Raw genomic sequence first — 113,012 nt, 5'->3', positions numbered from 1 at the left:
CCGGGGACGCTAGCCTGCGTGTGGGAGTGGAGGGGTGCCTGATTGTGGCTGAGGCCGGTGGGGCCAGGTCAGCTGCCGCAGGGAAAGCACCCCAGGCCGGAAGGGGCCGCGGGGGTGCAGGGTGCAGGGGGAGGCAGCAGTGCCGAGGGGCCGTCCCTCTCGCCCAGTGGGAAGGGGAGCCACCCAGGGCGAGGGCGGTGGGAGCCCCTGGGGGCTCGTCTCCAAGCCCCCCCAGGCGAGGATACCTCAAACCCCTAAGTGAACCCTGACGGGACCTGCGATGGGACAACTTCCCCTTTCCACACGGACGACTCCCGCCACAGAAGGAAGTCACATTTTCACTGTCCCTGCATCGTGCGAAGTCACACACATGGGTCTTAAGTTTCTGCGAGACACAGCACTCAGTCCTGTCCTCATCCACCCAGGGAGCCACCGCCAGGCCAGCCGCCAGCGTGCAGCTCTGCCGCCGCGGTCCCAGCACTCGGCAGCCTTCTATGAACCCGCGTGCACATGTGAGCGACCTCACCACACGCACCCACGGCATTTCCCAGGGGAAGGTGGCCCCTCCTCTCCACCAACAGTTTGTGAGAAGTTAGAGTTCCCATCAGTCTCCCTCCTGTCCTGCTCACGTACTTGTTTCTTTCAATGGAGACGCTATACACAGGGCTGTGCAGAGTCTCTCCTGCCCACCCACAGGAGGAGGCGGGTTGTCTGCCCCTCGGGGTCATCTGCACCCTGTGGAGGGGTCAGGGGTCGCCTGCGCCCTGCAGAGGAGGTGGAGGGGTTCTCAGGAGGGGTCAGGGGTCACCTGCGCCCTGCAGAGGAGGTGGAGGGGGTCTCAGGAGGGGTCAGGGTCACCTGCGCCCTGAGAGAGGAGGTGGAGGGGGTCTCAGGAGGGGTCAGGGTCGCCCGCGCCCTGCGAGAGGAGGTGGAGGGGGTCTCAGGAGGGGTCGGGGTCCCCTGCGCCCTGCGAGAGGAGGTGGAGGGGGTCTCAGGAGGGGTCAGGGTCGCCCGCGCCCTGCGAGAGGAGGTGGAGGGGGTCTCAGGAGGGGTCGGGGTCCCCTGCGTCCTGCGAGAGGTGGAGGGGGTCTCAGGAGGGGTCAGGGTCGCCTGCGTCCCGCGAGAGGAGGTGGAGGGGGTCTCAGGAGGGGTCGGGGTCCCCTGCGCCCTGCGAGAGGTGGAGGGGGTCTCAGGAGGGGTCGGGGTCCCCTGCGCCCTGCGAGAGGAGTTGGAGGGGGTCTCAGGAGGGGTCGGGGTCCCCTGCACCCTGCAGGAGTTGGGCGGTGCACCTCTGGACGAGTGGCTGCTGTTGTGTCTCACACCAGTGGTTCTGTGCAACCTTTGGTCCCCTAGACAAGTTTTCCTTTCGTATGACGTGGGGGTGCTCTGTGTCTCACACTTCTGCACCCCTTTCCAGGGCTGTCTGCTGGACCCGCCTCCCTTGTAGGCCACTGCCCGCTGACCGTCCCCTCCTCGCGTCCCGCCCCTCCCCCTGCCTGGAACCACAGGTAGAAGGCTCGCCTGGAGGGACAGCCCTAAGCATTTGGGCACACACCCTGGAGCCTCGACTCTCCTCTGACCTTGCCCGCGACGCCAGGAGGTCCTGTCACACCTGATGCCTCCCTGGAGCCTGCCTTCCCCGGCCACAGCCTCGTCCTGCGACCTCACCTCCGAGATCCAGCCAGCCCCATCCCTCTCGCTCCTCACCAACCGCCCCGCAGCCTCCGCCTCCACCATCCACACAGAGGCGGGGCTTCCTGTGGCTCCCCCATGTGGGGCCTGCCCCCTCCCGCCCGCGGGGCATCCCTGCCTCAGGGCCTCTGCACCTGCTCCTGGCCCTGGAAGGGCCCCTCCGCTCCCTGACTGACCCTCACGCTCCTCCCCTCTCAGTGCAGCCAGGCCATCTGGCCACAGCTCCCCGGACACTCGCATGGAGTCCTAGTTGACACCGTCTCCTGGAGAGTGGATGGAAGGGTCACAGCCCATAGCCGTGCAGAAGGGGTAACATCGCGGGCACCATCCCCCCCCACCTATATGTGCGGCCCCTTCCTCCTCCCAAGCGTTCGTGTCCCGGCAGCACGAAGCCGCAAAGGCGGTGGGGGATGGGGGTGGGGGGTCTGTGGTTTCATCCATCTGGGAGGCGTCACGTTGACTTCCGGTTAGCAGTTGGCCACGCTCACTAACCCGCGTGAAGAAGGCGTGTCGCTGAGTCTGGAGGTCCACGGGCAGACCAGGAGCGGCTCCCTGCGTCACCTCAGCTCCCCAACTGGCTGGGCCACGGAAGCCACTGTGCAGGTGCCCACGGGGCACGAGCGAGTCAGGACCCACAGACTCCAAGTCCTTCCCCCAGACTCTGCCAGCCTCCAACCGTCCCTGGGCCTGGTCCTTCCACTGCCCGACACCCTCACTCCTGCCACCCAGGGGCTCTGCCCATCTGGTCACAATGTCCCGAAGGCCGGGCTCTGTGCTCCAGTCAGGGGTGTGGATGCCCTGGGCTGGTGGGCGCTCACCCAGGGGGCCTGAAGGACGGCTCCCCTCTCGCGGTCACTCTCCCGGGTGCTGCTCCGCCAGTGTCCAGGCCCATGGGAGCCACAGTAACTGACGGCTTCACACACCTCCCAGTCCTCCCGTCGTGGTGTCCACTCACGTGTTTCAGCATTTCCACAGATCATGCAAACACTACAACCTATTTTGAACGTTCCCATCACCCCAAAAAGAAGCCACGTGCTGTTAACAGTCGCTCCTTCTCCCCTCCCCCACCCCGGGAACAACTGCTAATCTACTTCCTGTCCAGACTTGCCGATTCTGGGCGTTTCCTGAGGAATCACACGCATGCCCGTCCGTGACTGGCTTATTGCACGTGGCATAACGTCCTCAAGGCTCCTCTGGACGCCCGCATTTGGTGCCTTGTCCCTCCAAAGGCTGGTCACAGCCCGCTGGACATCTGCAACACTCTGCTCCCCATCGCTGGCTGGGGGACATCGGGCTGCTCCCACGCTCTGGCCGTTGTGACCGGCACCGATACGAACATGTGTGTGGGTTTTTGTGCACAGGTATTTGCACTGCCTGTAACTCCAGGAATGGGACTGCCTGGTCATAGGGCAACTCCACGTTTGGCGAATTTAGGAGTCGCAAGTTCCCACACGGCTGGGCCCTTCTGCATCCCCCGCACCATGGGAGGGCTCCGAGGGCCCCGTCCCCCAGCACCTGCTCTTCCCCGTTCCTCTGGCTACACCCAAGTCCTGGCAGGCGTGAAGCGCCGTCTCAGTGTGAGCATGCTGAGTAAGGGGTCCCCTCTGAGTATAGGCTTTCTCTGCTGATTCCACGCTTACGGAACCTACAGACAGAGTCGTCCCGCAAACAGCAATATTACGTTCCTGCACTGCACGGCCAAACACGGGGCCCAAGACAGGTCCTTGTCAATTAAACTAGTGGTTTTTTTTTTAATTCTCTTGGCCGATTCACATTATAACTCTTCAGCCATGTGAGTCTGCCTTGGCTGACCTGACCTAAAATAAACAACTCCAAAAACATGGAGGGATGGGTTCATTTCCCCAACTGTCTAATTTTTATGCCAAATGAGACACAGGAGATTCTTCAACATACTCAGATTTTATACAATTTTATTATTCTACTAACAAAATCATACAAAGACAGGAACCTAAAAAAGGAGCACATGCCATCGCTTTACACAGCTGCGGTCAGGATCTCACAGTCCACAGTGGGGGTCGCGGTGCTGACATGGGTGCTGCGGGCAGGCGGGGGGCCCAGACCGCAGCCCCACCTCCATCCATGCAGCCAGCTTGGCTTTGTGTGAGCAAGGGTGAGGGCGCGAACGGCCCCGCTTTCCAGCCGCTGACCAACATTCCAGCCAGTGCGGACGCTGCTCTCCTCTCGGCTCAGGGACCCGGGGCTGGTGGCCCCTCCCCAGGCACGGGAAGGGGACCAAGTTGCAAGGGAGGCGTTTCGGCTGCCAGGTCAGCACTGAAGGAAACAGCACAGTGCCAAGAGCAGCCTGCCCCACCCGGCTGCGGCTGTTTGGCACACACTCTGGCCAGCGGTCGCTCCGAGGGCGATGCTGACCCTCTACGCTGCCCGACTGCTCCTCAGAGGCGTCTGGAAGCACAGGCTCAGCCTCCGGCCTGAACTGAAACCTGGGGACGGGGCTGATTCCCTCAGGAGTCCGTGAGGGCCAGAGGAGGCGGAGGGCCTGGCATCTGGGGTACTTTTCGATTATCACTGAGATGCCAGGTGTTTAAATAAATAAATAGGCCACACAGAGCACGAGGCGCCAATCACGGCACCATCTACACGGAACGTGATCGCGACCCAGAAAGCAGAGACCGAAAGGTAAAGTGCAAAACACCTACGGATCATGGAAAGGGTCTGTCAGCGCCCTGAGCCGGCCGCCACCGTCGCCTTGGGCCAGTGGGAGGCGACGCGCAGGCTTCAGCCGGACAGGTCAGTGCTGGGCACTGCTGACACTCCAGAACCACCATGTGGCAGGCCTGCCCTCTCCCGGAGTGTGCAGCGGGGCCCTGGGGTCGTGTCGGACGCTGAACTGCTTGGCGTGGGGACATCTCGGCATCTACCATTTCTGTGTGGCGCCCTGGGTCCTGGCATACCCATCTGCTTGAGGTGCTGATGGCCCAGGGTGCCTGCCGAGCCAGCCATCAGTGCTTGTGAAGGGATGCGGCTGGGTCCCGGCTGCAAACATAGCGTGGTTTCCTGTGAACATCCCGGACGGGGAAGAACTGAGACGGAACCACCGACGAGCCGGCAGGTCCAACCAGGGACGTTAATTCCAGAATCCAAAGGCAGAGCACGTGGCCACTGCCCCTGGGCTCACTCTGCTGGAACCAGATGGCCGGCTGTGCCCAGGGCACTCGAGCCGCCCTCAGGAGCACACGGAGCACGGAAGGCGCCCACATCTTCCCTTCTCAGTCACACGCTAGTTCTCGGCCTGGACAGGAGAGCCCCCGGGGGTGTTCTAGAAACTTCTGTAGGAAGCCACGCCGCAGGTCAGGCAGCTGGCCAGTGGATGCTGTGGCACCGTCCTGCCGGCCTGGCAGTGCCCGGGAAGCCGAGCGTTAGGAGTAGATGGTGATCACCTCCCGGCCACTGCCCCTGACGAGGAGGACCCTGTTGAGCCCCTCGGTCAGGACCTCGAGGAACTCCATGTCTGGGGGGCTGGGTTAAGGACACAGCTGATCCCACTGGGTGTGTGGCTGAAACAGGAGGGAAGTGACTGTATCTACTCAGATCCCGTGTCCAGTTAGGACTGGGACTGAGGAGGAGCAAGGCTGAGGCAGGGAAGCCGGGCCCAGGTTCTGGGGGAGAAGGGAGAGACCCAGGGACCCCACCCTACACAAGGCCTCAGCCAGGCTCGCTCAGCCCACACCTGCAGGCAGCAGGACCCGGAACTGAGCAGTCCCCTGCCCCCACCCAGGGGCTCTGGGCACAGACCCAGCAGGAGGGACCCCTGGATGATGTGGCCACTGTCCACAGAGACACCCAGATGGGCCAGGAAGTCCTGGTCACCAACAAAGCACAGATTCCTAAAGCGTGTGGTCAGCTTGAGGTTTAAAACCAGGCTGGCTGCTCACCACCTCCCAACTGCATGCTTTCTCCTGCCCCGAGGGGAGGGCGGGGGCTGTGCCCAGGAGGACGGGTTCCAGGCTGCATATACCCCAGCAGCACAGGGACCTGTCTCCTGCACCCCAGGGCAGCAGGCATGTGTTCAGGGGCTGACCTATGACTCTCAGGATCATGCCTGGCAGCCTCCCGCCCCAATTGACCAGGAGGGGCCGGGGGCCCATGTGGGGACAAGGTGCAGCCAGGGCACACGCGGAGACAGGCTCAGAGTGGAACCACCAGCAGAGGCGCCCCAGCTCTGTCCAGTCCTGGCAATGGAGTAAACACACAGGGCGCCCCACAGCCGTGGGAAAACGCCCAGGATGGGAGTCAGCTGGCAGGAGCTCAGAGCCCAGGGCCCAGGGTCCTGGAGCCGGTGCCCTGGGACCACCCCACAGAGGCAGGGTCGGGGGTCAGTGATGTGGCGGCTGCCCTTCTCCTCTGGGTGTTTGGGGTCTGGTCTCCATGCCTGTGTCCACCCCACTCACCACCCTAATTCCTGGGGCGTCCCTACGTGCCGCATGAAGGGCTCAGCACCGGGAACGCCAGGTGCATTTACCACCTGCTTCTGCGTGCACTGCAGTGTCATCTATGCTGCCCCTTCAGCCCCCACGCTGACACCCCAAAGTCAACCGGGCTGTTCACTGAGGTTCGCAGGCCTGGCTCAAACGCGGCCTCGTTTCTTCAAACACTGAGACAGAGACCACCCCCCGACACCTGCCAGCTCCCAGATGCACCACTACCGGCCACAGAGGGACAGAGCGGAGTGGGGTCTGCTCCTCTGCCTCGGTGCCTGTCTGCCCACGGCCCCCACAGGCAGCCCAGGCGTGGAGGCTGTCATCCAGGTGACCCCAGGCTGGGCCCTGTGTGCACACTAACGTCAGGTAGGATTCAGGAACCAGTGCTCCCAGCTCGAGGGGGCCCCACAAACAAAAAGAGAGCCAGCTGCCACCTTATCACAGGGAAACGTAACGACCCTGCCACTCACCCGCCCCAGCAGGCAGCACCCAGAAAGGATACAGTTCTCGTCCCCCTGCCGGTTTTTGGGGGGCCCCGGCATGTTCAGTAGGACCAGCTGGGCGTCCTGGGACTTGTTGAGCAGGACATCGTTGAGCTTCACGGCCGTGTGCATCCTCCTGACGTTGCACTGGTTCCTGTGGGAGGGAGCCGGTCACAGGGCACCAACCACCCGCGACTCTGGGCCGAAGCCGCGTGAGCCCCGACCCATGCACCTCCCCCTTGTTAGGAAGGGTCAGGCGAAAACAGTCAGGATTCTGACGGAGTCACCCGCAGAGAACACACAGGGAGTGAGTCCACGTGAGAATCGTGACGCAGGCCGGGGCAAGTCACGCAGGAAGGAGGCGGCTTTGCCTCCACACGTTCTAGACGGAGCATCACTAAGCCGCCAAGCTTCCACATCTATGCGCAGTTCTCCACACGGAAACGGGGGCCTCCCTGGCGGAGCTCGCCATCCGGGCGCAGAAAGGCGCTCACACGCGGACAGGCCCAGAAATGTTCTCCTTTGAAACCCTGGGCATCGCAGCCGAACCTGCTCCAGATGCTGCTTTGCGATGGGTCTGCTAACGGAGCGCACGCGGCAGCTCTCATGCTTCCTGACTCAGGCTGGGGACGGAGGGGACCTCAGCCACGTGCGGAAAGGAAGGCCCAGGCCCCTCCATCCGGCCACTGCCGTCTGAGGTCCTGGAACCGAGCTGGAGATTCTGGCCGGGAATGCGGCTCATGGGGCAGGCGCTCAGGCAGCCACTAAGAGGGTCCACCCATCCCTCCGCGCCCCCGGACACTGCTGCTCATGGCCGGTGGCTGAACAAGACCTTCCAACCTTCAGTGACACAGACCTCATGTCTGCATCCTCGCTAACCACCCGGTTCTCCACACTCCACGAAGCAGGCGGGGCGCCCACTGTGCACTGAGTCGCTCCCCCAAATGTCCCGGGCAGCCCAGGTCCAGCAGCGGCCCCAAGGGAGGGTCCCCACCAGGTAAGATGTGGGTGCTGCAGACCTGCGCCCACCGGTACGCCTGGGCACCCCCAGGTCTCCTGTCCTCCTCGTTTAGCCCATGTGTCCCCAGTCAGGTGGCCGCGGGTCCCTTCTCCAGCAAACTGCATCCCAGCAAGCGTGCTGTGGACACTGGACCAGGAGACATGAAGGCCTCAGAGGACCACGCCTCCCTCTGCGTCAGAACACTCTGCACAGGGGCCAATTCTCGGGTCACACACGACGGAATCCCGGCCAGCCACAGGGACGGCAGCCTGGCGCTTCGGCTGCAGCCCTTCTCAGAGCAGGTCACCTGGGCCCCGGACACGAGAAGAACAGGCAGATGGACAGAGGCGGCCACATGAGGGGTCAGGGAACGGCCTGCAGGATGGACGCCTGGCCACAGCCTTTGATCAACTCAATACTTAAGCCAAACAAATCCGATTGTAACCACCAGTCAGAGAAGGAAGACGGGGAAAGGAATTCTTCATTTTCCCTCTCCAATTTCATCAGATAAATTACAGACTGGTCTCCGGCCACGGCATAATCGGGGTCTTTCATCACAAGAACCATGAGTCAGTTGCCTGGATACACCACAATTACCAGTGAGTCTGGGGACAACAGCAATTCTAGAAACGCATGTGTGTGATATTAAAGGATCTCTTAGGAGTAAGAGTTTGAAAACACCTATAATCTTAAATCCGAGGTCTGGGTCTGGTAAGGCCTGGCTCCAGGGTGACGTGCCCCATGGAGGTCAGAGAGACAGGGACGGGGGCCCAGGGTGGTCTCGCGTTTCCAGAAGCTAGTAGAAACCTGCCTCTGTTCCCCGACAGCCAGTCCTGAGTCCTCAAAGCAAGGAAATGTTCATAACTCTGCTGCCTCTGGCGGAAAAGACCCTCAAGACAGGGTTCCCTGAGGCTGGGAATTAGAGTCCGTGGGGCCAGGGGGGTGAGGGCCGGGCAGAGGAAGGGCCGTGGCTAATGTGCCCATGGCCAGCAGGTGGGCAAAGTGAGATTTCTGTCCCTCGGCTGCTGGTGGCAACACTCGAGGACAGCTGACGAAACAGACACAGACGGGAAAGACGCACACGACACAGCCAGGGGCCTGGCGACACCTGAAGTGCCCCCACCCTGGGGACCACACGGTGAGTCATGCACGTGTCACCGAGGGGCTGACCTGAGCACGTTCCAGAGGCTCCCACTCTAACCCACGAGGACAAGTCAGAGAAGTAAGGTCCTGTCCCCAGCACTCAGCTCCTGAGTGGAACCTCAACCTCACACTCAGTTCACACCCATAAGACAGCCTCCTGCTAGTTCACTTTCTCCTGACTCTCCAGGTCTGCTGGGGTCCAACCCATGACCTCACGTGAGTGCGCAGCCAACACACGGGAGACGTGGGGGCCCTGACCGCAAGCCCGTGCGGCACGTAGGGGATGAGATCTCAGAGGCCCCGACTCAACAGAGTCTAGGGGAGAAACCCTATTCCTGTGTCTGTGTGTTTTTTCAATTAATACACTTTATTTGGGGAACATTTTTAAGTTACGGAAGAACACAGCAGAAGGCACCGAGTCCCACGTACCCCTCCTCTCCCAGCAGCTTCCTGACACATCTACACCTTCTGCCCCTCAGCAGACCAACACCTGCCCATCTCCCGCAGGGTGGGATTAACTCAGGGGCTAAACCACCTGGTCCCTCGCTCGGCCGTGAGTGTTGCCCCAGCTGCGGCCGCCGCAGGGGAAGCACCCAGAAAGTTAGTGAGGGAGGAGTGGGGAGGGCGAGATGGACAGACGGACAACATGGCCTCGGGGCAGGTCCCCAGGACGCCTTCCGACCAGCCCTGGACCCCTGGCAGTACGCCTAAGCCACGCAGGTCAGACCAGGCACAGGGATCATCCACGTCCCTTCCCACACGGGGACTGAGGACGCGGCCTCCTCCAACTGAGACGGCATCTGTTGGGGGTCGGGGACACGCTGAGGTTCTGTGTCTGCGCCTCGACCTCGAGAGACGTGGATGAACTAGCTGACAGCCACCGAAGCAAGGCTCCCCTCCACTCCAGAGCGGGCTCAGGACAGACCCCCCCAGGCCCCGGGTTTACACATCATTTAGAGAACAAATTTCAGGGGTGTGCCATGAGCCACTCTGCATGGAGGAGAGCGAACTAGACTACTGAGAGCTGCAACGGGGCAGGCAAGCTCCGCCTGCACACAGACACGGACACACAGGGCCCTGCACACACACATGCGTGCACACGCACGGGGCCAGGCATGCACACACGGGGACACATGCACACACGCGGCCATGCACACGCGGTTCACAGGCTACACTGCCCGGCGTGCGAGGCGACCAAGCCTGAGAGGCGTCCCAGTAAAGCGAGCAGACTTACAGGTTTCCCCATTCTCTACAAGGGAGAGAAAACACAGAGAAGACGTCACTGCAGGAGAGCACACAACGCGCACTTGGAAACAACACTGGGCTCATCGAGGCCACCCTCTTCCGGCCAACCTTGGTCCTCCTCGACCAGGGGTCTGCTGCTCGGGGCCCAAGGAAGCCCCCAGCCCTTCCTGACAAGTCGGGGTTTTTGGTCCAGCCCCACCACTGAAGCCCCCGTGAGCTCCCCCATCCTGGGACCCGAGGGGGCTGCTAAATGTGACTCAGCTTGGGACCCCTCCCTGGGGCCCAGCTACATCACCTCCCCCACGGCACCTCTGGCAGCCCGGTGGGGGCTCAGCTCAACGCCACGGGTGGAGCCAAGGCCACAGCCCTGACGGGCAGCCTACCCTATGGGGGATCAAGGCTGGGAGCGTGCGTCCATCCAGAAGCCCTGACTTCCGGCTGCCCTGAGACCCACCGAGAACCCAGACAAGCCAACTGCACAGCTGACTCGCTGACCGGGGCTGGCTGACTGGCCTGAAGCAGGCTAGCCCTTGCCCAGTTCTGTTCTCCCACAGGCCTGCTGATCCGCAGGTGTGGGCCTGTGGCACTTTATCGGGCAGTGAAGGGGGCCTGTGCCCACTGCTGGGCCGGTGCAGCAGGACCTGCCACGTGGGCCTGTGGGCGACACTCACGGCTTCAGAGTGAAGAGGTCTTTGAACCCGGACACACCGGGGTCTCTGTTCTTGGACTTCTCAGCAATCAGCTTCTCCTTCGTCCAGGTCATCTGCACCTTGTCTGGCGTGGACGGCGGCTGCGTCTTGCCGGCTGCCGCAGAATGGGAGGCGGTGTTCCTGTCGTGGATGAGCTGAGCCTGGCAGGAGAGCAGGGGCAGCAACCGACTCAGCAGCCCAGCAGGTGGTCTCCAAAGTCCCCAGGGAGGAGAGGAGCACAAGAAGAGCCACGCTGGCCCCACGACACCGAGAGGGCTGTATGACCCCAGACCCGGGGACCCCGCACCCGCCCTCCGCATGTCACCCCAGTGCCACGCCCACCCCACTGGTCCCCTGCTCCTGAGCTTCCAGACCAAACCCATCGGTTCCTGCCCTGGCTCTGAGAGCACTGAGAAAGGACCCAGGACCCCACATTGATGCGAGGGGACGTTCACGCCCCAAAGTCTCCACACTTGACCTAGCTCCACACATACGGCCTCCACCCCCGACCGGCTCATCCATCTGTCCACTCACTTATCCATCCCCTCATCTGTCCATCCACTCACTCACCCATCCATCCACCCTTCCTCATTCATTCATTGCTTTGTTCATCCATCATTTACATATTCATTCAGCCATTCACTCATCCATTGATTCATCCATCCATCCTGTCACTCATGGCTCACCTGTTCATTCATTCATTCCTCCATCCATCTCCTCATTCACTCACCCATTAATTCATCCATTCATCCATCCTCTCACTCATTCACTCACCCACTCACCTATTCATTCATCCATTCATGCATACATCCACTCACTCATTCCCTCACCCACTCACCTATTCATTCATGCATACTTCCACTCATCAACAGCACAGGGGTTGCTGGGAGCCCACATTCTTGGGGTGGGGCAATGAACCCATGGGGTTTGGGGAGGAACAGGGTGCAGAGAGAAGGAGCTACAGGGCCACACAAGGCACCCAGGAAGCCCGTGTACCGAGAAGGCACTGACTGATGGCCAGAGAGAGGCGGGGTAGGCCTGTGGGAGGAGGGGCGCTCAGGGCAGAGGTCTATGTGGCGAGTGTAGAGGTCACCCAGGCGGTGACAGGGTCAGACTGCGGGGCTGCAGGGCCGCGTGGAGACGGGGCGGAGCCTGGGGAGGGTACGAGTTGGCTCTGGGCACTCGCTGTGGCTGCTGGTTGAGGGTGGCGGGCACAGGTGGAGGGTGGCCAGCTGGGCCTCCACGGGGGTCCTGGCAGGAGATGGTACAAGAGGGACCACGCGTGGCTACGACGGCCGGGTGGATGCTGGCTCTGCGCAGACCTGGGTGTACGAGACCAGGGGCAACACAGCCGCTGACCCCAGCCTAGGCGTGACCTTGAGCCGTGTTGGGGACAGGACGTGGAAGTGGAAGTCACGCCACCTGGCTCTTTGTGAAACCCGATGTGGAGAAGACGTGCTCCGAGTGACAAAGGCCCTGGGTGGCACACAGGGCCTGGAGGCGCACAGGCCAGTGCAACACAGATGGACACACTGCACCTTGTCACAGGGTCCCGCGTGATCCCCATGAGACCGACCACTCCCACCACATCACGGGCGCCTGCACGAGGGGTCAGTGTGTCCGCGCGCACCTCCCTCTGCCGCTCCGTCTTGGACAGCTGCATCTGCTTCAGCATCTGGGACCTCTGCTCCATCATCAGGGTCTTCTCATACGTGAACGCCGAAATGTCGTTTTCAACCTGGAAGGTTCCAGAGCCCAGAAGTAAATACCACGTATACAAAATTGGCGTGTGTTCACTGAACGCCACCTGTCTCACTCGGTGTTTGAGCGAGGGCTGAAACAACCCGAGCGTGTGTCCCGGGCGCCGCTCCTCACGTCACGGTCCTGCCCTCCGCCGCCTCAGAATTCCGAGCCCCCAGGAGCCGCCATGAGCATGTGTGAGTATGAGCGTGTAAGTGTGTGTGCAGGCGAGCGTGTGCAAGTGCAAGCAGCTGTCACACTGAACACGCTCCCGCCTCGGCCCCACGCCCTGCAGGGCCGCCGTTCACTTACATGCAGGACGGCCCGCGAGGAGGAAAACGTGGCCCCCACGAGCTAACCCAGCACACGTGGTGTCTGGTCAGGGCACTGCCCAGCGGTGGCCCCAACTGCACAGACCCGGGCACCAGGGACACATGCACAAGTAACAGGAGTCGCTCTCTGTGCCCAGAAGGGAGCTGACGTCTGCGCAGGACGGGACCGTAACTCGTCCGCTGACCGCGGAGCTCGGCTCCTCCCCTGACCACAGGCCTGTCCCTCGGCAGGCAGCACTGGGCCCTGCCTGCATGGGTCGGGGCCGCGATGCCGGCTACAGCACTGCCGGCCCTCACAGGCTCTGAGGGGCGAGCAGCCCGTGCGCCTTCCGTGGGGTCTGCGTGCCCGTCTGGCAGGGCCAGGGTACCGGCTCACTGCTCCTGCGAGCGGGTCCCATTCCCCCAAACTCCCAACGACTTGCCGTGTGGGGAAATCAGCTTTTACGCATTATTTCTGCCTCAGGCCAGTTGACTAAATTTACTAAGTTCTATTTTTTTGGTTTTCCAGATATTTAAATCATACACAGAAAAAAATCATGCCCACTTCCAATACTTAAGGCTCCAACATCAACTTCCAGAAAACAGGGTGGCTGGGGATGCCCCGCCCGTGGAAGCCGTGGGACACACTGGCCCCGTGGTCATGGGGAGCTGGTTCTGGCGCGGGTGCTCTCACTCCATTGACCAAGTGTCTGTGTATTCTTCCCTGAGTTCACTATGCAACTGATTCATTTTAAAGGAAAGTTTTAGCAGAAACCCCAACCCTCTGGCACCAACACTTGGTGGTCCATGCCCCTGACACAGTCTTTCTAAGCTTCACAGATGGGGCACCGTCTTCCTTCACGGTGACCCGATTTCTTCCCGCAAGACTTCAGCCTCTGCCCCTGGCTTCCCCCCCTCATTAATTTTCACATCCCCCGCAGTGGAGCTCCCCGCTTCCTGCGGACAGTGCCCTAGAGACCCTGGCTCCGGGGGCCACGGGTGATACCCTCGCTCTCTATGAAGAGGGCCCCTGACTCACAGAAGCCCACGCAAGAGAGGGATCCTGGACCGGTTCCATCCTGGGGGGCCCTGGAGGGGGGCTGGCCTGGCGAACCCCCCAGGAACAGCAGGATGGGGAGGGGGGACCTAACTGACCCAATTGTAGCTGGTCTGCTCACAGGGCAAGGCCCGCCCTCCACTCAAGGTCAAGCAGGGTCGGCATCAGGCAGGGACAGGGGTCTGCTCTCACTCCACAAAGGCTATGCAATCAGGCTCCTAACACCTCGACCTTTGTACTTAAACCTGATCTGCCTTCGCGACTGAACTAGGCAGGGCTGTGATTGTAACAACGTTATTGTCAAACCAACCACACCCACTGCCCGCTTAGAAAGTGGAATCCGACCAGCGGCTGTGAAACCTAAGAACCACAGTTACTGCCCAGTCGTGACACCGATGCCACATCTCACGGACGTGGCCCTGCTGTCCAGGGCCCTCCTCGAGCGCATGGCCAGGGCATCCGCCGTCCTAACCCAGATGCCTTAAACCGCGTGAAATCCCAAACACAGACAGGCTAGGCCGATGGACGCTGACAGCGAGGATGGGAGACAGCAAACGGAGGTGGGAGCTGCCTGGGGACCTCCCAGTGGCCGAGGTCGGAAGGACACGACTAGTAAGATAAACAGCGCGGTACAGCATGCGTGCAGAGCAGCACGAGAGGCCACCCTGCAGACGCACACAGGGAGGTGACCACACCTGGGGGGGGCGTCCAACAGGGAACGCTGCTCCCCCACAGGAAGCGGAGCCTGACCCCCACCCCACGCCCGAGGGAAGCTGGCCTTGGGACACACGTGTGAACACGGAAATGCCGTGATTTCACAGCGAGGCGGCTGGACCGCAGGTTCACGCACCTGTGACGGGTTGACCATCATGTCCCCCTTACAGGACACGCTGGGGAGGGCTCACTCTGACGGCTTCCTCCCGTAAACCCGTAAATACAGTCATGAGAAAAACATCAGAAAACCTAAACCGAGGGACATTCTACAAAAACCCAACCTCCTCGAAACTGTCAGAGTGACAAAAAGAAGAAAGTCAGAGACTGTCACAGCCCAGAGGGCCTGAGGGCACACGGCGGCTAAATCAGGGTGGGTCCTGGACGGGAGCCAGGGCAGCGGGACCCCGGGGACACTGCACGACGCTAACACTCTGGGGTGCAGCCCACCGCTGCGACCACCGCGGTTAGTGCAAGGTCAGCACAGGGCACGCGGGAGCCGAGACGGCCTCCGCAAATCGACAATGCGGCACAACTTTGTTGGAACACGATGGCCCGCGGTCGCCCCCGTGCCCGCACACCCTCACCATCTCCACCACCTCCACCTCCGCGCGGATCCTGAGGTGGTACAGGAACATCTGCAGGTCCTTCTTCATCTGGATGCTGTTGTCGTCCACCTGGGCCACCGTGAAGATGCGCATCCGGCACTTCCTCCACACCTGGGGGCGGGGTGACGCCGTGAGGCCCCAGCTGCCCGGCATGGTGCTCCCGGCACCACTGTCCCCCACTGTCCACCTCGTCACAGAGACCCCCCCAGTGCCCCTGTGTGACCCCCAGCCCCCATGACCCCTGGCCCCTCATGCGACCCCCCGCGCCCCTGTGTGACCCATCCCCTCATGACCCTTGCCCCCACCTAACCCCTGACCCCCCATGACTTGAGACCTCGATGACCCCTGGCCCCCCATGTGACCCCCCATCCCCGTGTGACCTATCCCCTTGTGACCCCCGCCCCCACCTAACCCCTGACCCCCATGACCCAAGACCCTGATGACCCCCGGCCTCCCATGTGACCCCCCACCCTGGTGTGACCCAGCCCCTTGTGACCCCTGCCCCCACCTGAGCCCTGGCCCCCCATGGACTCTGCCCCTGTGCGCCCCACCTTGTGCTGCCGCAGCAGGAAGGGCAGCAGCATGAGCAGGCCCCCGTCGTGCACGATCCACCACACGTCGATGTTCCCATCGCTGAACCGCTCCTGGTTTTGTGGAAACAGATCCACGTTCTTGGCCACCAGTAGAGCCTGATGCGCGGCCGTGGTGTCACGGACGGTGTCTGTGGGAGGCAGGGGTGGTCACTGGGGCCTCGGCAGAACCACAGGCCCCGTGGACTCGCCAGGCACCAGCGAGCGAGGGAGGCAGCCATGGGCGAGGCCGCAGGTCCCCGCAGAGCCCCCACCCCCGGCCAGGCGCCGAGGGCAGCCCTCACTCCATCAGCGACTCCGCTGCCCGGCCAGCGGTACCTCCCCAGGAAGTGCCAAACTAGGGGCAGGGCTGGGAGGACCGAGGGTGTCTCAAGGTTTTCAAATGGCCGTTTGCTTCTCAAGCAAAACAGCTCAGTCGGGGCCTCCAATGGTCTCCTAGAGCCGGCCCTTGGGCCGGTGACCCTGAGACCCAGCAGGCCTGTGGACCCCGCACACAGGCCTGGGGATGCTGCTCACCGACAAAGTTCTTCCAGGAGAAAGGGTTGTCCTCCTGCTTCCAGGACGCGGGCCAGGCCATGAGCACCGTGTTGTGCTTCATGCCCCCCAGACCGGCCGACTGGATGAGGTGGGACATGCCATCCCGCAGGTTGGAGGACACCACCAGCTGGCAGAAGCCTTTGGTCTTCTCGGTTCCCATCAGAGACCGGATGTTCTGGGGGGACAGGTCAGGGGGTCGGTGCCACTGCACCAAGGAGCAGGCTGGGAGCAGCAATGCCAGGACCTACCCACCCACCACGAGGCTGCTGGGGCGGCGACGGGCAGGCCCCACACCCACATCACTGCCTCACACAGAGGCCACAGGGTTGACAGGGGCGTGGCCTTTGGTCCCTGAAATTTAGGCCGTGGGCCTGGTGCTTGAGTGGACAGGCTGCCTGGTGTGCATGCAGACACACGTGTGCAGGAGAGCAAGGTGAAGGCCCTCGGGACACGGCACGAGGCGGTCCCCTATACAGGATCTCCACCATCACAGGCCCTGCCACCTCACTCGGACATCTCAGACCCTGGGCTATATGCCTGCTCCTTGAAAGCTTTGCTAGAACATGTCCAATCTAACAACTCTTCCAAGGGCTGTGGCCCCTCGTGCGCTCAGGAAAGGAACACAGGCACGGGCCACACGCCCTGCCACGGGCAGTCACTGCCCTCTCTGCCTTGCGCCAGGTCTTGGACGGGGGTGGCTCGGTTTCAAGGGGAGGCTGACACACAGTGACCAACGATACGCCTTTCATGAAAGTGATGCCACTTGTGGACACTGGGCTTCTCTGTGGCCACGCTGACCAGCCCTGGGGGGCCGAGGCTGGGGGCCCCTTTGGCAGAGCCATGAACCACAGGAGCCTTGCAGCCAGACACCAGGTGGAACCGTCCTGCTGGATTTCAAACTCGCTCGGGACAGCGACCTTTGACTCCTGGATTTCTGCCTCGCACAATGGGAGCCTCTCTCCCTGCCTGACCCCACTGCACTTTGATTGAATACAGACTATTTGTTTTGAGTTTGATATCCCCAAGGACAATGACGCAACACCTAAGTCCACGGCTTACAGTCAACCCTGCAGAGTCTAAACCAGGGGTTCACGATCAACAGCGGTCAAGCCCGAGCCCGAGGGTTTACAATGCCACCAAAAGAGGACCGCTGGTGCCCTTGGAGACGGGAAGTAAAGGGGCCCGCCTGCCTCCTGCCTTCCAGCTCACGCTGAACCCAGAGACGCTGAAGGCCCAGGAGGGCAGCTCTCTGGCTGATCGAGGCCCGCCCCGAGCCGTGCCCTCTCCCCCAGTGAATGGCCTGAATCTGGGGGGGCTGGGGGCAGCCCCGGTTTACAGACACACGGACGGCAGAGGGGTTGTTCCAGGACACTCGGTCAACCCAGACATGCACACGGCAGGCAAAGGAGCCGCCGCTCAACCCGCAAGCCAGGGGGAAAGAGCCACCTATGGAGCAAGAGGCCTGGAGACACGCATAGCTGGACGGGGAGGCCTGCGTGAGTCCCACACATGCTGGCCGACAAGGAAGGGAAGAGAAGATGTGACACAACGGGGAGGCAGGACACTGCCTGGCACAGCCGATGCTGAAGGTGTCGAAGAGCTGTGGTCAGAAGGTCCAACGACGAGAAACTCCTGTTTCAGAGACAGATCTGGACCCAGCTCAGGACGCAAGGATAGGAGGCAGGGACACAGCAAACAAAACACGTTTCAGGGAGTCAGGGACGAAGACATGCTGGTTTCACCTTCGCGAGCGGCCCAGGCCGCAGACCCAGTCCCCATAGCCCACATCTGCCACCGGTCCCACCTCCTCAGCCTGCTGGGCTTCAGCACGCTTGTCCAGGTAGGTGCCCTCCAGCACGGAGCCCACGATGGTCAGCCCCTTGCCAGCCTTGAGCTGCGTGGTGAAGGACAGCAGGCGTGGGTGCTTGACCTGCTGCTCCGCGTCCAGGTTCAGCATCACTAGCACCTGGGGCCTGTGAGGGGACAACGGTCACCAAGGCAACACATCACACACTTACTGACGGCGGGACGGGCCAACCGCGAGCTGCCTGCCAGGGACCAAGAGGCATGGTGGGCACCTGCTGGCCAGGCGCCACCTCTGGGTGCGTGTGGGGCGGGGGCCGAGGGGGTTCCAGCGCAGATAAAATTCCATTTCTCTGAGGCAGCCCCTCCCCAACCTCCTCCCAGCAGTGAGAGGACGGAGAGCCGACCGTCACAGGCAGACATCCTCGGTCCACGGCATCTGCGGCAGGACCCCAGCAGCTGAGTCCACCCCGTCCCCACCCACTGCACCCCAGGCCCGGCTCAGGGCCCAGCCCACCCTCTTGATCGCTCATTAGCGGGTGGTCAGATTCGAGCTGATCATGTCCAGGCCGCCCCACTGTGGACTGACAAGGCGCTGGAAGCTTCTCAGACAGTCGTCTCCTAGTAACGGGGCCGCGGTTTCTCCCCTAAAGTCTGCCTTTGGAAAGGGGCACTCCGTGGGTCACACGGCATGAGGTGGGTCTGGGGGCCCCGGCACTCACCTCCAGTTCTTGGTGTGGGGGGGCCCTTGCTCCACACGCAGCAGGGCGTAGCGGGCAGCGTTCAGTGACAGCCCCCTGATGCCGTCACCCCACTCCTTCTCGGCCCTGCGAGGAAGCAGCAGTGAGGTCCACCTGCAGCACACCCACCGGGACCACTGGGCAGCCCCGGGGGTCAACGCTGGGTCTCTGCAGTGCTTCTGTGACAGGAGGGGGCTTCCCAGGCCGGCCGAGCGCTGGAAGGGGCAGGATGTGGGGAGGGGGCGGGACGGGGAGGCGGGTGCGGCACTGGCACCTGTGTGTGGGACCGCGGTGGGAGGCAGATGGGGACATGGAGGAGAGCACGTGGGGAGGAGACCCTGCAGGGCAGCGGGGGCCTGGGCAGAGGCGGCTCCACGAGGCCCAGCCTCACCAGCAGTAGCACAGGGACCCCAGACCCTCCTTCCAAACCACGAATAAGAGCTGAGGGGACTGCAGGCAGCCAACCTGGGGGTCTCACCCACCCCCAGCCCGCCCTACAAGGCCCCACCGCCCCCACTGGAGGGGCCCGGGCGGCTGCAGGAGATGCCCCACTGGGGGGCCGGGCAAGGTGACGTGCTATTGCAGCCATGGTTTGATTGTCTGTGGTAGGCTTTTGGAAATTCTGAATCCATCAAGTCAGTGCCATCGTCAGATGGATTTCAAAATTGCCAAAAATCGCAGCATAAAAAATTAAGGCTACTATACAAGGACACAGATAAATCTCAGGACGTATCCTAACAAACACAGAACCTGCAGAAAACAGTGACCACGCGGCTCTTGCCCGTCAGCACAGTGGCCTGCGGCAGACAAGCTCACAGGCAGAACCTGGCTCCGCCCGCGTGCAGCTCCCGAGGGGAACCTGGGCTTCACAGCTCGGCTGCTGGAGCTCCCCATGCGCCTGTCCGTGGGGAGAGGGACCCCGACGCGCGCGAGCCGAGGGGCCCAACAGCCCCGGATACGAGACCCGGGGAGGCCCCACTGCAGGGAGCGCGGGTTCGCCACGCACTCGCAGAGGCGGCGGGGGGGCACAGCCCACAGTGCTCACCCTCGGTACTCGATGTACTTGTAGATGCAGCCGGCTATGAGCATGGCAAAGAGGGCGTAGTACCAGGAGCAGATGAACATCAGCGCGAGGCACAGGCTCATGCCGAGGAAGGACAGCGTCCTGCGGGACACGCAGCTCACGCACCGGCCCCCATGTGGCCCCACAACTCACCCACCAGCCCCGCACCCAGGGCCTCAAACTGGCATGTGAACAGCTGCCTCAGAAACGTTACTGGTCCCTTAGTGAAAATCCTTCAGCTACTCTGAGAAAACAGCAATGACAACTGGCAACCAGGTCCTCTGCCCCCAACCGTCTCCAAGGGCCGAGATGACCCCACGACTACGCTGACCCCCTGCTCGGCTCCCCTCTGGACCTGGAACAAAATGGGCTTCGTGTGTCCCCCCAGAGCACCCGACGCACTGGGAACACGGACGGCCCGCAGCCCGAGATCCCACGCTCGGATCCAGGAGAGCCGAGGCTGACTGAAGGTGGGATCCACGTGGCTCGGGATGCCTAGGTGCCCCAGGCTGACAAACAGACACACAGCCCTCGTCAGCTTGGCCGGGCTCATTCTGGAGGACGATCAGGGCCCCATGTGGCCTGGGGACTCAGGGGCAGCTGCCTTGCAGACCTGCTGTGTGTGCTGGGACCCAGGGGGCCGCCCTCGGGGGGCTCAACAGTGGTAGTACTTGTGCGCACTGGGACCCAGGGGGCCGCCCTCGGGGGCGCTCACCAGTGGTAGTACTTGAAGCGCGGACGCCAGTTGGGTGTGCGCAGCAGGGTCTGCACAGCGCAAGCCAGGTTCACAAACATGTAGCACATGAGAAAGAACCTGGGGACACAGGGAGCAGCGTCAGGAGCTGGCCAGGCCCCACGGTGGGCCCAGCAAGCTGCCCGTCCTGTGGGAGCCCCAGCCCTCCACCTCCCAGTGAGCCCACTCGTCCACGTCATCCTCCCCTCCTGTGGGGTCTCCCTGCCCCCCTCATCCACGTCACCATCCCCTCCAGTGGGGTCTCCCTGTCCCCTTCATCCATGTCACTGTCCCCTTCCACGGACTCTCCCTGCCCCCTTCATCCATGTCACCGTCCCCTCCCGTGGGGTCTCCCTGCCCCCTTCATCCATGTCACCGTCCCCTCCCGTGGGGTCTCCCTGCCCCCTTCATCCATGTCACCGTCCCCTCCCGTGGGGTCTCCCTGCCCCCTTCATCCATGTCACCGTCCCCTCCCGTGGGGTCTCCCTGCCCCCTTCATCCATGTCACCGTCCCCTCCCGTGGGGTCTCCCTGCCCCCTTCATCCATGTCACCGTCCCCTCCCGTGGGGTCTCCCTGCCCCTTCATCCATGTCACTGTCCCCTCCCGTGGGGTCTCCCTGTCCCCCTCTCATCCATGTCACTGTCCCACAAGTGACTTGGCCACCCATGCCCGTTCCTGTCTATTACTTGTCCTCTGAGCACACGGCCAGCCCCGGAGCACAGGCCTCACGTCCCCCTGGAGGCTGACAAGCGGCAGCCACACTCCCACAGCCTGGTCCCCACACGCCCCCCCAGCGCCCGCGGCCACTCACATGGAGAGGATCGGGGCCACGCTGTCCAGGGAGGCAATGAGGATGCCGGTCTCGCAGATGAGGGCCGTGAGCAGCAGGGCCCACGTGGGCTCCCCGTTGGACTTCCCATGGCCAAACACCTGCAGGGAGGACAGCACGTGGGCTGGTGGCCGAGCGGCAGGGAGCCACAGGGACATCTCACATTCGGGTGAGAAGCCACGCCAGTCGGGTCCAACCCAACAGAGGTCTCAGAGATGCAACCAGCAGAAACAGGCTTTCATGGCACATCCTGGACCTTATTGGCCGGGTCTGCAAAGAAAACCCGACACCCAGAACCTATGAGGGCCAACAGTGCCCCCGTACCTCAGACCCAGGACCCACGCAGAGCACCAGCCGGGGTGCAGGGCGACACCCCCATGTGTTAGACCAGGGGCTCCTGGGATCCTGAGGGCAGCCTCGAGGGGGGAGGAGCGGGTCCCCACAGCGCACACCTGCAGGGAGAACCCCGCAAGGACCTCACAGCAGGGCACCTGGAGCCTTCACCACAGCCACGTGGGGCAGCAATTTCCAGAAGGCCACACTCCGCCCCAGGCACACCAGGCTTTTAAAAGCTTGCTCTGCCACACTGTCTGCTGGCAGTGGTCCCGGGAGGGGACACTCAGAGCACGTTGCAGACACAGAATAAAGCATGAACAGACTCCATGATGCGGTGCCACCCAGCAGAGGCTCAGGGGGAGTCGGGGGACAGGCATGGGGGCTGCCCATGAGGCCACCTGCCCCAACACATGCGCCCATGCTCCTGACTGTTATACACAATCCAGCATGGGCTCTGTGTGTCAGCGCACGCTCCACGACCTCACCAGCAGCTGAGCCAACAGACAGAAGCCACAAAAGGTGAAGAAACCAGAGGCGGCCAGAATCAGTTTCAGGAAACAAAGGTGAAAAGGACAGATCGCTGGAGCCGCGAGGACCAGACCATGACTGCCACGTTCATCAGCCTCAGGCCTCAGATACTCAATCAACAAACACAAAGGTGCGTCGCTTCCCCCAAGATTCACGGGTGAAGTCTTGACCCCAGCACCTCAGAAGGCGACCATGTTTGGACACAGAGCCTGCACAGAGCTCTTGGGGAGGACCCTCACCCAACCTGACCGGTCTCATTACTGAAAGAGATCAGGACACACACATACAGAGGGACGACTGTGTCAGGACACAGGGAGACGACAGCCGTCTACACCCGAGGAGAGAGGCCTCAGGAGGAACCAGCCCTGCCCACACCCAGATCTGGATGTCAGCCTCCAGAGCTGTGAGAAAATGAGCTTGTAGTGTTGAAGCCACCTGGGCTATGCATTCATTCCAGGACACGAATGCATCTATGGCCACAAGTGCATTCCAGAAAGCGTGAGCCCTAACTGGAGGAAGGACGGCCCCTGGACACTGTGTCCCTTGTCATTGTCACGGTGGGACAGTCCTGGGCGCAGCATCCTGCAGGGCCACAGCAGGACGGCTGCCGACACCATGGGAAGGGGAGGCACCCACGGTCACTCCTCTGAACGGTTGCCACAGCCAAGGGAGGAAAGGGGCTGCCTCCACCCATGGCACTAGAGCCCTCAGCCCAGTGGGCACCAGGTCGGGGGCCAGGCTGGAGGCAGGACGTACGTCCCTCCATCTTTAACCACAAAGATGGTGCCCTGGGGACAGACCCTTGGGGACGGTCCCCTGCTCTCCAAAGGGGAACAGTCCCAGGGCCAGCGGGCAACCGCGTGCTCACCTGGAGGAAAGGGATGATGCCGTCCCGAGCGATAGCCTGCAGCAGGCGCGGCGCCCCAGTCAGGCTCTGCAGGCCGGCGCCACAGGTCGAGAAGAAGGAGCCGATGACAATGACCCACGGAGACGGCCAGGCCAGCATGCCAATGACGAGATTCCCCTGCAGGGCCTCCCCAAACCTGTGAGGGGCACGGGGAGGGCGTGTTCAAAACATGAGCTGAAGATGTAAAATGTCCTCCCACGTCTCATAGGAATAAGGCCACTCCCACTCCAAGTGAACAGATGGATCCTGCCCCAACCCAGGGTCCTTGTCAGGAGCAGGGGAGCCACGGCCCAGCCCCTGTCCACACAGCCACTGCCACTCCTGCACACTGCAGTGGACAGATGGCACAAGCATGGACTGTCAGGGACCACGCAGGACCCTCATGCTCCCAGGGGCTGACGGACCTGCACCCACCAGGAAGCTGGGTTGGTGAAGGATGGCCTGGAGCACTGGCCACTCCTCCAGTGAGCGGCAGGGCTGATGGAGTCTCCCAGGTCTCTATCAAGAACCCCACGCCCCCGGCTCTATCAGAGTCTCCCAGGTCTCTATCAAGAACCCCACGCCCCCGGCTCTATCAGAGTCTCCCAGGTCTCTATCAAGAACCCCACATCCCCGGCTCTATCAGAGTCTCTGAGGTCTCTATTGAGAGCCCTGCACCCCTGGCTCTATCAGAGTCTCTCAAGGTCTCCATCGAGAGCCCCATGTTCCCGGCTCTATCAAAGTCTCCCAGGTCTCCATCGAGAGCCCCATGCTCCCGGCTCTGTCAGAGTCTCCCAGGTCTCTATTGAGAGCCCCGCACCCCAGTTCTATCAGGGTCCCAAGTTACTCTGTGGTTCCCCAGCTCCAGGCTGAAGCAGCAGAGAGAAGAACACATCAGACCAAATGGACCCCAACAAGGGGAACATGTGGCTTCCTGTTCCACACAGGAAGCTTGAAATCCTAGGATGCTCCCAGTTGCAAAACTAAAGTCATCTTCAAGTAAACCAACGTTGACCTCAGAACTTTCTAGAAGTTGCAAATGAAAATCAACATACTTATCTCGTAAGATCACGCCCTCGATGCAGGCCCCAAAAAGCACGATGCAGGAGAGGTCTGTAGCTCGTGTCAAGGAATCAGTGGGCACGATGCGCTGGCAGCAGGGCCTGGACCAACCCGGCACCCAACTGCCCGCACCACTGTGTCCCTGTGACCCGGTCCCTTCCTCACCACTCCGTCCTGGCTCCACAGAACGGGGCGTCGGTCAGTCAGGATGGGCTGACCTGCAGCATGACCCCCACAGGGACCAGGCCGGAGACGCTCACTCGGTTAGAAGGGACAAACCTCACTGAGCGAGAAAAGGCTCTGCTGGCACCTCAAACTGTGACCCAGCTTGAAACACGGTGACGAGCACACATGTGCACAGCTATTGTATAATATGTGTGCAGTTACACGTTACTAATACACATTACCCGTTACTCCTAATAACAGGCTTACTACATATAATTTACATACAACGTCACATTCCATAACCGACTGTGAAGACTCGAGTCCAGAGGCCTCGTCTTTTACTTCCTCGCATGGTACCCACGCCAGCCCAGCGCCCCCTCTAAGGGACGGATGTGAGGTCAGAACTCGTCCGAACCAGGGAAGCCCACCCAACGCTGGGGCCCGCACCACAGTGAGCTGAGTAGAGCGCTGGGGGCCACACTTTCCCTGGTGCCTGCACCTCCCACACTCCTTCAAGGATACAAATAAAAGACGTGGTCACGATGGCCAAGATGGTCCCCGTGGGGATCGACTTCTGGGCGTCCTTGAGGTCCCCGGACCGGTTTGAGCCCGCCATGATACCTTTGGAAGCGGAGGAGGTGAGGCAGGGGAAGGAGGAACCTCGGCTGCGAGGCGCGGGGAGGCTGAGACTAAAGAGAAACGCTCAGCAACGCCTTCCCGCGGCCACTGCCCCGGGAGAGCTGAGAGGAAGTCTAGCGGCGGGCGAGTGGACCTTCCATGGGGACAGGCTCCGAGTGGGGAGCAGGAGCAGACCCAGGCGAGGACCAGAGGGACAGACACGTGCCACTTTCTCATTAGGACAAGGACAGCCGGGCTCCTGGCCTGACAGCCCTCACGTCCACTCCTAACCGCCACAGCCACAGGGCTGCTTCTAAAAACACAGGCCTCTCGGGAGAGCACGGAACAGGCTGCTGTAGACCCCGCGACGTCCCACACCCCAGTCAGCACAGCCCGGGGGCTGACACCCTCAGGCTCGTTTCTTGAGCCAAACGGGAAAGAAAGGGGAGCAATGAGTGCGTTAGAGCTTGGGGGGCTCACCGGTCACCGAGGGGAAGTAGATGCCGACCAGCATGGTGAAGTAGGTCATGATGTCCGTGAGGACGTAGGGCAGCCCGCTGGCTCTGCTCTCCTCCGGCACAGCCATGGAAGATGCACCCTTCTTCTCCACAAACGCCCCCTTGTCTGAGTATGCACTCCACAGGTTATCTGGGGGTAAGAGTAGACGTGGTAACGGGACTCCAGAACCTTCCATCAGGGCTCACATGCTTGGGCAGCCCCAGCAAACGACACTGGTGGTGAAACGTTAATGCAGCTCGTGCTCCCCTGTGGGCTCCCACTTCACGGGAGGACAAGGACATCTACCTCAAAGAAACCGATCTCTGAGGAAAGGACTTCCACCCAACCTGAGGGGAAGATTTGGGTCCTAAAGGCAAATTCGAAGAAGAAACTTTACTGGAATGAGGAAGGTGTCCCTGACAAGCTGCCTGAGCTCGAAGTGAAGGGCTCCATTTGGAGGAGGCCAGTCAGCCATCACTTCACGAGATGGAGGGGCAACCTTCACACACAATCCAGGCGAGCACCCGGGCCCACCTTCCACCTATGCAGACCCCCCGTGCAGACTCTAGCCCCCCTCCCACCAAGGACTCCCTTCCTCTTCACAGGGTCCCTCTCCTCACAGGGAACCCTCTTCTCACAGAGATCCCTCTCCTCAGGGGGACGCTCTCCTCACGGGGACCCTCTCCTCACCGGGACACCTCTCCTCAGGGTGACCCTCTCCTCACAGGGGACCCTCTCCTCACAGGGACACCTCTCCTCAGGGTGACCCTCTCCTCACAGGGACCCTCTCCTCACGGGGACCCCTCTCCTCACGGGGACCCTCTCCTCACCGGGACCCTCTCCTCACCGGGACCCCTCTCCTCATGGGGACACCTCTCCTCAGGGTGACCCTCTCCTCACAGGGGACCCCTCTCCTCACGGGGACACCTCTCCTCAGGGTGACCCTCTCCTCACGGGGACCCTCTCCTCACCGGGACCCTCTCCTCACGGGGACCCCTCTCCTCACGGGGACACCTCTCCTCAGGGTGACCCTCTCCTCACAGGGGACCCTCTCCTCACGGGGACTCCTCTCCTCACGGGGACCCCTCTCCTCAGGGTGACCCTCTCCTCACCGGGACCCTCTCCTCACCGGGACCCCTCTCCTCACAGGGACACCTCTCCTCAGGGTGACCCTCTCCTCACCGGGACCCTCTCCTCACCGGGACCCCTCTCCTCACGGGGACACCTCTCCTCAGGGTGACCCTCTCCTCAGGGTGACCCTCTCCTCACCGGGACCCCTCTCCTCACGGGGACCCTCTCCTCACCGGGACCCTCTCCTCAGGGTGACCCTCTCCTCACCGGGACCCTCTCCTCACCGGGACACCTCTCCTCAGGGTGACCCTCTCCTCACCGGGACCCCTCTCCTCACGGGGACCCTCTCCTCACCGGGACCCTCTCCTCAGGGTGACCCTCTCCTCACCGGGACCCTCTCCTCACCGGGACCCCTCTCCTCAGGGTGACCCTCTCCTCACCGGGACCCTCTCCTCACCGGGACCCCTCTCCTCACAGGGACACCTCTCCTCAGGGTGACCCTCTCCTCACCGGGACCCTCTCCTCACCGGGACCCCTCTCCTCACGGGGACACCTCTCCTCAGGGTGACCCTCTCCTCACCGGGACCCTCTCCTCACCGGGACCCCTCTCCTCACGGGGACCCTCTCCTCACGGGGACCCTCTCCTCACGGGGACCCTCTCCTCACCGGGACCCCTCTCCTCACGGGGACCCTCTCCTCATGGGGACCCCTCTCCTCATGGGGACCCCTCTCCTCACCGGGACCCCTCTCCTCACGGGGACCCTCTCCTCACGGGGACCCTCTCCTCATGGGGACCCCTCTCCTCAGGGTTACCCTCTCCTCACGGGGACCTCTCTCCTCATGGGGACCCCTCTCCTCAGGGTGACCCTCTCCTCACGGGGACCTCTCTCCTCACGGGGACCCTCTCCTCACGGGGACCCTCTCCTTACGGGGACCCCTCTCCTCACCAGGACACTCTCCTCACTGGGAACCCACTCCTCACGGGGACCCCTCTCCTCACGGGGACCCTCTCCTCACCGGGACCCTCTCCTCACGGGGACCCCTCTCCTCAGGGTGACCCTCTCCTCACGGGGACCTCTCTCCTCACGGGGACCCTCTCCTCACGGGGACCCTCTCCTTACGGGGACCCCTCTCCTCACCAGGACACTCTCCTCACTGGGAACCCACTCCTCACGGGGAACCCTCTCTTCACGGGGCCCCTCTCCTCACAGGGCCCCTCTCCTCACAGGGACGCCCCATTCTGCAGCTCTCCCCACACCTCACTTCCCTTCCTGCCCCTCAGAACGTGGCATCCTCCCTCTGCCTCCTCATCTTTGCCCCAGTGTGACCTGTCAACGGCCACCCCCTCCAGGAGTCTTGCTCTGCGACTTTGGCTGAGAACCTGAACTCAGAAGTGGTGGGCTGGGCTCAGGAGTCAGGACCTCTGAGCGTCAGGACCCCCATGCTCCCAGGGACGCTGAGTGGTGGTCACTGTAGCCGTCCCCCAATCTCCCCATCTCGACTCAGCATGGCCCTGCCTGCCCCCAACACCCACTGTTGTCACAGCCTCAGAAGAACAGACTCTGCCCATCTACCCCAGGGCAGCCAAGGACCAGCTCAGGTCTCAGGATCATTCTCTTCCTTTTCCCTAAGAGGTCAGGCATCTCCCTGGGGCAGTGGAGGAGCCGGCCCAACTTCTTATCACAGAAGAATGCAGAAACAGGAAAAAACCTAATCGCAGTCTATTAATTACTTTTCTCGTTAAGAGAGTAAGTTCCCCATGCACAGTGCTATGAAATTCTAAAACACTTCAGGGAGGCACCTGACCGGCTGGCCTCCACGATACCAATCACGGGCCCTGGGGGGGTCAGCAGTGGTGGAGGGGGCAGTGCAGGCGGGGGCTGGGCAGAAGGACGGGACCCAGGGACTCATGCTCACACGACACGGCCCTGGCCGAAACCCACCAGGCCCTTACCCAGGAGGACGCCGCTGGCCACCCCGGGGATGCCCTGGATCTCCGTGACGTTGTTCTGGGCAAAGTACTCGTCGCAGGTGGCATTGGGCATGGAGCTGTTGCAGAAGAGGCCCCAGAGCGCGGTGGTGGCCGTGCTGTTATTGATAGTGTGGACTTTGGCGCAGAGGTCGAAGCCGCGTCTTGACAACGTGCGGTTCCCCAGCAGACAGACCCTGGGGCAGAAACAGGGACGCAATGAGACACGCAACTCCCTCGTGAAGCTGCTCCCTCTGCTTTTCTCAGGGGACCAAATGGAGGTGTGCGGGTCCCCTCTAAGTAGCTTCTGACACACTCCACTCAGCGTGACAGAACAGCCGCGTGAGCTGCTAGAGATCAACATCTAAGCAGGATTCCAGCAGCCCCTTGAGGCCTGACAAACAAATGGCAAGCAATAGGATGTACTGGAGTACACGAGGAAGCCATTGGTGACCTTGTCTTTCCAAAAGGGCCTGACGTGGCCGTTGAGCACGCACTGTGTATCTGCTTTAAGCATTTGCTGTGTCCCAAAGACAAGAACAAATGGCCTTAAGATAATGATGCAACTTCTCCCACATTGGCATCTCCTTAAGGATAAGCATCTCTCCCTAGGCCAGGAATTGATTGCTGTGCTCACCTGTGACCAGCCTGCTCCAGACAACAGACCTGCTCTCTGCTGTGTCCACCAAGACAGCAGACCTACTACCCACTGTATCCATCAATCACTGTGCCCACAGAGCAGTCTCGTGACTATTGTAAAAGGGGTATTTCAATCATATGTGAAACATCCTCTTTGGGGTATATAACCACACTGTGCACCCCACTTCTTTGGTGCCCCTCCTTCCTTGGGGAAGGAAAGCCCTGGGCTAAGCTAGTCTTCAGATGTGGCTCAGAATAAACTCACCCAATTTTCATTGATAGATTGGTTATGGGTTATTTTTATGGACACACTGCACTTCCCCGATCGCAGGCTCGTAGGTAGCGTGGGGCTGAGCCACAGCCCGCTCGGCCGCTCTCTGTTCTGGGGTGTCTGACGCAAGTATGAACGCGGCCGCTCCCACCACGGGTGGCTTCCTCCACGTGGTGACGGCAAACACAGGAGCCGGGAGGGGGCTCAGCACCAGGCGCGCCCAGTCCACCCAGGTTCCTCCTGATCCGACCTGCGGGCGGCGGGCCCACTCGGGCAGACTCCCTCAGTCACTCTATGACCTTGGACCACCTCCCTCCAACTTGGCATCCTCATGCAAAGGTGGGACAAGAAAAGAACTCCAGAGCTTCCTCGAGGACACGGGGAGCTGCCAAGGATGGGGCCACACCCGGGAGGAGCTCGGTCCTATCTGACCGTCCTCAGGGCCGCCGGCCTCCCTACATGACCCCCAAGCTCACAAAACCTCCTGTCCTACCCTTGCAGGAGGCACGGCTGGGAAAGCTTCCTGACCGCGCACGCCCGACCCCAGCGAGAGAAGGGAGACTGCAGGACACAGCGCGCCACCACCCCAGGCCCGCCCGACACGGCCACAGATGAAGCCTGAATCACGCCCCAGGCGGGAAGATGCTGTGTCTCTCTGACCCGGGCCAGGACCTCGAGCAGACATCCGACCACGGGCCCCAGGACTCACGGGATGTCCGGGGGGTCAAAGGCGGTCTTGATGACGCCAGCATAGATGGCGAGGATGGACAGCACCACGCAGGCCAGGAACACCAGGGCCAGCTTATTGACGTACTTGACGCCCACGAAGACCACCATGGCCATGAAGACCAGCGTGCACGTCCCGTACACACGCATGTTGTGCAGCATGGCCGCCGCCTCGCCGTCCACCGAATCAGCCTGGATGATGGACGCACTCGGGGAGATGTAAGTCTGTGGGGACAAAGCAGGGTCCAGGAGGCTGCCCGCCCACCCCTGCCTGGAATATGATCACACGGGGTGGACGGGGCCAGACAGCTTCCAGCACCGTCTGAACGGCCCCTCTCTGGAGCAGCTCGGCCGTCGGGCCGCCTCCTCCCCCGGGAGCCCCTCACCACCAGAATGCATTCAGAGCGGACCCTGGGATGCGCAAAACAGGGGCATCAAACGGTGAGGAGCAGAACACCCTTGAGACGAAACTTAGGGCCCTTCAAAGTGAAGGAGCTCTAGAAACGAGGATACCCCACTGTCCTCTTAAAGGAGAAGCAACGTTCTTCTGCTGACAGGGATGTAATTCCAGCTCGGAGAACCCAGGGCCAGGCCAGCACAGCCGCCCGAGAACCACGCTGGGCTGGCTCTGAGTCTGGCCACACAGGACAGGTGCTCAGGGCATCCCACTGAGGCTGGAGGAACTGAGGGCCCAGCGACTTAGCTCCCTCTGAGACGCAGGCAGGATCAGGCATGTGGACCTGACTACCAGGTTCGGGGAACACGTCATCCCATCGCCCGCCATCAGGAACCCAAAGTGCAGGTGGCGCTGGCACTCCCAGCAGCCACCCCGCGGCACTGGGGCAGGAGCAGGATGGAAGGGGGACCAGCGGGCTCTCCCACAGTGACCTCTGAGGGGTCTGGGAAACCAGGGAGGCAACTACACTTAAAACACACCAAATGACTAAGTGTAAATACTTCAGCTTCCAGTTTCGGGGAAAAACCTCCCGCAGAGGGGCCCAGAAATCTGCCAGCCGACAAGGAACACTGGAGAAGAAAGGCTTTACAAGAAGTGCTGCCCTCGGGGTTGAGGTCACAGAAGCTGTTCCGCTGGGCCGTGCCCTGTGAGCTCACAGCCTGCAGGCTCCAGGACACCACACACGACCTGCACCTCAGCCAGCCCGGCAATTTGGAAGTCTACGTTGCCATCTGCTGAGCACCCCGCTGGGCAGCCGTGTCTGACCGAGAAACCAAGCAGGGACCACAGGAAAGGGCGAGAATGGGGCCGAAGGAACCTCTTCCCCCAGCCCCACCTCCTGAGATGGCTCAGGCCTCACTCCTGGGCTCAGGCCGCAGCTCATCACACACATCCGTTCGGCAAGCACCCTGGGGTTGACCCCAAAAGGCAGCTGGGAGGGACACCGGGTCGCTGCCGAACAGACATCGCCTGGTGGCTCCAGCCACAGCCCAAGCCCAAGAGACGGACGGGCCAGCCTTCGAGAGCTTGAGGAGGCAGGCGTCCAGAGCAACGCGGTGAGGACAGTTTAGGGGGACACCATGTGCCACGGGGTGGATTCCAAGGGTTCTGGGACAGACGGGCTCACGGCGCCCTTCCAGGATCCGCTGTAAGCTGACTGTGGCCTATGCGCCTAGACAAGGAAACCACCCCAGACAAAACACTTACCAGAAAAATCTCAATGGTCCCCAAAATGTACATGGCCCCTGCGAACGTAGTGCCCAGGTAGAAGCAGAGGCCCACGGCCCCTCCGAACTCAGGCCCCAGAGACCGTGATATCATGTAGTACGAGCCGCCAGCTGTGAAAATGCCAGAGAAGCAGCAGGTCAGGGACGCACCGGTTACCGAGCAGCCAGGCTTCACAAAACAGGCGCGCCTGGAGGTTGTGACTACATGAGGGTCATGGTGAAAAACAGCCATGAGTGCGAGAGCCGCCCATGAGGAGTCTGCACATTCGAGGTCAGACTCAGCACCTCGATTCTGATAACTTTTGCCCCAAAAGCCTAAGAAACCAACAGATGCATAGGCATCACTTCTGCCTCACATCCAAAGAGTGTGGGTGACCCCACGGCCCCACAGCTCTGTCCTTAGCCACTCTGCTGGTCGGGTGAGACCACACTCAGACACCAACCAGCAGACCGTGGCAGGAGCTCAAATACTGGAGAACTTCTCAGGGCGCACCCCACTTTCTGAAAAGCAAACTTACAAGCCAACCTGCCTTGCGATCGTCCCCTGGTGAGCACGCCCCATGCCCTCCTGGAGCACCCAGTCTGGTCACAGCCTCCCAGCTGGGCCTTGAGCCCAGAGAAGGAGCTCTCCTCCTGGACGCGTCACAGCAGAACGAGACGCGTCCCCACTCCCAGGCGGACAGACCCACCAGGGATGCCTCTTGCGCTCTCCTGGGAGCAGGCAGACGGCCACTCCCCATGCCGTTGCCATGTCCACAGGGCCAGGGAGCACCACTGGCCCACGCTCGGTAGCAGGGGTCCCGGGCAGAGGGGCAGGAACTTGGGGTGCTCACAAGCTGGGCCTCGTTTATGCGCTGCACCAACTTCAGGGACCAGAACTGGCATCGTTGCAGCTCCTCAAACACAGGGCACAAAGAAACGGGGCCTTGGGCCCACACGTCGCTCACGAGACATAAACAGCAGGCTAAGGGGCAACCGAGGCTTCGGGCCCCACCGCCCCGCCCTCCCCTGCGCTGCCTGCCCAGCCCCCGGACAGTGACCATCCTGCAAATGGGGAAGCAAACGGCCTGGTCTCAGAGTGAAAGGCCACAGGGCACCGCAGGGAGCCCCGGGAAGTCCGTCCTGACCTCCCGGCTTGCTGAGCCCTCCATCCCTACGCTGTGGTCAGATGGTGCTAGAGGTAATGCGGCCACTGTGGGGCTCCAGCGTAGTCTTGGAAATGACTCGGTTTAAACAAGAGTGACGGTTTGTGGGAAATTAAACTTCAGAATCAAAGGGAAGCAATGCTCGTGGGACGCTGGCCCCTTTGTGCAGAAGTCAGGGCTAAACCCGTGGCTTGATAAGCGGTGCCATGTCTGCACCCAGGATCTGAACCAGGCAACCCCAGGCCACCAAAGCGAGTGCGCGAACTTAACCACTCAGCCACGGGGCCGGCTCTAATAAGAAACGTCTTGGCAGGGGACAGCCTGGTGGCGCAGTGGCTAAGTTTGCACATTTGGTGGCCCAGCGGTTAAGTTCTCCATAGAAAGTGGTTCGCCGGTTCAGATCCCAGGTGTGGACAGGGCACTGCGTGACAAGCCATGCTGTGGCAGGTGTCCCACATATAAAGTAGAGGAAGATGGGCACAGATGTTAGCTCAGGGCCAGTCTTCCTCAAGAAGAGGATGATTGAGGAGCGCTGGCAGCAGATGTTAGCTCAGTGCTAATCTTCCTCAACAAACAAAGGAGAAAAGTCCTGGCAGCATTTACGTAGGTTCTGCTCTGAGGAGAATCTCAATTTCATGGCAGCCTCAGAGTGCAGGGCAGCACCCCCACCCCAGTCTTAGGAAGGCCCCACTGTGCCCTGGGGACAGGGGAAGAGGCCAGGACCCAGGGGCACCAGCTCTCATCATCCGTGTGCCCACAGGCGAGGTAACCACTGATGAGGCTTCCAGAAGGGTCTGGCTGAGTCCTGCTGAGAGGGCGTCCCTCTCCTGCCCGCCCACCCCCTCCGGACGTGGAGACCCCTGTCCTCAGACACCAGTGACAGGCAGCCCCCTCCAGGCTGGATGCCTGGTGGGCAATGGCGTGTCCACACGGGCCCACTGTCTGTCTCACCCGAGGCCAACGTGGGTGAAGGGCTAGTGTCAAGGTCACGGTCAAAATGAAAGGAGAGTGTGCACCAGGATGCACAGGACTCGGCTGTTGTGCTCACGAGAGAAGGCTTCACTGCAGATGACACCCGCTTACCTGGGACCACGCCGTTGGTTGCAATCGCGCTCATGGAGATGGCGGTCAGCATTGTCTGCAAAAGGACAGGTGGCCCTTTTAGAGTAAAGGGCACTTCTGAGGGCCGCCCCGGCACTGAGATGACGGCTCGGGCCTGGGGCAGCGCCACCCTCGCCCCCAGCTCCAGAGAGCAAAGGGGCTGCTGAGTGACCGGCGGCGAGGCTCCAGCTACTCAGGACGGTGGCCCCCATCCTCTCCCACTGAACCCCAAAGCTGAGCTCCTGCAGGGCACCCAGGAAACACCCACTCAGAGCCCGTCCCGCGCTGCAAGGCCAGCTTCTGCCTGGCGCCCACCTCTCTGTGGGGTGTGGGGGACCCTGGAGGCACCTGCCCCCACGTGGGGCTGGAGGACGGCCGGAGCTGTCCAGGGGGGGCCCACCACCACCTCTCACCGCCTGCTCAGGAAAGCGGCCACACCCGTAAGTCGGGGAGCAATTCGTTTACAACCTCAGGACCAGAGGGGACAGTGCCGCAGGAAAGCCCAGGGCCTCAGTGACCGCTGACCCAGCTCCCCACCAGGGTGCGTTTACGGCTTGAATAAGGCCCTACACTTTAGCCTGCTTTTTATCGCCCTTTTTTGTGTGTGTGTGGCAATTACTCCAAAGATTGTGCCAGAGTCATCCGGTGAAAAAATAGAAGAGCACAGTGAGGCTGTTTAGGCATCCACACCACCGCATGGCCACAGTCGGGCATGGGGAAGTCCCCACGGCGGCCAGAGACACGGCCAGGGGTGGGGCAGGGCGGCGGAGTGGGGTCCAGGGGACTCTCGCTCGTCTGCGTTGTCTGAATTCTTTCAGACAGAATGTCTCCAGGTGACACCCAGCTGATGAAACCTGCTCCACGACCCTCCTCGAAACAAGACTCAAGGGAGCAGGAAGGGCGTGGCTGGTCCAGGAGCCACCGAGGGGCGTCGAAAGGAACCAGACGCCACAGCACTGGGAGACGAGACTTCCTGTCACTAACACAGGCAAGGACAAGGACGCAGTGCCGAGGGGGCTGAGCGGTGGGTCTGGGGCTGAATGGGTCAGCGAGGTGGGTCCCTTCCTGTGTACAGGGATCCCCAAATATGCCGAGATGCTTCCAAACTGAAAGGGGACCTTGTCACAATGCAAGACCCTCGCAAGTGGTAACAGCGACCACCCCTTCCCCCCTGTGAGGCTCCCCCCTGTGCAGTGAAATAAGACATCCTCCAGAAAATCAACAGCCCGGTGGGGACCCACAGCCCAGCGTGGCCCGTTTTCCCTGCACTCACACCAGCCCTGGCAAGGAGGCTGCCCCTGGGGGTGGCGTCTACCAAGGCCCCTCGGCATCCCAGTGCAGCGAGCCCCTGAGGGCCCAGCCGTCCACACGGACAGGCCCAAAGGCAGGGAGGCCATGCCGGGCCCAGCTGATCACTCACACAGGTGCAGCACATGGACACGATGAGGAACGACTCCAGGACGCCGGCAGCCCCCACGATCCACGTCAGGCGCAGAAAGAGGATCACGCCGAGGATGTTCTGCAGGCAGGGCAGGTAGACGCCGATGAAGGTGCCCATGCGCGGGCCCTGAAAGAGAGCACAGTGGGCTCCAAGGAGGCCAGCGCCGGCACCGCATGGGGGCCCAGACCCACAGCCCCCCCGGGGAGCGAGGCTACACCATCAGCCCCGGAGATGGCGACAAGGTCACGGCAACAGGAGGACAAGGACAGGAGCCAGCAAGGGATGCAGGCTTCAGCTGCAAGAACTGGACGAAGGGTCGGAGTGAGACCACGGCCTGGTACGGAATGAGGGCGGGGGAACCCCAGAGCAGACCCCGCCCGCCAGGAGCAGGGTGGCATTCTGCGAGGGGACCGAAACCTTATCATCACCAGGGAGCAGACAGGGAGCACCTCGCCTCCCTCCTCCGCAGGGGAACGGCGGGGCAGTGGGTCAGGCGGGGAACAGAGCGGGCAGGAGGCTCTGGGCTCTGTCCAGTGGACAGTGGCACGTGGTTCTAGAACCTCAGGAAACTGCGGAGAGGAGGGGAGATGAGAGAGGGGCCACTGTTCCTAAAACCACAAAAAGCACAGTGACGCTGCCTGCGGGGAGCAATAGGCAGTGTCCCGACCCGCCAGGAGGGAGTGATCGGGACCACCAGCACGAGCTCAGAGAGGAGGGACGTGCCACCGTGCAGCCGCAGACACAGCAACTGCAGAGGCGTCCCCGACACATGGTCCCTGCAGGCAGTGGAGCGCTGGGAGGGCGCCCGGCGGGAACGTCCCAGGGTGGTGATCCCGGGAAGACTCCGTGGCTGAGCAAACCAGGCTGGAAGAAAGGTCGGCAATGCAGCCAGGAGCCTGCCCGGCGGGCCCCGCAGCCACCAGAGGACAGACCAGACCGAGGGGCCCCAGCCTGTCCTATCTGACAGCCAGCGCGACATGATGGTCAGGTGGCACACTCGGGATTTTGGGACATCTGGCTGAGAGAAAAGATTGACATCTTGACAAGGAAAATGTCTTGAATTTAGGTGAAAATAGAGCTGGGAAGATTTGTGAGTGACGACAAGGCTGATGAATACGAGGGCCCATGTGGAGGCTCGAGGGCAACGAGCCCTGGGTCCAGAGAGACAGTGCGCGCGCTCGCCGGGCCGGAGGTCAGGCACGAAAGGAGAACGGGCTTAACCCTCATGAAAGGGAGCAGGTGGGCTTCTCAGGGTGAAAACAGACCAGTTGACACATGGGAACGGCTGCCAACAGTGCCAGACAGCGTGGGGCCAGGGAGCCCCCCGGGGAAAGCAGAGGGCAGCCCAGCGAGGGGGAAGCCGTGGGTCAGGAAGCTGGGGCAGACACAGCTCCCGGAGTCCCAGGACACCAGGCAGCTGGCTTTTAACACCTGGCACCAGGGCCAGCTCCTGGGCCAGCGTCCGCCACCCTAGTCCCGCCCACCCGTGGGACACCCGTGGTTTTGTGGAAATAAAAGAAGTGTTTACCGGTCTTAACCGCACACCCACGGTGGGCACAGGACAGTTTAGGGGGTTTTCAGTTGTATAAAAACGAGACCACAAATGCAAAGTGCCACCTTCTCTTTCACGGTCTCGGTTAACCCGTGAAATGACCAACAAAGACTCGGGCGAAGGAACCCCTCCTGTCAGAGCCACAGCCCAGCTCCCGCCCCACGGAGGCCCAGCCTCTGATCAGCTTGTCCAGGGCCAGCCCCCTGACCCGAGGCCGAGGAAACCCTGAGTCGTCCTGAAAGGGCAGGAGGGGCCTCCAGCTCTCATAAGAGGCCACGTAGAAGGACTGACGAGGGGACAAGGCCCAGGAGGCTGGAGGCGGTGGGCCCTGGCGCCCTACAGGAGCCAAAGCCCCATCTCTGGGGACGAGCTCCTGTGACCGGCGGGTCAGAGGGACCATGAGGGGCAGCTCCCTCCCTCCCCCTTGGGGACCTCACTCAGTCCTAAGTGTGTCAGCCGATTTGTCCCAACTGAATCCTGCCCACCCAGCTACACGACGGTCGCGCCAAGTGAGGGTCCCAGGGGAGCTGGCTCCCTCCTGCACAGAAACCCAGGCCCGTCAGCCTGGGCACCTGCTTCCAGGGGACAGGGGCCACACAGCTGCCCTGTCCTGGTGGGGACATCCTAGGTCCTGACCTGGCAGCAGGTCCAGGCCACGTACTGTGACTCATGGCCATGTGACATCAGCTGGACACTTAGGTTACATCTCAACAGAAGCCACAACCAGGGGGCTGGGCTGCACCTGTGTCTGTGGCGGGCTGGGCTGTGACAGGCTGGGCTGCGACAGGCTATGCTGTGACAGCTGGGCTGGGCTGGGCCGGGCGGCTGGTAGGGCCACTGCCCTTCTGCCCTGCCCACTTCTCAAACACAGAGAGCAAATACTCGAGTGTCAAGGACACGAGTGTTCGCTCTGCTGGGTTTACAGGGAGAGGAAGGAAACGAGGAAGAGATCCTTCCTTGTGGCCTGACTTCCTGATGGCCGGTGGAGCTGAGGTCAGGCCAGACATAGCACTCAGAGATCGAGCAAAGCTGTGGATGCAGGACTCCCAGCCCCTCAGCCACGGGGCTGACCGGATGGGCAGGGGGACACAGAGGAGAGAGACAGGCAGGGAGGCGGCCAGCAGGACCCCCGCTCTGTCAGACCTCAGAGGCTGCGGGTCACTCAGCCGTCCCGTCCAGCTGGCGGAGGGCTGCAGGACACAGCAGACCCCTCGTGGGGCATCTCCGGTTCCCAGATCTGCCTCTCACAAAAAACTCCCCAAAAAACATCTTTCTATACCAATCCTCACGGAGCTCTGCTTATTTCTAAGGATAGATTCCTAAAAATAAACCCCTGAAAAAGAAAATCCCTAGGACAACAGGAACAGGCTTCGTGTCCCACAATAGGAAAACAAAGTGGGGGAGGGGCCCGGGGGCGGGCACACCTTGACCTCGTGCCTCCTGCTCTCCTCGCCCTCCTCGTGCTCCACGGCGCCCTGGCTCAGGTTGGTGTAGTTGGCCAGCTTGTTGAGGAGGGAAGACACCATGGGGTTGCTGTCCATCTCCTCCTGTTTGGGACCAAGACATGGAATTAGTTACCCTAATCCCCCCTGAAATGCCCCCAAACCGATGAGATCAATGGCCCAGCAGAGCTCCCTGCCGTGGGGACACTCCGGGAGGCCTGCTCTCAGGGCCGTCGGGAGCCGCAGCAGCCCCTGGTCCCGAAGCCCAGATCTGAAACGGGCCAGCGAGGCCCTGGACACGTGCCCGGCAGGCATGAAGTCAGGGGTCAGGGGCTCCAGGCCACACTGAGCAGGGCCACCCACCCAGCGAGGGGGCCGGGGTGCCCCAGATGGCCCAGGACTCAGCCACTCCAAGGGGCTCCCTAAGGCAACTCACGGGGGCCCTGACATAATAGCCGTGGGGACAGGGACGGCTGCCAGCTCCCTCCCGGCACAGTGTCTAGTCAGGTGGCAGCCTCAGTTCACCATTAGGCTGGGGGTCGCAAGGCCACAGCCTCTCCACTTGTCCCAATTATAGCGACTTTACTGCCCTCCTCTGTGGGAGACAGGTCACCTCAAACAGCGCCATGTTCTTCCTTTCAAAGAAGCTCTCTCTGTCCACCTCCACATTGTTAATGAACGGGCTGCTCTCTCTCGGGTTTCCATCTCCTGTGCGGACACAATTCGGTCGGCTTTAGAAGGAACGGAGAGGAGGCAAAGGCAGTGAGGGGCGGGTGGAGGGCAGGTGCCGCTGGGCCCAGGGCTGGGGAGGACAAGGCAGGAACCCTCAGCTATGCGGGCTGGACACAGGGCACCGGGGCGGGGGGAGGCCAGCGCCTGTGACCAGGGGACAGCGTGGGCACTGGGCTCCGAGAGCTGCGTGTGGCCACAGCCTTTCTCCTCTGAGAACCCAGACAGGCACAGCCCTGCGGCACCACGCTGCCTGGGACAGACGGCACTGGGGACGCTGCCACGAAGGGCGTCCTGGGTTTCCCTCCCCAGCGCCGGGTTCTCTGAGGGGCAGGGCCAGGCTGACGTCCATCACAGAGGTGACAGCCCAGAGCCAGGTGACCCTTCCACCAACACACACCCAACGAGCTGAGAACACGGCTGGCAGCCACAGTGAGTGTGAGGGACACGCCCGCATCTCAGCGCACAGATGCCGCTGGTCCCCTGGACCCCAAGGGCAGGGTCGCTCACCCTATCCCCCCACGGGGTGGCCTGAGCACCCTTGCTGTCCCACGGCCATCTGCAAGAGCCACGCTAGGAGGCGAGGGGCCCTCCATCGCTGGGCGCTCCAGTCCCGCACACCCAGTGGAGCCGTCACAGGCCACAGACAAACGCGACAGCACTGGGGACGAAGGAGGCGGCGACCTGGGTGGGCGGGGTCACGCCCAGGCCCCCTCCAGCGGGAGGGACGGCCCCCACCACTCACCTCCCCCTCCAAGGACACAGCAGGCAGCTGAAGAAGATTCCAAATGCCAAACAGGCATGAAACACGGCAACCTCACGAGGAACGTGTTCAGGGCGAAGCAACGCCAGGCCCCGCTTCACCCCATCCCGGGCGGGAGACGCGGATGCCTCGGTCCTGGGGTGCAGCTCATGGCGGCCCCGAGGCAGGCACATCTGCAGGCTCCCCACGAGTCACCAGACACTTTCAGACCCAAACACGCAGCACTTTTTATGAAGATGAATAAACCTGCTCAATCGCCAGACGGCCCGTCAGTGGGAACCTGGCTTTAAGTTATGGCCTGCCACACAGTAAAGCTGGGCGCTTATTTCACAGACACGGGGCTACGTCAGACACGAAGTGATGCCCACGGGACGCGAGATAAAGAGCGGGTAACGCACTGTCACGCACAATAGGGCTCCACCTCCGAAGGGCCAGCAGGAGAGGGAGGCAGTGCTGGGACCACAGGCAGTGGCTCATCACGATGTTTTGATTTTGAAGGAGGAGGGACTCAGGAGGAGGGGGACTCAGGAGGAGGAGGGGGACTCAGGAGGAGGAGGAGGACTCAGGAGGAGGAGGAGGGGGACTCAGGAGGAGGAGGGGGACTCAGGAGGAGGAGGAGGACTCAGGAGGAGGAGGAGGGGGACTCAGGAGGAGGAGGGGGACTCAGGAGGAGGACGGAGACTCAGGAGGAGGAGGGACTCAGGAGGAGGGGGACTCAGGAGGAGGAGGGGGACTCAGGAGGAGGAGGTGGACTCAGGAGGAGGAGGAGGGGGACTCAGGAGGAGGAGGGGGACTCAGGAGGAGGAGGGGGACTCAGGAGGAGGACGGAGACTCAGGAGGAGGAGGGACTCAGGAGGAGGGGGACTCAGGAGGAGGAGGGGGACTCAGGAGGAGGAGGTGGACTCAGGAGGAGGAGGAGGGACTCAGGAGGAGGAGGGGGACTCAGGAGGAGGAGGAGGGACTCAGGAGGAGGAGGGGGACTCAGGAGGAGGAGGGACTCAGGAGGAGGAGGGACTCAGGAGGAGGAGGGACTCAGGAGGAGGAGGGGGACTCAGGAGGAGGAGGGGGACTCAGGAGGAGGAGGAGGGACTCAGGAGGAGGAGGGACTCAGGAGGAGGAGGGACTCAGGAGGAGGAGGGGGACTCAGGAGGAGGAGGGGGACTCAGGAGGAGGAGGAGGGACTCAGGAGGAGGAGGGACTCAGGAGGAGGAGGGGGACTCAGGAGGAGGAGGGACTCAGGAGGAGGGGGACTCAGGAGGAGGAGGGGGACTCAGGAGGAGGAGGTGGACTCAGGAGGAGGAGGAGGGACTCAGGAGGAGGAGGGGGACTCAGGAGGAGGAGGGGGACTCAGGAGGAGGAGGAGGGACTCAGGAGGAGGAGGGGGACTCAGGAGGAGGACGGAGACTCAGGAGGAGGAGGAGGGACTCAGGAGGAGGAGGGACTCAGGAGGAGGAGGGGGACTCAGGAGGAGGAGGGGGACTCAGGAGGAGGAGGAGGGACTCAGGAGGAGGAGGGACTCAGGAGGAGGAGGGGGACTCAGGAGGAGGAGGAGGACTCAGGAGGAGGAGGAGGGACTCAGGAGGAGGAGGGACTCAGGAGGAGGAGGGGGACTCAGGAGGAGGAGGGGGACTCAGGAGGAGGAGGGGGACTCAGGAGGAGGAGGAGGGACTCAGGAGGAGGAGGGAGACTCAGGAGGAGGAGGGACTCAGGAGGAGGAGGGACTCAGGAGGAGGAGGGACTCAGGAGGAGGAGGGGGACTCAGGAGGAGGAGGGTGTCATGCGCAAAGAGCTTCGAATGTCACCTTCTGCTCAGGAATTTCAAGTCCCGATCGGCCCCTTTTGGCCCCACAGATCCTACAGTGCTTCCTGGAACCTCCTGGGGACAAATGTCTCCAAAGACCGGGGACTCCACCAACGCCTGGCCTGTAACCGCGGTGACGCCAGGGCTCTCTGACGGGCGCAAGCCTCTGTGAGTGCTGTTTTGCAGCGGCTCTGAGCTTCCGAGTCCCAGATCCGATGGATTACGGCAGCCTGCCCCGACCCCAGCCCCCAGGCCAGAGCACGGCTCCCCGTGGAGCGTCATGGAGCCCAAAGGCAGGTGGCGATCGTGGACTGCCATCTCCATGGCTACTTGTCAGGACAGCCCAACCCAGGCCCCGAGTCACGGTGGAGGAAATCTAGGCCATCACCGAGGACAGGTCGCAGGGACGTGAAGGGCTGAGCCCCAAATTCAATGTGGGAGCTCACGCCCAGATTCCGAGACGTGGGGCCTGGTCGTGGCTCTAAATTTAAAATGTAGGGAAAAACCTATTGGCATCATTCTAAGCAGCAACCCCTCATGTATATGGAGCCCCAACCCACTTGAGCAGGGACAGCAGCACCATCCCAGAGGCCACCGGAGGGCCGGGGGGAGCAGCGTGAGGGGCCGCCTGTACCTGTCTATACCCACCGCGACCCCCAGCACTGTGCCCACCTACAAGTCACCACCGCCAGTGGGCCCCATGGGGGCCGCGGGCCAGGTGTCGGCAGGCGGTCACACCTGGAAAGCCCTGGCCGGGGAGATCTCCTTCCTGGGAGAGGGGGACCCTCGTGCCCACCCACGAGCGCAGGCCGCCAGCTCCTGCCACACAGTGAGGGCTCCCGAGTTGTTCGGACCCAACTGTCCATCAGAGGGATCTTGAGGGAGGGCACCAGGAAAAGGCTCCGAAAACTGGCTGCCCTCAGGCTCCCACGCGTCCTCAGGACCTGGGGCTCAGTGTGAACTTGGGGGGACTTGCCTGCGCACAGCAGGGCCTGTCGGGGTGACCCTGCCACCATCTGACTTTCTGACAGATTCCCCAAAAGGAGATGGGGGGTCACTAAACCCCTGGATGCTCAGAGAGGAAGACGTCTGCCAGTCTGTGCCCCGAGGCGGCTGTAGGCTGTAGGGGCCGGCCCATGGCACCCAGAGCTACTCAGGCAGATCTGCCCTCCACCCCCGACCTGGTGCCCCTGCCCCCAAACCTCCATGACCCCTCGCTCAGCCGGCCGCACGGCAAGCAGCAGCAGGCAGGCCGTCACGCGCCACTTTCTGAATCCAACCGTACATTTGTGAGGGGTGTGCCTCGCTTCGTAGCTTTGCAACCACGTCTGTGTCTCACACACTTAGAAGAAGAAACAAAAACAAGGATGGGAGAAAACGTAGAGGGGAATACAAACAACCAGTCATATCCCGAACAAACGCCAAACTCCCGCGGCAGGTGAAAGGAGCAGCCCACGCTCTGAGCAGACTCGACACTGCGCTCGAGACCCCAGAACTGCCAGCAACAGGTCAGCAACTGAGAAGACTCCGCGTGTCCGTGAGCGCACGGCGCGAGCCTGAGCAAAGGCGAGAACCAGGCCACAGAGGACGGGAGCCGGGTTCCCACCGGCAGTGAGTTTCAGCGACAGGAGGGGAGGGGACAGAACGGGCTCTGAGGTGTGGACTGAATTGGCGCACCGGTGTGAACCCGGGTTCATCTCCCTCACCAACCGCGTCCATGTGCCAGGTGTGTGCACATCACACACACACACACACACACTTCCTCGCTCCGCCTGCCGAGGGACCCAGAAGCAGGGACGTCACCTATGTCACTGGGCGCCTGGGAGACACGGCGACCCGGGGCTGGGGCGGAGGATGCACCCGGAGCACCAGGCTCTGGTCAAGAGAGCTCAGAGGACAGCGCCACGTGTCATGAGGACGGAGCGGCCGGAGGACGGGCCTCCCACTGGCTGCCTCCAAAACAATCTGAGCGTCAAAATAAAGACAACAGAGAAGAACCACGACCCACTGCAGAGGCCCAGATGCCCACTGAGTGACGACAGGACGGACGGGGAGGGAGGGACGCCCTCCTCACTGCAGACCACCTGGTCAACACGGAAGGAGTGGGAGTGCCAGTCACCGCTGGACCCCTCGTGTCAGTGACCACTCCAGCTGAGAACCATCCGTGGACACTGGGACCTGGGCGAAGGCTGGAGGCACAGGGCGTGGACCCCGCCCACACCGCCCACGAGGCACTGACTCAGCACCGAGACTCGGCCAAGGGTAGCACCCGGCGGAGAAGCCGATCTGCTGACCCAAGCAAGAGGTCAAGGCGAAGGTCAGGACCCGACCCTGATCAACACCCCGAGGAGAGAGCACATCACGTGGGGCCCCCACGTCTGAGCATGAGGAAGCCTGAGACGAACCGAAACGAAGGTTGGCCTCAAGCACCGGCCCTCAGAAATGACATCACAGAGATCCAACAGGCCGTGGAAAGTTCCAGAGGGAAGCGGACTACAGAGATGGAAGGCGGCGTGACCCGACGCTTAGATGAAGGCCGTCACTGGCCGCCTGGGGAAGCCCGAGCGGGACCTTCAGTCGATAAAGCGTTCCTGATTTCGGCGCCTCTTCTGCAGAGGTTATGAGAGAAAGTGCACTTGTTTGCAGGAAATACACCCGTAAAGGCGACCTCTCTGCCACGTACGCTCCTCAGTTCAGACAAAGTGAGAAAGGGAGGGAGGCAGAGGGAGAGAAACACGAAGAAAATGCGGCAAAACGTTGACGTTTAGGGAATTAGGCCAAAGGATACCGGGAAATTCTTCGTGCTCTTCTTGAGAGTTTTCTGAAGTCTAAATTTATGTTGAAATAAAGTTAAAAGAAAAAAATACAAATATGCTCACATAAAAAAGGAGTAATTTCTAAAACTCCTCTCCCTGAACTGCGGTGTCTCGGTGAAGGTGTCCCAAGCAAGGCCTGGCCCCGCCCTGGGGGTTTTAAGTGGACTCCAGCTCAGCATCCTCTCCCGGCAGTGACAGCACTCTTCTGGTCGTAATGACTGTTTTTCTGGTTATAAGGACCAGCGGCTGACATAGGACCAGCAGCTCCCGACCATGCTTCTGGTGTAAACAGGATGGAAAGAGCCCTGTGGATGGGACTCTGGGGGACACCAGGCCAAGTTCTGCCTGTGTGCCCGGCTGTGACCACACAGGCCCAGGCGCCAGCCGCCCCCGGGAGGAAGGGAGGAGACGCAGCTGGGGTTTCAAGTTCTCCGATGAGCCAGCGCTGGGGCACGACCTTGGACAAAGTCATGGCTCCCGGGTCTCATGTTTCTTTCGCCAGGGAAAGGCGGACAGGCCAGCATGGGAAGAGCCGCCCTGCTCAGCTCAGGGGGGCAGGTGCCAGGCATCGCCAAGCATCTGAGCGTCCACTCACAGGCTCCCCCCGGCCTGGCTCTGCGGGGAAGAGGTGTGGTCGCTGAGGGCTCTCAACCAGGGCCGTAGCTGTTTGCAAGCGACCGGGGCGTGTGAAACCACTGCCGCTGTGCAGGGAGAACACCGTGCCCCCAGCAACGACCCCTCCTCCAAGGAAACGCACGTCCCCCAAGCACCTGACGTCCAGGGGAGCAGGCAGTGGAGGCACGGACACCCCACTCTGCAACGTGACAGGAACACCTCACACGGCATCCCGGCAGGACTCAACAGGATCTGCGGCGAGGAGCGCCCAGAGCAAGCGCTGCCCGAGGGGGCAGGGGAGAAAACACAACCCTCGCCACGACGCGGGCGGGCAGGTGTCTGGGAACCTGCTCACATCACAGGATCAACGCTCCAGCCATGAAAACCAAGAAAATAGCAAGGCGATGAAGCAAATGACTCGAACAGGGACCAGACCCAGCTGACGCAGCCAGTGAAGGATGCACGAGCCGGGACCAGCTCACGGGGCGATGGCGTCACAGCAACGGCCAGCGGTCGGGGGTTAGGGTGAGTGGCAGCTGCACCTGTGGTTTCCCATTGTGCTGCCAACCAGAACCACCCCACGACGGGCACGGAAAATGGGGAGATAGACACAAAGTAAGCAGGAGGACAGGAAGCTCGTGCCGGGCAGCTGGCAAGTCCTCCAATTCGGGGACGGCACTGACCTCTCCCCGGCTCACGGCCAACCGAGAGCACTGTCATCAGAGTCATGAACCAGGACTTTAATGCTTAATCTCCTGAAGAGAGCACGTTGCCCTCGTGCTCTGAGAAGAGTGTCCGTTAGTCTGTCCTCTGGCTGTGTTCAAAGGCACCCATGTGACTGGCACCAGGAGACCGGAGCACTTCCTCATGGGGAAAGCAGAGCCGGGAGCCCGGTCAGAACACACAGACAGAACTGAGGCCCAGACGGGACGCGAGTCCAGGCCACGCTCTGCGCACCAGGCACCTCCACTCGTGGTTCCCAGGGCGGCCACCACGGGGCAGGAGCCCCTGAGGCAGGAGCCCCCTTAGCCCCCACCCCCACTTCTCCTCAGATCTGCTGGAGTTGAAACACTGGCTCAAAACCACCTGCTGCCCCGAACCCAGGCTTCACTCACTTGGCCTGAAATGGAAACAGCACCAACGGCACCTGGAGCCCCCTAACTCGTCACCTCTGACACACGCAACCTCAGTTCACAGCTGCTGAGGGGGGTCAGGTCACAGTTAAAGCCCCACAAGAGAAACCGTGGTCCTAAGACCCCAGGGCTGGACCCTCCCACCCAGAGGGCTCTGAGGGCAGAGGCGCTGCCCAGAGGTCGCAGGGCCAGGGAGCCAGAAGGAAAACCCTGCCGCTCGTGGCCCGGCCACCACCATCACCAGCACAACCCTGCCAGGCCGGCAGAGTTCTGGAGTGCAGGGGCCCCCCCGGGCCGAGGCCCACCTGTGTCTCACGGATGAGGCCACTCACCTGAGGTCACGCCACCTTCGTCACTCTGCTGATCCATGACAAGGACTGAAGGTGGGCCTGAGAGGGGAACCTGGGGGCGCAAGTGCTGGAGGGCAGGTGGCAGCCCACCGGCCTCGCCAGGCCCCGCCACGTCCTCCTGGGGCAGCTGGCGCGAGGCGGGAGGCCCCACAGCTGGAGCAGGTATCCCGGGCCACGCAGGCTGGGAGGGCAGGACCCACACCTGCTGTTGCTGAGCCTGACTGCCTGCGGCACAGACAGCCAGGCCGCTTAATCTGCTCTAATGGACCGGCGGGATCGGCAGGTCAGATGTTCAATCACAGTGACGGCCGGAGACCAGGGGATTAAGCCCGCACCATCCCCCAATAAAACTCGTCTCCTCTTCCGGCCCTTCAGCCAAGGAGTGAGACTGCGCACCTGCCTCGCGTTTACAGAAACAGCTTCAAACCCCCTCACCTCACATTACAGACCCGACCGCTGGTGCTCACTGGACCTGAGCGACACCTCGACGTGGCTGGAGGTCACAGCTCACGTGAGCCCCCGTGGCCCCTCCAGGGCCGAGGCAGAGACACTCAGCACGCGTCACAGCCGTGCAGTCACACGCAGCACAGAGGCGGCGGGAACAGCACCTTCACGGGATGCGAGCCCCATCCCTGAAAGCTGACCCCAGGGTGGGGGACCGAGATGGAGTTAGTTCCAGGAAGTTCCCGCGAAACCTCCGTCACCTCACTCCATGAATGCTGGTGCTGGCTCCTTATATCACAGAGGAAACAGACTGATTAGGTCTTAAAACAAGGATGCTTCATCCAACACTGTCTACGGCAGAACAAAGAAGACCTGGAATTTCCTAGAGGTCCTCCCCTCAAGACCGACGGGGGCCAGGAAACACAGCACCGGGCGGGTGGGGGGTGGCACTGGGCAGGTGGGCCCCCATCTGCCAGCCGTGCCCCTGGGACGGCCGGGCTCTGGGTGCACCCCCAGGAAAGAGGGATCTGGAGGCCTCCGATGACCCGGGGGCACTTCCCTTAACAGAGTGAAACGTGTCATGAAGATGCACAAAGCGACCCTAACACGGCGTAGGGAAGGGGACCATGCGCTCAGTGTTGCCTCATCAAAGACCCTCCGAGAGCCTGTGACGGCCGCCCTCAGGGCAGCTCGCACACATGGTGAATCCACAGAAACAGCCTCAGAATTCAGCAACGGCCAGGACAGTGGGTGTCGGGGCGCAGAGCGTCGGCAGCGCGTTGCTCCTGCCGTGTACACGGCTCGTTGCAGACTCGTGATGTTCTCTCTCGCCTCTTCTGCTTTCCCGGGACACAGCAGCCACTGATGGACTTGATCTTTTTACGCCCTTTAAAATGCATATTTAACAGGCCTGCAGCCTCCAGGGGAGCAGCGGTCCCAGCTCCCTGACCGCCCAGGGCCTCCAGCCTCAGGGGCATTCGGGGTCTGAGGCCACCGCACCAAGACCAACCGCTTAAACAGTGAAAATGCTGGAGTTTCAGCTCGTCACCCAACTCGACAGCAACAAGGCGGCCGACTTGAACATGGGGTAATCTGAGTAGCAAAACAAATCACAACAACTGGGCACAAGTGAATAAAAGAATCCATAAAGCCACTCTGTTACTCATTTAAAAAGATTTAAGGCTGTGGGCGGGGTGGAGGCTGAACTTTACGACTCGTTTCCAACTAATAAAGCAGAGAAGGAGGATAAGAGCCACTTTACGGCACAGAAACCTGGCACACGTGCCAGCGAGCAAAGGCGGCCACTGGGCAGTGAGAAGTCAGAGTGAGGGAAGGCACCGAGGGGAGGAGAATGTCACGTCCCCCTGCGGTCTTCCTCCCAAACCCACAGCCCCATCTGATCACAAGACAAACCTCAGACAGATCCCAGCAGAGGGCACCTCAGCCCAGCTGACGGGCCTGCTCCGAACTGTGCAGGCCACAGAACGAGGAGGGGATGAGGAACTGTCACGCCCCAAGGGGGGTCCCCGGACAGAGCATTTCACCAGGGACGACACGAGGGGCGGACACTTGGGGTGTAGTGTGCAGGCGGCCAGGGCCAGCCCTCAGCTGGGACCACCACGGTCAGCACAGCGTCAGCCCCGGGGCACCTGGAGCCCTGCAAACTCAGGACTAGGCCACACACACAGTCCCTTAAATAAAGAGAGAAGTGACTTTCCTCTCGGAGGCACTACCAACAGAAAACTTGAGAATCGAGGCCTGGAAAATACCCATGGGGCTGGACAGGCGCAGCTCACGGATGTCGGCGCTGGAGTCGTCTGGGGTCGCACAGGCGGTCGGACGTCGGCTCCAACTCCCTCGCTATCTTTTCTGATATCCTCTCACTCCAAGGATCTGGGTCAGATGTTTGGTAGAATGCCACAGAGTTTATCTGCGGCCATTTCCCTGGGGTGGTTTTCAGGAGAAACGCTTTGAGGAGGGAATGCCTTGGGGACGTCCGACCGCCTGTGCGACCCCAGACGACCCCAGTGCTGGTCACCTCCCCTTTGTAATGAATATACGGGGGCCTGCCCCTCTCGGCCTCTCACCGGGGGTTTCAGGGTCTCTCGGACTCCTGCCCGAATCGCTTGGTCGGTACACTGGTTGGAAGGGTGGCCTAACTCACAGGCCGACGTCCACGAGCTGCGCCTGTCTGGACGGCAGGTGGGCAAGCTTCCTCTGTAAAGGACCACAGCGTCCCGTCACCACCACTCACAGCCGCCAAAGACAATGTGTGAACAAGTGGCAGGGCCACGTTCCCATAAAACTTTATTGACAAAAGTAGGCGGCCGGCCCCCGGACACAGCTTGCAGAGCCCAGCAAGCCCAGCAGCCAGGCTCTCCACACATGGCTACCTGCGAGTCTCCTGCCAGCCCAGGAGGCTCTGAGCAGGAAGGCCCAATGGGCATCCTCCCAGCTTAGGAGCCATCGCGCTTCTGCCCCATCTCACGGCAGGTGGAAGGGCCTGAGTAAAGCCCCTCCCTGAAGAGGCCCCTCCCCACAGGGCGCTGGCTTTCCAGCCCCGAGAATCGAGCAGAAGCCAGCACCTCACGGCGACTCCTCAAGGCAGCAGGACAGGGTCGCCGTGACCACACGTACCTGCCGGTCTCCTTCAAGTCTATAAGGGAAGTTCCAGCAGCATGTCTGCTCGTGGCACCCTTTAAACCCGGCACCCGAAGCCCAGCCATCCCCAAGGTCACGGCTCCAGCCGGGCCAGGCTGGGCACTCCAGGATCACCAGCCAGAGCCACAGCCACGCCTCAGCCCGAGACCACAGACGAGCCCCCGAGGAATGGGCCACACAGCTGGCGTCTGCCAGTCGAGAGCCCAGGGCTTCGGGAAGCAACCACAGGAGGAAGGGTGGGCACAGCGTGGGCGGCCCTGACCAGCACCGTCCTCCCCTGAAGGCAGTGGTGGGCCACGCTCTAGACAAAGCCACGGGTCCCTTCCTCACCTCGCCATTTCATTACAAAAACGTCCCAACACACAGCAAAGTTGGCGGATGTTCTACGAAGCCCAGGTCCCCTGCCAGCATTGGCTGCCCCTCTAAGCATGGACCCTCCCGTCCAGTCGAGGCCTGGCGCATCTCAAAGGGCACAGCAGCCACTGACACCCTGTGGAACCGACCCCGTCAGAATTCACAGCACCCCACCAGCCCAGAAAGGTCCCCCGGCCCCCAGGAGCCAACAGCCTCTTTTCACCCTCAATCGGTTTTTGCTGCAGCAGTTCTGCTGCCCGTGTTTCTGGCCCCGGAGATGCAAGCTTAACTCCGACATCAGCAACCGTCAGGCGGTGACCAGGGACAGCGCCATCCCAGCAGTGAGCGGCTGCCCCAGGGCCCAGCCTGACTCCAGTCACTGAGACTCGGGGGGGGGGAAGGCAAGCCAGGGCACTGCGGTCTGTGTCCCTGAAGGACGCGTGAGTGTCCTTGTCGTCACCGAGCAAACACAGCAGGATCTTCTGTGGGGTGGGAGGGGACGGCCCGGGGTCAGAGAAGCAGGCGGGGCTGCAGGACTCAGCGGAGGTTGCCCGGACTCCAGGCCAAAGCAGAGCCTGCATGGCCTGGGAGCCCGGATCCCGTGGTCTGCCACAGACACTGGGTCAGAGCCCCAGTTCCCGCCAAGGGCAGCGTCCCTGAGTGGCCCCCAGTGCCCCACGTCCTCCCTCCCTCTCCAGTTACAGCCTCCGCGAGCCTCCCGCATGTCTGCAATCTCCTCTCCCTCAGAGGTGCCAGCTTCCGCCCCTACCCCGTCCTCCTCCAGGCCTGCATTTCGGATTTTACCACCATCCCTCCCAGAATGGCTCCCGAGGGAGGAACACAGTGACCTCTGAGGCTCAGAGCCAGATGCCTTCCCAAGGGTCAGCCGGGCAGGCCAACGTCAGCAGCCATCGATCGCCCCTTCCTGCCATCGAGCGCGGGCAGTCTGCCCAGCTCACCAGCGCTGACACCAGACGTGGGTCACAGAGGGGCCTGCACGGAGGCGCTGGCCACGGGGGGCCCATGATCCTCCCCGGAGCTGCCAGGTGCCTCCAGCAGAACGGAGTTCCATCGGTGACCTCAGGGCAGGTCTGACAGGCCGGAGCCCACAGCACCCCATAAAGCCACCTCCCCACGGCCGGCGCTCTCTGAAGTAGGTAAGTGCGGGAATGAAGCATTTTTAGGTTCCACGACCATAGTGGGTAACTAATGACCCCTTCCCCTTGCCCTCTGCCCTCCATACTTTGCAGCCAGGATCAACGCGGGAACCTGAAACTGAGCAACCTGGCAATCCAGGCAGTGGATCCCAGCGGGCACAGCTGAGGAGAGTCCTGCATTCAGCCAGGAAAAAAACAAACGCTCGGGCCGAGCGCTCCCACGCTTCAATAGCAAGTTTCCGGTGAAACAGAAACCCATTCTGTGGCAAAAACAGAGGAAATATTGAGAGAACGAGAACCACGCCAACCCCCGCAGCTGATGGCCACTTGCGTCCTGTGGCGTCTTTCCCTCCAGACTCTCTTCTGGGAGGACTGACCAGCCTTTCCCATCCTGGGCTCCAGGAAAGTGGCAGGATCACTCAGAGACAGGATGGGGACGTGGGACGTGCTCCCGGGCGCCTGGTGCCTTCCAAGAGCCTGCCACGCAGCCCTGCGGGGTCACACTGCCGCCTCACGGGGAAGACTAGACGCCTACAGGCACCCCTCAACTTCCTTCCTCCGTGTCAACCTCTCAAGTGACAAATTAAGTCCTTTCCCCCTGTACTCACACCTTCCACCCACCCGCCTGGCTTCCTCTGCCCCAACAAAGCCCTCCACTGAAGGCTGACGTCGAGTCTCCGCTCCGGGCTGTGATGCGGGATGGGCGTGTGTCCTAACGCGCACACGGGAGCGATGGCCACGTGCGCCTGGCGGCGGGCTGGCCCCAGAGCCGAGCGCCTCAGAGGAGCACGTTCCGCTTGGAGAGGCAGGTGGGTCCTGCTCTCCCACAGGGACACGGCCCTTGCTTCCAGAAGCATCACACGCATTCTGTCCCCAGCACTCCCACGACAGCAGGCGTGAGCCGAAATCTGCAGATGCCCTGAGCACCTCGCCGGTCTGAGGGGCTGCACACCTTGCGGTAAAAGCCGCCTGGTCGCAGGTGCGACCCCCGGGCTCCCCCACCAACCAGGGCCATCCCTGGGGGCCACCATCACCACCCGCACTGCCTCACGGCCCCGGGAAACTCATAGGGAGTCTGCGGAACTCCGAGGAGGGAGGCAGGGAGGCTCCGACGTTGAAGGGAGGCAGCCCCTTCCAACCAGGTGCAAGGACCCACGCGAAGGGCCCTCGGTCCCAACAGCCTGGGCAAAAACACACCTGCTGCATATCTTCTTTAAATCTGACACTGGCACAGTCCAGAAAACAAGAAGTTACTCGGCTACTAAGCACCAACACAGAAACGGCAAACAGGAGCAACGGCCGGGAATCCCCACAAAGCAGCCAGCCACACACATGTGCGCACACACAGAACACGTGTGAGTACAGACACACACAGAACATGTGTGAGTGCACACAGAACACGTGAGTACACATAGAGAACGCATGTGAGTGCAGACACATGGAACACGTGTGAGTACAGAGAACGCACGTGAGTGCAGACACACGGAACACGTGTGAGCACACACAGAACACACGTGAGTGCACACAGAACACGTGAGAACACACGTGAGTGCAGACACACAGACACAGAACATGCCCCCAGGCACACAGAGACACAGAGAACACAAGGGAGCACACACACATGCACACGGGGCACCTCTGGGGACCACAGCTCTGAGAGCTCCTTCGCAAGAGAAGAGCGTGTTTCCGAGGGTTTCCGTCTGAAGGAAGTGCCCCCTCCTGGGAGAAGCGTGCCTTGAGTGGGCTCGGGGGAACCCCACTCCCCAACACCACACGGTCACACGGCTGCCTGCGGCTCCTGGCTGACCTCCCTTCGTCAGGGATCCGAGCCTGGGGGGCAGGAACTAGGACCCGCCATGCTGTGCCCCAACACCCAAGGCTCAGGACAGCGGGGCCAGCCAGGCTGGGGGCAAAGGCGGGGAGGCAGGTGGCGGGCAGGGGGCAGGAGCACCCCCAGCCTCGTGGGGCGGCTCCAGTTACCAACACAGGCTCCTGTCCGGCTGTGGTCAAGACCCCCCGTCAGATGAAGAAGAAACCCAAGAACAACCTGGCGCTCCTCTCCTCTGATTTCCACTCAACTCGATCCCTCCCCAGTGACCATCTGGGCGCCGCCCCGCAGGCGCCACAACCAGACGGAGCCGCGGATACAAGAGGTCACAGCCTCCTCTGGGACAGGCCGGCTCCAGGAGAGGGAGGGCCTTGGGGTCCTCCTCGGGGCCTCACCCCACCCCGGGGTGGCTGTGTCCACTCAAGCAGAGGCTGACGTGCACAGGACGCATGCGCACTACCCCCTCAGAGGGCGCCAGGCCACGGCCCCTGCACTGACCGAGTGCAGGCATGCGTGTGGACGCCCACCCGGGCTCGGCTTCAGAACGCAGCATAATGGCTGAGAGGAGCTTCAGTGCAGAACTGAAAGTGACTCTGACTCTCGGGGTAAACACAGGCCCGAGGCGGCGCCAGGCTCTCCTCTCCAACCCCCGACGGAGACCCCATAAGTCACGTGGAACCAGGGCAGGCAGGACCCCGCTCGAGAACAACCCAGAAAGCAGGAAATTAATAACCTGCCCTCAATCACAGCATCCACCCGAGACTCACATGTAACTCAAAGACGGCACTTCCTCCTCCCAATTGTTTCTCAAAAAGAAACTGCCCGAGGAAAGAAAGAGGAAACAAACCCGAGGCCAGGAGCCCAGCGATGGAGGCCAGAGGCGTGTTCCACACAGATGCCCAGAGACACCAGGGGGACCCTGCACCAACAGTCTACACCCTACCTGGCCAGGGACACAGCCCTGCAGACTCCCACCTGCCACGGGGGCCACCTGGATGGGGCCCGCACACCACTTGTCCCCCCACCTGCCACGGGGGCCACCTGGACGGGCCCACTCACCGGGGCTCCTGGCAGGCAGTTCAAGGGCCCACACAGCACCAGTAGCCATGGACATGCAGCTGGGACACCTCATTCTGCGGCTCGTCCTGCTGAGGCTCCGGGCTTATCTGCACAGACCAGATCTCTACCCTGAAGAGGCGGTTTCCCCCTTCTCATAAAAGAAAGGTGTTAACCCTTTGTGATCTGTGCTCTCCATTCAGCAAAACTGCCCAGTGACCCCCAGGAGGGAGCCCAGGCCCCCTGCAGGCCAGTCCTGAGCAGGTGCCCACAGCCAGCCACCTGCCAGGCCCAGCTTCCACTGCCCAAGAGACCAGCTCATCTATTCCTGGGTGCCGTACACCCCCAGGCCCTGCTGGGCCCCTGACTGTCACGGGGCCCTCGACCCGAGGGCTCCCACGCCCTGCAGCGGAGGAGTCTCCCTCTCAAGGCCCCGGGCGGCCCACACCCGAGAACTGCCTGCAGCCGCCTGCATCCCCCCACCAAGCAGCTGTGGCTACAAATGACTCCAAGGACCCACTGGAAGGCTGGGATCATGGAACCTGTGGAAATGGAAAGCACCCGGCTGCGGAATGGGAGTCAATACTCAACGCTCGACAGCAAACTCTGCCCTGCAGTCTCACGTGGGCAGCGGGGGACGCTTATAAAGTTCATACCCCACCATGGCTGATACCGGGAGACCTGGGCGGCCGGCTGGCAGCTCAAACACAATCAATTGAGCGCCAGCTGGACGTCGCGCATCACTCCCCACGTGTGTGCTTTCGATTTTGGACCCGAGGCCAGCGGCCCCAGACGGTGCCCCTGCCCAAGGTCAGCCCTCCCCGAGTGCAGAGCCCAGGCCGACTCGAGTCACCTGGTCAGGTCCCAGCACCTGCTTGGGTTGGCGCAGGACCGCAACCCCAGGTCTGCCGGGCAAAGGCCCGGACAGAGGCTGCCCTCCACTGCCAGGTCCTCCTGTGACCACAGAGGTGACAACAGCTGCCTGCTCACCCGCGGGGTCCGACCTGACACCAACACCTCTGCCCGCTGCCGGCCGTCCCTAGCATGGTCTGTGATGCCCTGAGCTGCAGCAAATGGAGACCCCGAGCCCACCACCACCAGGGTTCCCAGTGGCCTTGGCTCTGACCAGCTCCCTGCCACACAAGGCACCTCACCCTCTCTGGAGCCCCCTCTTTCCAATGGCCCCAGAAGAACTGCATCCACACCCCCCAGAGACACAGAATAGGCCTGCCCCAAGCCTCTAAGTACCAATTACTTGAAGGAAATACCCTGAGATTCAATTGAGCCTCGACCACTGAAGGAGGGACAGATGGTGCCACGTGGCTCCCGGTCCCTCCCAGGTCTCAGGGCAAGAGCGAGAAGGGGGACCCCCACTCTCCATCAGCAAACAGGACACCAACAACGTGCAGGCCCCATCGGGGCACTGCGACCAGCAGGGAATTCCACAGGCCCACCTGGCCCCACAGAGCTGCTCAGCACAGAAAGGTGGGTTAACATGCCCAAGGACACACAGCACAGCTGCCCCTCCACATCCAAGGCCTGCTGGCCTCCAGGGCCCCCTCCTCCCCTGGTAACAGAGATAGAACCCGGCCGACCACATGGCTCCACTCTGCTGGGGGCCGCCTAGTACCCCTATGCTAGCCAGGTGCTGCCCCCTGACTGGGCAGTGCGCCCAGCCCCAGCTGGCTCCAGGCTGCTGTGGAATTCCCCAGGGCCAGCTCAGTGCTCATGGCTTCAGGCCCTGACTCATCGCCCCGAGGCACCCCCGCCATGGGCCAGGGTCACCCACAGGCCACAGTATTTCACTCAATGAAATGTGTGGGGGGCTGCATTTTGGGGGGGCAGACTGCTCAAGTTTGTCACCATTGGACAGTCTGACTCCCACTGGTCCACACGCACAGCCAAGCCCAGCACACGATACAGGGACAGCCACAGGTCCAAATGCCCCTGTCACCAGAGGTGGCCGCATGAGCAGGGGCTCTGTCTGCAGGGCCAGCCTCTCCCCAGTGGAGGCCACTGCCCGCCTTATGGACAGAAACAGGGGGGCAGTAGCTTCCCCCTCACAGAGCAGCTCCAGCATTCACCCCTCCCAGCGACAGGGTGCCCCCACCCACACCGCGAGGATGCAGCTCAGAGCCCGCCGGTCTAGCCGGTCGCACGGCCAGGGGCGTCAGAACCAAACGGCCCTGAGGCCCATGGCATCCAGGTAGACAGGACTGGGGTTCACGTCTGAAGGCCCACCCCTACGTCCTCGCCACTCTGCCACCACTGTCCCTAGTCAAGTCCTGCACAAGCTTCTCTTCTGAGGACACCCCGACACCGGCCCCCAAGGGGCTCCATTTTCCCCACCACACAAACCACGTGCTCGCTCCTGCAACCACCGGCCCCCCCAGGAGGAGAGCAGACTGCTCTGTTCACTAAAGCCCCCCAGGATCATGAGGGACAGCCTGCTGGACACTCCACAACCTTCATAGGACAAACTGCAGCCACTGGTACCCAGCGCCCAGTGGCCCCGGAGCCCACCCAGGCCGTCGGGGGGCTGCCGTTGGGGCTGGGCCCTCGGAGGCATCCCCCACACCCAAACTCACAGCGACTGCCCCTGAGCAGCAACTGCCAGCACTGACATCCACAGCTCAGACACCCACCCCAGCACAGCATCAAGGGCGGGAAGAGGGGAAACTTTCCAGAAGAAGAGGCCACAGAGCTGGGTCCAAGGGCCGCAGCTCCTCAACTGATCAAAGGGTGTGTGAGCCAGGAGCAGACATCACATGAGGGCAGACGGACCTCCCCACCACCCACACAGCCCACGACGGCCGGGCACCACAGGAGGAAGTGCCCCACCATGTGACCAGACAGGATCCACTGGGGGGCGGAGAGGAAAAGAACACACGCCCTGACACCCAACAGCACGTGACCCAATGCTGGTGACCACCGAGCCCTGCCACCCACGATGGCATGTGTGTACACACACATGCACGAGTGCCCACAGGCACACAGGAACCCACACACATGTGCACACACACACACATGCGCGCACACACGGCTCAGCAGGACTTAAGTCACTTCCACTAGATTTCTAAAGAAAGGACCTGCCACTTCAAGACGGTCTGGGACCCACAGGTGTGGGGAGAGCCGAGCATGGCTGTCTCCCAGCACTCACGGCCACACTCCGTCTGTGTGGGTCCAATCACCTTTTGATCCTTTGCCTTTAAAAGTGAAGTCTGGTCCACAAACCACACGTTTGGTAGCCTGCCCTGTGCCCCATGTGATATCACCAAGTCCCCCATAACGACACCCACAAGCCAGACCACCTGCAGCCACTCCCGAGGAGAAGGCGCCACATGGACTCCAGCTCCAGGGTCCACCTGGTGGGACAGTTGGTGCCACCTGTGCTTCCTGCTCAGACCATCCCCGTGCTGGTGTGATGCATCCCCTCCTTCCTGAAACCCAGGGATGAGGCTGTTGCCCTGAGTCCTCGCCCAGCAAGACAGAGCCTGGAACCGCGTGCCCGATCCACTCTTCAGCCGCACTGCTCCCCAGATCCCATCCCAGCTCCGGGATCAGCAGGCCAGCTTCGCACCCAGGCTCTCGTCATCCTGGCGGCAGCAGCGGCCACGCTCACCAGCAGAAAGCTTGTTCAAGGCCTGGGGTCACAGCCTCAGGGGTCCCTGTGACCCCTGAGCTGGCCCAGCCAACGGCCTCACAAAGCACTGCCCAGCCTGCCCCATGCCTGTACCCCTGCAGGACAAAGGTGACGCTCCCTAGGACTACCTGGGTCAGGGGGCCGGGGGACGCGGGTTCCCTTCACAGAAGGTGGGGAGGAGGCTCTGGGTGACCAAGAGGGGCTGAGCTGTAGCGTGAAATCACAGAAAGGAATCCAAAAGGTCAGCGACCGAAGGAAGAGGAAGCTGGAGCCAGAGCCGCACGCAGTTCCCTCGGGGGCGGGAGACCAAGGGCTGCGGGCCCTGTACACCCCCCAGGGCCGCCCCACTGAGCCCTGCAGGTGGACCTCCCTTGGGGACCGAGCCTCAGCATCTTCCCAGACACCCAGACCTCCTACAGCCCCAGCCCAGGGTCGAACACAGGCTGCCCAAGGCCTCTGGACACATCAGCACCGCCTGGCGTGGGAGCTCCACCCAGACTTGATCAGAGACAGTGAGGACAGGCGGGCTGCCCGAAGCCAGTTAAAAACCCAGGGTGCTCGCAAGTCAGGAAGGAGGCGTCCCCACTCCGGCCTCCTCCCCTCTAACTATTTCCACGGAGAAACAAAGAATCAAGGAGCACAGGGACACGGAGCCCACAGTCCTGCCACCTCAGACCCTCCCCCCATCACAGCAGAAGCGTGCCCTCACTCAGGGCGTAGCGCCCGTCCTCGGGAATTACGAACCCGTCACCCCAGAACATACAGCCCCCTGCGCGGGCAGGGAGCATGGAGGCAGCAGGGCCTGAGGGCCGGTCCATGGCTGAAGCCAGCAGCCCTGGCCTCCATGTCCCACGCCAGCCCGCTCCCTGCCTGATGGATTTTCACTCAGGGGGAGCGGCTCCTCCAGGCAGGCCTCCCTACAGCGCCGCCTGGGGAAAGGCCCATGGTCTTCTTGCCTCTGAAGCCAGCCAACCACAGGCTTGCTAGCGGGCAGAGCCAAGGTCAGAGCAGCGGGGGCAGCTCCAAGTCAATGCTCCGCATCGCCAAGTGCCACACTGCCACCCACCACGGTGCTTGGGGCCCCCAGTGGCCTGGAAATGAACCTGACTTCACAGTGCACTTGACAACACAGCTCCCAGGGAGGCCTTGGCCTGGAGCACACGGAGGCAGAGGCAGGCCCAGGACAGCTGACCAGCTCACTCCAGCTCTGCGTGCCACAGGTTCATGAGGCCCTCGCGCCACCAGGCCCGTCTTACTAAGCTCTGGGTCAGGCCAGGTGGGCCTGCAGAGGGGACCGCCCCCTCCTCGCCTCCCACCCACCCTCAGCACACATTCTGTAAGAAAACGCTCGTCCTGCCCTCTAACCCCGGGATCCCATTCCTATTTCCATGACAGCCTGGGGGCTACCAGGTACACCCCGGGAGGGTCTCCCTAAACTTGATTCATCACCAGCAACACCACCACCCAGAGGCCTGCCTAGAAAGCCAGGTGCCTCCCTGTGGGGTTTGAGATCAGCCCTGGAGTCAGGAAGCAACTCCAGCGAGCCCCTGAAATGCTGTGATGGGAGCGTGTGGTCACTGGCCTAGGACCACGGCGCGGGGACCCCACACAGCAGGCCTTCAGAAGGGGCTCCAGCCTAGCTGTTCCGGCTCCTGCGGGGCTGTCCCACCAACAAGCAGGGTGTGCGGCTGCTTCCCCAGGCTCCCCCTCGTCATCCCGGTGACAAGGCGCTCATCACACAGCATCTTGAGCACCGGCCGTGGTCTGACGGACTGTGTTAAAACTGAGAGAGTGGCTGGGCAGACGCCACCACACCCGCCCACGACTCGCTCCGGCTCCCGAGGGCCCCTGCTGCCGTCTCTTTCCAAGGGGATGTGAAGCGTGTCGAGCACAAACATCCTGGTCCTGGTTCAAGCTCAGCGTCCCGAGCTCAGCTCAGAGGGGAGAGGGTCGGGTAGAAAGCCCGCAGGAGGCCCCAGCTGGCGTTTGCCTGCGCTCCCGGCTCCTGCATCTGAGACCACACAGGCAGAGACTCTGGACAAACCCTCAGGAGGGACTGCTGGGGATCAGGGCTGAGAAAGCCCAAGTGCTCAGAGAGAGTGGCCTGGGGGCTCCAGACCTGCTGGGCCATGCACAGCCCTCCAGGCAGCCACAGGGCCCAGCTGAGCTGGTCGGCCCAGGAGGACGAGAAAATGAGTGAGAGTAAGCTATCCTGGGCTTCAAAACAAGCCACTCAAGGTCTGGAAAGAAATCAACTGTGGTCCATCAAGGAGGGGCCAGCAGGGAGGGAGCCGCACACCCGGGCAGGGCAGCTGGGCGTCCTCTGGGAACGAGGCTTATCCAGAAAGACCCAGAGCGTGCTCATCCTTGATGCTCAGGACCAGAGCGGTGGTGAGAAAGCCTGAACTTCCCACTCGGCCTTCTTGTCCGCCTGGTTTCAAGCTCTCGAGCCAGGCGGCAGCTGTGACCAGTCCGGCACCCAAATGCAGAGGAAAGCGGAGTGGGCGCTTCGCCCCACGGGAAGGGACACCCAACGGAGGGGGCAGGAGCCTCACAACAGGCCCCTCAGGACAGCACCCTCATAGCGGGCTCCTAACGGTGCCCCCAGGGGGACGCAGCCTTTCCCGCCAGGGCAGTGGGCTCCAAGGATCTGAGGGCTGTGCGGGACCTGCCCCAGGACCTGTCACCTCCACTGACCCCCTTTCCTTAGGTGCCTGGGGCCCGGAGCCTCCTCTGAAACGCTGGAGTGAGGCCTAAGTCACAGGGGGGTGGGTAGGTCCCAGCGGGGGACACCAGACTCCTTCCTCTCAGTACCCCATTTTTAGAGGGTAGCTGAGACAGCAGAGGAAGCCGCCCACTCAGGGTGACCCATCCTTGGCTCAGAGAGGCTGGGGCATGGAGCCTGGATAAGAGAGGACGGAGGGAACAGGCCCAGGGAAGGGCCCCCAGAGAAAACGAAAGTGCCAGAGACCTCCTGACTCCAGAAACACAGAGGACGAGGAGGACCCCGGCCTGAAACACCGGTCTGGTGGGTGCTGGCCGTGTCCCCCCCAGCCCCGCCAGGGACCCACTGTCCTTCCTGCTGATGACCCCATGAGGGAGCGGGCCTGTCCCGGCCAGGCTGCGCACAGAACTCGGATCTCAGCCGGGGCTTATCCGGCCGGCCCTTTGCCCCACCGCGGGAGCACCGCAGGGCAGGCCTGGGAGGAAGCAGGAAGGGCTCCGCCGGCTGAAACCACCCAGGGGGCACAGGGCCGGGGGTCCTGCCGAGGGAGAGCCCCGCCCTGTTTCCATAGCCACCCCTGGGCGTCTCCCCCCTCTCAGCCATCCCCACTTTTCCACCCTGCCCGTGAGAAAAAGGGGCTTCCTGCGCCCCTGTGGGGCGGACCCCCTCGCCCTGCGCCCCCAGGACTAAGTTTGGTGAGGAGGCTCTGCAGGCAAGAGGGGTCCAGGCACGCGGGGCGGCGAGGGGGACCCGCAGGAGGCAGAGTGGTGAGAACTGGCGAGGAGTGCGCGGACTGGTGGGGGGGCCCCGGGGGAGGGGGAGGGGATGGGGAGGGGGAGAGGGTGCGGAAAGGTGGAAGGCAGCCCCACAGCCTCCCCGGCCCGGCGCCCCATCCTCCGGCCGCCCTCCCCTCCGCCTCCGGCCGCCCCGGCCCCGGCCCGCGCAGACCCGCCTCCGCCTTTGTCCGGCGGGCAGGTGCGGCCGCGCTCACCCGGGCTCGGGCAGTCGGGCTCGCGGCCCTCGGGGGGGCCCGGCGCCTCGGTCTGCTCGGCCGCCTCGTCCTGAGCGTCGTCCGCCCGCGCCTCCACGGGCACCACGGTGAAGTTGGTGGGCATGGCGCGCCGGCCACTCGCCCGGCCGCTCGGCCAGCTCCGCGCTCCCGCCCGGCGCAGCCGCCGCTCCTGCCGCCGCGCCGCCGGACTTGGGCGCAGGGGCGGGGTCCGCGCGGCCCGCCCACCCCGGGCCCGCCCCCCGGCCCGGCCCCGCCCCGCCCCGGCCGGCCCACGTGACCTCACCTGCCGGCCCCGCGGCCCTGGAAAAGTTTGCGCGCCGCGAGGCGGGGCTCCTCCCGCGGAGCCCCTCCCCCAGCCTGCGCCGGGCCGCGCGCGCCCCCGGCCCCCAGGGTCGCCCCTCCCCCAGCGGTGATCCTCAGCACCCCAGTCCTGTCCCTCCCCCTGGGGATCAGGCGCCCCCGCCTCACGGGGCAGGCCCCGCCTCCCGAGAGTGGACTGCCCACCCGGGCGGGGATCGGGTCCCTCCTCCGCCCTGCGCGGCTCGAGGCTCAGCCTCGAGTGGCCCAGCGAGGGCGCTTCCTGCACGAGGGCGCCATGGTTGCCCTGGGCGGGGCGGGGGCGCGCTGCTGCTCTGGTAGCTCGGTCCACAGGGACATGACCCGGTAGACGCAAGTCACCGGGGCTCTGAGACAGGACCCCCGCCCACCGCGGACCCCAGACCCATCCCTGTCGCTCAGGGGAATGCTCCCTGCCCCCCACCCCGCTGGCTCCTGGTCGGCTAGAGGGGTTAGGCAGGGGGTGGAGGGAAGGAAGCTGCGGAGGAGCGCAGGGAAGGCGGGGCGAGGCGGGGCTGCCGACTGGCCCGCATGCACGGGATGCCCTGGCCTGGCATCTTCCAGCTCCTAGTGAGTTCCGTGAGCACCAGCGAACAACCAGACATCCACCATAGGGAAATCAGCCCAAGATGTAATGGCACCTGGGTGCAGTGAATCACCCCAAAGCCGTCTTACAAGAATAAAGCAGAAATAGAGGTGGTGTGGGCAAAGATGGTCGCAAGATATGATAGCAGAATGATCACACGGTCTGATCGAGTCTGGAAAATTTGTGCGTCCTTCTGCAGACCTAAAGGCCTGGAGCGCCTGATGGTTAACTCTGGGCTCCGTACTGTCTTCATGTGAACAACCAAACAATGTAAAACCAGATTCAGAAAAGCCATTTCCAGTGAAGACAAAAGAGAAGCAGGTAGGGTGGGCCGGGTTACCCCTCTGCACTGTCACCTTCTCAGGTGGGCATGGCTGGGAATGTACCTGTCCACCCTCACACCCCACCGTCCACAGGGGACCCGCGGCCGTGGAAGGGGCAGGAGTGCCAGATGGTGGAAGTCAGGGCTGTCAGCTGCCTCTCCCAACAGGCAGTATGGAGGGGGGGCAGGCCACCCCCCAAAAGATAAGAGAGATTCCAGGAGTCCTTCCCAGGGAGGGGCTGGCTTTGCGTTGCTCTGCAAACCCCAGGAGTGTGTCCTGAAGGGTGGGCCTGGGCGCAGAGGCCCTGACAGGCTCTCCTGCACCTCTGCCATGTGGGTGCGGGGCAGGCCTTCTCCTCAGCCGCAAAGGCTCCTGCAGACTCGACACTGATTGCCACCCAAAGTTACTGCCGCCACTGGGGGTGGGGTGGGGGAGTTATGAGCAGAGCTTGCAAGGGCTGGTGGAGGGCCCCAGGTCCAGGGACGAGGCCAGGCTCCAAGAGGCCCAAGACCACTTCTCAGCGGAAGCTGGCCACCTTTAGCCTCCAAGGGCTGGGCTCCGCCCAGGTGCACACTCCTGCTGGCCTGGCGCCCGTCCTGGGGAACTGGCCAACCCTCACCATGAAGGGGAGACGATGCCCCCATGGCTGCTGCTGCTCTGACCCCTGAGGGCTCAGCCCACGGGGAGAGCCCATGGTGGGAGAGGGAGAAAGGAGACAGACAGAGATGGGGGAGGGACGGGAGGAGGGGAAGAAGAGAGGGAGGGGGAGGAGGAGGAGGAGGGGAAGGCGGCCCATCACCTACAGCTAAAGCTGTTTTTTTAGAACAAAGGGCACAGCAAGCCCTTTCCAGCAGGGTGGGGTGTGAGGCCCGCAGGGAACAAGCCTGGGAAGGGAGGTGACTGGCCTGAGTCTCTCCTGCCCTGTGAGACCTGGACTCTCTCCTGGCCCGTCAGGGCCAGGGTGGTCTCCGAAGGCCCCAGGTCTGCCACACGTGCAGTGGCTCAGAGAGGGGCTGTGGCCCCAGGGACAGCAGATGCCCCCCGCCGCGCCAGAGGGGAGGGAGGCCGCTGGGACCTGACCCCATCCAGCCCCTCTGCCCCAGGCCCCACCTGACCTCGGCCCCCTGCCCCGCCCCCAGCCCCTCCACAGCCAGCTCTGGGGACACTTCTCCCTCTGTGAGGAGGGGCGGGCAGGCCACCTGCCCTGAGGACCCAACGGGCCTGTGGTTCTGCAGAACAATGGCCTGGGCTCCTCAGGCACGTCATTGTCACCTGAGAATGCAAAAACAGAAACCCAGGACTTGCCAGATAAAAGGGGCCAAAGAGAAGCCTGGAAGGGGAGGGGCAGCCACAGGGCCATTATGGGGCCGTGGGCACATAAGCGTTCTCGCACTATTCTCATGCTTTTCTGTAGGTTTGAAATTTTTCAAAATAAGATCATTTGGCAACCCTAGGCGAAAGCTCCTGTTTCAAAGCGACAAATATCCATATCTTGAAAACACTGTTGTTGTCTCCACGACCTTCAATGCCCCCTGGTGAGCTATTCTGACATCCTGCTGCCAGCTGGCCCTGCTCTGCCCGGCCCCAGCTCAGGACGTCCAGGGCTGGCACGTCTCCGGCCGCCCACCCTGCCCTTCTGCCTCCTGGATCCGGGCGGGCACATGAGCGGGGAGCAGATCCCCCAGTGCACACGGCTCTCAGGTACCTGTGAGGTTTGTTAAAAACCAAAAATGAACTGAATAAATGTAAAGACCTCACGGGCTGTATTTACTCAACGCTTCATGAATCGGGCGGCGTCCCGTCCAGCAGGCAGAAAGGAGCCCCGAGGAGCTGCAGAATGAGACAAGGGCGGAGGGAGCGGGACGGAGGAGGGCATCCTCACAGAAAGCAGGTCACCTTCCTTTAGGGGCTGCCGGGTGTCTGTCAGGCCTCTGACCTCCTTGGTGCTGACCAGGTCATCCTCGACTGACCGGGTTAAGACTCCAGTCCTGGGAGAGGTCGGAACTGTAATTAAGTTAGGTATTAAGCCACAGTTTGGTGACCCAGGGCTCAGCCTAAGCGACTCCATTTGGGGCCTGTCGTCTTAGTTTTTTTTAAAGATCTGTTTTTCCTTTTTCTCCCCAAATCCCCCCAGTACATAGTTGTATATTCTAGTTGTGAGTCCTTCTACTTGTGGCATGTGGGACGCCTCCTCAGCATGGCCTGGTGAGCTGTGCCATGTCCACACCCGGGATCCAAACCGGCAAAACTCCGGGCTGCCGAAAGGGAGCGTGGCAACTTAAGTGCCCCGCTGTCCTGTTTTTAACAGGCTGAATCTGAAGACAGGAAGGTGGGATCCTGCCAGCCAAGCTCAGCAGAAACCTGGCTGGGCTTTGTCCTGTATTTGAGAAAAGTAAATAATGTTAAGAGGACACAGAATTTGGAAAGCAAGGACTCGAGCCCACAGGGGTTTGTCATCCTTGATGGCAGAGCCTCGTCTTAGGCCAAAGCCCTCTGGACACCCTCAGGGGCAGGCTGTAGGGTCCCCATCCTCATTCCTGACCCCCCAGCTTGGGGTCTCCCGCCGTGTGTGCACAGCGTCCCTCCCTCACGTTGTCCCCACAGGTGCGGTTGGGAATCCCGCACGATGACGCTCTGGCATCACTGTTGGGACACTGGTGAATCAGAGAACTTGCTGGAGGCCTCGCAACCCTTCAAGCGGAGACACCCGCCTCCATTCTGCCTCCAGCTCTGGGTCTACATCCACATTTACTTCTTTTCAAATAAATCCTGGACAAACGTTTGCTGTCAGCTCAGGGAAAAGGCCGTGCAGACTTCCCACAGGTTCAGACCCTTCTGAGTTGAGGGTGAACCTGGGACTAACTCGGGCCCTGGAGCCCTCACATTCCCCTCCGAGGCTCAGGCAGCCCCGGCCTGGGGAGGGGGCAGGGGGTCACAGCCTTGGCCTGGGGGTTGGGTGGGGTGCAGCCTTGGCCTGGGGAGCCAACACCAGAGAAGCAGGTTCCTGCCGGTGCCCCTCCAGGAGGCCCCAGGGACCCTGATGAGAGATAAGAAGACCCCACCCTGAGAAACCTTTCAGCGCCATCCGAGAACCCCACAAAGACCTTTCCAAAAAATGCAGAAAAGGAAAGCCAAGCACGAAGCAGAACAGCGACCAGACCGGGCCCAGCAGAATCCTCGGGGCAGTGACACCACAGAGGTGGTCGAGGAAGGTAACTGAGCCCGGAGAGCCAGCCTGGATAAACTCAACCGTGAGGCCAGAGAAAGCTCTTCCAGGTAACTTTGCCACCCATAGACTGGGGGTCGTCCCACCAGGAGAAGGAGGGAGGGAGCTAAAACACCGGCCCTCACCCGGCCAGAAGGGGCTTGGTCAGGTCCACTGCTGTGGTCTGGAAAAGGGGAAACCCAGACGACCGCGCTCAGAATAAGCAGCTCTCCCTGAAGACACCGACGGCTCTGGGGATTTCTTCCACAGGAGGGAGGTGGCTGGGGGGCCTCTGGCCTGCTTTGCTGAACCGGCAGAGTGATGGGCCTGGATCAGCCCATGTGGGCTCTCAGCGTCCCCAGCGCAGGGAGGGGCCGGCCCAGCACCCAGCTGTCCGGGGACAGCGCTGGAAGCTCCCCAGCTCCCCGGGGGCCCCAGGTGACTGCAAGAACCAATTGCTTTAATTTTAAACAGATAAGTAGCCTACACAGTTGTCAGTGATAAGCGCACCAGACCTTCTCGCCTGATGGAATGTTCCGGTGGTGACTGCACTGGGAGGTCGGGGCTGCAGAGAGAGGGAAGAGGGCGGAGCGGCATTTTATAATTGGTCCCGAAAGGAGGGCCCTGCCTTATTTTGGTGAAACCAAAATCTGATATGTGAGAGTTCCATCTATGAAAACATAAGACGGTCTTCTGGACATGAGACATGGGGGGTGGCAGACGTCTCTGGTAAGCTCTGAGAACACGTTCCTCATCAGCCTGACGTTTTAAAATTTCACTTATGTGGAAGATAAACACAAGGATAAGGAGAACAGATTGGTGGCTACCAGATGGGAGGAGGGTGGGGAGGGAGAAAGGGGAAAGGGGCGTGCACATATGGTGCTGGATGAAAACTAGACCATTGGTGGTGAGCATGAACCGTCTATCCAGAACCTGATATGTAGGAATGTGCACCTGAAATTATACAAGGTTATAAGCCAATACGACCTCAATAAAATAATCGAAAAAAGAATTTCATGGTTGCAGCACCCGCAGTGTTTTGAAAGCATGTAACTAGGAACCTGGGATGGAACACCGTCTTCCCAAACCCCTTCTCCTGGGGCCACAGCCGTTTCCCAGATGCCTGGCAGGCCCTCACCCGTTGGCCAGCCCCGGCACAGGTGGGGACCCGCTGTCTCCCTGCACCCACATGGTGCTCCCCAGACCCCTCAAAGGGCTGTCATCTCCCAGGAAGCTCTGGGAGCCAGCACCTCTCTGCTTGGGATGCAGATGTTTCAAATCCTCTTTGGAAATGTCTGAAGCTGCCCTGGCCACAGTGTGACCTCTCCATCCACTCCCGACCCTGTACAGCTACCACGCTGCATGTCTCACCCACAGTCAAGTGTCCAGGGCCCTGCGGGCCAGTGACCGGGCCTCAGCCCCTCCCAGAGGCGCACGGGCCCGGGGCAAGTGGTCAGGCACAGCTGTAACTGTCAGGCCAGGGGGCTTCGGGCCACGTCTCTGCCCACCCTGCCGTGGCTCTGCCTCCTCTGCACCAGCCCCAGCCTGGGCCCAAGGTGGTTCACGGTGTGGGCAGGGCAGGCCCCACCCTTCTCTGGAAGGCCCTGTGTCAGGGTGCAGGCTGGGAACACACCCTGTTCCCTCTGGAGTTCCCCTGAGAGTTCCAGTGAATGGGCACAAGGGGCCAGCCCCGAGCTCTCCTGTGTTGGGAGGGGTGGGGACAGATAGTCCAGCTTTGGGCTCCGGGGCCTCTGACCTCCCTTCAGACCCAGCTGCTCCCCTTTGCTGCTCCATCCCCCCTCCAAAGTCCAGTCCGCAGGACCTCGCAGACATACAGGTTGCTCCCTCCTTCCATCCCCCTAAAGACTGTCAGAGGCCACCATCTTGGGACTGACTGCATGTTACTGACATCAGCTCGGGGCCTTTCAGCCGACGGATGGTGTTGGCCTGGTCTCGCATTTCACCCTCGGAGTGCCATGGGTCCCCTGGGCAGGCTCACGGGACACCCTGTGGGTGGGCACCTTGGGCTGGGCTGGGGTGTGACGTGAAGCCGTCGGGAGGCCCCACACTTGCAGGAGCCCAGCCTGCAGTCAGCAGCTGCAAAACACAGATTTACACTAAAAACGATGGCTGCAGAATTCCTTCGTAGCTCAAATGCACTCTTCACAGATGGAAACTGACAGAGGGTCGTCACTAATGTAGACATTTCTGTGCCTCAGAAGACACCGTGAAGAGCGGGAAAGTGGGCCCCAGTGCACCAAGACCACTGCCGTCCACACAGCCAGCCTCGCTGGCATCTGGAGTCCATGAAGACGGCCCACAGATCGACAAGGAAAAGCCAAAGCCTGAGAGAAAGAGCGAAGATGTGAACAGACGCTCCAGAGGGGGACGTGGAACGCCCACCACTGCAAGCTGGCCAGGTGTGGGCGAGGGCACGGAGTGAGGACCCCACACGGCCAGGCGTGGGAAACGGGCAGCTACTCCACAGACTGTCTGACAGTCACTCGGAAACCCACGCGCACGTCTGTCACGACCCAGCAATTCACACCCAACACAAGGGTAGGCGCACTGCTGACGCGCCCGGGGACGCTCACGGCAGCAAGTTCATGTGAGCCGGGCTGGAAACCACGCACACACCCATCCTCGTACTGGGTAACGGGCAGGAGTGTCACGCGGATCCACCCAGGACGATGAAGGGCAAACCAGGGCGCACGCAACACACCTGGGCTCCCAACTGTTGTGAGCGGGAGGGACTGTGCATCCTGTCCACCTGAAGCTCCAGGGCAGGCAAAGCCAGTCCGTGGCCAGACATCAGGACGGCGGCCCTGGTGAGCAAGAGGCAGGGCTGGGTGCACATGGGGCCCTGCTTTGACCTGGATGGGGCTGCACGGCATCCACGGGCACAGAACCCTTGGGTGTGGACTGCCGTGTGCACCTCACTGAGGCCGGCCACACCTCCCAGGAAGGAGAGGCTGGAGCAGACCTCTGCCACGGGGTGAGCCCGCGCTGACCCCCATGCACACGGCTCTGTCCTGCCTCGTGAAGGCGAGCAGCGCAGTTGGCCCAGCCCCCCAGTGCACCTCCACGTCCCCTGAGTTACCCCCACAGTTCCCGAACCTATCACAGCCTCCTGTCCACAGAGACGGAGGATAAGCCAGCCAATGCTGTTCAGTCATAAAGCCACCTGGGCCTAAGAGAACCACGTCTGGCCGACACAGTCCCCAGCAAGGCGCCCCCGTCCCCAGCCCAGGGGACCAGGTTGTCTCCAGACAGTGGCCTGTTCAACCCAGCGGGCATCTGGCACCAACGGGGGCTGCGCCGAGGCCAACAGAAGAGCCGGGGCACCTCCATCTGCTCCCCTCACGTAGCTCACAGCCTCGCTGGGGAGGGGAAGCTGATTTCCAGGCTTCTGTGTGCAGATCCCCCACTCTGGGCCCCAGCCCTCTCAGCAGGACGGTCACTAATGACCACCCTGTCAGTCGCTATTCTGAGTCTTTGTGTGTGCACCTCCACTAGTCATGAAGAAAGGAAAAGACAACCCTCTCTAAGCACAAGAATGATGCCCATTCTGTGGGGCCCAGAGAGGCTAAGTAACCTGTTAGATGTCACACAGCCAGCGAGTGGTGGGACTGGGACCAGGACAGGAGCCCTGAGAGCCTTGGTGTGTCCTTGGTCCCCTGGGCCAGGATGGAGTGATGCCTTTCCTGGGACGGGAGCCTACTGCCTATCTGAACCTCACCCAGGCCCCGAGGGTTGAGCCCTGGACACGCGTCCATGGGCCGACCTCACAGTCAGCACAGGCTGTCTTGGGAAAGTGTAGCTGTGTGCACTCCCGGCCCGGGAAGGGGCGCTAGTGCTGTGGTCCCATGGCCGGAGGGCAGTGTGTCCCCAGCAGGCACCGCGTGAGGGTGGGGGGTCCTGCGGCTCCCAGGGAAGGGTGGGCTTCTTCACTGACCGATTCCTTCATCACCTCAAGGCTCCACCCCTGAGCGCCAGCTCCGTGCTGGGCACCGTGACCGAGCCTGGACACACAAAGGCCTCCATCTGGTCTAGGAGAAAGGTCACCAGGCCTTGAGGACAGAGGCAGACCGTGCACAGTGCTGCCAGGGGCGGGCACTGGGGGGAAGGAGGCCCCAGCCAGTGGGCGGGGCGAGAGGGCAGTTGAGGGAGGGAGGGAGGCCCCCGCAAGGAGCTGGCTCGGGGACCAGGCCCGAGGGAGCAGACTGCAGGTGTTGTCCCTGGACAGCTGCCGCTGGGAGGACAGGACTGCACCGAGTGGACAGAAGACACTGGGGTCGGGAGGATGCCTCCTTCCTCTGGGGCCAGTGTCTGCTCGGGACGTCTCAGCTGGTCACTCAGGGGTCTGTGCCCTGGATCCTCATCTCCAGGGCAGCTGAGTTTGGCCTTGAAATGACCACTCAGCCCCCTCCTCCTCCCCCCAGGGGACCGGCTGGAGGGCGCTGCCTGGCCGCAGCAGCAGGGGCCAGAACCAGGCTGGAGCTGTCTCAGGAGCGAGACCCCCACCGCCCCCACCCTTGCTTATTTCCTGCTCCTTCTCTTGGCTCACTGTGCTCAGTGAGTGACACCCCTGGGAACCCCCGAGGCAACCCTGGGCAGGGGCCACCACCTCGCCACACCAGCTTGGCCCCCAGGCCAGCGGTCACGAGCTTTCCCCCAGGCTCCTGAAGGGGTCTTGGGGAAGGCCGAGGGTGGGGCACCACTGCCCCAGGGCCTGGGCGGGTCCTGGCTCCTCTCATCCCAGCACGGTCCCTACTGGGTTCCTTAGGAACAGGAGCCGCCAAGACCCCACACCCTCCCCGAGTCCCCGTGGGGAAGGGTCACTGGGTCAGCCTGGAATCCGTCACCTGGCTGACCGCAGCGTCCACCTCTGAGAATGGGACCTCAAGGGGCTGCGGTGAGGAGTGGGCGAGATTTGGGGAGATGTGGCTTCCAAACTTGCTGAGTGTGGGAGTCTCGGCCAACGTGGTCAGTGAGGATGAAAGCACCTCCCTGGGGGTTGTCTCACCCATCAGTGCCCTGCCATCCCTGTGCGTGGGATGCAGTCCCTGGGGTCACTGTTGCCCTGTGGGCTGCCCTGCCTTCCTCAGCACCAAGCTCAGGTGCACGTCAAAAACTGTCTACTCATGGGGGCTGGCCCAGTGGCACAGCGGTTAAGTTCATGTGCTCAGCTCCAGCAGCCCAGGGTTCGTGGGTTCGGATCCTGGGTGCAGACCTACACACCATTCATCAAGCCATGCTGTGGCGGCATCCCACATACAGAACAGAAGAAGATTGGCACAGATGTTAGCTCAGGGCCAATCTTACACACATGCACACACAAAAAACAAACTGTCGACTTGTTTTGACTTTGCTTTCCTTTTTCAAAAAAATTAATTTTCTTTAATTGTGGTAAAATATATACAAGATGAAATTATTACAAGTGTGCAGTCCAGTGGCATGCAGCACATTCACATTTGTTAATGTAATGAATCGAGGCGGCTCCTCGGTCCAAACAGCAAACCAGAGCCTGAGCAGAGTCACTGAGCTAAGAGCACCATTAGGAACGGCGAGCTGTGGTCCCCAGTAGGCCGGCCGCTGGAGCTCTGGCCCCTCAGATAACCTTGTTGCTTTGCTCCCGAGCCCTCTCTGCAAGACCCCCTCCCCTCGCCCTGCGGGGCAGCCTCCCAACCACCTCTGCCAGCGGCGACGCCACATTTGCTCAGAAAAACTCTTGAAAAATGTTAATATGCCTCAGTTTACCTTTACCACATTCTTGTGCAACATCACCCCCATCGTCTCCAGAGCTTTTTTTGTCTTCCCAACTGAAACTCTGTCCCATTAGACAACATCCCCCTGCAGCCCCTGGGAAGCACCGTTCTTTCTGTCTACGAATCCAACTGCTCAGGGAGCTCCTATGAGCCGAATCCTACAGGATTCATCCTTTGTGACCAGCTTATTCACTCAGCATCATGTGCTCGAGGCCCATCCGTGCTGCAGCAGGTGTCAGAATTTCCTTCCTTTTTAAGGCTGAACAATATTCCACGGTGTGGATGGACCACACTTTATGGATCCATTTATCGTTGATGGACACTTGGGTTGTTTCCACCTTTCGGCCAGTGTGAAGAATTTTTGTTTTACTCAATGATTTCCCTCTGTGTAGGGTGATGTGGGACAATTCCCAGGGTAGATACTTAAGTCAGAAACGAAAGCATTTAAAGTATGCTACCATTTTTGTAAAGCATCACGTACACGTGCACACACGTGCACACACAGGCACAAACCCCTCTGGGGGGACAGCAGACATCTCGGTAGGGACTGGGGCGGGTAGAAGGCAGGGAGACTGACTTTCCTCGGGACGCTCCTGGCATGTGCCAGCATTGCTGAGACAAAAATACTTCACAATCGTTTAAACTAAACAGCTGCCCGGAGATAAGCAGGTCACTCTGGTGCCCAGGGCGGCGATTTCTATCCTATTATTACCCACAGCACAGATAAGGTGACCAACGGCCTCTCCCAAGGTCACACCGGCGGGTCCTGACAAACCGCCGAAGACCGAGGCCCGGGAGAGGCCCTGCCCACCGCCAGGCTCGGCCGCGCACCTCTGGGCTGAGCCCCCGCGCGGGTCTCTGGGGCGCACGCAGGCGTGTCCATCGGCCGTGGACCTGGGGAGGGGTGGCCGGCGGGCGCGTGCAGGCTTAGCTGCCCTTGACTCTGCCAAACGTTCTCCAACCCGGCTGAGCCATCGCCTCAAGTTCTAAACTTCACATTCTGTTTGGCAAACTGAACTGAAATCTGCCTCTTTCTCTTGACTTTCCTGCAGTCCATCAAGAGGAGAGAGGGGGAGGCATGTTGATGGAGGGTTTCTGAGTGGGACGACTAGCTCCCGGCGTGATTACCTCATTCAAACCTTAAATATTTGGCTTGATCTCGTGAGAGAGTCGGACTCCAGAGCAGGTAGATCCACTGCTGTCTGCAGAGAACGCTTTTTGTGTAAATAAGCAAGTCGTTAATTTCTATTCCCTCGGGCAGTGAGTTAAAAGTACATTTAAAAACTAAGCTGTGATCGCCACTGAAGGAGCCCCAGGTCATGGGGGTCTCAAATCTACAGCCTGATCCTTCCAGAGACCACGCCACAGCCCCAAAGCAGGTCGCACACAGGTGCCCACGAGCACAGAACACAGAGAGAAGTAAGTCAGGTCGAAAGGACTGTCTAAGAGCTATACTCGGAGGTTTTGGGGGAGAAAGGGTAGGCATGCTAAGAAAACGAAACAGAAAAGATTTGCAGCTTGAGCTTGGGGCCAGGACAGTGCCTGTGTGAGGTGGGCACACAGAAGTGGAGGCCGGAGATGATAAACGACCTCTTGAAAGCATAAGGAGGGGCCGGCCCGTGGCCAAGTGGTTAAGTCCGCACGCTCCGCTTCAGCAGCCCAGGGTCTCACTGGTTGGGATCCTGGGTGTGGCCATGGCACCGCTCGTCAAGCCATGTTGAGGTGGCATCCCACATGCCACACTAGAAGGACCCACAACTAAAAATACACAACTGTGTACTGGGGGGCTTTCGGGAGAATAAGGAAAAATAAAATCTTTAAAAAAATAGAGAAAAAAAAGCACAAGGAAAATGACAAGCAACCTCGGCTCCACACCAGTCAATACAGCCACTGAAAATGAGAGCAAGACAGACAGACAGACACATTTCCACACCAACAGGACTAAGAGACTCTTCCCAGGCTGAAGGCAAGATGCACGATGCACAGAAACGCAGAATCGTCCAGAGGACAAGGGTGCAGGTAAGTGGGCGAGAACTTGACTGGATAAGACAGCACAGGCCATGTGGCGTGGACAGTAACGTGCAAAACCTGAAACACAGTGGACCCACACAAGCAGTAACACTGCCCAAGGGCGAGCCATGGATTCTTGTGCTGGGGGGGAAGGAGCGAAAGTGCTGGTTTACACAGATCTACGCCAATAGCGCAAAACTCGCGCTCATACCAGAGGAGGCAAGAAGAAAAGAGACTCTCCTAACGCCGACTGGCTGGACGGGTGGATCAGCACCTGGAAGCCCTGTGCTCTGTGACGTACCCCACGCGGCAAACACCAGCAGAACCCAAAGGAGGTAGAGACCCTTCCATCCAGATAGTCAGAGACTTTCAGGCACTTCTCGAGGTAACCGATAGAACAAGTCCACAAAACAAAGCAGGAGAGAGAGGAGTCTTGAGCCCACGTGCAACGAGACTGACCGGACAGGCACCAGATCGCGCACCACAACTGAGAACTCATTCCTCCCAAACGCACATAGAACGCGGGGCAAAACTGACCATATTCTGGGCCATAAAGCAAATCTCAACCGAGTTCAAGAAGGGGATAATAAAGAGTTGGACCTCTGACCGGAGGAATGAAACTGAGAATCAACCAGAGACACGACCAGGAAACCCCCAGGCGTCTGGAAGGTAAGCAGCACATTCCAGGAAAGCAATGGGCCAGAGAAGAAACCACAAATGAAAGCGGATAATAGTTTGAAGGAAATGATAGTGAAAATACAACCTAGCAACACTCGTCAGATGCAGCTAAAACTGTGCATAGGGAAAAAGTCACCACAGGGAAATGCAAGTCAAAACTACACTAAGATATCACCTTACACTCATCAGAATGGCTATAATCAGCAAGACGAAAAATAGCAAACATTGGAGAGGGTGTGGAGAGAAGGGAACCCTCATACACTGCCGGTGGGAATGCAAACTGGGGCAGCCACTATGGAAAACAGTATTGAGATTTCTCAAAATATTAAAAGTAGAAATACCATATGACCCAGCTATCCCACTACTGGGTATCTATCCAAAGAGCTTGAATCAACAATTCAAAGTAACATATGCACCCCTATGTTCATTGCAGCACTATTCACAATAGCCAAGATGTGGAAGCAACCCAAGTGCCCATCGACTGAAGATTGGATAAAGAAGATGTGACATATTTATACAATGGAATATACTCAGCCATTAAAAAAGACAAAATTGTGCCATTTGCAACAACACGGATGGAACTTGAGGGTATGATGTTAAGCAAAATAAGCCAGACAGAGAAAGACAAACACCATATGATTTCACTCATGTGCAGAAGATAAACAAACACACAAAGAGAACAGATTAGTGGTTACCAGGGGCACATTTATATGGTGACGGATAAATAATAACGTACAACTGAAATTTCACAATTTTGTAAACTATTATGACCTCGATAAAAAAAAAGCACACCACAAAAGGATCACCACAGCGGATCCTGCAAAAATTACAAAGATGGTGTTTTGGATCGAACTGTGTCCCCCAAAAGATATGGGGAAGTGCTACCCCAGTAGCTGTGAGTACGACCTTCCCTGGAGACAAGGTGTCTGCAGATGTGATCCAGATACGGTTAGGTCACACTGGGTGAGGGTGGGCCCTGACCCAATATGACTGGTGGCTTTAAAAGGAGAGAGAGATGGAGGGGTCAGCCAGGTGGTGTAGTGGTTAAGTTCATATGCTCTGCTTCAGTGGCCTGAGGTTCGCCGGTTCAGATCCCAGATCTGGACATACTTCCCTCCTCAGCCATGCTGTGGCGGCGTCCCACGTACAAAAAAAAAGAGGAAGATGGGCATAGATGTTAGCTCAGGGCTAATCTTCCTCACAAAAGTAAGAAAGAAAAGGAGAGAGAGTTTGGAAGACCCCAGAGGAGAAATACAGGGAGGAGGTCGTGGGACAATGGAGGCAGAGGTTAAAGTGCTACAGCCACAAGCCCAGGGATGCCTGGGGCCCCAGAAGCTGAAGAATCAAGGAGAGGTGGTCCCCTAGAGCCTCGGAGGGAGCTCCCACACCTTCATTTAGGACTGGGAGCTTCCAGGCTGTGAGATCATACATTTCTGCTGTTTTAAGATACCAGTTTGTGACAATTTGTTACAGTAGCTCTAAGAAATTGATACAGATGGTAAGAAGATATTATGAATAAGTTTGTGAGAATTTTGAAATTACAGATGAAACAGATAAATTATTTGGGAAACACAATCCACAAAAACTTACACAAGAAGAAATAGAAGCTCTGAATAGTACTGTATCTCATGGAGAAATTGAATCCATGATTTAAAACCTTCACACAGACACCCACACACACACACACGCATTCAGGCCCAGATGGCTTCACCGGCAAATTTTTCCGAACGCTTAAGAAAGAAATAACATCAGTTATATTAAACTGCTCCAGAGAATTAAAAAAAGAAGGAATATTTCCTAACTCATTCTTTAGCATCAGCATTTGTCATCAAGGACGGGAAAGACACAAGCACAATGAGATAGACCACCCCATGAAAAGATCTACAATGCTATGACCTCGGGGGCTGTAATGTCCTATTTTTCACCCGGGGGTGGTCACGTGCCAGTGACCACATTCTGATCACGCGAGCAGCAGTAAACGTAGGACTGTGTGCTTCCAGCTGTTTGTGCCGTATTCTGGTGCAGGTTTACTTAGAAATGGAGGAATCCACCAGGCAAGACCGGGGAGCACAGTGGTTGGAGGGTGGCAGCTTTGGTTCCCGGCTGTCAGTCCCGTCACCACAGGACCAAGTGCGGCTGAAGACGGCCATGCCAGTGATCTCGACTGGGCAGGTCAGCACTGACCCAGAGGCAGTAAATCCCAGGCAGTTGGTCTCAGCTGCCTGAATAAACTCTGCTGTCCACAGCAAGGACATAAACCTGAATAACGTAGCTCCCGCTTAGAACCCATGGGGTCAGAGAGGCGAGTGGAACCCTACGTCATCTCTTCCAGAGGAAGAAAGTCCACGCAGACAAGCCCAGGTGGACCAGTGAGGCCACTTTGGGACACCCGCACCTCCCGCCAGCCGCCGCCTGCCAGTCTTTGCAACCCTGGAGCCATCTCAGCGTGGACGCCCCAAAGTCTTCTTTCTTCCTCATCTCGTGGATGGAGGGTCCTAGAATAAACCTTCTCAGATGCAGGAAACATGTCTTGCCCTCTATGGCGTGACACAGCGGCTGTCGGTGCTCGGTAAGTATTTGACGAATAATGAGCTGGCCGAGAACACAAAGGGTTTGTCGAGATCAGCCCTGCCGGAGGCTGCAGGTGGGAGACGGGAGGCGGGAGGTGGACAGGGCTGCCCACCGGTTCCCGTCAATCCCTACCCAGCTGCAGTGGAGTGTGTGTGAGTGTGAGAGTCTGTGTGTGAGTGTGCATGTGTGTGAGTGTGAGTGTGCGCGTGAGTGTGTCCACTCAGGGCTCTGCTCTTTCTTGGGGTATAGCCATGACTCCTGAACATAAAAGGCAGCTCCCCAGGGGGCCTCCCACAGCCACCACCAGGCCACACTGTGGCCACGGGGTGCGGGGGCTCGGGGTGGAGGAGGTACAAACACCACCTGGGCCCCCCAGGCTGCAGGGAAAGCTGTGCCTTCTCCTCCGTGAGGCAGAGACCCTGCACCAGCTCAGACGCTCCTGGTGGCACCAGGCAGGTCTGGAAGTGTCTGTTGGGCCAACATGCCACAGCCGGGTTCTGTGGCCACCGGCCACACCAGCCGACTGGCCGGGGGTGCCGTCCCGGAGCCCTGTGCTTCCAAAGGGACAGGGAATCTGAATCCCTGTGTCTTGGGGAGCAATCCCCACATTTGAGCCGGGAGGCACTGGGGGAGCAGGGACGTGTGAGGCGGGAAAGGACACAAGGTGCCGAGTCACGTGTGTGCGAGCGAGCAGGACGGTGGCTGCGAACGTCCCAGAGATGTTCCTGGAGGGTCTGTGGGGGGGTGGCGGGGGAGGCACGGCAGGGGATGGACAGAGCAGCAGGAGGGACCAGCAGCACTGAGGCCTGCAGGAATATTGAGACAGGCCACGGGACTCCAGCTCTCTGGTAAACTCGGTGCAGACTGAGGCCCCGCCAGGCCGGACGCTGGAGCGGGTGGGAGGCGGTGTCTCACGGGGACACGGTTCCACTTGGGAAGAGGAAAAGTTCTGGAGGGGACAGTGGTGATGGCTGCTTGACAGTGAATGTGCCTAATGCCCCACCCTGCACACTTACAAACGCTTAAGATGGTAAATTTTATGTTCTGTATATTCTGCCACAATTAAAAAACAAATTTTAGGGGCCAGCCCGGTCACGCAGTGGTTAAGTGCGCACGTTCCGCTTCGGTGCCCTAGGGTTTGCCAGTTCGGATCCCAGGTGCCGACATTGCACTGCTTGTCAAGCCATGCTGTGGTAGGCGTCCCACATATAAAGAAGAGGAACATGGGCACGGATGTTAGCTCAGGGCCAGTCTTCCTCAGCAAAAACAGGAGGATTGGCAGCAGTTAGCTCAGGGCTAATCTTCCTCGAAACAACAACAACAACAAAACCAAATTTTAAAAGCCTGCACGTTTTCAAGCAAGTCCAAGGTCGGGAGGGACTGCCGGGTTGTGAGGCTGCCACACCGTGAAAGCTGAGGGCTGACACCCACGGCCTCTCTTCCCCAGGGGTGGGGTCTCCTGCAGCCTCAGCACCCACCCCAGCACGGGGGGAGGGGACAGAGGGCCACCAACAGCATCCCAGGGGCGAGTCAGCCCGAAACCTCAGGCTCAGGGGGCCCAGGAAACTCCCAGGAGGTCGTGAGGGGTGGAGTTAGGCTCCCCTACTGCCCTCCAGCCCTTCCTGTGTATGCGGGCCCCAACTGACCCGGAGAAGCCACAGCGCCCCAGGGTCCCCAGCAGAGGGAAGGGGTGGCCTCCAGGTGACTGGCCAGCATGCCACTGGCCTTAGTCAGGGGCCTGGCCATGCGAAGGAGCACCAGACACCCAGGAGTCGCTGACGGCACAACCCTGGTGAGCGTGACCAACATGGTGAACAGGAAGAAACAAGCAGTTTGGCTGGGACGACATTCGCAAACACTTGCGAGGTGTAGTGTCATTTCTCGGCCAAAACGGCTGAAATCTGGTGAATCAAGAGGAAAAGCGGCCCTGCTGTCGTCAGAGGCTGGAGACCGCCCACTCTCAGGGAACCGCGCTCTCACGGTCACCGGATCCCTGGCCTGAGCTGAGGGCCCGGGTCAGACCACCCACGAGGGAGGGACGTCCGCGCAGGGCTGCCCAGGCCCACATCTCCACTTTCCCCTAAAAAAGGAAGTTAAAACCCAAGAAGCCTCGATGTTCCCTCCATGATTTTATTTCCAGATGTGGTTCAGAAAATATGCCGAAAGTCACCTAAAATTGTCCTCGTTTGGTTACAGGAGTCACAGCTGCAGCTGTGACTGTTCTGCCCCCTCAAGGTGGCCAACCTTGGCAGTGCCAGAACCCTCCAGAATCTTCCGGAAGCCACAGCACTTGCTCTGGCCAGGTCACTGGTGGGTCCCCTGGGTGAGGTTGGCTGCAAGGAAGTGCCCCGTGGTGAGTGTGGACGGGGGTGCCCAGCTGAGGGGTCTTTGTGGCCTCAGGGGCAAAATTGGGGGGCCGGGCACTGAGCCCCAACATGTGGGAGAGGGCCCTGTAGGTCTGGGCAGGGGAGCAGGAGGATGGCCTGGAGGAGGGAGAGAAGGGGGCTCAGCTCAAGGCTCCAGCCACCCAGGAGGGACACACCGGGGCCCCCACCCCACCCAGCCTTCGGCTTGGTGTCCCCTTAGCCGGGCCGGCAGGCGGGCGCAGACAAGTTTCCATCTCTCCCTGAATGGGCAGCCTCAGACACACCTGGACAAGTGCAAGGGGAGACCCCGCCTGGGGACCAGGAGGCAGGAGACAAGGGCCACTGAGGGTGACGGGAGGGGGGACAGGCGGGGATGGGCCCAGGCGGGCAGAGGGGGAGGTGGAGCTCAGAAGGACCCAGGCCACAGCTTCCTTGGCCGATGGAAGCGCCCAGGCCAGTCTGAGGGGGCGGCCCGGGTCGGGGGGGCGGGGGGACCTGGTGGGGCACAGCAAAGGGCAGCTGGGGGGCCCTGGCAGGACTCTGACTGGGGAGGGTGGTCTGGGGGTTGCTGCAGGCCCGGGGCATGGGGGTGGGGCCAGGCTGGGGGGGTTGGTAGGATGGGGAGGGTCTCTGAGTGGGGCTGTGAGGTTGGGCTGGAAGCTTCTGGAACTCCACCCCTGAACCCGTGGCCTCCTGCAGGACCTGACAGGAGCGAGGGGGGAGAGCAGGGTCCAGCATGGTGGACCAGGCCTCAGGGGTGACCTAGGAGGGGCACCCCTTCAGGAGACCGGCTGAAGCAGGTCGGGACCCATGCAGGTCTGACCGCGCCTGCTCCCCTGTGGGTCCCGCGGCACAGCCGACCGGCAGTCCTCTCCCGCCCCCTACTGGCCGTCCCGTCACTCGTTCGACGGTCACCTGGAGGCCAGGACATTGGGCGCAGCCCTGTAGCCTGGGGACCCCACAGACCCTGATGCCAGAGGGCTGGGAGGAAGCCAGGAGCGCTGGTGGGCAGGGGCTCCCTTCACCATCACCTGGGGGCACGGGTGGTGCAGCCCCCAGGAGCAGATTCCCAAAAGCAACGTCGGGGACCAGGGTTCACCGGCCCAGGGCCGGGCGCCGTCATTGTGCAGACAGCACCACTCACTGCCCCTCCCCTCCCCTCCCCTTCCGTGGAGATCCCACGGGGGAGGAGCCCCGTCGGCTCTCTGGACCACCCTTGGCCCACCCCCCAGCTCTCTGAGGTTGTCCCAAGGTCCCCATGTGTCTCCTCCGGTCCCTTCCACTGGGCGTGGCCCCAGCCTCTTCCCCTCCAGGACCCAGGGCCATCATCACGTCCTAAACTCGGCTCTAGGGCAGCGTCTGTGGTCTAAGGGCCCCCCGATGTCGGTCACCAGGGGAACCCAGAGCACTTGGTAAAACTCTAATTTCAGATAAACACTGAATTTTATTTTGGTATGGTGTGTCCCAAACATTGCTTGTGCTGAGAATTATTTGTGTGTACCTGATACTTAAATTTAACAAGTGTCCTATGTTGCTATTTGCTGCTCTGCCCGCCCTGCCCTAGACAGGGAGTGCGTGTGGACAAAGCTCGCCATGACCTCCTGAGGGGCAGTGGCCTCGGGATCCCAGGTGAGCCTGAGAGTCGAGTCCCCACACCTGCCTCTCCCAGGGATGCACCAGCTCGGCACGGGGTCCCTGGGACTGCAGCCTGCGTGTCCCCTGGGAGACAATTAGACGAGAGCCAGGCACAGCAAGTAGGACATGTTTACACCATTTTCACCGTCAACGGGACCTCGTGCAAGAAAAGCCAGGGCGCCCCGGCAAGGTGCCCCCAGGGCAGGTTCTGGGGTGCAAGGACAGTCAGGGACGCCCGCAGGAGTCAGCCAGGCCTGCGGCTGTGGACACGCGCTGACCAGCGTCCACACAGTGGCCACGCCTAAGAGGGTGATGGAGGCTGGAGAGCCGCCTGGCGAGGCTCCCCAGCTTCAGCTTGGGGTTTCAGGGTTAGTTCTGCTGTGGGACCTCAAAGATGTCAGAGCTGGGGGCTGGGCCCAGCAAGCACTGAGGGCTTCGCAGACCACCGCCCAGCTGTACTCTGTAGTTACTTTTCCAGGTGACCCCAGGTGAGCCGAGTTACACCCCTGACCAACCGAGGCAGCAACTACCTGGACAGGCTGACCGGAGGCTGTGGTGGCGGTGGGAAGGCTCCGTTCCGACTGCTGTGTGCCCTTCCCCCGACTTCAGGGTGCTCGTGTGCAGCTGAGAGACAGCTCGCCGGCGGCCCCCAACTCTGCTCAGCCTCAGCATCACGGCGTGTTCTCAGTCTAAAGCAGGCCCCACCGCCCCTGGAGCTCCTGGGCTGCTGCTGCTTTGGGCAGACCAGACTGTTAGTCCCGTCCAGCTACACGTCTAGTGCATTAAAAAAACCCTGAATGCTCGTTAGTTCTTCTGGGGACATACCCCAAAGAATTGCAAGCAGGGTCTCGGAAAGGTATTTGTACCCGTGTGTTTACAGAAGCATTATTCACAACAGCTAAAACTTGGAAGCAACCCAAGCGTCCATGAATTGACGGACGGATGGATGAGCACAGTGTGGTCCAATCACACATAGAATATGATCCAGCCTTAAAAAGGCAGGAAATTCTAACACACGCTATTACATGCATGGACCTGAGGACGCTATGCTAAGTGGAATAAGCCAGTCACAAAAAGACAAATCCTGTGTGATTGCACTTATGCGAGGTCCCCAGAGGAGTGACGTCTATAGAGATGGAAAGCGGAATGGTGGCTTCCAGGGGCTGGGGGAGGGGAACGAAGAGCTGGTGTTTAATAGGGACGGAGTTTCAGTTTGGGAAGACGGAAAGTTCTGGAGAGGACGGCTCACAACAGTGTGAATGTGCTGAATGCCGCAGAACTGTGCACTTGAACCTGGTTAAGAACGCAAATTTTGTGCCGCGTGCATGTTACCACAGTAAAGGAGCTCAATGCTACATGTGTTGCCAGGAAGAGGCCAGAGGTCTGCGGGGGCCAGTGAGGCCCACACATGGTTGCAGGAGGTGCTGGAACGCCTGCAAACGAGTCGCCCGCTGGTGGCGCACAGCCTTGACGGTGGAGTAGCTGCCTTATTATCAGGCAAACCACAGCCCCCACTGGGGGAGTCACGACAGCCCCCAAAACAGCCACGGCCCCTCAGCTTCGGAGGGAAACAGGCTGGCCCAGCCCAAGAGGGCTGTGCAGGGGACATCGAATGACAGGAGCAAGAGCCCAGCCCACAGCCGGCAGGGTGTCCCAGACGCTCACGGGGAAAGAGGCCTGTGTCAGTCCGGTGTCCCCAAGGCTCCGAGGAGGCCTGGCCTCCTCACCCCTGAGCTGGCCCTGCCGTCCAGCATCTGCAGTCAGTGTGGTGGCCCCCGGTCTCTGGCGTGTGGACCCTGCAGGCCTCTCATTTCACCCAGGACCCAGCTGACCCCTCCCCAGGACCAGAGCCTGACACCCAGAGTGGCCTTGAGAAGGGACGTGAACACACAAAAGGAGGTAGAGGGAAGGACATTCTTCCTCTGGGCTCCCCTGGCGCCCCCATGCATGACAGCGCCTTCCGTGAGCCACCAGCAGGAAGGGCCAAGCTGCCCGCCCTCCACCCTGCACCCTGTGCTCCCGTCTGGGAGAAGGCGGGCTGTGGGAGCCCTCGGGATGCCCTGCTCAGCCCAGCTGGGGCTGCCACTTCCTAGGGTGAGCTCAGGGATGACACCAGCCTTTCGCAGCCTCGGTTTGCCCACCTGCACAGCGGGGGTCATGGGACCCACCTCTGGGAGGGACGGGAGGCGAGGGAACGTGGGGACAACGTTGCCTGCTGTGCAGGCTTGAGCCTTCGTCACAAGAGCGCTGGAAGCATACCTGAGAGCCGGTCTGGGAGACAATCAGAGGCGGAGGGAGTGCCGGGGGCCTGGGAGCAAAGCCATGTGTCACTCCTGGAGCCTCGTGGGAGAAGCGGAGCTGCAGGCCCGGGCACTCGCCTGTGCTGGTGTGACAGCGCGCGACACCGCCTGTGCGGGCTCTCGCATCCGCCTCACCTTCCAACATTTAGAGAAGTGACAGGAACATTGCAGACTCACTTCCGGCCCCTCTGGCTCTGCCACCCCGCCGTCCTGAACGGGAGGTCTCTCTGTCCACAAGGCCCCTGCACTTTTACCCCCACAAACACGTCAGTGGGAGCCGCACGTGGGGCTGTGCGCACGTCCCGGCTTTATGCAGATGGATGGCCCTCCCGCCTGTCCTGTCGGGGGCATCAGGCTGTGCCCACGGTTCTTGAGTCCTGAGTGCTGTGCCGTCCCTCCCTGGCGACAGGAAGGACACAGGACGCCTCTCTCGTTTCCAGGCTGTAAACATGTACCCAAGTGTGACGTCAATTTACAACTTTGTTGGATTTTTCACGTAAATATTTCCATGCATGAAAAACAGTGTTGGCTGGACAACTGGGCCCACGTCTTCGAGGCTGATTCCCAGTTCTGTCACGGCCGTGCTGATGAAACGGGAGGAGCCGCTCCTGACCCCTGCCAGCACGGGGGACTTGGGACGTCCCTCCACAGCCTGGCGGCCATGTTGGCACCACGCAGGGTGGCATGGGGTCCTGCCCACTAGGACAGCGGGGGTCGGCCATGTCCTTGCCTGGCCTGGGTCCCAAGGACACACACAGGCCTGGCTCATCGGTCCACACAGCAGCTCTGTCCCGGATCCCGTTTCGGCAAACAGCCGCTGATGAGAAGCAACCGAGCCCAGAGAAGGGAGCACGGACCAGCTGCGGAGAAGAGAGGAGCAGCGGCCGTCCTTCTCTGCGGCTGCTGCAGTTTCTCTCTCCAGAGGACACACCGGTGGGACTGGAAGAAAGGCGCCTTTTCCCTGGGGACCCAGCTCTGACGGCAACGGTGCCCCACGCGCCCACGGTCAGACAGAGGTTCGTTGGGGAGCACACACCTGCAGGGTCCACGGGCGTGTGAGGGGACAGGCCACGTCACTCAGACGAGGGCTTCTGGAATCTCCCAGCCCGTCTCTGGTATCAGGTCCACAAAACATTCAGTTCCCACGGCCCAGGGACGGTCCTTGGCAACGGCCACCATGGCAGAGAGGCCACTGTCATGGGCTAGGGACCAGGACAGGGTGCACAGGTGGCCCAGAGCAGCGCAGGGGACAGTGGGACCTGGGGTCCACAGCCAGGCCGGGCCGAGTGTGAGCCACGTCCAGAAAGGCCACGAGAGCTGCCCTTAGGGGCCGAGAGATGGACGGAGTGTGCTGTACAGGCAGCCAGAGGGACAGGCCACAGTGCCCTGTGGCCGCGCAGCCCCTGGTCCAGCTGGCTGTGACAGCGAGCAGCCATGAAGAGGTTCTTCCTGCTTCCAGAGCTCAGCGGGGCCTCGGCCCGGCTCTGGCACCCACAACCACAGGGACGCGTCCGCCAGCTGCCCTGGCCCCGTCCCCACAGCCCATCCCCATTCCACGGCGGGCTTGTGCAGGGGGGGTGCATTGCGTCCCAGCACCCCAGGCTCCTCTCCCCGACACGGCCACCCAGGAACCCCTGATTCTCTCCTAAACGTCCCTCACGCCCTGCCTCAGCCAGGCCAGCACCTCGCTTCCTCCCTCACCCCGAGCCCCGCCTGCGAGAGGCCCCACGGCCTCCACTGATCAGCCCACTCGGGCTCCAGCCCCTCCTGACACCTGAACCTGTGCGGCACGGCCAGCTCCCCACCTGGGCCAGGTCAGCCCCCAGGACTCGGCCCCACACGCACACACAGACCCACACACAGAGACAGACACAGACACGCAAATAGACACACAGACACACACAGAGACACACACACCCACACAGACAGACACACACACACAGACACACAAATAGACACACAGAGACAGACACACACATAGACACACACATGGACACACACACAGACACACACACACACACGTTTTATCTGGGCCTTGCCCCCACATGGAGCGCCCGGCACTGTCCTGGTCTTCCACTCACGGTACGTGGCCTCCCTGGGCATCTGCTGGACGCCTGTCCCTGCCATGTGCAGGGGGACGAGTGTGACCCTGCAGGGTGGGAGGCCAGGCCGGGGGTGTGGGGCTGCTTCACCTACGGTGACTCTGGTGCGACCTGGGACCACGGTGAGCTGGAGGCTGGGCCTGAGAGAGGGGCAGTGGGTTTGGACGAGGAAGGGGGACCCCCTGCAACAGAAGAGGCAGCAGCAGATCTGGACGGCCCCCAGTGTCCACCTGCTCCGGAGGGGCTGGAGCGAGGACAAGGGCAAAGGGCACGTCTGTCTGGGTGTGTTTTTCTATCGTTTCGGCAAATCTATGGAAGAGAAGGAAGGATTCTCCAGGCCAGCAGGCTCTCCACGGCGGCGAGGGCCCAGCTGCGTGACGAGTGGTGCCGTGTGCCTGGCTGGCGGGGTGAAAGCGGCTCCTTACACCCTCAGGGGGCCCCTCTGGTGACGAAGCCGCCTGGCCAGGTATGCTGCTCATCGGCAAGTGATTCAGCATCCACAGGGACCTCTGCCCAGAACAGAGCTCCACCCTCCATCCTGAGGAGGCCAGTGACCGACAGAGGGACAGTCGAGGCCCCAGAGTGACAAGGAAACCAGCACACATGTCTTTCCCAGTGTTTTCCCACATCCGGCCAGCAGGAATTCTCTAAACCTCGTGCGCTGCCCACACGTCCATGTGGTTTCCATTGACATGGCTCTGCCGCGAGCCCGAACATCTGCCTTCCCTTGAGTGAGGCTGCGGCCCTCGCCCTAGAGCAAGGGCTTCTCTGCGGACGCGGCCGGGTGCACCCAGTGCCAGTCCACAGTGCACACGCCACGGTGCACCCGACAAGACTCCACGATGCACACACTGTTCACCATTTTCCACACACAGTACACCTCACAGTGCACACACAGTACACCTCACAGTGCACACACAGTACACCCCACAGAGCACACACAGTACACCCCACAGTGCACACACAGTACACCCCACAGTGCACACACAGTACACCCCACAGTGCACACACAGTACACCTCACAGTGCACACACAGTACACCTCACAGTGCACACACAGTACACCCCACAGTGCACACACAGTACACCTCACAGTGCACACACAGTACACCTCACAGTGCACCACAGTACACCTCACAGTGCACACACAGTACACCTCACAGTGCACCACAGTACGCCTCACAGTGCACACACAGTACACCTCACAGTGCACACACAGTACACCCCACAGTGCACACACAGTACACCTCACGGTGCACACACGGTACACCCCACAGTGCACACACAGTACACCCCACAGTGCACACACAGTACGCCTCACAGTACACCACAGTACGCCTCACAGTGCACACACAGTACACCTCACAGTGCACACACAGTACACCCCACAGTGCACACACAGTACACCCCACAGTACACCCACAGTACACCACAGTACGCCTCACAGTGCACACACAGTACACCTCACAGAGCACACACAGTACACCTCACAGTGCACACACAGTACACCACAGTGCACACACAGTACACCCCACAGTACACACACAGTACACCCATAGTACACCACAGTACACCTCACAGTGCACACACAGTACACCTCACAGTGCACACACAGTACACCCCGTAGTACACCACAGTACACCTCACAGTGCACACACAGTACACCCCACAGCGCACACACAGTGCACCATGGTGCACACACAGTATGCCCCACAGCGCACACACAGTACACCCCACAGCACACACACAGTGCACCACGGTGCACACACAGTACACCCCACAGCACACACACAGTGCACCATGGTGCACACACAGTATGCCCCACAGTGCACACACAGCACACCCCACAGCACACACACAGTGCACCACGGTGCACACATAGTACACCCCACAGTGCACACACAGTATACCCCACAGTACACCCCACAGCACACACACAGTGTGCCACAGTGCACACACAGTACGCCCCACCGTGCACCATGGTGCACACACAGCACACCCCACAGCACACACACAGTGAGCCACAGTGCACACACAGTATGCCCCACAGTGCACACACAGTACACCACAGTGCACACACAGCACACCCCACAGCACACACACAGTGAGCCACAGTGCACACACAGCACACCCCACAGCACACACACAGTGAGCCACAGTGCACACACAGTATGCCCCACAGTGCACACACAGTACACCACAGCGCACACACAGCACACCCCACAGCACACACACAGTGAGCCACAGTGCACACACAGCACACCCCACAGCACACACACAGTGAGCCACAGTGCACACACAGTATGCCCCACAGTGCACACACAGTACACCACAGTGCACACACAGCACACCCCACAGCACACACACAGTGAGCCACAGTGCACACACAGCACACCCCACAGCACACACACAGTGAGCCACAGTGCACACACAGTATGCCCCACAGTGCACACACAGTACACCACAGTGCACACACAGCACACCCCACAGCACACACACAGTGAGCCACAGTGCACACACAGCACACCCCACAGTGCACACACAGTGTGCCACGGTGCACACACAGTACGCCCCACAGTTCACCCACTGTACGTCCCATGGTGCACGGCCAGCAACATCTCAGGTCCATGTGAGGTCACTACCTCCCCTGGGGCTCCCCCCGTGGAGCTCACTCTGCCTTCACTGCAGGGTCACCCACCCCCTCCACATATGGCCATGTGCGTCCCCTCCCAGAAATCTGAAAGCAAACAAACGAAACGTCTGAGTCCAGCAACAACCAGAGCCCGCTCCCTGGGTAGCCTCCCCGGACCACAGAGGACAGCAGAGCCTGGCCCACAACCTCTGCAGCCACAGCCTGGAGGACAGACCACAGCCTGGCAATGGCGGGTCCAGAGGGTCGGGATTTGGTCAGCGACTGCCCGGCTTCCACCTCAGGGCCAAACAGAAGTCAAAACGCTCCCCTAACCCACCACACCAGCCACCGCCCTCTAGTGAGCCGGCCCTGCCTCCCCAGGCCCACAGCCCCATCAGGGCACCTGCTCCCCGCTCCGGCCACTGTGATGCTCCCCTCCTGGGCCTGCTTGGGGGTCTCTGCCACACGCAGTGCCACGGCCAGCCCTGCAGGCACAGCCTCTGCCCGTTCACACTGGGGGAGTCTTCTTTCATCTCTGTGGCACCGTCCTGAAATTTGCACGGCCCCAGGGCCTTTGCACTGCTGTCCCTGGGCTGGGCATCTGGGCAGCTCAGAGCACTTCTTCCTGAAAGTGGCCGTTGTGGTTGAGGCCCTTCCTGCTCACACTAGTGAGTCATTGGAACCCACGGTCAGGACTGAGGAGGAGGTGACACTGGCACTGAGGTCTGAACCAGGCCTACTCCCAGCACCCAGTTCAGGGCCTGGCACATGGGAGGTGACCCACACATTTCTGAAATAGTTGAGACGATTCTGTGGGACACTTGCTCATTCCCACTAAATCTCACGTCCTTCGTCTGGGTTGGGAGGTGTTGGGGCTCAGGGAGCCCACGCAGGACTCCACTCCTGGGAGAGGCACCACCTCCACGTGACGCCACGAAACTGCGGCCTGGAGCTGCTGACTCCGCGTGCTGGGTGGTCTCCCGGAACCCCAGCCAGTCCGGAGTCCCACTGCCCTCACCCACCGTGCTGTCATCACTGGCCCTGCCTGGCCTCCTCAGATCACCGTCCCCGACCCCGGGCCAACCTCCACCTCAGGGGCCTCTCCTGACCCCACAACCCCCCGGCCTCGGTGGCCCGTCAAGGTGCCCCGACTGGGTCAAGCAGGCTTCATGGAAATGGGGGGCCCGTCCGAGGACCTGATCCTCCCTAAGGTCGGGGCTGCTCCTCCTGGAGACCTCTGTGCTCAGTGGACGCTTGGCAAATGTGCTCCCAGAACCGGGTGAGCTCACAGCTCTGTGGGTGCCGGGGGTGGAGGGGTCACCCCAGGGGCCCAGCTGCGGGTGAGGCCTCTTCCTCCACCAGCCCTGTCAGCCGATTAGGAAGGAAAAGCCCGGAGCCGCCAAACAGCACCATCGCACAGCAGCCAAAGTGAGCGGCATCGAACTGGACCCACTAGAATCCTGTCTTCAAACAAACGCGGGAGAGACGAGCAATGCCCTGCCCCCAGGACACGCCGCCTGCTCTGTAGACTGCTGAGTCCACACCCGCGCTGTGGGCACCAGGGTGGAGAGATGGCGCGAGCTGAGCAGCCGGCCCCGTGGGCAGGGGTCCGCGTTGCCACGTCCTCGGGTGACCCCTGTGGCCCCCGATCCTGACGTCACAATCAAGAACGTCCGGCCACCCCTGAAGGAACTGTCCGGGTGAAACATTCACCCCATGCTGGGTTTAAAGTCACAACCCAGCTTCCAAGCAAATCGTGCCACCAAGTGAGAGCAAAGTTCAAAGGGCTGCGGTGATAATGCAGGCGGACAGCCAAGACGCTGTGGGCGCCGCTGACTCTGAGCTGGAGCTCGGGGGCACCTTTGCTCTTGTAAGAGCACTCACCGACTGACGAGCACACAAGGCCCTGCCGAGGCTCCCTGTAGCCTGTGCCCTGCAGCCCGGCCACGTCCATGGATGCATGGCGAGGCGCAGTCAGGGCTGCCGGCCTTGGCTCCGCGGAGGGACCCCAGAGGGAGGCCTGCCTGAGGTGTCCGCACCAGAGGGGCTCTGGTCGAGGGAAGCGAATGGGGGTCTCTCCTCCCGGGCTGCTTCTCAGGCTGCTGAGGAGCTGGCACCCGCCCGGCCCTGCTCTTCCCTGGCGGCTGAAGGACAGCGGGTGGGTGACAGCCGCTCGCCCAGCCCACACTCTGGCGCTGGGTCTGCTCCCGGCGCTGGACTCCCTGCTCAGGTCCCTGCCTCCGTAGGCTCCTCCTGTCCGTCATTCTTCAGTCTCCCCTCTCCGCCGTCCACTCCCTCCAGGACACAGCGATCATCCTGCTGGGATCCAGGGCCACCGAGGAGCGGAGCTGGGGTCCAGCCTCCTCCTCCTCCCCACGAGGCTCCGAGCAGGCACCTCCGGCGCTCCGGGAGGACATGCCGGGCTCCGGGGCTGCAGGGTGGGTGCTCCAGGACGGCCTGGGGTCTGGGCTGAGGGCCGCTCTCCCTCCATCCCTATAGACGCAGACAGTAGTGCTGCCCCGTGGGGCCGACCAGCAGTCCAGAGCAGCAGCACAAGCAAGAGCCGTGGACGGCAGGCACGCAGAGGCCACCGAGGGGATGTGACGGGGTGTGGTGTCCATTCTCCCTCTACGACCACACTCACACCCAGGGCCCACGCAAGAGCTCTGCAGGTGCTGGCCAAGACCCACAGACCGGCGGGGAACACAGAGAAGCGTGCGCTGGCCCAGCTGCATCCATCATCACGTGGCCTCCTCTGTGTGTCTGTTTCTTCCTCTCTGTGTGTCTCTTATAAGGACACTTGCCATTGGATTTGGGGCCCCCCGGATGACCCAGAACGACCTCCTCATCTCCAGATCCTTAACTTAATCTCATCTGCAAAGACCCTTTTTCCAAATAAGGTCCCATTTGCAGGCACCAGGGGTCAGGACGTGGACACATCTTTTGGGGCCATCATTCAGCCCACTACTCACCTCAAAACTAAAACAGGATTCAGGCCCAAACCTGGGTTCCAGGGAGGGGAGTCCCAGCAGGGGTCCACACCCACAGCCCCCTGCAGCCTTCTGCACACCGTGGGGCGGCCTGGGACGGTTAGACAGGCCGGCGAGCCTCGGGCCACAGTTCACTTCCATTAACTCCCCCAAGGGCACGGCTTCCTGCCAGCTCCTCCCAGCGCTTGGTCATAAGCAGGTGCCTGAGGGGGTGGCTCCCAGGCAGGGGATCCACTGCGCTCTGTCCCCTGGGCACCCCCACCGTCCCGGCCTTTCAGGGGGCAGCCCCGGTCCCCAGTTTAGAAGGGCTGCTCGGGACGGCCCCTCAGCCACCTTAAGGTGGGCCTTGGCATGGGAGCAGCTCCACCTCAGGAGGCCCCAGTGGTCCCCAAAGCTGGGCTCCGTCCTCACCCTCGTGGGCCTGGCTGACGCGGTCCCCCTCACACTCTCTCAGTCCGCGGGTGGGCAGAGCGCCTCCCTGGCCTCTGCAGGAGCCTGGCCGGGCTTCCCTTCCCACGGAGGGGAGCTGGGCTGGTGACAGGATGTCCCAGTGACTGCGACCCGTGGCCCCCACACACGCCCAGGGCGGGGGCTGAGGGCATCACACGATGGGGCAGGCCACTGGGAAGGCCATGCAGCCGGGGCTCAGCTTCATTCTCACAAGGCCCCCACCCCCAACTGGAGGGGCAGGGTCTGGTCTGGCCAAGACTCGGGACAGCAGGACCGCCTCGCTCCCAGAGAGACAGGTGGTCCCTGGGGGTGGGCGCCGAGGGTAGAGAATCATGCTGCCCTGGCAGGTGTCCACACGACCTTCCTTCCCTGGTGGGCAGCGCAGCCTCGCTTGACCACTGGCATCCAGGCTCCTCCCACCACAGGCAGGCTTGTCTGGGGCATAGGCACGTTATTGTGTGTCTGTGAGCTCCGCTTCCTGTCACCCAGCGTGCATCACACTCTGACGCTCCACACGCTTGGGCGGATGGTGAGTGTCCAGTGCTCTCTCCACATCCCCATAGCCCGTGCGCCTCAGGCCACCAGTCCCAGGAAGCGGTCAGCTGAGAAGACCTCTGATCGCAGATGGGGAACCTGTCGGAACGTGCGGGAATGTGCCACCTGCACCTCTGCCTCCCAGGACGTCCCTGTCTCCATGCACAGAAGCCGCCAGGCGAGGACGACAGCAGCTGAGCTGCTTCCGGCCCAGACGCTCCAAGTGCACTGACCCAGCGGCTCACGGCGTCTCTGTCGCTGGTGCCTCAGAGGAGCCAGCAGTGCTCGGAGACCCTGGGGAATCGCTGCCTCAGTGGAGGGCTGGCCACCAGGACCTGAGCCCGCGCCTCTGTGGGACTCGGTGAAGTCCGCAGGGTCACGCAGCCCAGGCCGGATCTGCAGGGGGGTCAAACCCCGCAGGCAGGCGGCCAGGTGGGAGTGGGCGCTGGCTCTGTGGGGGCCCGACGGCCCTTTCCGGAGGGCCAACGAGAGGTGCCTTGTCCACAGAAGGCGGGGTCTTGCTTTGTGCCAGCTGCGGGCCAGACCCCAGCCCCTGGGAGCCTGCAGCCCCTGCCCAGGAGCAGGGGGCCACCGCCTTGTGCGGGCTCGGCCGGGTCCTCCTCATGAGGAAGGTCTCCCCTGGCTGGTCCCAGGCGGTGTGGCCGGCCCTCCCTTTGCTCAGGATGGTGGTGCTGCCGGCTCTGCGCCATCTGGTCCCAGGCGGTGTGGCCGGCCCTCCCTTTGCTCAGGATGGTGGTGCTGCCGGCTCTGCGCCATCTGGTCCCAGGCGGTGTGGCCGGCCCTCCCTTTGCTCAGGATGGTGGTGCTGCCGGCTCTGCGCCGTCCGGTCCAGGGGGACAGGAGCGCTCGGGTCTCCAGGCAACGAGAGGCAATGAGGAGCCGGGGCCCCAGGGGAGGGCTCAGGTGGCCCTGGGGGGAGGGTGCAGCGGAGCCCAGGGGAGGGGGCTGCAGGGGAGGGAGGCTGACTCCCGGGCAGGCCCCGCATGCTGCCGTCGCCATGCATAGGGACATCAGAGGGCGCCCGCCCCACAGACAAGTCCCAGTGGCGCTGGGCAGCCGGAGAGCAGGGCCACCCAGTCCGACAGGCTCCGCTGCCACCGGGCCGGCACCTGCTCATGGCTGTGTCCAGCCGCTGGGCCAGGCCCGGCCCAGAGCCCATCTTCCGTGGAGCGGCCCATCTGAGCGAGACCCTCTGGAGTCTTGGGTTGTGACCACACTTTCCGGTGGCCCAGCAGCCAGGCCCTCCCCCGCCCCGCCCGCCGGTTCTTGGCCTGAGCATCATCACAGTCCGGAGGCAGGAAGTTGACCAGGATGGAAAGGAGCCTTCAGCCCCCCATGGTGGGGGCGCAGGGTGGGGGGCCGCGCCGGGTGACGACTGACTGACAGGCAGGAACGTGGGAATCTGTAGGACACTGAGCAAGGAGCGGACGCACGGCCCTCACCACGGTGCTCAGTGTAAACACTGTCGGCCATGCCTGCAGCTGCCCCCAGGTCACCAGGTCACGGGGTGAGGGTGGGCGCAGAAACTCAAAGACAGGAAATGAAGAGGAACGTGGGTGGGAGCCTTCTGGAAATGACCATCTGCATAAATGGGGAACAGAACCCAACCTGCTGTTTTGTCCATTTTTAGCAATATTGCGACAGAACACTGGTTGTGTCTCGTCTCTGAATCATGGCAGAGTTTCTGCAGCTCATGGTTATTTGTAAAAGAAAAATATTTGTTCAACCACCAAAATGGGCTCCATGTCACCAAGAGCAGCAGCAAGCGCCGTGGACTGGGGACGCTGCTCCCAATGGCTTTGGGGAACATTCTGGGGCGCTGGATGCCCACAGGACCCACTTGGCCCGGGGTGGGTCGTGTCGGCTGCTACAGAAGGAAGGCTCCGGCCACCCGGGCCTGGCGAGGACTGGGGTCACGTCTGCCCAGCTCTGAGGACACCGTGGAAACCATGGGCGCACATGTGTCCCTCGCTCATGGATGTGAACCAGGTGACGACGGGGCGTGGTTTTGCAAACTGTCCCTTGTGAAGAGTCTGTGATGGTGGCTCTCCAGGGTTGGGAGAAGCCTTGCACGCACACACACACACACATGCGCACACACACGTACATGCACACACATGCACGCTCCCTGCCCGTGGCCGAGACACAGCATGTCAACCAAGGGGACTATGACAGGCTGCTGGACTCACATCACATGCGGGGCACAGGCCCCTCCACAACATGAAGCTGGGACCCCAACCCCCAGGCCCACTCCGAACGCCCGAGGCAGAAGCCAAGGCGTTTGCATGCTGAGGGAGAAGCTCGGGCAGCAACTGCCTTCCCCGTTCCTGGGACGGGCCGCCCACCCTGAGCAAAGGGCAGGCACCAGGGACGCTGAGGAGGAGGCACCCGGCAGGCGGGAGTGGCCGCCCCCGAGCACCCAGCGCTGCCCTTCCTGCCAACGGGAGGACTCGGCCTCCAGCTCCAGGGTCCCCAGGAGACTACCCAGAGGGCGAGGCGGGGGCCGCAGGCCGAGTGGCCAGGACACAGGGTCTGTGCAGCCTGCTGGGAGCCGGCCCTGGGCGCAAACGACAGCCAGTCCACAAGACCCCTCCCCACGGCGTCCAGGGAGGGGGGCCTGGGCGGGGGCACGGCTGCCTTGGCCGCCCCTCCCCCCACTCAGGAGGGTGACAGAGCCAAGGACACCGTCTTGGTCTCCAGAGGAGGAGCCAGTCCAGGGGCCTGAGCCCCCTCCCAGAATCCTAAGGCAGGAAGCCAGCCGGCGGCTTGCTCTCTCCTCCCAGGACCAGCCCAGGAAGTATTATTTGGGGTATTATTTGGAACGGGAATGTCCCTGGAGTGAAACTCCTTCTGCAAGAGGCCCAAACTCGTCTGAACCCTCACCTGGCAGAGAGAAATTCAGATGAAAAATGACCACTCCTGGGAGAGCCACATGGCGTGAACTGATTTAATCTAATTTCTCCAGAGGGAATGGGCCGGGGGAGGGGACGAATTTAGTTCCCCCTCTGCCCTTCTCTCCTGTTTGCATTTTTTTTTTGGTATTTCTCCGTATTGTGGTAAAATATATGTAACATAAAACTTAACATTTTCAGCCATTCCCAAGTGTACAGTTCAGTGGCTTGGAGCACATTCACGCTGTTGTGCACCCATCCCCACCGTCTGTCTCCAGAACTTTTCATCTTCCCAGACTGAAACTGTCCCCATCAAACAACGACTCCCCCCCCCACCCCCCCGGCCCCTGGTCCCACCATCCACTTTCTATCTCTAAGGATTTGACTCTTCTAAGGACCTCACATAAGTGGAATCACACAGGATTTGCCCTTTTCTGACTGGCTTATTTCACTCAGCATCCTGTCCTCAGGGTCCATCCACATTGCAGCGAGTGTCAGAATTTTCTTCCTTTTCAAGGCTGAGTAATATTCCACTGCGTGGATGGACCACATCTTCTCTATCCATTCTCCTGTCAACGGACGTTTGAGTTGTTCCACGTTTTTGGCTGTTGCTGCTGCTGCTGCTGAGAGCCTGGCTGTTCAAATGTCTGTTCCAGTCTCTTTGGGTTTATACCAGGAGTGGAATCACTGGGCCACGTGGTAATTCTGCCTTAACTTCCGAGCAAACACCATCCTGTTTTCCACAGCGGCTGCCCTGGTCTACACTCCCAACAAGAGTGCAGGGGATCCCTATTTCTCCACAGCCTCATCAACATCTTTGTTGTCTATGTTTTTCTTATAGCAGCCACTCAGACGGGTGTGAGGGGGTATCTCATGGTGGTTTTGACTTGCATTTCCCCGATGATCTGTTATATTGAGCATCTCTCCATGCGCTTACTGGCCATTCGTGTGTCTTCTCTGGAGAAATGTCTATTCAAGTCTTTTGCCTTTTTCTTTTTTTGATAAGGAAAATTCTCACTGAGCTAACATCTGTTGCCAATCTTCTTCTTTTTGTGTGTAAGTCACTGCCACAGCACAGCCACTGACACACGAGTGGTGTAGGTCCACACCCCAGAACAGAACCCGGGCGGTCAAAGTGCAGTGCACCGAACCTAACCACTAGGCAACCAGGGCCATCCTGTTTGCCTATTTTTATTTGGGTAGATTTTTTGCTGTTGAGCTGTGGGAGTTCTCTATAGATTCTGGACGTAATCCTGATCAGATGCGTGGTCTGCACATGCTAGCTCCCCTCCTGTGGGTGGTCTTTCCACGTGTCCTTTGCATTTTTCACTCTCGTGCTTGTTGCTACCACCCCAACATGTTCCTGTAGTAGCCACCACCCATGGACACACAGCCGCACCCCAGCCTGAGCCCACGCCTGCACGGCGCAGCCCCTGCTCACAGGGACAGAGCCTGGGTGGGAGGAGGCCAGGGCAGGGCAGCGGGGGCCCCGGGAGGGTGCCACCCACAGGGCGCAGGAGGGCCTCCTGGGCAGAAGGACAGCCCCAGGCAGCCCCCTGTGGGATCCTGACCTGCCCTCACAGCCGCCCAGTGGGCTAAGGTCATAGGGGTGGCTGCCCGAACACAGATGTTCCCCTGTTTGTGAACTGACCACGCACGGGGATGGGCAGACCGAGCTGCGATTCTCTCACTTGGATGTTAAAGCTTTCACTTAAAGAAAGTTCTGATGTCTAAAGGGAGTTGGTGCCTCAAAACCCATGACCCCTCCGTGGAAAACGAAGCCACACTGAACATTAAGGAGCAAAGGAGAGAAACGAGGGCCATGCCTTCCAGCAAGGAGAGAATTCTCTGGGAGCAGAGTGACAAACCCGCGAGCGTTGGACAGAAGCACTGCTCTGGAGAGCTGGAGGCGGCTTACAGACTAACACACGGGTCGTGCTCCATCAAATATTTAAGCAAAGGGAAAACAGAGTCTGCCCAGCAGGCGGTTCTCGGACACCAGAGCCGGGCCGGCCTCATCCTGGACCTCAGCTCGGCTGCCTCCTGGGCAGCTAAGACAGAACAGGCAGTGCAGAGCCAAGCCCCGTTCCTGACCAGAGAGCACCAGATTCAGCCACAAAACAGGACTTCTCTCTGGAACTTACCTTGAGCAGAAACCTGTGGCCCGACTCCCTGAAGGGAGTGATGACCGACACGTGAAGTCGTGCAAAATGCGCAGTCACCCCTTCTCAGGGGAGGTGGGCTCTCCTGGGGTCCATGGACCGGGCAGAGGGCCCGTCACTGATGGCGACCTGGGGAGCCAGCTCCCCAAGGGACAGAAGTGTCAGAGCTGGGGCCTCACTTCTGGCTCCTGGCAGAGGCTGGACAGCGTTCCGGGTGCCCAGAGCCCAGCTCACTAGAAGCTGCGTCCCTTCACGTCTGCGCCTGCCGGTGCCTCCTTCACACCATTGTCCTCCGGCTGGAGCAGTTTCTAAGGCTTGGGGTTGACTCTTCAACTCCTCCTTGAGCAACGGCAAACCAGAACACACACACACACACACATGCATACAACACACACACACACGAAACACACTCGCTTGAGCGCTCTGAACCAGAGGCCTGCACCACCAACCTCAGGGATAATCGTGAGGGTCTGTAGGACTCTGACGGCCCCACCAGCCATAACAACACCGGCTTCAGAGAAACACAAGGGCCAACCCCCCGCCCGATCAGGGGCTGGACACTGGCCTCTGTCTCAGTGCAGCGTGGAGACCCCGAGATGCACACGGCAGATGCTGGGGTCAGAGGTCCACCCGGCCAGGGCTGCCCCAGCCTCCCCAAGAGCAGGGCAGAGGCGGCCACGGAGGCGGGAGGCAGAGCAGGCTGACCTCTCCGTAGCCCATCTGCGTGAGGACCCCGTCCGCTCCCCGAGGCCCGCAGACCCACCCAGCACGGCACCAGGAGCGAGACAGTGAGGCTCCGACCCAGGAGGGTCAGGGCCCGGACAGGCAGGACAGACCAGACCCCTCGGCTCCTGCTGCTCAGGTGGACGAGCTGTCTAGTCCTCGTGTTCCCTCGGCCCATGCAGACGGCCTCCTGCTGGCCCTATGAGACGCCCCCCAGACGGCCCATGGAAGTGACAGGCCACTGTTCACTAACCCTGACCCACAGTCCCCTGCCACTGCCCTCACTTCCAGATCTTTCCACTCAGAGTCTGCTTCACGTGCAGCCCGCCCCAGGCCACAGAGATACAGAGGTGGCTGAGGGGAGTCGGGACCCTGGGAGCCACGCTGACCTCCGAGGAGTGTGGCTCTCGGGGTGGGGGCGTGTGGGAGAAGGGAGGGGGAGGGCCTGTGTTCCTCAGGCTGCCTCCTCCCATGGCCTCGAGCTGGCTGTGTCGCTGTTCTCAGGGCAGCCTCCGGTACAGGCTCCCCTTCCAGGCTGGGACCCTCCCCGATCCTCCGCCCTTCCCACTGTGGGGCACAGCCATCTCCAGTCTTGACTCTGGGCCTGGGATGCCCTCTGATGATCCCACCAGAGGAACTGCCTCGGGGCCTCTCCCCAGCATCCCTCTATGAGGAAGAGAAGGGAGAGCGAAGGTTTAGCCACGCTCGCCTTCTGGAACCTCCCAAACTGTTTGTGATACAGCAGCCCCATTGTGGTGGGCTGGATCCTTCCTATGAGACCAGAAGCCTCCAGGGTGACCTCACATGGCATCTCGTCTCTGCTCCCTCGCTGTGCACACGGCCAGCAGGATGCAGCCGCGCCGAGGGTGGCAGGTATCACACCTGGAGACAGTGTCACCTGCCTCCTATGGGTGAAGGACAGCAGGCTGCGCCTGTCCCAGTGTGGAGCCACGCCGGCCTCCACAGAGCTAGCAATGCAGCTCAGCCATGAGCCGTCGTGACCGTGGGCTCCTGTCCCCAGCAGAGAGAAGGGAGACCCCACTGCACCGTGCCCCTATGCAGAAGCCCCCAACCAAACTCACTCAGGGGAGGGGGTTCAGGGGCCAAGTCGATGACTAGACTCTGCTGAGTCCCCTCTCCAGCTGTAAGCTGCATGGGGAGGGTACTGACGCAGCCTTAGGAGCCCGTGTGTGGAGAGGCTGGGGTCTTCCAGGATCAGCAAGTTCCCTCCATCACGCACCGCGTGCCTGGAGGTGAAGGGCAATCCAGGACAAGCGCCCGCGGTGCTCACAGCCTGGCCCAGCACCCAAGGTGTGCCAATAAAGCCTGCGTTTGCTTTTTCAGACTTAGTTTCCATTGTCCTAATGGCAGGGTCAAATAATAGGTCTTTTGTTCTCACATAGTGGGCATGACAAAACCGTTTGATTGATTGTCGGAACTGTGCCCCTGTAACTCCCGCACCACTGGAGCCAACTGTCGATCAGCAATCACAAGTCAGCCAGCGGGTGGGAGCACGGCACACGGGAGGGCTGAGGAGAGGGCAGGGATGGGCGGGCGAGCCCCTGCCTGGGTCCTCCAGCCCCTGAGGGGAGTGGTGGGGGGAGGGAGGAAGGAGGCCTGAGCCCCGGACAGCCGGCCCACAGGAAGAGGTGAAGGTGGGAGCGGGTGTGTCGGGGGTTGAGTCAGGTGGGATCCCCTGGCCCCCATGGCCCCCTGTCTCCCACCTGTCACATCGAGGACCCTCAGGCAATGCCCTTCTCCCACAGCAGAATGAGGATGAAAGTGTCAGCAGCCCAACGGAGTGCAGAAGGACAGTGGAGACCTGAGCATGTCTCCTGGCACCAGACCCTTTCCCAGGTGCACAGGCCGGCAGGCTGGGTGCTGAGGCAGAGGGGCCAGAAAGGGGAATGAGGCTCAAGGAGGGCCTGGACGGTCAGCCTGACCCCAGGCATGTCCCACTGGGGTGCCGAGGCCTGGGCCCCGCTGGTCAGAACAGCCCCACGCCAGGACGCCAGGACAGTGCCCATTGGGAGCCCATCTTCAGGCCAAGAGGCAAGGCCACGGCCCCCCCAGGCCCCGGTTCCTGCGGGGAGGAGCATGGGGCCAAGCAAGACCAGGCTGGGGTCAGGGAGGAACCCGGACCGCCACCCTGCGTGTCCCCCGGGGCAGGGGGTGCGGACCGTCTGGGAACCAGCACCCCCACTGCCGCAGACCACACCACAGGAAGGCTTTATCCGCGCCGAGTGGCCTCTCTTTCTCACCCACGCTCTTTCTGAAGTCTGCTGACTTCCTCTGTCACAGCCATTTCCCTCAGAGCAGATCGGAAGCCTGGCGCAACACCCGAGAAATAATTAGTTGCTCTGACTGATGCTAATCAGCGACCTGCAGAATCACCTGCTCACAGAGGAAAACAAAAGCACCGTGGCCCTGGGCAGGCAGGAAACCTCAGCACGGTCTGCGGGGCCCCCTTGCTGCCCACCCCGCTGTCAGAGGGCTGCGGCGGAGCGGGCGCTCCTGTTCTGGGACAGAGAACACAGGCCGACCACCAGGGGCCACACACACCCCTCCTGGGAGAAGCAGCTCCCAGGATTAAGAGGTGGGGGAGGGAGCAGGACCTGAGAGCCGGCCGCCCCCAGGGTGACAAGTGTCCCGTCCACACCTGACCTCGAGCTCAGAGCAGAGGGGATGGCAACCTGCACCCAGCGCCCACCACGTCTGTGCCCACGTGCCGTCCTAGAGGGTGGCATCTCCAAAACGTGCGCACGCACACCCCGCCACAGAGGCCCGCTGCTCACACGGGAAGACGCACTCAGACTTCATCAAGCTAAAGAGCGCCCTCGGGGAAATAGCACACAGCCTGGTTGAACAAGAACCAAAAAGCTCCGTGCCTCTCAGCCCTCACATTCAGAGCCAGCCCTCTTTGCATGCACACCACACTCGTGTGCTCAGAGCTTCCCCCTGGGAGCCAGACCTTAGGCCCTTCTGCCAGGAGAGCAGACTCCCCAAGCTGGCCTGCGGGGACACTGGGCTTTGGAGAAGCTGCAGGTGGTTCAGACCAACAACGGCCCAGCGGTGGAGGCTGTGGTCCAGGTATGGCCTCAGTCCCACACGTGAGTGGGCGCCCAAGGGTCATCTGCCCCCAGGAGCAGGCGGGGTGTAAGCCAGGCCCCTGGGCGGCCCTGGGCCTCTGCACGTCCCCTTCCCCGGGCAGGCCGGGCAGTGCTGTAGGGTCTGAGGCTGGAGAGCTCCGCACAAACCGGGAGAAACTGCTGTGGAGGACTCCGCTCCAGCCTCCTTTCGGCAGGAAACCCCGCCCTCCTGCTCTCCCATCCTCCCCAACCCAGGGCTGTGGGGCGCCCCACCCGCGTGCGCAGCCAGTGGCCAGGAGGGACACTGTCCATCCATCCCCCCATACAGGGACAAGGCAGGGGTCACCGAGGTGGTCGCCAACATTTTTCAGTTCATTCATCTCAGGGTTTGACTGAAGGTGAGGCTGTTGTAGAAGTCAGAAGGTAAAGGTAGAGCATGGGGGTTCACTGGGGGAAAGGACACAGACCAAGCCGCTGGCCAGAGGGCTGGACGGCTGTAGAAGCACAGCTCTGACCAGAGGCCTCACTGACCCTGGGGCCGGCACCAGAGGGCCAGGAGGCATCACCCATTCAGGAGGAGCTGCGCATTACCTTGGGGGTCTCTAAGCCCCCCAAACCCCCTACCGGGATGTGACTTGGCTTGGAGCTGTGCGCTCCAGGAGCAGTGCTGTCACAGGGCTCCAGGGAGCTGTCACTGACCAATCCTCGCGGAAAATGCCCCAGCAACTGACACCCCGTCCCGCCGACGGCGGGGCGGGACCTCTGAGGAGGTGGGCGTCGGCCTGCCGCCAAGGTCCGCCCAGGAGCGCGCTCTGGACGCGCCGCACCGGCTCGACCTCAGCGCTGCCAATGAGCGACGACACGCGGCGGTCCCCAAGGCCAGCGCCTCCGCAGCACTCCCGCGCGGCCCGATCCCCGCGCCCGGCTCCGCGCCCCGAGGGGACGCCCGCTCCTACCGTAGCGGCTCGGCTCGCGGCAGTAGCGCAGGATGGGCAGCGCGTCCTCCCTCGGCGGCTCCCGGCCAGCGGCGGGGTCCGGGTCCAGGGTCCAGGGAGGACCGGGGCGCTGGCTGCTGCCGCCCTCAGGCCTGGGCTCCGCGTCCCCCAGCCCGCCGGCCGCGGGGGTCACCACGAAGCGCAGGGACATGGTGGCCCGAACGCCAGCGCCGGCCTCCAGGGTCCCAGGCGCTTCGAAGGCTGCAGGACGCGACCGGCCAGTGCGGCCACCGGAGGGCCGGGTGAGCTGGGGCAGGGCGCGGCGGGGCGGGACTAGGGGCGGGGCAGAGATGGGGCGGGGCGGGCACCTGGGGAGGATGCTGAGGGATGGACTCTGCACCGTCGGGGATCTGGGAGGTGGCCAGGACGGCGCAGGCCCCAGGGACCGGGCGCAGGCAACGGGAAGGGGGCGTTGGGCAGCCGGGCAGGCGTGGCCGCCGACCTCGGCTGAGTCCCCTGCCCGCCGTGAGACACGCGAGGCCTGATCTCGAAACCAGTCGTGATCTTTGAGAAGAGCACCGCCTCGGGCTCTCCTGTGAGTCTTCGGAGATACCCTACCCCTTTGGGCGGCAGAGGTCAGAGTCCCAGGGCCTGGTCCAGTGGAGGCACAGGCCGTGGAGATCTGGAGATCTCACTCTGGTCTGGGGATGGTGACCCCCCCCCAGCACCAGGAGGGGCCCCGGGACCTCTGAGATTGCCCACTGAGGGCTATCAGAGACTCTGGAGTGAGTGCGGGTGGACGCCTCCCGGACTGTGGGGTTCAGAGGGCCGGACACCCTGGCCTGATGTCCCCCGTCCCCCCCCAGCTCTGGCCTCTTGACCACCGGGGGTTCAGCCCTGCTGGCCCAGGAGGTCAGGCAGCTGGCCTCAGACTTCTGCCTGGTGGAAACACCCCAGGAGGGCGGAAGGCAGGAGGAGGAGGTGACGCTGGGGAGCCAGGCGGCCTGGGCCGAAGGGCAGGGAAGCCTGGGCGAGAACCGGCCCACCCTCCGTGGGCTCCCCTGCAGCACACACACCAGCCACAGCTCTTCTTCAATCACTGCTTCCTCCACGTCTTACGTTAATATTGCTAACGATTCACGTTTTATGTAGCACTTTACCATATTCAACGTGTTTTGTGCGTTCATTCTTTCAATGAATATTTGAATTCATTGCCCCGAGGATGACAAAAGGAGGCAGAAATCCCTGCCTCTTTGAAGCATACTTTCTAGAAGGGAGGCAGACGTAAGAGCTCTGATTAAGAGGCAAAGAAGGGGTCTAGGGGGGAACTTGTAAGCGGGGTGTCCAGGAGGGCCTCCGCAGAGGGTGACATCTGAGCAACGACTTACAGGAGGCCAGTGGTCAGCTTTGTATGGCTTCCCCTCACTCACCCCATGGTCCATGATGGCTGCTCCTGGTCCAACCATCACGTTTGTGTTCCAGCAGTGGAGAGAGGAAACAGGGGAAGGCAATTAGTCCCGCTCCCAAGAGCACGAGCCAGAAGTTGCACAGGGCACCTTTGCTTGACCCCTCAACCAGCACTGAGTCATATGGTCACGCCTGCCTCTGAAGAACGCTGGGAAATGTGCACATCAATGTTTGGGGGCTCCATTAATGAGGAAGAATGAGAGGTTAGGTGTTAGGGCCGCATCGCACGTAGGAGGAGAGGTCCAGGGCTCTGGCTGATGAGGCCTCCTTTCTGGGCCCACCCTCTCATTACGGCCCCCCCAGCACACACGCATGGTGGGAGAGGGAACAAGTCTCACACCTGGCCATGCCCTTCTCATTCCTGCACAGCTTTCTTGGGCTCTTCTGGGTGCTTGGGAGGGCTCCCCGCAGGCCCCAGGTCTCCATGATGTATGGGGACTGCAGCCCCGCCCCTCCTCCAGCCCATTCTTCAATATTTTCTAGGCCATTCTTGAACCTTGATTTTTTTTTTTTTCCCAAGATGAATATTTGAATCATTTTGGGAAGTTTCCCCCCAAATACATTTATATTTTGATTGGAAAGGCCTCCAATCTACAAATAACCTCTCTGAGAACTGACATCTTTATGGTGTTGATGGCTTTTTCATTATGTTTATTCATATGTAGTCACATTTCTTGTGAGCACTGTAATGGATCTTGCAACTATGCTGATTTGTAAAAAAAAAAAACAGAACAGAACCTTACTGGCTTTCGTGTTTTTCTTTTGTAACCTGCCACCTCACAGAATTCTAAATTCTGTTATTTAACTGTTTTTTCTGCTTGACCTCCTAGGCTTTGCAAAGAATCTTTTTACCTATAAAGAATGATTGCTTTGTCTTTCTTCACTGTTTTTACCTCTTCTGTTTTCTTTTCCCTCTTTTGTTCTTACTTCGGAATTTTCTAGAAATTCCAGGGCAGTATGAAATACCACAATTGCTAGAGCTCCCCCTCTGGTCTGAACTGAAATGCAGCAGCCATGGCGTCTCCCGTGCAGCCGGGTGCTGGCCGAGGGCCTGCCGTGGGCGCTCTTGCTCAGCTGCACTGGGGCAGGCCCTGGAACCAGACAGCGCTGGTGCTCATCGTCAGTCGTCAGAAGCCCCCAAGTTCACAGAGCTGGTGAAGGGCCACTGAGCTGTGCTCTGCCCCAGGACACCACCCTACGACCTGGAGGCATCTGTGGACGGACTCGACCAAGGAGCCTGGAGCCATGCTGAGGAGGCAGGTTCCCAGGACTCGGCTCTATCCCTCGACCTTCTCTCTGTTCAGGCTCCGTCAGGCGGAGTCCCTTCTGACCTCTGTCCGCGGACAGCGGCATCTCCAGCTTTCCCTTCAAGATGCCTGAATCTCTGTATGCAGCCACACCCTTGATGGAGCAGGCTTGCCCTCTGCCTACCCCGTCCCTCAGCATGTGGCTGTCTCAGGAACCCGGAAGGCTCTGGAGCTGCAGAGAAGTCACTGCCCGCACTGACCGTGGTCTGGATGGATGGGCTCCCTGCACCTGCCAGCCTGCGCGGCCCCACCTGGGCAGTGGTTGCATCGTCTAACCTGGGAGGTCCTTGAGGAATGCCTCTCAGTGCCTCAGGCCCCTCTCCCTGTCCTGGCAGGGGTGACCCGTGAGAAGCCCAGTGGGCTTACAGTGCAAGAGAGAAAAGATGCAAAATATCGAGTTACTTCTTTAACGTGTGCCAAACAGAAAAACGCAGCCTGGTGCAGGTAAGTTCTCTGTGCAGTAAATGGAGACGATGGATGGAAGGCTGTGATGACTGAGTCGCAGGAGGAGGAGGGAACTCCTGGATAAGGGAGAAATGCAGAGGGACACGAGACCCCACACAGCAGGGGACAGCATCAGGGGATAAACGAGCCACGGCCCTGCCTTCCTCCTGGTCTGGGTCATTCAGTTCTGCCTTCACCCCCACATTTCTTCTTTTCACTCTTTCTTTCTACCATCTTCATCTGATCACCGAGTTTAAAGAAACCGTCTTCGTGATGTCTCGGTAAATGGAGAAAACATTGAAGATGGTACATTTTCCTCTGAAAATAGCTTTGGCCTTGTCTCTGAGGCCGATCTTTCCTGGGCATTCTCTCGATGTCGTTGTTTTCTACATAGTCTGTATTTATGATTTTAATCTCTTCAACTAGTAACCCATCCATAGCCTCCAATGTTTAACTTTATTTATGTACATACACATCCACGATTGATTAATTGTTAATGGAGGTCTCATGTACAGACAGGAAGACCCACCGATTCTCGGCAGAGTTCCACGGGCCCTGAGGAGTGCCGACAGCAGGACACAGAGCACGGTCACCTCCTCCCCTGGCCCCCAGTGGCTCTGGTCGGGCCTCCCACGTTCTTTCCTGGGCGTCCCGTGGTGGCATCCATCGTCCAGCGCGTAGCCTCGAGCCTTAGTCTGGGATTTTCAGGCAGGTGGTGGAAGTGCCGTCCTGGCTGTGAGACGTCTCAGGAAAGCTCTCATACGACGGCTGACTTTCAGGAGGGCAACGCTGGCCCAGCCCGCAGGCTGGCGTGGCGGCACAGCGTGGCTCTTCAGCAGACCCCGGAAGTCACAGCCTCACAGTCATCTAGCTGAGAGAAGGTGCCCAGCGGAGGGTGTGTGTGCATGTGCGTGGGTGTGTCGGGGGCTCAGGGCATCCACAAGGGGATCAGCGTACAATCAGCACACCCATGGGGGGAACGAGCAGGTGGGAGCTGTTGGTCCTCTGTGTCATCTGCCTAGGTGTGCGCAGGAGCCCTGCTGCCCTCATGCTGACCTGACCCCCTGGGGGTCACTCCAGGGCTGGCTGCACAGACCTTTGGACGAGAGCGGCTGTCCTAGGCTCACCCTGCTCGGCCTCACCAGGCCACCTGCAGGTCAAGGCCCCAGAGGGTCCCTGCGAGTTGCAGTCCACGTTGGAACCGGGGACCCTCTCTTGGCCTAAAGCTGCTCCCTCATCAGTGTGCACCGGCCTGGAGGTCTGCACTGCATGTGCCGGGGCCCTGGGGCATGTCTCAGTCAGCACTCACACTGGCCGGGATCAGCAGGCTGGGTGCACAGACACTCAGGACCTCTGGTCCCATGAGACAGCGCCGGGCCTGCAGCCGGAGTCAAGGGCCCAGTCCCGGAGCCTCACCATGGAGCTGTGACACTTCCTGAGGCACGGCGACCCCCTACACAGACACACACACACACACCACATACGTGCCACACCTACACACACATATGCACACGTACACACACCCAAACCCACACACCACACATGTACCACTACACGCATACGCACACATACACACACCTACACTCACACACCACACACGTGCCACACCTACGCACACACCACACAATGCCACACTTACACACCTCCCACACAAGTACCGCACACACTCCCACACACGTACCACTCCTACACACATATGCACACATACACACACCCACACACCACACACGTGTCACACCTACACACACACACACCACATGCCTACCACACACACCACACCACACACATACCACACACACACCACACATGTACCACACCTACACACGCATACACACCACACACACCATACACACGTACCACACTCACACCCACACACACGTACACACACACCGCACATACACACATACAAACACACAGGCATATAGACACATGCAAACACACACACATACAGACACACACAGACATACACACGTGTGTGTATATATATATATATATATATATATATATATATATATATATACCCCCACCACACACACATATAGACATACACACACATACACACACTTGCCCACTCCACACACACGTGCAGACATATACACACACCCAAACACATATACACACATGTGCACACATACACACACACCACACATACCACACCTACACACACCACACGTACACACATATACACACAGGCACACACATACACACACATATAGACACCATACACACATACACACACCTATATACATCACACAGATACACACACATACAGACACACACACCTATATACACATATACCCACACTACACACACATACAGATATATACACACGTGCACACACACACATACCCATAACACACACATGTACAGACATATACACACATGCACACACACACACACGGTGTCCAGGGAGCTCAGCCAGCACGGGTCAGGGAGGTCCATGGTTACCTCCACTGCTCAGCTGAATCTCCCTCAGCCCGCACGCTGGGAGACCCTGGGGGACTCATCACATGCCGGGGGCCCCTGCCAGCAGCCTCCTGTGAGGGGCTCAAGAAGGTGGGTGTCTCTGGGGAATGTCCCCTCCTGCCAGGAGCCAATCCCAGGAAGAATCTTTGGGAGGGTGCAGGGGACAGGCCCCAGGGCAGGGGCAGGCGAGGGAGAGACAGAGAGAGACAGAGACAGAGACAGAGATGGGGGCATAAACAGAGAGACAGGGAGAGAGAAAGTGGGAGACAGAGGGACCAGAGAACAGGGCCCGGCCGACCCTCTCCAGCTGCCCCGAGCCTAGCTCTGCCCCTAGGACTCTGCTCTGCCCGTACTGCACCCGGCTGGGCCTGGGCCTGGGGACCCCTGGGCCCTCGTGGGCTGCCTGTCCTTCGGAGAAGATGATGGTGGGGAGGAGGTGGGCGTGTGTGAAGCCAGGCCCCTCCACACGGGACATCGGTGACAACCAGCGCACAGCGTCTGCGGGGCTGGTCCCTGCTTGCGCACCCTCCTGGGGGATGGCTGCCTTCAAGGGTGGGTGGCTGGGGATGGCTGGTCTGTCCAGGGAGGGGGCTTCTGAGGTTGGGACTCAGGTGACCTCTGCTGCATCTTTGGTCATCTCACCACAGGCCAGGGCTTCATGTCTATGCATTTGTCCATTTGTGCACCTGTGACTGTGTCTGTGACACACCAGGGGAAGGTCCCTCATTTGCAGGCCCCTTTGCAGAGGAAGACAAGTTGATCCAGAACCGGCTGGAGGCAGGAGGGAGAGCAGACCCTGCCGCCCCAGGGAGCCAGGAGCACCCGAGCCACTCCCGGGCAGTGATGCCCGGAGCAGTGTGAAGCCTGTCTGGGGCTCCCTGAACCTGACCCTGGCCCCACAGTCAGCACGAGGACACACGTGGCCGTACGTGTGGTCTAGGGTTCGAGCCATGAATGCTGATGGGCCCAGGCCCTGCGGCTGCGTCCTCCATTGGGCTGAGCTGTGTGGTCAAGCGCTGTGGCAGGGGTCCACTCATGGGGGGACAGCGAGGAGGCCCGTGCAGCTGGGGGTCCGTGTCGTGGACCAGGCGTGAGCGCAGTGAGGCAGGACCATCACAGCTTTCCTCTGCGGTTCTGCACATGCTGGGATCCGAATGTGCACGAGGTGGGGGTCCTGTCTAGTGCCCACACTACCTGTGGCTCAGGCCCGTGCCAACGTGTCCCCTCCACCCTCACCTGTGTTATTTTGAACAAAACCCCAGCCATCAGAGGGTTTCGCCTGTAAATACGCAGAATCCCTTTCACTGAATAAGCCAATCCCCTCCCTCTCCTGTTAGCAAAAATCCAGGTCCTCTCAGACGCCCAGCGGCAGGTCGACCTTCCCGGGGCTCAGATTCAACGGTGACCGGATCCCACTTGGGTTTCAGGCTTCTGAGAGGCAGCGCGTCACCTCCATGAGAAAGGCAGCGTCCTCTTGTGAGAGCAGGAGCCCCCACAGCTAGTTGGCGACCAGGACCAGGACCGGAGAGGAAAGAGGGAGCCGGAGCAGAGCCGGAGCGTCAGCAGACTCTGAGGGTGGCACTCGGATCCCTTTGACAGGGAAGCGCCCTCTATTCCTCCAGTTGTCTTGTCAGTGCTGCCTCTGGGGAAGCCCCAAGGATGGTGCTGAGCGTGAGGTCCCAGCTGGGGGGCCACCGAGGCAGCACCCCGGGGGGCCACCGAGGCAGCGCCCCGCTCTCTGCTGGCCCCTCCCTCCCGTCTTCTGAGCCCTGGACCAGAGCCGCCCCTTCTCTCACTAAGGGCAGGCAGGTTCACAAAGGAGTGAAAATTACATTACAACAGACTTGAGTTAACAACAAGGTATAAGTATTGGCTCATCAGTTGTACAAATGTGGCGCTCCAACAGGATGCTCATAACAGGGAAAGTAGGGAGAGCGAGGTATTTGGGAACTGTCTGCACTTTCCACTAAACTTTTCCATGATCTTAAAACTGCTGTAAAACGAAGTCTATAAGCTAAAAAAAAATGAAACAAATGGAAAAACCTTGTATTCTAAAAGACTGAAATGAACCAGCTGGCTTATGACATCCTGGAAGATTCATGTTTTTCTCAATTCGTTTCTTGAGTTCTGCAGCAAATGTGTGACCCATTGGTTATGGGGGGGGGGGACAATGACCGCCACAAGGAGATGGCACAGGGTGTGACGTCCACACTGGCCCGTCCCAGGGAAGGACTTGCCCTCCAGGCCCATCACTGGGGACCCCCACACACGCGGGCAGGGAAGGTGTGCACCAGGTCCCGTGCTTCCTGAGGGAGGGAGGGCCCTGCTGCCTCAAGGCTTTCGCTCTGCAACCCCTGCGAGGGTGCGTGGCCCTCCTGAGCCTGGTAGGGCAGCCCAGCCCCGGATGCTGGTAAAGGGACAGCTGGAGCATGGCTCCCACGATGGTCCCCATCCTCCTCCTCAGGAGACACACAACCGCTCCCCTTTGCTCTGGGCAGGACTCCAGGAGGAGGCTCCTTTCAGGGAGCCTGGAACTGTGTGTGGAAGGGCCCTGAGTGGAGCTGGGGGTGGGTCCAAAGTGGTTAGTGGGGCTGACTCGAGCTGACGTCACCACTGCCCCTCCCCCTCTGTGACTGGAGGGCTGGTTTCCATCCTGCTCTGTCATTGCCTCACTGGGAGAGTTGGGATGACCGATGAGCAATAATCACTGTAGCTTTGGGGTGATTTGTTATGCAGCCTCACATGGCAGTAGTTTACTGATACAGCTGTTCTGTGCCCGAGGCAAAGCTCTCAAAGCCCAGCTCCCTCCTGCATGAAATGGGGGTGGCAGTGGTCCTTCCTGTGGGGGCTAGCAGGAGGACTGAGTGACTCAGGCCGTGGAGGTTAATTGCACAACGGCCGGCCCACAGTGAGCTTCCAATGAATGCTGCTCTTGGCGCCAAGTTTACAGCCGGCCAGCACCAGCTGAGACAATGGGCCGTCTGTGTGTCCTAGCTGTACAGTGTTGTCTGACGCTCCGGGCTCGGAGCTGGTGTTTGCGCGTCCTCGGCTCCCAGGTGTGTGTTGCTGTGAGAAGGATCCGCTCACTGCCAGGCGGATCTGGTCTCCCGAGGCCGACACGTCTGCCTCTGGGTCGGGAAGGCCTTTACTCACGCTCACCTCACAGTTTTGGTTTCAAAAGGAGACTGGCCTCCTTTGCAGCCCCAGGTCTCGAGGGGCGATGCCCGCCTGCTTTGAAAAGCCACTCTACCCGGCTGAATATGAGGGTCGCTTCAGCTCGCTGTGCCATGTGGTTTGCTGGAAGACTTGCCCTCTTAGTGGCTCCGAGATGCTTCCTGGGGAAGGGTGGGCTTGGGACTGAGGGTGTTTGGGTAAGAGTGCTGCCTCCGGAAAAGGGGACCCCTGGCTGCAGGACACAAAGCCCCACTGGGGGTGTCAATGCCCCCAACCCAGGGCAGGGGCATCTGCTGACCAGCTCCCTCCTGCATCAGTCCTCGCCTCCCCTGAGCCAGGGTGAGCAGAGACGTGCAGCAGTCCCACAGCGGCCACTCCATCCCCAGTCCTTGAGTCCCGGATGCTCCCCGGGCTCTGGAGCACCCAGGTCACTTTCTGGCCAACCTGGCCAGCGTGGGCCTCTGCAGAGCCATCAGGAGCCCAAAGGAGGGTTGCAATGAGAGGGGGTTGGAGGAGAGCCTGGAGGGGTGGGGGTGTGATGGAAGGTGCTGGATGTGTGCAGGGAAGCTGGACATCAGCCAGGGCATGATGCACAGTGAAGACTGACCGGGTGGTGAGGAAGGGTCAGGAAGGGCCCCGTCTGAAAGATGCATCCTGGCTGGAGGGTTCTCGCTGTGCTGACAAAGGGGGCAGAGCTGGGCGCACATCCTGGGGTCTGTGGACGACCTGGGGGAGCAGTTGGTGCCCCTCCCCCTGTTTACAATGCCCTCCTGTGACCCTGAAGCAGTGCCCACCAAGAGCTTCCCCGTGTGCCCACTGGATGTTTCCTACCAGCCCACCACACTTCTCCTGGGCAGAGGCAGATGCCCACGGCCCTTGGTTCTCCCAGGGGACAATTCTGTCTTATTCCCTGCTTTGCTCCAGCACCCAGGATGGTGTGCAGTGCCTCTGACATTCAGAAATTAATGTGGAATGGTGGCTGGATGGATCGTGAATGGATGCATAGTAGATGGGCAGATGGAGGGATGGGTGGATGAAGGGATGGATGGATAAATGGATAGAAGGAGGGAGGGAGGGATACATGCCTGGAACTCTCCTTGTGGTGCAGCTGGCACTCAGCAAATGTTAATTCTTATTCTTCTTTTCTTTGGAAAGTGTTGGAATGGCTATTGTTTGCCCCACACCCTCATGATGGTTTGGCTTAAGTTCCGCATCTCTCTCTTGAGTTGTGTGCTGAGGATGCAGAGGTAGGATTGTGCAACTACTTCAAGGAGTTTAGTCTAGATGAGGAGATGGAGAAAGAGAAAGGTAAGGATCCAGGCACATGGGGGAATGGGATGGGGCAGGGCGTGTTGGGGAGACACCAGGACTGGCCCCAGGAGTGGTGGGCTGACCCTGGAGGCTAGCTGGGATCATCACTTAGTAGGGCTGGATGAAAGCCAAAGCAAGGGTCTGGAGGAGACCACACAGGATCCCAGGAGAGGCAGGGGGTGGCAGGGGGTAGGCCATTGCCCTCCATCTCCATGGCGTCCCCCGTGCCATTCTGCCCCCAGGGGAGCCCAGGTTTGCCCAGGTGCCCACCTCTCTGGAAGGACGCCAGCAGGTGCTGAGACTCTGGGCCCATCTCCGTCGTGCTGCCCTCTTGCTCCTGCTGGGTTTAGGTATGGGCGGGTGACAGAGGTCTGGCAGATGAGCTGTGTGGGTAGGTGTGAGGGGCGATTTTGAGGGAAAAGGAGACATTTCTGGGGATGATTTCTGCAGAGCCAGGCGGGCAGGTCCCAGTCAGAGTGGCAGTCTCCTCGTCAGGCTTGTGGCGGGGATGTGGGACCCCGTCCCTGGGTATAGGGCCTGTCTGCTTGTTACCCTGTGGCCAGTGCAGTGGGAGGGCCTCATCTGGGCTCATTCAGCAGTGGTGTCCGGTGCTGTGGGTCAGCTGGGTCAGCCTCAGACAAGTCTGCCCTGGTTCTGAAATCAATCTCGGAGATCCCAGGGTCAGAAGGCTCAGAAACCCCCATGGTGGCTCTCCTGCCTGGAAGCCCCAGTCCCAATGCTGGCCATGTTGCTTCCAGGTCACAAAGTCAGCCTTCGACTGTGGGCCCTCCCTGTGGTGAGCCCTGCCCCACTTTGGACACACAACATGGAAACTTGGGCCACCTGACCAGCTGTCTCACTCAGCACAGTGACCGGATCCCCT

General features: G+C 61.0%; 1 protein-coding gene across 16 annotated transcripts; it reads right to left on the bottom strand.

Moving 5' to 3' along the window:
- Positions 1–3,606: 3,606 nt before the first annotated feature.
- Positions 3,607–102,240, bottom strand: SLC12A7 (solute carrier family 12 member 7). 16 transcript variants are annotated; one of them, XM_070587262.1, is made up of 25 exons: positions 101,982–102,186; positions 39,181–39,275; positions 38,550–38,672; positions 35,553–35,699; positions 34,115–34,169; positions 31,867–31,997; positions 30,187–30,428; positions 28,553–28,764; positions 25,510–25,677; positions 24,934–25,032; positions 24,240–24,297; positions 23,167–23,341; positions 21,417–21,535; positions 20,587–20,685; positions 19,854–19,973; positions 18,791–18,895; positions 18,070–18,238; positions 16,245–16,440; positions 15,690–15,859; positions 15,118–15,249; positions 12,342–12,449; positions 10,694–10,872; positions 10,012–10,026; positions 6,655–6,788; positions 3,607–5,182 (listed from the first exon to the last, which is right to left on the bottom strand). In XM_070587262.1, exons 1-25 carry the CDS (start codon positions 102,169–102,171, stop codon positions 5,091–5,093), a joined length of 3,333 nt encoding a protein of 1,110 aa, XP_070443363.1. In that variant the 5' UTR covers positions 102,172–102,186; the 3' UTR covers positions 3,607–5,090. The 16 variants fall into 16 exon arrangements, with proteins under 16 accessions (XP_070443363.1, XP_070443365.1, XP_070443369.1 ...); XM_070587264.1 differs by lacking the exon at positions 101,982–102,186 and adding an exon at positions 61,634–61,855; XM_070587268.1 differs by lacking the exon at positions 101,982–102,186 and adding an exon at positions 54,278–54,889.
- Positions 102,241–113,012: the final 10,772 nt, after the last annotated feature.

Source organism: Equus przewalskii, chromosome 20 (genome assembly GCF_037783145.1).
Source record: "Equus przewalskii isolate Varuska chromosome 20, EquPr2, whole genome shotgun sequence".
NCBI classification, from domain to species: domain Eukaryota; kingdom Metazoa; phylum Chordata; class Mammalia; order Perissodactyla; family Equidae; genus Equus; species Equus przewalskii.
This window is presented reverse-complemented; position numbering and strand designations above follow the sequence as displayed.

Coding starts and splice junctions, on each gene's coding strand:
- SLC12A7 (XM_070587260.1), bottom strand. CDS start 50,814: ATGCAGGCTCTGCTTTGGCCTGGAGTCCGGGCAACCTCCGCTGAGTCC. Junction 24,298..24,933: donor CGTGACCACGTCTTTTATTT/GTATCCTTGAAG, acceptor CACGAGCTACAG/ACCTCTCCTGCATCGTGCTT. Junction 19,974..20,586: donor CGCTTCAAGTACTACCACTG/GTGAGCGCCCCC, acceptor CGTGTCCCGCAG/GACGCTGTCCTTCCTCGGCA.